Source organism: Equus quagga, chromosome 6, assembly GCF_021613505.1.
Source record: "Equus quagga isolate Etosha38 chromosome 6, UCLA_HA_Equagga_1.0, whole genome shotgun sequence".
NCBI classification, from domain to species: Eukaryota; Metazoa; Chordata; class Mammalia; order Perissodactyla; family Equidae; genus Equus; species Equus quagga.
Window position 1 is genome coordinate 81,607,528 of NC_060272.1, and position 144,179 is coordinate 81,751,706.

The window sequence follows — 144,179 nt, forward strand, 5'->3', positions numbered from 1 at the left end:
GGGTAAGATAATGAATTTAGTTTAGGACTTCCTGAGTTTGACATTCATGGTAGTGTTCCTCCGTAGTTAGAAATCTATATCTGCCATTCCAGAGAGGTGGAGCTGGAGATTCATTGAGTACAGGGTAAAGTAATGGGAAAGAATAAAATTCCGCAGATACTGAAGCAAATGAGAATAGAAAAGATGTAGAAACGGTATGGATTTGAAACCTGATTCTACTCTTTGTTACCCAGGGGATTGTAGACAAGGTACTTTACTGGGGCCCCCATTTCATCATTACTGCCTACCTTACAGGGTTTTATAAGAATCAACTTAAGTGTTAGCTTACATCAGCAAAAATGATGCAGTACGGAGCTCCAGGATCCATCCTTCTTCCAAGATCATTTTTAAAGGTTAACAGCAATCAAGTAAGTGTGTACCCAGGAGAAAGGCCACTGAAACAAGGTGGGAGACCTTTACCTGTTTGAACTGACTCCAGCTGCACTTCCCTTGGCCACCCTCTGACGAGTGTGGGTAACCTGGTTCTGGAGGGAGCACAGTTCTTTGTCCTAAAGAGTTGCGTTTCTCTGTCTCGACCTGGCTGGGGGCTCCCTGAAGGCAAGGGGCTTGACTTTCTTTTCCCCAACTCAGACTCTCTCAGGGCGGAAAAACAGCTACTTGGAGGGTGTACCTCAAAAACATTGAAAAGCAAATGAACAACCGCTGCTGCCTGAGGCAAACAACAGACAGGCTGAAGATGTAGGAGAAACAGCATGAGAGGAAAGGTCAGGAGTTAAGATTTTATTTCTGGAGATTAAGGGCTTTGAAAGGCTCCTATGTATACTAGAGCATCTAGGAAGCTGCACATATGCCCACGGCAGGACCCACGCTCAGAAAAGACTTGAGAATGCCATAAGATTTCACCTCTGGCTGGTTTTTAGGCTCAGCACAGTGGGAAGTGGAGATTAAGGCCAAGTTATAAATGGCCTGCTTAAACGTAGGAGGAATGCCCCTATACAGAGCCAATCTGCAAAGACCTGGAGAGTATTTTTTTCTTTTCTTCCTTCTCTCTCTCTTTTTTTTTCCTTTTTTATTTTTACCACCCGGCATTTAAGAAAAGCTCCGTCAAACCACTAGAAGCACTAAACTAAAGGAACACAGACTTGAGAGAGCACAGATGACAAAGAATACAGCTTTACAAAAATAGTTTCTAAAAGTCACTAAACAAACTACAACCCACAGCAAGCAACAACAGGAAATCCTGGGGAGGAGAAAGAATCTGATTTCTAGAGTGGCCACATTACAATACTCAAAATGTCCAGTTTACAACAGAAAGTTAGGAAGCACATAAAGGAACTTGAAAATATGGCCCATTCAAAGGAAAAAAGAAATGAACAGAAACCGTCCCTGAGGAAGCACAAACATAGGACTTATTCAACAAATGCATTAAATAAACTATCTTCAATATGCTGAAAGAACTAAAGGAAAATATGGACAAACAACTAAAGGAAACCAGGGAAACAATGTCTCAACAAGTAGAGAATACTAATAAAGAGACAGGAATTATAAAAAAGAACCAAATAGAAATTTTGGAGAGCAAAAGTATAATAACTGAAATTAAAAATTCACTAGAGGTGCTCAGTAGCCGATGTGAGGAAGCAGAAGAATGAGCAAACCTGAAGGTACGGCAATTGAAATGATCAAGTCTGAGGAACAGAAGGAAAAAAGAATGAAGGAAAAGTGTACAGAGCCTAAGGAACCTGTGAGTAATCGTCAGTGGTACTAACGTATGCACAGTGGGAGTCCCAGAAAGAAATGAAAGAGAGAAAGAATATTTGAAGAAATAATGGTCAGAACTCCACAAATTTGATAAAAGATAGGGAGGAACACATCTAAAATTCTCTATGAACTCCAGGTAGGGAAGCTCAAAGAGATCCACGCCAAGACCCATTATAATCAAATTGCTGAAAGACAAAGAGAGAATCTTGAAAGCACCAAGAGAGGAGCAAATTGTCCCATATGTGGGATTATCAAAAAAGATCAACAGGCAGTTTCTCAGCAGAACTGTGGAGGCCAGAAGGCCGTGGAATATATTTAAAGAACTGAAGGGAAAAAAAACCTAGAAACCAGGAATTCTATACCCAGCAAAACTGTCACCCAGAAAACCTGAAAGAGAAATTAAGATGGTTCCAGATAGATAAAAGCTGTAGGTGTTCACTGCTAGTAGGTCTGCTTTCCTGGAAATGCTAAAAGGAGTCCTTTAAGCTGAAATGAAGAACACCAGACAGTAAATTGAAGTCAAATGAAGAAATAAAGAAACTGATAAAGGTAACTATATAGGTAAATATAAAAACCTATAGTATGGTATTTTTGGTTTGTAAGTACTCTTTTTTCCTATATGATTTAATAGACAAACACATAAAACAATAATTATAAGGCTATGTTAATGGGCACAGGATGTATAATGATGTAATTTGTGACAATAATAGATAAAGGGGAAGGGATGGAGACGTACAGGAGCATAGTTTTTGTATACTATTTAATCTAAGTTACTATTAATTCAAATCAGGTGGTCATAAGTTTAAGAAGCTAATTGTAACCCCTAAGGTAACCACAAAGAAAATTTTAAAAATATATGGAAAAGTTAATAGGAAGGGAATCACAATGGCATATACCAAAAAAATCAATTAAACACAAAAGAAGACAGTTATGGAGAAACTGGAGAACAAAAAAGATATAAGCCACTTAGGGAAAAAACCCAAAATGGCAGAAGTCTGTCGTTAGCAGTAATTACTTAAACTCTCCAAATAAAAAGTAGACATTGGCGGAAAGGATTAAAAAAAAAAATGACTCAACTATATGTTTCCACAAGAAATTCACTTTACATCCAAAAACACAAGAGGTTGAAAGTGAAAGGATGGAAAAAAAGACATTCCATGCAAACAGTAACCAAAAGACAGCAGAAAAGCCTATACCAGACAAAATAGATTTTAACTCAAATGATTACAAGAGACAAAGAAGGACATTATATATTAGGAAATGAGTCGATATATCAAGAAGATAGAACAATTATAACTATGTACTCATCTAACAACAGAGCCCCAAAACATGAAGCAAAACTTGACATGACTGAAGGGAGAAATAGTTCTACAATAATACTTGGAGACTTCAATACCCAACTTTCAATACGTGATAGAACAACTGGAGAGAAGATTAATAAGGAAATAGAAGCGATAGACCAATGAGACCTAGAAGACATATACAGAACACTTCACACAACAACAGCAGAATACATACTTTTTTTGTTGGCATTTTTTTAAAAACTTGAGTCCATAATAGTTTACATCGTTGTGAAATTTCAGTTGTACATTATTTCTTGTCTTTCACCACATAGGTGCTCCCCTTCACCCCCTGTAACCACCCCCTACCTCCCTTTCCCAGGTAACCACTGAACTGTTTTCTTTGTCCATGTGCTTGTTTATATTCCACATGTGAGTGAAATCCCCTGGTGGTTGTCTTTCTCAGTCTGGCTTATTTCACTAAGCATAATTCCCTCCAGGTCCTTCCATGTCATTACAAGTGGGATGAATTTGTCTTTTTTCTGCCTGAGTAGTATTCCATTGTATATATATATACCACATCTTCTTTATCCAGTCGTCAGTTGATGGGCACTTGGATTGTTTCCATGTCTTGGCTATTGTGAATAGTGCTGTGTTGAACATAGAGGTGCATATGTTACTTTGGATTGTTGATTTCAAGTTGTTTGGGTAGATACCCAGTAGTGGGATAGCTGGGTCATAAGGTAGTTCTAGTTTTAGTTTTTTGAGGAATCTCCACACTGTTTTCCATAGTGGCTGCACCAGTTTGCATTCACCACCAGTGTATGAGTGTTCCCTTTTCTCCACACCCTCTCCAACATTTGTTATTTTTAGTCTTAGTGATTATAGCCATTTTAACAAGTGTAAGGTGGTATCTTAGTGTAGTTTTGATTTGCATTTCCCTGATGATTAGTGATGTTGAACATCTTTTCATGTGCCTGTTGGCCATCTCTATATCTTCTTTGGAAAAATGTCTGTTCATATCCTCTGCCCATTTTTTGATCGTGATGTTTGTGTTTTTGTTGTTCAGTTGTGTGAGTTCCTTATATATTATCGGGATTAACCCCTTATTGGATATATGATTTTCCAAAATTTTCTCCCAATTGGTGGGTTGTCTCTTTGTTTTGATCCTAGTTTCTTTTGCCTTGCAGCAGCTCTTTAGTCTGATGAACTCCCACTTATTTATTTTTTCTTTTGTTTCCCTTGTCTGAGAAGACATGGTATTCGAAAAGATCCTTTTAAGTTCCATGTCAAAGAGTGTATAACCTATATTATCTTCCAGGAGTTTTATGGTTTCAGGACTTATCTTCAAGTCTTTGATCCATGTTGAGTTAATTTTTGTGTATGGCATGAGATAATGGTCTACCTTCATTCATTGGCATGTGGCTGTCCAGTTTTCCCAGCACCATTTATTGAAGAGACTGTCTTCTCTCCATTGTATGTTCTTGGCACCTTTGTCGAAGATTAGCTGTCTGTATATGTGTGGTTTTATTTCTGGGCTTTCAGTTCTGTTCCTTTGATCTTTGTGCCTGTTTTGTACCAGTACCATGCTGTTTGGGTCACTATGGCTTTGTACTACATTTTGAAGTCAGGGATTGTGATGCCTCCTTCTTTGTTCTTTTTTGCTCAGGATTGCTTTAGCAATTTGGGGTCTTTTGTTGTTCCATATGAATTTTAGGATTCTTTGCTCTATTTCCATGAAGAATGTCATTGGGATTCTGATTGGGATTGCATTGAATCTGTAGATTGCTTTGGGTAGTATGGACATTTTAGCTATGGTTATTCTTCCAATCCATGTGCATGGAATTGCTTTCCATCTCTTTATGTCATTATCTATTTTTTTCAATAATGTCTTATAGTTTTCATTGTATAAGTCCCTTGCCTCCTTAAATTTATTCCTAGGTACTTTATTCTCTCTCTCTTTTTTTTTTTTGCAATTGTACGTGGAATTGTATTCTTGAGTTCTCTTTCTGTAAGTTCATTATTAGAGTATAGAAATGCAGCTGAATTTTGCAAGCTGATTTTGTACCCTGCAAATTTACTCTAGTTGTTAATTATTCCTAATAGTTTTCCAATGGATTATTCAGGGTTTTCTATATATAAGGTCATGTCATCTGCAAGCAGTGAGAGTTTCACTTCTTCACTCCCTATTTGGATTCCTTTTATCCCTTTCTATTACCTAATTGCTCTGGCCAAAATCTCCAGTACTGTGTTGAATAAGAGTGGTCATAGTGGGCATCCTTATCTTGTTCTTGTTCTCAGATGGATGGCATTCAGTTTTTCTCCATTGAGTATGATGTTGGCTGTGGGTTTGTCATATATGGCCTTTACTATGTTGAGGTAATTTCCTTCTATCCCCATTTTGTTAAGAGTTTTGTCATAAATGGCTGTTGGAGCTTGTCAGGTGCTTTCTCTGCCTTTATTGAGATGACCATGTGGTTTTTATTCCTCATTTTGTTAATGTGGTGTATCACATTGATTGATTAGCAGATGTTGAACCATCCCTGTGTCCCTGGAATAAATCCACTTGATCATGATGTATGATCTTTTTGATGTATTGCTGTATTCAGGCTGCCAATATTTTGTTGAGAATTTTTGCATCTCTATTCATCAGCAATATTGGCCTGTAGTTTTCCTTTTTTGTGTTGTCTCTGTCAGGCTTTGGCATCAGAGTGATGTTGGCCTCGTAGAATGTGTCAGGAACTTTTCCATCTTCCCTAATTTTTTGGAATAGCTTGAGAAGGATAGGTATTAAGTCCTCTCTGAAACTTTGGTAGAATTCTCTAGGGAAGCCATCTGGTTCTGGGCTTTTATTCTTTGGGATGCTTTTGATTACGTTTCAATCTCTTTACTTGTGATCGGTCTATTCAGATCCTCTATTTCTTCTTGATTCAGCTTTGGGAGGTTGTATGAGTCTAAGAATTTATCCATTTCCTCTAGATTGTCCTTTTTGTTGGCATATAGTTTTTTGTAGTATTCTCTTATAATCTGTTGTATTTCTGTGGTATCTGTTGTTATTTCTGCTCTTTCGTTTCTAGTTTTACTTATCTGAGCTTTCTCTCTTTTTTTCTTTGTAAGTCTGGCTAGCGATTTTTCAATTTTATTTATCTTCTCAAAGAAGCAGCTCTTTGTTTCATTGATCCTTTCTATTGCCTTTTTTGTTTCAATACCATTAATTTCTGCTCTGATTTTTATTATTTCTCTCCTTTCTGCTGACTTCCATCTTTGTTCTTCTTTTTCTAATTCAATTAGGTATAGTTTGAGCTTGCTTATTTGGGTTTTTTCTTGTTTGTTAAGGTGAGCCTGTATTGTGATAAATTTCCATCTTAATACAGCTTTTGCTGCATCCCATATGAGTTGTAATGGGATGTTTTCATTTCGTCTCCAGATATTTTTTGATTTGTCTTTTAATTTCTTCAACGAGCCATTGCTCATTCAATAGCATGTTGTTTAGTTTCCACATCTTTGTCCTTTTCTCAGCCTTTTTCTTGTATTTAATTTCTAGCTTTTTAGCATTGTGATTGGAAAAAACACTTGTTATTATTTCAATCTTCTTAGATTTATTGAGCCTTGCCTTGTTTCCCAATATACGGTCTATCCTTGAGAATGTTCCATGCACACTTGAGAAGAATGAGAATTCTGCTGTTTTGGGAGGAGTGTTCTATATGTCTATTAAGTCCATCTGGTCTAGCTTTTCATATAATTCCACTGTTTCCTTGTTGATTTTCTGTCTGGATGATCTATCCATTGATGTGAGTGTAGTGTTGAGGTCCCCTACTCTTATTGTGTTATTATTACTGTCTCCTTTTAGGTTTGTTAATAGTTGCTTCATGTACTTTGGTGCTCCTGTGATGGGTGCATAGATATTTATAAGTGTTATTTCTTCTTGATGGACTGTCCCTTTGATCATTTATATACTGTCCCTATTTGTCTCTCTTTACGTGTCTCCTCTTGAAGTCTACTTTGTCTGATATAAGTATGGCAACACCTGCTTTCTTTTGTTTGCCATTAGCTTGGAGTATCATCTTCCATCCCTTCACTCTGAGCCTGTTTGTCATTGGAGGTGAGATGTGTTTCCTAGAGGCAGCATATTGTTGGGTCTTCTTCTTTAATCCATCTCACCACTCTGTGTCTTTTTATTGAAGAATTCAGTCCATTTATGTTTAGGATGATTATTGATTTACTGCTGCCATTTTATCACTCTTTTTCTGCATTTCCTTTGTTTCTCATCCTGTGTATTTTGGTCTACCGGTCGAGTTATGTAGTTTTTTATGTTGTGTTTCTTTGTTGTCTGCTTATTTATTATTTGTATCTCTGTTCTGCCTTTTTGTTTAGTGGTTACCCTGAGGTTTGTATTCAAAAATCTTGTCGATAAGATAGTCCCTTTTCTAATTACCTCTAATTTCTTTAAACTAAACCACTTCAGTTCCTTTCCTCTTCCCCTCCTAATTTGTTTTTCTCACATCTTATTCCATTTTTTGTTATGTTTGTGGTTAAAATGACAAAATTATCTTTGTTTTTGGTGTTTTCTTTACCCCTGTCTTTAATACTATACTTGGGTATTTTTCTATCTGCTTTGACTCTATCTATTTAACTCCTTATTCTGTGCTTTGTAACACCTTTCTCTCTTTTTTTCCCAGGTATGAGGGCCTTCTTGAGGATTTCTTGTAGGTGGGGTCTCGTGGCTACGAACTCCCTTAGCTTATGTTTGTCTAGGAAAGTTTTTTATTTCTCCATCATATCTGAAGGATATTTTCACTGGATAGAGTATTCTTGCCTGAAAGTGTTGGTCCTTTAGTGATTTCAATATGTCATTCCAGTTTCTCTTAGCCTGTAAGGTTTCTGCAGAGAAACCTGCTGAAAGCCTGATGGGGGTTCTTTTGTAGGTTATTTTCTTCTGCCTTGCTGCCTTTAGTATTCTTTCATTGTCATTCAGTTTTGCCAGTTTCACCACTATATGCCTTGCAGTAGGTCTTTTTACATGGACATATTTAGGAGATCTGGCAGCCTCTTCCACATGGATTTCCTTCCCTAGGTTTAGGAAGTTCTCTGCTATTATTTCTCTGGGCAAACTTTCTACTCCATTCTCCTTCTCTTCTCCTTCTTGAATACCTATAATTTTTATGTTGCATTTCCTAATTGAGTCTGATATTTCTCGGAGACTTCCCTCATTTCTTTTTAGTCTTAGTTCTCTCTCCTCCTCTATCTGGAGCATTTCAACATGTCTATCTTAGATTATGCTGATATGTTCCCCTATGGCGTCTGCTCAAGCATTCAGGGAATCCATATTTTATTTCTTCTATTGTGTCTTTCATCTCCAATATTTCTGATTGATTTTTCTTTACAGTTTCAATCTCTTTTGTGAAGTAGTTCTAGAACTCATTGAATTGTTTTTCTACATTCTCTTTTATCTCATTGAGTTTTTTCATTGTAGCTGTTTTGAATTCATTGTTGTTTAGATTACATATTTCTGCGTCCTAAGCACTGATTTCTGGGTACTCATTTTCTTGCTAATCTGGAGATTTAATATAGTGTTTGATACTGCTAGAGTTCTGTGTTTTTGTATCCTGGCGTCATTAGGTTGCAGGTACCACATATTGCCAATGGGTGGGGGTCAAGAGCCCCATATTCTGAGCCCTCTGCCTTCAGCTGAAATCCTAGGGACTAGAGACATGCTGCACGGGAGGGAGGAGGGGTGCTTTCTCCTGCATGCTCTCGGGGTTTTCCCCCCCGTTCTCCTGGTGTTTTGGCTTGATAGCATCACCCCCTGTGAAAGCTTTTGCCCCGTTAGAGGGCTTCCTTCTAGGCTGCAAGGGTCCTTGATGTTCCTGTGAATGAATGTTCCCTCCCCCGTCCCTCCCCTCTAGAAGGCCTCCTGCAGTCCTGACGGCAGTCTATGGGTAAGGGAGTGAAGATTTCTCTTACCCCAATACACCTCTGAGGGGAGTTCCAGCCTCTCTGCCTTTGGTCGTATGCCTGCGTGGATCTCTCTGACACTTTTTCTGTTGACTTTGGATGTCCTGTGTTGGAGTCTGGATTTCTTTTTGTTGTATTTTGGAGGGAGAAGATTTCTGACAGACCTCACTCCACCGTGATGCTGATGTCACTCCAGAATACATATTCTTTTCAATGTACATGGAACGTACTCCAGGATAGACCATATGTTAGGTCACCAAGCAACTTTCAGTAAATTTAAAATAACTGAAATCATACCAAGTACCTTCTCTGATTTATACAGAATGAAGCTAGAAATCAGTAACAGGAGAAAACCCAGAAAAATAGCAAAGATGTGGAAATTAAACAAAATACATTTAACCTATGTTAAAAAGAAGAAATCACAAGAGTAATTAGAAAGTTCTTTGAGATGAAAACAAAAACATAACATACAAAACTTATGGGATGCAGTGAATGTATTCAGAGGGAAATTTATAGCCTATATTTAAAAAGAAGGAAGATCTGAAATCAACAGCTTAACTTTACACCAGAAGGGCAAATTAAACCAAAAGCCAGCAGAAGGAAATAATGATTAGAGCATTTTGAAATAGAGAATAGAAAAAGAGAATCAATGAAATAAAAAGTTGGTTTTTGAAAAGATCAACAAAATTGACAAAATTTTAGCTAGATTCACAAAGAAAAAAGAGGGAATACTCAAATTAAGAAAAAAAATGAAAGTGGGAACATTATTACTGACTTTACAGAAACGAGGACTATAAGAGAACCTATGAACAATTGTACGTCAACAAATTAGATAACCTAGATGAAATAGAGAAATTCCTAGAAATAGGCAAACTACCACCACTTACTCAGGAAGAAATAGAAAATCTGAATAGATATATAACAAGATATTGATTGATTTAGTAATCCAAAACCACCCAGAAAGAAAAGCCCAGGATCAGATGGCTTCATTGGTGAATTCTACCAAACATTGAAGAAGAATGTGTTCCACACATAGGAACAATGTTTTAAAGAACGGGCAGTGGAACACATGTGAAAATGTTTTGGACAGCTCTGGCCCTTGTAGTTAATATATTATTTTTAGGATAGACAAATCACTGGTAATTTTGATATTTGTGGAAAGTAAATGTGCTGCTTTAAAAATGTGTAATAAAAACCTATAGAGGGGCCAGCGCCATGGCTGAGTGGTTAAGTTTCCGTGCTCTGCTTTGGCGGCTCAGGGTTTCCCAGTTCAGACCCTTTGTGTGGACCTAGCACTGCATCAGGCCATGCTGAGGTGGTGTCGCACATAGCACAAGCCAGAAGGACCTACAACTAGAATATACAACCATGTACTGGGGGGCGTTTGGGAGAAGAAAAAAAATGATTGGCAACAGATGTTAGCTCAAGGGCCAATCTTTAAAAAAAAAAAAAAAGATACAAGCAGGAATAAATTTCAAAAGAAAAAAACCCTATAGAATTCTTCAAAAACCACCAGACAATTACATCAAATTCTCAACTACTACTATTTTCAAAAAGAAAGTAAAAATATAAGTGTGACAAGTACCATGGTGTTGTTCTGCTGTGATAACAGCAAAGATTCAGGCTAGAGTTCTCCTTTCTTATTCTATTCAACATTATTGCTCGGGCATTCTAGAATGTAGTGGATGTGATAATTCCTCCACTGTGTGAGTCTAAACACTTGATCTTTTGCTGCAAGTCCAATGCACCAGCAATTGTTCTATATTAAAATGACAGGATTTTAAAAAAGATGTCTTCCAGCATCCAACACTGTTGTTAGAAGCTTCTTTATTGAGGTAAAATTCTAAAAATCTGAGGTTTGGGGCCTTGGTGAGGAACTCCCTTTCTTCCCCACAGATGAAGCAGGCAGTGGGTTTTGCCTTTGCCTCCAGGCCAGGTACTTGCATCTTTCAATGTATCTTCCTGACCTGCTAGTCACCTTTTCTAGCCTGGATGACATGGCATGTGCATCGTCCCTCAGCTAGGCCTGCAATTCTGTCCTCTCTTGACAGAGCAGTCACTGCTACTACTCGTCCAGCAATGGAAAGTTCTCCGAATGTCTTTCATACCCAGATCAACTATGGTAAAATGATAATCTTGCAAAACCATTTGACATGACCTGTGGAGCTGGGCTTTGGCAGACAAAGTGAGTTCATCTGTTGATGAACATTTTAAAGCTATTGAAGTCAAATTATAAAGTCATGATAAAGATGAAAGCACTTTGATAGATATGTTTATGGTATAGATTGTGGTGACAGTTTCATAGGTGAATACTTATCTTCAAACTTATCAGGTTATATACATTATATGTATAGCTTTCTGTATGTCAATCATACCTCAATAAAGTGGTTAAAAAAATACTGAAAGCATCTCCTGCTCATTAAATTTTTACTACATGGTAGGTGATTGCTAAGTTTATATACATATTTTTAATTTAACCTTCTTGACAATCCAATGTGGTAGGTATTATTATCATCCCCGTTTTGCAGATGAGAAGACTGAGTTTCTGAGAGGTCAAGTGCCGAAGACTACAAAGCTCTTTGTAAGTTGTCAAGATAGCCTTTGATCTCAGGCCTGCCTGACTCTAAAGCATAGGCTCTTAACTATTACATTACGGTGCCCTCCTGCCTTCTCTGATGGCATAAAGGATTGCATCAGAATGGATAATTTGTGGTTAAAACCCCTGTATGGGAGCTCTTAGTCTAATTTTTCTCTACAGCAATACTTGGAAGATGCAACAAGGATAGGAGCAACTGATGAGGTTGAATCTTTCATTGTCTGGCAGACTAGAAGTCGGAAGTTCCTTCCCTCTACTCCTTCGGCCTTGTAATGGATTTTGAGGACCCTTCAAGCTTAGTGGGCTGTTTTGAGAATTACCTGGGCTAGAGGTGAACATAGAACCTTAATTTAACATCCACTTAAAACTTCAGTGTGGTAAAAGACCCATTTATTCAATCAACCAACATGTGGTACTACATAATACATTAGAATAAAAATATAGCAATAGAACATAGGCACAAAAAGGAGAGGGTATTGTGACTCTTAAAAGATATGCAACATTTTAAGAAAAATTATTAGACTTTTGGGCATGCTTTCAAGCCAAAGGACTATAATAAATGAAGATGAGCATTTGGGTCTTTGCAAAGCATCTGAAATAAGTTGTGTGATCTTTGAAGTCTTGGGCTCTGGTTTCCTCATCCATAACGAAATTTTTAAAAGAAGAGACAAAACGAAACCCTTGATTTAGTAAAGGACAATTTTTGAAGAAAGTAAAACAATTTGGGGGGAGGAGGGACCGGATTTCTCGGAAAGTGTTTTTTAATTATCTTTAACCAGTGGTAGTTTGCTTCAGCTATTATATTGGTTGTTATAAATGGCACTTCATTTGATTTCTTTAAAAATTTTACGTGGCTTTCCGTTACTTGTATAGAAACTAAGCCCGGGTATGTACACTACGGTAACTCGCAGCGCCATGTCTGCAATTAAGAAAACATTTTTTGAATTTTGCACTTCCTGTGTTCAAAGTAAACAATTTTAATATCCAATGGACACAGATTGCCCAACCACGCATTAACTTACGAGAAAAGGTGAGCGATGACTATTTTTGGACCGAGTTCTCGCATGGTTACCTTTGCCTTAGGATAGAGTGTGGCAGACTGCCGTTTTTTTCCCTTTACTAAGTCACACCCAGCCAAGGCAGAAAACAAAGACAAAAAACAAATAACACCCAGACAGACAGCGTCAGCAAAATGCCCCTGCCCCCATGCCCTCTAAAAGCGTCGGTCTCCGGGCTGTTAGCTGACGCTGTCGCCTCCCGTCCGGGGAACTCGGAGGTTCGCTTCTCGCGCAGGCGCCACCCTTAGGTGTCCAGGTGGGAGGGGGACGACGCGGTCTACCCCGGAAGCGCACCCTCGGCGCGGTTTTTCCCTCCCGTCCCGCCGCCCAGGCAGAAGGCGCCTTGCGGCGAAGCCTCGGGTAACGTCGGCTCTGGGTCGTCGCTGGGAGCGGTAGTTTGCACGCGCCCGGCGGCACCGCGCGCAAGCGCAGAGGGGGGCCGGTGGGAACTACACTTCCCAGGGGCCCTCGGCCGGGGGCGGGGCCGGGGCGGGGCTCCAGGCGGAGGCGACGATTGTGGCGGCTCGTTCGTAATTGTAGCCGCGCCTCCGGTCCGGGTCAGAGTGGCTTGAGAGGCTGGGGGACAGCCGAGCGGTGATTCGTGGGCGAAAGGAGCGGAGGAGCTGGTGTGTTGCCTGCCCGGCACCCAGGAGGGCGGGCGGTGCGCGGACAGACCCTCGCGCGGTGGCGGACTCCAGCTGGCGTCCGCCCGGGTCGGCGCGGCCCGCGGGCGGCAGGCGGTTTGGGCCGTGGGCGGCTGCTGCGGAGGAGCGCGCAGCGCGGGTGCCTCGGTCCGCGGGGGCCCGCCTCCGCGCGTGCCGTCCTGTAACCCTCGCCGCGGGGCGTCCGTGGATTTGAAGAAGGCGCGTTGGGCGGGCTGGTAAGTCGCCTCCCAGACTAGCGGGCCGCTCTCCGCGGTCCGACGGTGGTCTGCGTTCACTGTCGCGTCCACGTTTCCGCTCGGGACGCGGAGAGTTTATCGTTTCCCGGCAAGGTGCTTCAGAGAGCGTTTCGGCGGCGCTCCTGGCGGGCTGCCGGCCTCGGTGTGCGGGCCGGGCTCCGGCGCGTAGGCCTTGTGCCGTGCGGCCGCGCTTACCGAGGCCTTAGCGGCGATCGGAAGGAGCGGATGGGAGTGGAACTGTTCTTGTACTTCACGCCGCCGGTGAACGTGGTTTCAGGATCCTAGGAAACGGGGGAATAGAGGTGTGTTCTCAGTGGGGAGGGTGCAGATGTCTGGGGGCCGCGTCACGGCGGCTGCTTGCGCTTGAAGATCTAGGAGGGAGCTCTTCTAGTTTGTGATGTTACAAAGTGACCTTGTAGCTTGTCTCTGCTTTCTGAATTTGAATTTCAAGATTCCTGCTAAGGTCATTTAAATTTAACCAAGGTTACTTGGTTGATTTTGATGAAAAGTTGTTACCTTTATAGATAGACCTCCGACTCAAAAATAGAGTTGATTTGCTTAGAACAGATATTTTTTCTTTTTGTTGCTGGGCAAGATGGTCAGTGAGCTAACATCTATGCCGTCTTCCTCTGTTTCGAGTGTGGAACGCCGCCTCAGCACGACGACGGACGAGTGGTGTAGGTCGGCGCCTGGGGGCCAAACTGGGAATCCCGGCGGCTGAAGCAGAGCGCGGAACTTAACCTCCCCAGAACGGATGGTTAAAAACTATTCAGGGGCCGGCTGGTGGCCCGGCGGTTAAGTGTGCACGTTCCGCTATGGCGGCCCGGGGTTCGCTGGTTCGGATCCCAGGCGCGGACATGGCATCGCTTGGCCCGCCATGCTGTGGTAGGTGTCCCACATATAAAGTAGAGGAACATGGGCACGGATGTTAGCTCAGGGCCAGGCTTCCTCAAAAAAAAACTATTCAGTAATTTCCAGTAAAGTGCCCTAACCTTAAACGTACAGTGCAAATGTACACAGCAGTGTCATCGCCACCCAGACGAGGAACAGCTCGCGTCACCCTGAAGGCAGCCGCTTCGCCTTCCGTGGTACCACCCCAGCTTCCCAGATGACCGCGATCCTGGCCTCTGCTCCTACTGTTGGCTTTGCCTATTCTTGAATTTCGTGTTAAATGGAAATGGTGCAGGGCGTGTTGGCGTGGACTTCGGCCCAGCGTCGCTCGTGCGTGAGGGTGCCTCGGCAGCGGGTTTTAAATGCCTGGGTAGCTGTGGGCCTCCACGTGTGACCTCACTGAGAGGACGGGACGCTGCGTTTGGGTCTGGTTATTGAAGCGTTTGCAGGTGTTCCTTCTGTTCCAGGAAGCCTCGGGTTGCAGTGCCCAGGGTTACAGTGCCCAGTACAGTAGGCGCTTCCTAAGCCTTTGGAGAAGTCTTTGGCAGCTCACCCCGGGCACGGCGGCAAAAACGACGTTATTGTTACTGCCATCTGTTTCTTTGAGCACTTCTATAAACTGGTGCCTCATAGTGTTGCACGTACACACTGAGTGATGTTAACAGCTGTTCACAACGCTATTCCAGAGTTCTGCTTCAGAAAACGGAGCACAACTATGTTCAGTGTATGTCATACGGTGGAATGAAGCAACAAGGGAAACAGCAGTCTTTTGTTTTAAAATTTGATTAAATCCAGATTTTTGACATAATAAAATGACACCATCTGTCTTTCGGTTCTTCAGTCACATTGGCCACGTTTCAAGTACTCGATAGCCGTATGTGACTAGTAGCTACCATGTCGGACAGCACAAGTCTAAGTAATTCTGTTTTTTGTCTTTCTCATCTGTTGTACACTGCTCTGCACTTCCCCTTTGTCGGTGAACAGTGTATCTTGAATATATTCACTACTTCCATATCAGCACCTAACCAGCTTACTTGCTCTCTTTAACAGTTGCATGAATACCATAATTACCTGGTCCCCTGTTACCAGACATTTAAGTTAATTTCAGTTTATTGCAAATGTAAATGTGTGCCAATAAAGCACAAAATGCCTAGATGGGGAATTGCTGAGTCAAAATTTTTGTGTATTTACAGTTTGGATAGTTGTCAAATTGCCTCCCAAAAGGTTGTACCAGTTTACATTTCCAAGTAACACTTTATGAAAGAGTTCTTCTTCCACATTGGGTGTTATCAAGTTTAGTCTTTGCCAACCCAATGTGTGAAAAATGGTACGTCATTACTGTTTTAATTTCTGTTCAGTTGGATGAGGATGAGCATATTTTAATGTTTGAGCATCTGTATTTCTTTTTTGTTTATATCTTTTGTGTGTTTGTTTTTTGGATACTAGGTATGCAGCTAAATACATGTTTGTTGGCTTCCAAATTGCCATTTTTCATTTCACTTTGCTTATATATATTTTGCTGTATTACGTTGATAAAGTTAGAATTTTGTCTGAAAAATGATGTGAACTGTCATTCCACTTAGGTACTAGATCTCTTGTCTCTCCTCTCAAAGATGTGGCTATAACAGTTCTCTCCTCTCTCCACGACCTCATCGGCCTGGAAACCTGCTTTTATTTTTCCTGTCTTTTTTTTTTTTTGCTGAGGAAGATTCACCCTGAGCTAAGTCCTCTTCTGGTACTGCCACAGCATGGCTAATGAATGGTGTAGGTCCACACCCAGGATCCAAACCCATGAACTAGGGCAACTGAAGTGGAATGTGCCAAACTCAACCACTAGGCCATGGGGCTGGCCGCCATTTTTCCTGAGTTAAAAAAACAACCCCTCTTCACCCTGCTTCCCTGTGCAGCTATTGTTCTATTTATTTCCTTCCCTTTATAACAGCACTCCTGGAAAGAGTTAGCTGTACTCACTGTCTCCAATTTCTTATTCTTTCATGTGTCCCCTTCATTCAAGCTTTTGCAACCCCACCCCCCTGCCCCCAGCTGCTCTCATTGAAATTATGACGTTTGCTTTGCTGAATTCCAAGGTCAGTCCTCAGTCCTCCTCACCCTTTGTCTATTAACAGCATTTAACACAACCCTTTCTTCCTTAAAACACTTTCTTCATTTGGCTTCAAGGGCACTACACTTTTTACATCTTCTCTTTTTTGGTCTACCCTCCGTCCTTTAGTGATCTCATCCAGTTTCAAGGCTTTAAATACCATCTATATGCTAAGGATACCCACATTTATTCTTCACAGCCTAGGCCTCATCCACGAATTACATTCTTGTATGTACAGCTGCCTACGTGATGTCTCTACTGGGATGTCTGACAGACATCTTAAAATGTCCTACATTCAGCTTTTGATCTCTCACTCCCCCAAACCTGTTTCAGCCCCCGTTTTCCCCATTTCACTTAATGGCAACTGTGTTCTTCTAGTTGCTCAGCCAGCAAATTTTAAGGAATGAGAGGAAGATCCTAGTGACCTTTGGAGGTTTGGTAGACAGTAAAGGAGGAGGAGTAGGTTATATAGTCTGATCATATGAATTTCAAAATTGTGTGCTTTTTATGGTGGAGGAAGGGAGAATAGTCTGGAAGCAAAAAAGAACAATAAGGAAAATACTTATTCTGCTTTCAGGCCCAGTGGTTCAGGGGCATGAGCTCCATGGGAAGAAGTGTTCTCAGGAAGATGAGAGAAGAGGTTAAGGATAATAGGAGATTTTACTGGTGATGGACAGTGTTTTGACATTGGGGATGCTTGGGAGATGGAGACAGAATAAGGCCTGTGCATGGAGATTCGAGTATAAGAGATGAAGGATGGCTTGGGAGCCAGAGCCTTCTTATGGTGACCGATGTAAATAGATTTAATCACATGAAGAGATTAATCCTGAGAATTCAAAGTAGATAGTGGTGATGGGACCATGAGAACTGGTGGGTTTCTGGAGGAATGGGGCATTGGTGGGGGGCATCCTGCAGATGAAGGTAGTGAGGTCTGGTCGGCTGGGTCTTGCTTTGCCCCTTGTAGCTGCACCACTTGCTCCTTCTCCTCCACCAGGTCCTTAGTTTTATCCTTTAAATGAAGCCACTCTGTCCACCCTGTCTAAACTGGCAATCTCTATCCCCGACGTGGCTTTTTTCTCCTTAGCACTTATTGCTATTTAACGTATTGTATAATTTACTTGTGTGTGTGAATTTTCCCCACTACACTCTGACTTATTAACTGCTGTATACCCAGTGCCTAAAATAGTATTTGGCACAAGTAAGAACGCAATAAATGTTAGTTGAGTAAAATCAGACATACAAAGGAGAAAGAGCTTATCTTTGTGATGTCCCATTTATCGATTGCACCTTGACAGAGTTATACTAGGAGTTTGGTTATTTTAGAGTATGATTCATACAGAGTAGCTGTCATATGTAATGAACCAATGTAATGTTTATTGTTGAAGATTGAATGGACACAAATAATACTTTATAATACTGAATTTATTTTTAGTAATATAAACTTAGCTCTGATTTAATTTTAACTTAATTTTTTTTTAAAGATTTTATTTTTCCTTTTTCTCCCCAAAGCCCCCCCTGTATATAGTTGTATATTTTTAGTTGTGGGTCCTTCTAGTTGTGGCATGTAGGATGTTGCTCCAGCATGGCCTGATGAGCAGTGCCATGTCTGTGCCCAGGATCTGAACCGGTGAGACCCTGGGCCGCCGAAGTGGAGCGTGAGAACCCAACCACTTGGCCACGGGGCCAGTCCCTAATTTTAACTTAATTTTAGAAAATATTTATCAAGTTTTTCGTATCTGCCAGGAATTAATGGTCTTAGGCAATGGTGAATATACAGGTATCTTCAAAGAACTCACAACTTGGTAGATTATGAACACAAGAGCAAAATACCACTAGTAGTGAGATGAATGCCAAAATAGTGATGTCAGAGACTTCTAGTAGTGCAGATGAGAGACTGCCTGATGTGCAGGGAGTTAGAAGGAAGATGAGGGAGGAAGGGTCAGCAGGAAACTGCCAGTTAAAGCCGTGGGGTGGTGGTGTCTTTTGTTCTGGAACTAGGGAGAACACAGGCTCCCCAGTTGGGCCAAGAAGCAGTGTTGGACTAGGGCCAGAAGCATGAGAGCGATTAATATGGGGAATATTTGCTATTGATGGTGGCTTGTTTTTCATTTGATAATCAAATAGTTCAGAAGGTGATTTTGCTCCCATCATTTTAGGTCAGCTGATCTAGCACTTATATAAAGTCATCAGCAATTGACTGATGAGATCAGAAAGGAATTTAGGGTTTTGATCCACTCGATTTGGATATTTTTAAGACTGTAAAAAAGACATTTAGCTTAATACCCAATTGCTTTGCTAGTTAAAGTCTTTTGTATGTAAAATATTCAGTAGATGTTTGTGCTGGGTCGAGGTTTGGGTGGAACAGCTTTAACTAACACTTTTTGTTGGCTGTCTTCTTCTACAGGTGTTGGAAATTATTAGCTCTTCTAGCTTTTACGTTATTTAAATACAGTAGTATCATTGGACTAAAATGTTCCTGATGCCAACCTCTTCAGAGTTAAATAGTGGGCAGAACTTCTTGACTCAGTGGATGACCAATCCTTCTCGGGCTGGGGTCATATTAAATCGTGGATTTTCTATTTTGGAAGCAGACGAAGAGAATCGAGCAAATGTGAACATTTCTACCAGCTTTCCGGTTAAAGCCACGCGTTTTTCAAATAGTTTCAGTTTTATAAGTGAAGAAGATTCACTTCGTGAAGAACAGAGATTGGAGTGTAACAGCCCTTACAAACTACAACCTGATAAATCTGAAGCACTTACAGTCTTTCCTTTAACTAAAGAGGAACTTCCAATAGCGGCATGTCAGGATGCTCCTGGACACTGGGGAGATCACAAAAATGACGCTATGTCAGATCTTGCGAGTGAATTCAAAGAAGTGGCTTACAAAGACCCGCTTTTCAAAAAGCTTGAGCAGGTATAACAGGATTTGGCCTAAATATGTCTTTGTGTTATTGCAGGTTTCTGTTTATGATGAAAAGTAATCTGTTTCAGGTTCTCTTTTTCTTCCCCTTTACTGTGAAATCCTCAGAATACCAGATTTTGCCTTTTGACTAATATGAAATGTGTAATATGTAAGTCATAAATATAAAACTTAAAATAACGATATCTTTAAATTTCTACCTCATTTGGTAAGAACTAAATTAGAAATGGTTGATCAAATATTAGGGGGGACAAGTTGATCATAAATGTACTGATACTTATTTTAAGTACTGATACTTATTACTATTTTAAGAATCACAGACGTCATATGACTTTTTCTGTTTCTTAGTTGAGATTGTCAATATGGTCTCCTTCATAAAAAATTGGATTTTAGAGTTTTGGTGGCAGATTTAGTTACTTAGGGATCCCTCTTTGAAACTCTTTATTAGGGAAGATATGAGAAGGGAGATCAGAGGCATTCAGATAAATGTAAGGAGGAAAGCTCCATAAAGAAGTGTAAAGTTGGTTTAATAAAGTTATTTTATGTTTGAAAAGCTGAAAGAAGTACAACAGAAGAAGCAGGAACAACTGAAGAGGCAACAGTTAGAGCAGCTACAAAGACTCATGGAAGAACAAGAGAGGCTGCTTACCGCGGTGTCTGGGCAGCATACACTCCCAGGTATTTTTTTGCTTACATAGGGTCTTCAGTTAGCACAGTGATAGACGGTCACTTACATTTCTTACCTTTAGTTGTTTGACAGGTTATTTCTACCATTTCTTTATCATAGGGTGCAAACTCCAATTTGTTTAAGGGCTAGGCACATAACTGAAATAGTGGTGTTGTAGTATATTTGGGACAAGTGGGAGCTGTGCCATTCTGGAGCATTTGTGCCCTGCTGAAAGACATTTACATTTATTTATAAAATACGATTTTAAAAAGACCTAGCAGGGGGCCGGCCCCATGGCCGAGTGGTTAAGTTCACGCACTCCGCTTCGGTGGCCCAGGGTTTTGCCGGTTCGGATCCTGGGTGCGGACATGGCACCCCTCATCAGGCCATACTGGGGTGGCGTCCCACATGCCACAACCAGAAGGAGCCACAACTAAAAAAAAGGAAAAAAGAAAATATATGACTATGTACTGGAAAAATAAACTCTTTAAAAAAAAAAAAGACCATACTGCATAGTAACAGAAACATTTTAAATCATGACTCTTAATTTCAAAGTTTCGTAAATCAGCCCTTATTGGTATGCCTGGCATGTAGTAAGGATATTTTCTATTTTGTTTATTCTGTTCTATGTCGTTAAAAAAAAAATGCCAGTCATAACCTGTGTGTTGCATCTCATGATAAAATTACTAACGGGTTGTGTCCCACAGTTTGAAAAACAGTGATCTGGACCAGTATGTTTGCTTTTTGGTGCTACATTTTAGGAGATACACTTTATTGATTCAGGAAAGTGCCTGTTGTTCACAGGTTGCTCTGGGCATTGAGAGTACAAAGAAGAAAAGACGTTGGCAAATGAGCGTGCAGAATGTGGCTGGGTGGGACTGGGGAGTGGTGGTGGTGGTGGTGATGAGAAATGTAGCAAATGAAGAATGGTGTAGAGAATTTGGATGTTCATCTTAGGGAATGTAGACAATGTGGTGTGCATCTTGAAATAGTTGAATGGTTCAGGGTTCCTTTATGGAATACATAAAAAGAATAATCAAGATTACTTAAATAACAGCCTGTGATACTTTTTAGGGTAGAAATAGCACTATGATAGAGCAATAGGGAAGCATATTTCAAAGTTATTAATATAAGAACTAGCCCCATTCAGTTATGTCTCTTGAGGGCAGTGGTTTCACACTGTTTGGTCTCAGGACCCCTTAACACTCTTAAATTATTGAGGACTTCAAAGAGCTTTTGTCATATGGGGGGCTATAGATTTCAATATTTACTTATATTAGCAATTAAAACTGAGAAGTTGAAAAACTAATTCATTTAAAATAATCAATTACGTGTCATCACAAATAACATTTTTTAATGAAAAACTTTTCTAAACAATTAGAAGAATAGGATTGTTTTATATTTTTAAAAATCTGTTTTTGTTTTTGTTTTTATTTTTCCTTTTTCTCCCCAAAGCCCCCCGGTACATAGTTGTGTATTTTTAGTTGTGAGTCCTTCTAGTTGTGTATGTGGGATGCCACCTCAGCATGGCTTGATGAGCGGTGCCATGTCCATGCCCAGGATCCGAACCGGCGAAACCCTGGGCTGCCGAAGCGGGGTGCAAGAACCTAACCACTTGGCCAGGGGGCTGGCCCCTAAAAATCTGTTTAACTTCTGGCTTAAATTAACTCAGCTGATTCTCATATCTACTTCTGCATTCAATCTCTTGAGTTGTTTTGGTTGAAGTATGTGAAAAAAATCCAGCCTCACATGGATATGTAATTGGAAAAAGGAGAGAGGAGTATTTTAATAGCCTTTTCAAATAATTGTGGTTATTTCTTTGATGTTGCACCCAAACTCAACAAGTCGTCATTTCTTAGCTACTGTTCTCAGTGTGGAATATGAAATCATGTCAATGAACTATTTGTACTCTGTTAAATTAAAATGTATTGGAATATCTTGGCTTTTTTTTTTTTAAAGATTGGCACCTGTGCTAATATCTGTTGCCAATCTTCTTTCTTTCTTTTTCCTTCTCCCCAAAACCCCTTTGTACGTAGTTGTATATTCTAGTTGTGAGTGCCTCTGGTTGTGCTATATGGGATACTGCCTCAGCATGGCCTGACGAGTGGTGCCATGTCCATGCCCAGGATCCAAACTGGTGAAACCCTGGGCCGCTGAAGCGGAGTGAACTTCATCACTCCGCCATGGGGCCAGCCCCTATCTTGACATTTTGAATGGATCTTTCATTGCGCATGATTTGGTAAAATCGTGCATTGGTTATTTGGAAAATAGTGGTTTACTGAGTTACATAGGTCTGTAAAATATTGACATATTTCATTATATAATATCAAAAAATTATATCTATTAGTATCGCTATAACTCTCATCATAAAAGTCTTATTATAAAGCTGTCAAGCTCGTGGTGGTGTACTTGTTTTCTAAAATTCAAATTTTTACTTGAAAGTTCAAATTTTGTCATTGGCAAGAAATACCATCAGTTGTTTTCCTTGAAGTGACTAGCTTACTTGTTTCATTTTTGAGAAAATGTCTGTCAAGTACCAAGGTTTAAATCATCATAATTTGTCGTTTATTCTTTCAGATAAAAATGATTTTCCTTGGAAGAAGTAGCTACTCAAGCTTACAATTCAAAAAATTACACAGCTGGGGGTGGCCCGGTGACGTGGTGGTTAAGTTTATCTGCTCTGCTTTGGTGGCCCGGGGTTCACAGGTTTGGATCCTGGGTGTGGAACTAGCACCACTTGTCAAGCCACACTGTGGTGGTGTCCCACATAAAATAAAGGAAGATTGGCACAGATGTTACTTCAGTGACAGTCTTCCTCAAGCAAAAAGAGGAAGATTGGCAACAGATGTTAGCTCAGGGCCAAATCTTCCTCAGCAAAAAAAACCACAAAAACCCCACAGCCATGTCTTGGTTTACAGCAGAAATGATTTATGCATACTCCTTATTTTGTCCTATAGAATGTTCAAAAGACATGTACTCTAGGGTTGAGATTTAATTAAAAAAATTAATACTTTCTGTTACTTTATCTAGGACATTCTTAAGTAAAAGTTAAAAAAAAATTTTTTTTTTTGAGGAAGATTAGTCTTGAGCTAACATCCTTGCCCATCTTCCCTCTACTTTATATGTGTGACACCTGCCACAGCATGGCTTGCCAAGCGGTGCGTAGCTCCACACCCGGGATCTGAACTAGCAAACCCTGGGCCACCAAAGCAGAACGTTTGAACTTAATGGCTATGCCACCAGGCAGGCCCAAAACTTTTTTAAACTGCAAGTGCATGATGATGGTAAATACTGTAACTGCTAGCACAGTTGGGTGCTGCTGTCCTGCTGTCTTGCTTTTGAGAAAGGACACCAGGAGTTTCCATTTTGCTTTTGCACCATCAGTGTATATTCAGTACAGTGAAAAAGGCAAATACTACCTAAATATTTTATGAAAATAGTTTTGACCTGGTGGATGCCCTGAAAGAGTCTTGGAGACCTCCAGGGGTTTACAAACGACGCTGAGAACTACTACTTTGGGATATTGCTCTTTTATCAAAGACGTCTTTAGGCTGAAGTAGGATGACTGTTAGTCAAAAATATTTAGATGAGAGTATTGTTATAAAAAAGGAAGCAAGGTCAAACCTACTATTCAATTAGGCCCTACTTGATCTCAGTTTTATTCATGGGCTGGGGGTGAGGTAGATAGGTATTAGAGATATGTGGCCCAGCTCTTTTATGAAACACTTCTCATTGTGTCTTCTCTTTTAAATTTAGTTGAGACAATCTCGGAGAACAGAGGTATAGTAGCAGGATTTCGAGGAGCTGGTGCAGCAGGCAAGATGGCTAATATTGCCATCTACCCTCCAAGAATTATATCTGAGAGAGATATAGAAGGGGAATCTTCTCTCTGTTTATTTATTTTAAAAGCAGAGACTTGAGAAACAAAACAGACAAAATAATACAGGAAATTTAGAAACTATACGGAAAAGTACGAAACAGAAAGGTCACCCATAATTCCACTACCTGAGGATACCAAGATGTTAATCTAAAGGGAAGACTTTTCTATGTTGTGACACAGAGCAGTTATTGATCATTAGGGAACAATTCGGATCATTTGTTAACTATTTGCATTGGTGCTCTATCTAACTGTGTTTGTCATAGGTCTGCAGAGTTGACAACTCCAGCAGTGCTTTTGATAGATGTAGCATGAATGGTGCCTTCCAGAATTAGGCAGTGCTGCAGCTCTGCTATGTACACACTGTCTGCACATGAATCGTAGTATAAATAAACTTTTAATTAAAATTCTGCAAGGGTCACTTTGGAATTTTAAAATTTCATGATTTTGTTAAACAGTTTCTTAATAAGGAAGAAAAAATATTGCTATCACGTTGGAGAAAACTTTGTGGTAGGGGTCACTAACAGGCAGGAGAGAAAATGTTAAAGAAAGTCATCAAGTTTGTTGATTTTCTTAATTGCAAGGTCTAACTCTACTTCCTGATGATAAGAGCCAGAAGTACAGATCTCCAGGAAATGCAACCACTGTGGAGAAAACCGCACCCTTCTTATCCTCATGTATCTACCAGAATCAAACCCAAGAAAAAATGCACACTTCCAACGTTTTAGCCAATGAACAAAACTTCTGTAGGACTACTCATCAAGATTTTATCTTAACTTCAAAAAGTGGTGCTTCTCCCAATTTGTTTTATGAGGCACAGTATCAAGAAGCGCTTGTGAAAAAAAATGATTTGAAGGAAGAAAACCAAAACCATCCTATAGGTGAGTTCCTTATACATATTTCTCTCTTCTGTACTTAACTGACAGTGTTACCAAGTTGTCCTAAGACAAGAAAAGTTTTTTCTGCATTGTTTTCCTGTCCTCTTCTGCTTTGTGAGGTCCTACGTGCTGCATAGCTACTGAGCCTGGTTTGGATGTAGAACTGGACATAGAATTTGTGACTTTCTGAGAACAGTTGCAGTATTCATGCTGACTTTAAACCTTGCATGGTAGTATGGGGTCTTCAAAAAGGGAGGCAACAAAAGTTCTGCCTGTACATTTTTCTTTGAAAGCTTAGAAATAGTTTGAGGTTGAGTGAATATGTGTGCTGTGGTGGTTGGGCACTTGATAGAAGATGCGAAATATGAGAAACAGGTTGCTGATGGGAGTTATTACTTATAAAAGAAATACCTCCAACCCCGAGACTTGGTTTGTTTTCACTATACCTCTGTATTCCCAGCACCCTGTGTGTTCCTGCCAGAAAACTGACCCTCAGTGTCTGATGTCTGAATTCATGGAGCTCTTATGGCGTTTCTGGTATATTTTCTTCTGGTCTTTTTTTTTTTTTTTAAGTTCTATTTCTGTGTCGCTCCCGCCCCCCCTGCCTTTTTTCACATTTTGTGATCATAGAATATTGCTTAATAAATTGTATTCTTTTCCCACTCACGCTGGAAAATGCTTATGGTATGTTCTGTAGTCTTCATAACCATAATTTTAATGGTTGTCATTATGTTAGTCATCAATAATATATCAATATTTAATGTTCTTTGTGGTAAGACAGTTGTTGCTAGTATTTTAAATTTAAATTTAATTTTCAATTTTAATGTTGTTTTTATGAATATATTCTTTTGAGTCAGTTATAAAAAAATGTAAATAATATGACCAAAGGTGTCTGTACTTATTACTACTTAGAATGGGGCACCTCTGTGCGTAATATCTTATTCCTATTTTACGGCAATTCCTTGGTATGGAAAGGTCAAATGTCTTTTTCTTATTTTTTAAACAATACGCTCCCCTAATCTTTTACTTTGGAAAATTTCAAACATCCAGAAGAGTTGAAAGACCACTGCAATGATTACCAGTATACCCATTACCTAAATTCAACAGTTAATATTTTGCCATTTTACTTTGTCTATATACATTTGTATGTGTGTACATATATCTGTATCTATACCTATATCTATTTCTCTATCTACATGTATCTATAATTTGCTAAGTTATTTCCTTGCAGGTAATATGCAGACATTATGTTAACATCATTTAAGTATTTTAGCATGCATCAAGTAAAAATTAGGACATTCTTATATATAACTACAATACTATTATTATACCTAGGGAGATTAACAATAATTCCTTAATATTCAAATCCATTTTTGAGTTCCCCCTATTATCTCAAAAATGACTTTTAAAGGTGTTTTTTTAAAAAACTGGGATCCAGTCAAGTTCATGTATTACATTCAATTGTTAACTCTCTAATCTTTTTTAATTTAGAAAAGCCTACACCTTTTTTTCATAGCATTAACCTTTTGAAGAATGTCATGTTTCAATTAGGGTTTTGTAGTTTTTTATCATATTAAAGAAATCCTTGTGAGTTCTAAAATCATTGGCACACATTACTTTTAACTAAAGATTTTTTTAGCGTAGTAACTTGTGAAATTTTCAAGTTTAAGACTTTAATCTGCTTTTTTTGAACTAAATTGTTCCTAATTTTTATTCTAGGAGAAGGTATTTTACCATGTTGGGAGAAAATGACGGAACAGATTCAGGAAGGGAATGATACAAATGTAAAAAACATTGGTGACTCCTCAGAAGTGGTGAATATTGAAGAAAGGTATCCTCCATGTTGACAGGAATAAGAATGTGACAGTTTACTATAATAGCCAGCCGTTATTACTGAGCACTTTCTTTATTTGAAAGCTCCCTAGTTTTCTTGTTTTTGCTTGAATATGCTTTTAAGTATGAGGTTGAAGATTGAACTCATCACATACTATCAGGAACAGAAAGAGGTTGGGAGATACATCAGGTAAAGTAGCTTTGACATTGTATTGGAAGAATTGAGCAAGATTTTTTCACCTACAAGAAATACCTGGATAAAATTAATCTTCTCTCAAATAGTTAGGTAAATTCTATTTTGGAAAAGAGAAAAACAAATTAAATATTGGAGTCTCACATTTGGTATTATTTACAAATTATAATGGCAGAAGTCTGGTTACAGAATTAAAAAATTTTTGTGACATAAAATATCAGTATTGAGATTATGATTTTCTTAAATATTTGAAGTATTTTAATATACATTATGGATGGACAAATGACTTTTTTGATTGTTGCTCTATTTACGTTGTTAAGGATCTTTCTTAATTAAAAAATGTGTATTCAATGAACTATTTCTGAAATATATTTTAAAGTTAAGTAATGAATATGTTTCTACGAAAGCTAATCTAAGGTCAGTAGATGGATTTCAAAAGGGTTTTTTCCAAATCCTGTGTAGAGTGTTGTATGTATCTGTATTTTGGGAGATGCAGCGGGGTTGTTGCTTTCACTGGATTCTCTATGGAGGTCAGTGACTTTCAAAAGTTTAGTTCTCAGTGTAGTCAGGGGTGTCTGTATCAGGCACGCTAAATGTAAAATGTTCAGCACATCATGATTTGCATACTAAACAACTTTATTTTTATGATTAGGCCTATTAAAGCTGCTATTGGAGAAAAGAAACAGACATTTGAAGACTACTTAGAAGAACAAATTCGGTTGGAAGAACAAGCACTAAAACAAAAACAGCTAAGGGTTGGCATTTCCACTGTTTTGATTAAATTGTCTGAGGCTTTAGACATTTATTTCTAATTGCTTTAATAATAACTTTGAAGGGGCTGACCCCGTGGCTGAGTGATTAAGTTTGTGCACTCCACTTCGGTGGCCCAGGGTTTTGCCAGTTGAGATCCTGGGCGCGGACATGGCACCACTCATCAAGCCATGCTGAGGCGGCGTCCCACATGCCACAACTGGAAGGACCCACAGCTAAAAATACACAACTATGCACTGGGGGGCTTTGGGGAGCAAAAGGAAAAGTAAAATCTTTAAAAAAAACAACTTTGAGATTACTTGGATATACTAGAAATAATTCAAATATTGTTTTTTTATTTTAGGAAACAGAAGGATCATTGTTAATCAAAGCAAAACCAAAACAACCGTTCTTAAAACGAGGAGAAGGTTTAGCTAGATTTACTAAAGCTAAATCTAAGTTGCAGAAAGGGAGAGAAGGTGAACTAGTGACTAATCAGAGCATTTCAGAGGACCAAGCTGTGTTTAAAGTAGACAGACAGCAATTCCAGCGGAAAACTGCTTTTATAAGTAAAGAACCGTGTACAGAGAACCTTCCTGCTAGAAAAAACAGTAAAGCTGGAACGAAAAGTGGTTCTGTCACACTCAGTCAAAAGCCGAAAGTGCTTAAGAGTAATAATAGGAAAAGTCTGTCTCCGTCAGGATGGAAAATACCAGCAGGGAAGAAAGGTGATGGGCAATTTAGAGACCAGATCAAATTGAGAAGAAAAGTGGAATCTAATAATAAAGAAAATGTACCTGAGTCTACAAAACCTTTTGATAGTGGTTGCAAAGTCTGGAATAGCACACAAGGTAAAGACAAACTCCCCCTTTCGACTGGGCTGGCCAGCTGCATGGCTTTTAAGAGCCTGAAAGGTGAGACCTTGAAAGAGTCAGAATCTTCTCTTGACGTTTCTCTTCAGAAAAAGTTAGAGAACTGGGAACGAGAAAAGGAAAAGGAAAACTTGGAATTAGATGAATTTTTGTTTTTGGAACAAGCTGCTGATGAAATATCATTTTCCAGTAATTCCTCTTTTGTGCTGAAGATCTTAGAGAGGGACCAACAGATCTGTAAAGGTCACCGGCTGTCTTCTACCCCTGTCAAAGCTGCACAGCAGGAGAAGACGACAGCATCGGATCGCAGTAGTCTCCATAACCAAAATGAGGATCCAGACCTTCCTGAACATGAATGTAAGGGTGACTGTGAAGTCGCAACCAAGCAGCTTGATTCAGTGGCCTCACCCGATGGATTGAAGGAACAGTCATGTAAAGTCACTAGGAAAGCATTCCAAATGAGCACTTCTGAAAGGCAAACTAGGTGGAAGGCAAGTGATGATGAAGGTGTTATGAGCAGTGACAGTAGCACTAACTCTGAGGAACAACTTGATGTTACCGTAAAACTATCAATGGAGGATAAAGAAAGGTGCTTCCGCAGCAGAGAGGATAGTCCACAAGTCTGTGATGGTAAGGGACCTTTTAGGGACACTGGGACTCAAGAAGAAGATAAAAGGAGAGATGTTGATTTAGATTTGTCTGATAAAGATTATAGTAGTGATGAGTCTGTCATAATAGAAAGCTTGAAAAATAAAGTTTCCGAGTCCTCAAGAAGACCCTCATCAATAAATATGAGTAAAATTGACTTTGATGATGAAAGAACATGGACCGACCTCGAAGAGAATTCATTTAAACATGATGGTATTCTTGGGAATGAAGCCGTTTATGGGACTCCCCAGATAACCTACCCTAAAAAGAGTGAAATAGGTGTATTGGACAAAACAATAAAAAGGAAAGTTGCCCCCGTCAAGAATGGAGAAGACTTGAGCAGTTCCAGCAGGGGCACAAGTCCTCCTCTTGCATCGGATCTGATGATGAAATTCTTCCCTTCTTTGAAACCTAAACCAAAATCTGGTTCACTCTTGGGAAATGAACCGAAGTTATACGTAAGTCAAGACCAGCCACCTGGTAAGTCAGAGCATTATAAAATATTTATCAGAATGTTAGAAATTTAACATTTATTTTATCAGTATGTTGTCAGAATGCTTAAAATCCTTATCTTTCTAGTTGCTCAGGAGAAGTCTAATTAGTAGGTGACTTGTTAAAATTTGATTTGTTTGTGGGTCTAAATAATGTAATAGTCACTAGTATAAGAGATTAGGATGAATTGTGATCTCAGATTTTTCAAATTTAAGCTTGTGTGTCTTATTTCCAAGGCTTTAAAGTTAATTACTTTATTATAAAGTGAGATAACATTTAATTTTCTTTTACAACTGAGGAGTACCCAATTTATGGTTTGTGTTACTGTGGGGTGAAATTTTGTGTGTGGATAGTTTTTTTAATGACAGTGTTTTTACTTAATTCTTTTAGTGCCTCATGCATCAACTTGCTAACTATGACCAAGAAGAAATACAGTATAATTGAAGTTTCCTTTCTTCCCCAGACCTGGGCTCTTAGTCCCCTTCCCTAGGGGCATTAGCATTCCCATTTCATCTTTGTATTCAAAAAAGGTTCCATGCAGGGGGCTGGCCTGTGGCGTAGTGGTTAAGTTTGCGCCCTCTGCTTTGGTGGCCCCAGGTTCGCAAGTTCAGATCCCGGGCTTAGACCTAGCACCGCTCATCAAGCCATGCTGTGGCAGCATCCCACATAAAGTGGAGGAGGATTGGCACAGAGGTTTGCTCAGTGACAGTCTTCCTCAAGCAAAAAGAGGAAGATTGGCAACAGATGTTAGCTCAGGGCCAATTTCCTCACACAAAAAAGGAAAGAAAAGATTCCATGTGTATGAAAGCATGTGTATGTCTATATAATCTCCTCCCTTCTAGACAAATGAAAAGACGCTTTGTTTTTTAATTGTGCTTTGTTTTAAAGATTGGCACCTGAGCTAACATCTGTTGCCAGTCTTCTTTTTTCTTCTCCCAAAGCCCCCAGTACCTAGTTGTATATTCTAGTTGTGCGTGCCTCTGGTTGTGCTCTGTGGGACGTCACCTCAGCATGGCCTGATGAGCAGTGCCATGTCCACGCCCAGGATCCGAACCAGCAAAATCTTGGGCCACTGAAGCAGAGCGTGCAAACTTAACCACTCAACCACATGGCTGGCCCCCTACACGCTTTTCATAAACCATTCTGCAGCTTGCTTATAATAAATTTTGAAGATTGTTCTAACACACATACACAACTACCTCATTCCATTTAATGACTATATAGTATTCAGTTGATGTGATGGACTTTTTAAACTTAGACTGAAAAGCTCTTCCATTATATCATGTTATATTATAAACTGTGAATGCCTAGCAAAGCATAGATGCTTTAAAATATAAATCATAACTTAAGCTATTTAAAAAAACCCTCTAATTTTAAAAGTAGTACTTTTTTGCAGAAAGTTTTGAAGCCTAAAAAGTACAGAAGCAAAAATATTTATAACTAAGCTACCCAAAGGTAACTGTGATATAATTTTGGGGTATTTCCTTCCAGTCATTTTTCCTGTGTGTTTTTTTTTTTTTTAAAGATTTCATTTTTTTCCTTTTTGTCCCCAAAGCCCCCCGGTACATAGTTGTATATTCTTCGTTGTGGGTCCTTCTAGTTGTGGCATGTGGGACGCTGCCTCAGCGTGGTCTGATGAGCAGTGCCATGTCCGTGACCAGGATTTGAACCAACAAAACACTGGGCTGCCTGCAGCGGGGCACGCGAACTTAACCACTCGGCCACGGGGCCAGCCCCTCCTGCATATTTTTAATATGGTAGAGACATATATTATAACTTGACTCATCCTTTTCGACCAGGTGTATAATATGCATTGGCCATATCATTAAACTCTTTGTGTACTTTATAAATGGTTGCAGAGCATTATATGAATGTAGCATAATTTTATTCAGTAATTTCCTTAGACACTTAAATTATTTTTCACTATTAGAAATAACACTGTAATGCATATTTTTGTGCAAAACTATTTGTATGATTTTACAGGTTTGTTAAACTAGATTTTTAGAAGTAGGATAATTGGGTCAAAGGATAGATATGGGTATTTTAATCTTGTGATGTAAATCAGATTTCTTTTCTAACAGGGTTGTTGCAGGACAGAAGTATTTTACTCTTTCAAATAGCAAATTTGATATGGAAAAAAATCTTAATTTGTATTTCTTTAATTAGTTGGGGGTAAACTTTGATTTTGGTATTGATTAGTGCCTTAGATCTTTTGTGAATTACGTATTCATGTTCTTAAACTTTTTTGTTTTTTGTTTTTGGGGGTTTTTTTAACTGAGGAAGATTCACCCTGAGCTAGCATCTGTTGCCAATCTTCCTTTTTTTGCTGAGGAAGATTCACTCTGAGCTAACATCTGTGCCAGTTTTCTTCTATTTTATTGCCACCACAGCATGGCTGCCAACGACTTGTATAGTAGGTCAGAGTCCAGGAGCTGAGCCCAGGCTGCCGAACTTAACCATGGGGCTGGCCCCCTTAAGCTATTTTTATATATCAGTTTTAAAAAATATTTATCTAAATGATTTCTTTTTATATGTAATGTTAATTCATTATCAAATTGGATACTCTTTTGAGGTAGAATAATTTGATTCTTTCTTAAATTTAGACTGATTTCTTGTGGAAAGTTAGGCAATATAATTTTGTTAGTAGAAGCATAGAATTTTTTTTTTTTAAGATTTTATTTTTTTCCTTTTTCTCCCCAAAGCCCCCCGGTACGTAGTTGTATATTCTTCGTTGTGGGTCCTTCTAGTTGTGGCATGTGGGACGCTGCCTCAGCATGGCTTGATGAGCAGTGCTATGTCCGTGCCCAGGATTCGAACCAAATGAAACACTGGGCCGCCTGCAGCGGAGTGTGCGAACTTAACCACTTGGCCACGGGGCCAGCCCCGAAGCATAGCATTTTAATTGTACAGTTGTTTACCATATTTTTGGCTCTTAGAGTTAATAGAGCTAGCTAGTGGTTTTGCTGCTGAAGGCCCTTTGTGAAGTTCAATATTTATGGCCTATTTTGTAGTTGACAGTGCTCGATCTCAAGTTTTGAGAGAGAAAGTTATTGAATTGGAAATGGAAATAGAAAAATTTAAAGCTGAGAACACATCTTTAGCTAAACTTCGCATTGAACGAGAAAGAGCCTTGGAAAAACTCAGGTAAGTTTGCAGTGATTGTTTTATCTTTAAGATTATATCTAAAATATTTGAAACAATTTTTATCAGTCCAGTAGTATAAATGAAAAGGAATTGAAATCTATACCACATAGGAATTTTTTAATTAAATAACCCATTGTGGTCAGAGATGTGTTAAAAGAATTTTCTTAGTTGACGAGATCATGAATTGAAATTTGGAAAGCAGTTTGGAGCCATGAATTCAAGTGCTGCCGTGGCCAGTGTAGTAATTTCCTGGAGGTGCTCTAAGTGTAACAAAGTACACACAAACTGAGTGGCTTAAAACAACAGAAATTTATTTCTTCAGGGTTCTGGAGGCTAGAAATTTGAAGTCAAGGTGTCAGCAGAGCCATACTTCTCTCCTGTCTTCTAGTGGTTGCTGACGATCCTTGGTATTCCCTGACTTGCAGCTGGACATTTGGGTTGTTCCTACTTTTGGTTATTGTGAATAATGCTGCCATTAACATTGGTGTACAAATCTCTGTTCAAATGTCTGCTTTTAATTCTTCTGGATATATACCTAGGGGTAGAATTGCCCGATCATATGGTAACTCTATACTTGAGTTTTTGAGGAACTGCCATAATTTTCCACAGTGGCTACACCAGGTTATATTGCATTAATTGATTTGCATATGTTGAACTAAGCTTGCATCCCAGGGATAAATCCAGCTTGGTCATGGTGTATAATCCTTTTACTGTGCTGTTGAATTTGGTTTGGTAGTATTTTACTGAGGGTTTTTACATCTATGTTTGTCAGAGATATTGGCCTGTAGTTTTCTTTTCTCGTGGTATCTTTGTCTGGCTTTGATATCAGAGTGATACTAGCCTCATAAAATGAGTTTGGAAGTATTCCTTCTTCCTTGTTTGGAAGAGTTTAAGAATGATCAGTATTAATTCTTCTTTGAATGTTTGATAGAATTTACCTATGAAGCCGTCTGGTCCTGGACTTTTCTTTGTTAGGAGGTTCTTGATTACTGATTCAGTCTCCTTATGTTATTGGTCTGTCAGGCTTTCTGTTTCTTCTAGATTCAGTTTTGGTAGGTTGTATGTTTCTAGGAATTTATCCATTTCTGCTAGGTTATTCCAATTTTTTGGAATATGATTGTTCATAATATGATCTTTTTTCTTTCTGATACATCTATTGTAATGTCTCCTCTTTCATTTATGATTTTGAGTCTTTTCTCTTTTTTTCTTAGTCTATTTGAGGGTTTGTCAATTTTGTGTGGATTTTTCTTCCTGAGACTCTCATAATACATATATTGGTTCATTTTACAGTCTCCCATAAATCCCATAGGCTTTCTTTGTTCTTTTTTATTCTTTTTTCTCCTCTGACTGGATAACTTCAAATTACCTGTCTTTGAGTTCAGAGAGTCTTTCTTCTGCTTGATTGAATCTGCTGTTGAAGTTTTCTGTTGCATTTTTTCACTTTATTTATTGTATTCTTCAGTTCCAGAATTTCTATTTGGTTCTTTTTTTATGATTTCTTTCTTTTTGTTGAGCTTCTCATTTTGTTTCATGTATTGTTTTCCTGATTTTGTTGAGTTATCTGTTTTCTCTTGTAGCTTGCTGAGCTTCCTTAAAAAAATTATTTTGAATTCTTCATCAGGCAATTTGTATATCTCCCTTTCTTTGGGATTGGTTACTGGAGCTTTATTAGTTTCCTTTGGTGGTGTTGTGTTGGCCTGATTCTTCATGATCCCTGTAGCCTGTGGTGACGTCTTTGCATTTGAAAGAGCAAACACCTCTTCCTGTCTTTACAGATTGGTTTTGGCAAGTAAAGACCTTCTCCTGCTGGATCCCTGGACTGATGAGTCTGTTTCCAGCATCACAGATCGAGTGGGGTTTTAGCCAAATCTCATGGCTGCTTCTGGGTCCAAAATAGGGTCTACAGTTGGCAGGCGTGGTACCAGGGGCACTGGGGGGCATGGTTGCTGCTGGAGCCCCAGTTGGACAGGACTGCTTCTGGGACCACAGTCAAGCAAGGCTGGAGCTAAGTCATGGGGCTGCTTTTGGGTCCACTGTTAAATCTGCAGGCAATGGGTCTATTACCAAGAGTGATTGTGGGTGTGATTCCTGTCTGATTTCTGAGCATCATCCTGCTGGGCCCCTGGGTATCCTCCTGCTGGTTCCCTGGGTGGGCAGGACTACCTCCAGTACCATGGTAGAGCAGGGCTGGAGCTGAGTCACGGGTCTGTTTCAGGATCTGTAGTTGGAACCGAGGTCCGTGGGCCTGTTACCAAGGGCACAGGTGGGCATGGCTTCTGCCAGGTCGTTTGGCAGATGGCGCTGGAGCTGAGTCCACAGGGAGACCAGGGTGGTTTTGGTCTACAGCCTGGACAACGTTTGGTGCTGCTACTGGGGTACAGGCCTGCCTTTTCAGAGTGGCTGTCCTTGATCTTAGGCTTCACTGGGTTTCTCTACCTCCTACCTGGATCCTAGAGCTCCCACAAAAGCACTTTTGTCCATGAATGGCTGTCAGATTGTTGTTTGTGGGGGAGTATGTGAGCCACAGACAACCTATTCCACCATCTTGCTGATGCCACTCTCCCTGTGCTCTTAACTCAGCATCTAGAATGAACCTGCCTTATGACAGTTCTTCTGCTTGACATTCTCCTAAGCTAAATACCAAAGTCCTCACAGTGGTGTGTGTAAGACTCTAATCCATCTGGCCCTCTGGGGTTTTTTTGTTTTTTTGTTTTGACGTTTTCTGCTATTGTTCTTTCTCTTGCTCACTCTTTTTTTAGCCACACTGGCCTCCTGGCTGTTCTTTGAACACATCAAGCTTATTTCTACCTCTGGAGTTTTGCATGTGGTGTTCCCTTTGCCTGAACTGTTTTGTTCGGATATCTTCATGACTGTTGTCTCACTTCCTTCAGGTTTTACTTCAAACATTATCTCAGAAAGATGACCCTATCCTTAATTTCAGTCTTCTACCCTGATATTTCCTAACTCATTCCTTGGTTTATTTTTCTCTTTAACACCACTAATGTTCCATATATTTCACTTATTTATCTTGTTTATCATCATTTCTCTCTCCCATTAGAAGGTAAGAAGCTTCACAGGAATATGGATGCTTATTATTTTCACTGTGGTTTCTCCAGTACCTGGTGTGGTGCTTGATTCATAGTAGGTGCTCGATGAATGCTTGTGGGAGCGATGCCTTATTGAGTTTCAGAACTGTGGATTGAAGATGGATTCACCCACACTCGCAGCTCTGCAATGACAGGCCGTCACCAGTGTTCCATTTTGGCACCACATATGGATTACTATGTCGAAATAGTCTCCTTAGATGTTAACATGGTTTGGTCATTTTAGGAAAGAAATTGCAGACTTTGAACAACAGAAAGCAAAAGAATTAGCTCGAATAGAAGAGTTTAAAAAAGAGGAAATGAGGAAGCTACAAAAAGAACGCAAAGTTTTTGAAAAGTATGCTACAGTTGCAAGAACTTTTCCAGATAAAAAGGAACGTGAAGAAATACAGGTATGCCAGTTTTTTACCTTATACTCATATAAGTTAGTAAAGATGACAGTTTTGTAAGAATCTCAGAGTTATTTGATGTGTCAAAGAGAAATTGGGTATCAACTTATTAATCATCCGTTAACTCAACAAGTAATCTTTCTGAGATACTGCATCAGGAACATCTTTTGTAGTTTGACTTTTAAGGAGTGAAACATATCACTTCTTTTCTTACTAAAGGCTTCCCAAAAAAAGACTACGATAGTGACGTGAATGAATTAACAAGCCAGGAGTTGGAAATTCACCAGTGTAGTGTTGTGTTAATCTCTTTGACCCACTGCACACCAAATACTGTTAGTTCTGTTCATTTGTAATACTTTAAGGCCTATATACTAACTAGCTGTTTAATTCTAAGACTTAGAAACTGATAGGCCAAATTATCAGTCCTATTTATTTCAAAGTTAGAAATAGACATGACTAGAGGAATGTAGTATTTAAAAAGAACTAATGCATTTCTAGCTAAAACTATAAACCTAGAAAAAACTTAGGTGAATATATTCATGACGTTGGCATATGCAAAGATTTGCAAGAGAAGACACGAAGAACAAAATAGAAAAGATAGATATATTGGACTTCATCAAAAGTAAGACTTTCAGTTTATGAAAAGAAAAATTTTAAATGACTGTCCATTGCTTATAACATAAAATGCAAGCTCACCTTCCACTTCTGTATTTAGTTTTTTTTCCATATATCATGTTTTAAATACTAGTATTTTTGAGTTCCGTCCTTTGCTTTCTTCCTTTCCCATGTAGTACACTATCCTTGAACAATCTCATCTGCACTCCTCTAGCTTAAGTTATCACACGTCATGTTGGTTAGGGTCTTTAATTCCATTTATTTGTTTTTGTCGGCGAAATGTGCCACTAGGTTTTGGTTAATGCTTAGTTTATTAAATCTAATATGTTAGACTTTAGCAATCTGTTAAAATGTTTATTTCAAAAGGTAATATATTCCCATTCAGAAAGTAGAAAAGGATATGCAGTGAAACCTCTCTCTCTCACCCTCGCTCTGGCCCTTAATTCACCTCTCTTTTGAAGCAGCCAATGTTACCAATCTCTTGTATTTCTCCAGAGAAATTCTAAGCAAATACGTATATATATTCCTAATTAAAAAAAAATTAACAATAGTGTACTGAAATCATTCTGTATCTTAACATAAGGAGCATCTTCATTCTTTATTTCACCATTGAATAGAATTGTGTTATAGAGATGTGCCATAATTTCCTTAACTAAGCATTTATGTTATTTCTGTTCTTTTTCTGTGTATAACAAGTGCCGTCCTGAATAACTTTGTATGTACATTGCCTCTCACAGTCGTTCTTCTGTTTGGTCATTCAGCACCTGGTTATTGGATACCTGCTACTTAGCAGGCGTGTCCTGGGAATACAGTAGTGAGCAAAACAAATTCATCCTTGCCCCCATGTAGCTTACGTATTCAAGTATATCTGTAGGAAAAACTCCTGGAAGTGAAATTTCTAGGTTAAAGGGTATGAATGTTGGTAGACATTGTAAGATTATCCCTCCATAAATGTCACGCCAATTTTCTTTTCTTTTTGAGGCATATTAGCCCTGAGCTAACGTCTGCTACCAATCCTCCTCTTTTTGCTGAGGAAGATTGGCCCTGAGCTAACATCCGTGCCCATCTTCCTCTATTTTATATGTGGGACGCCTGCCACAGCATGGCTTGATGAGCGGTGCTAGGTCTGCACCTGGCATCCGAATCATTGAACCCCGGGCTGCCAAAGTGGAGCACACAAACGTAACTGCTACACCGCCAGGCCAGCCCCAATGCCATGCCAGTTTTTAATTCTACTATCAATTATTAGTGTTTTTTTTGCTCTTTACCTGAAAGGTAAAAGATTAAAAATTGATACTAAACTTACTTGAATTTCTTTTAAATAGTCTATAATACAGATTAAGATTATAGATTAAGTGACCTATAATACAGTAGTAAAAATCAAATTCAGCTATCAGAAAACCTTTCACTATATTAAAACCATGGCCTGTTCTAACATATCTGTACAGTGGGTTTGTCATTTCATTTTTCTTGTTTCTGAATCTCCCAGGAGTAAAGCAATGCTTATTTTGATACCTTGCTATGTTATGAAAATTTTCTGAGACCCGAAAGGCAAGAAAAAACCTTCTCAGACTACCTGAGATTATAAGATTGATTCCCCTGCCTTCCCCTCTTTCTCATGGCTCAGGGCCTGATTCCAACTTCCAGTGTGATTCAAACCAGAGTGGACAAGCTTTCTTGATATGGTTTTACTTTACTTTATGTGAATAACACTTAGATTTTACTTTCTTGCAACCTGATGCTTTTCCCTCAGGTATTGTATCCTCTTATTCTCTAAGCCTGTTCCGTCCAGTCTGCTAGCCATTAGCCGCCTGTGGCTATTTAAATTGAGGGTAATTGAAATTAAATAAAACTAAAAATTCAGTTTCTCAGTCACATTAACCACATTTCAGGTTACTCAATAGCCATGTGTGGCTGGTAGCTATCACACTGGACACTACAGGTCTAGGACATATCCATCCTTGCAGAAAGTTCTGGACAGTGTTCATCTAGAGGCCTTATCTCCTGGATTCTGGCCAGTGTTGATCTACAGGCCTCATCTCTGGGAGGTGAGGAGTTGGATTGGTGAGTTAGCTCTTCTCTTTAGGATGTTAGACTATTTCATAATTCATTCTTAAACCTTCCTTCTACTCTATTAGTGTTGATTTAAGTATTGGACTCTTTTCATACTTCGTTATCATGGGTAACGAGGGGTAGTCATTATTTCTTTCTGTTTTGGGTACAGTTCCTTCTTTTTTTACACTCTTTGGCTTATTCATAGTTTCCTATATTTACCCTTCTTTGTGCTTCTACTGTGGAAACACATACTTTACTTATTTATTTTTTGCTGAGGAAGATTCGCCCTGAGCTGACGTCTGGCCAGTCTTCTCTATTTTGTATGTGGGTCACTGCCACAACATGGCTGATGAGTGGTGTAGGTCCACACCCAGGAACCAGACCTGGGCCACTGAAGCAGAGTATGCAGAAGTTCACCACTAAGCCACCAGGCTGGCCCCTGGAAACACATACTTTAAAAACAGATAAATACTTAATAGAAAACAAACCTGTATTACTGATACTCTTCTACTTATTAAATCATTCAAAGATTAAAGAGATGGTATAGTTAACCTTCCTTTATATTATAGCTGTTTTTAAAAATATTAACTCTTGAGAATTCATTCAGCAAATTTATTGAGAATTCTTTATGACTGGATACTGTTCTTAGCACTGGGGAATTGCTGATGAGTAAGACATTTCTGTCTTCCTGGAATTAACATTCATCGTTATTGACTTACAGCCTTTCACAAACTGAAGTTAGTCTAATTAATTACAAAATTTCCTTTTTGATAATCAAGTGGTCCCAACTTGACCAGTGGGAGCTCCTTTAAGTACATCAGCTTCTTGTTCTGTAGCATTGTCATTGCTCTTGAATTTTTGAAAGTATCCCTGCTTTCTGTGACAATTTGGTTATATCAGACTGCCTGGTGTTTTTTGTTTTGTTTTTATTTTTGTTTTTTTGGTGAGGAAGATTGGCTCTGAGCTAACATCTGTGCCAATTTTCCTCTATTTTGTATATGGGATGCTGCCACAGCATGGCTTGATGAGCAGTGTGTAGGTCTGCACCTGGGATCCAAACCCGTGAACCCCAGGCTCCTGAAGCGGAGCGTGCAAACTTCACCACTATGCCACTGGGCCAGCCCTGAGACCACCTGGTTTTTGCTTTTTTTCCCCGCTTAAACCTACCCCAGATCTGAATTAGCTGTCCTCCAAGGAGCCCTGTTTCTTTTATTCTACCATTAGGAGTTCACTGAGGATTGGCAGTAGGCCTCCATGCTCTCCTTGCTATTGGTTCCTGTCCTAATGGCAGAACTGGGGAAGGGCAGTGTCTCTCTGAAGTCATGAGTTCACATTGATTTTTCTGTCTTAATCATGTAACTTTATTCTGATTCTCATGCAGTGAGGTTTCATTGATAACTTACACATTGATTTTCAGGCAGATCTTTACTGAACTACAGACCTGTGTATGTGTTTCTTCTTTCAGCTGATATTTGAGTGCCCAGGATTGTGAGGCGCTGTCTAGTGAGGTGGCTGGCTCTATCTGAGAGTTTCAAACGTGACTTATCCTATACCTACTAACTCTGCCTTTCCTTCTGACTTTTTCCCCATTCACTTGGGATAGAAATCTGGACCTCTTCCACTTTCCAATCCCATCAGACAGTAAGTTCTTTTGACTTTATCTCCTGTGTATCTTTTCAATCCTGGCCCTTTCTCTTCCTCCCACCTCCTTGCATGTCTGACCTGTCTCTCTGTTCTTCATTCATCTCTTAGCTTGATTTCTGTCTCTCCCTCTTTCCTCTCTACTTCTGTCCTCCCCTTGCTGTCAGAGTGATCTTTTGACACGAAACCTGACGTTCTTCTCCTGTTCAGAATCCTTCAGTTGGCTTCCTCTTGGGATAAAAATACGAACTCCTTCACGTGCCATACAAGACCCTTCATAGTGGCGTTCCTTCCTCCCTTGCAAGTCTTGCGCTGTTCCCCTGGACAGACCCTTTCCCCAGCCTTTCTTTCCCATCTCTACATTTGTATGTTGTATTTTCTCTGCCTCACAGTAACCTTTCTCTTTCTGCTTATTTGTCTGACGTATTGTTCTTTTAGTGCAAACCTGCTTTTGGTAAGCCTATCTTTGATTATGTTTCCCACAGCTGTAAGACTGGACAGCCTCTATTCCCCCAGTTATTAATACTCGCAAACTCTGGCTTTTATTTTAAACTCTACTTCCTAGCCTTTTGTGAGCAAGCACAAGAATATTTGTCACTCCCTCTATTACTCCACCCCAGTAATCCTTCCTTCCATTAGGGCTTTCAAACCATTGATCCGACTCACCTGCCCCTTATGTTCTTACACCCCAGAGTCAGTCACTATAATCATTACTTTATATTCTTTACTCTCATTTCTCAAGTCATCAGATTTTGTTTGGCAAAACTACAACCCTATGTTTCCTGCCTACTCCATCCCTGTGCCCATAACACTTAATTTAGCTGGAAGAAAAATTTCACAGGGAACAGGCTTACCCTAAAATTGTGAGCAGGAACCACAAGTGGGCCTGTAATATTTCCATCCTGCCTCCTTTCCCACTCTCCTAGAGGACCATTTCGTACTCTCCCCCTTCTTAAGCCTCCCACTTTGTGGTGGCCTCACTCTTTCCTAAAGACCCTGCTTTCTACTTGGCTGAGAACTTCCCCCTGACCCTACCCTTGGTGCCGCCTGTGGCATCTGAACCCATGTACTCTGCCTCCCTCTGTGCTTAGATGTATTGTCCATGCTTGTAGGTAAAGCCCTGCTTACACACCAGGTCTCACCTTTTCACACCTACACCCCTGCTCCAGCATTTCTTCCCTGTCTCTCCCACAACATCCATCTTCCACTCTCTACTGAATCTTTCCATCAATGTACACACTTGCTGTTACTTCTTAAAATCTCTCCATGCCCCGTGTCAGCCACAACCTTCTTTCTTTGTTCCTGTGCAGCAAAACTCCTTGAAAGCGTTGTCTATATCACTGTCTCGAGGTCTCGCCTCCTCTTCTCTCTATACACGCTACAGTTAGGCTTCCATCCATACCACGGCTCTGGAACTGCCCCTGTCGATCACCAGCCCCTCAGATGGTAGACTGGTGGCCAGTTCTCGGTCCTCGTGTGACTTGTTCATAAGCAGCACATGACTCCTTATCACAGGCTTCACTCTTCTGACTCTCAGGATGCCTGATGCTTGAGCTTTTCCCTTCCCTGGGCTGCTTGACTCATCTTATTCTCCTTTGCTTCTTTGTCCTCTTTAACTTACTGGTGGAGTTCATCCATCAGGGAGGAGAGTGTGTCCTCCCTTGATGACCTCATTGAGTTTCATGGCGTAAATTATGATTTATATTCTAAATTCCCCAACTTAAATCCTGGCCTAGACTGTTCTCTGTATTGGTCTGGTATCTGACTAGCTACTGACGTTTCACCTTGTTATGTCTGAAAGTACACTCCTGGTCTTCCCTCCCTCAGCCGTCTCCCATCTCAGGTGACGGCCACCCTGACCTTCCATGTGCTCGGGCCAGAAACCTAGAATCATTCTCTTCTCTCTTTCTTATACTCCATGCTATTCTGTCAGAGAACTTACCCAGATTTGAATTGCCATCTCGGAGTTAGTGGACTAGCTGGCCGTGTGGTCTCTGCTGTCACGCTTGTCCCTGCGGTTTCTTTGCCATGCAGTGGCTGGGGATTCTGCCATTAGGAAACCAGGTCATGTCCCCTCTCTGCTCATGGCCCTTCCATGGCTCCCCTTTTGTCTTGTAATAGCCCCAGTCCTCATAGCGGCCTCAAGTTCCTATATGATCTGGTGTTCTTTTACCTTTTTCACGTCATCTGCTGCTCTCCCTTGTGCATTCTGCCCCAGCTCGCTGGCCTCCTTTCTGTTCTGCAGCTGTGCCAGGCACCCTTCTTCCTGGTGTGTTTGCTGGTGCTTCTGGGGATGCTCTTCCCCTGGACAGCCATGTGGCTCGTTCTCCACCTCCTTCAGGTCCTTGTTCAATGAGACCTGCCATGTTTATATTTAGTACTGCAGCTCACCTTCCCTGCACATGCCTCCCTCCCCAGCCACACTAATTCCTCCTACCTACCTGGCTTTTTCTTCCATAGCCCTGTGTCACTTTCCAAAATAACTCTCCCTGCAATCTTTGTTTTGTTCTTTGTATTCCAGGGACCTATAATAGTACCTGATAGTTGATAGATATTTTATAAATATTAATTGCTAATGAATTATTATTTTTTTTAAAGATTTTATTTTTCTTTTTTCTCCCCCAAACCCGCTAGTACATAGTTGTGTGTTTTTAGTTGTGGGTCCTTCTAGCTGTGGCATGTGGGACGCTGCCTCAGCATGGCCTGATGAGTGGTGCCATGTCGGCGCCCAGGATTCGAACTAGCGAAACCCTGGGCCGCCACAGCAGAGTGCACCATCTTAACCACTCGGCCACAGGGCCAGCCCCTAATGAATTATTTTTTTAATGTTATTGAAGAATAATTGAAAAGTTTAATTGTATATATATTTAAAATTTATTTTTTATTATTTTTTTAATTGTGATAACATTGGTTTATAACATATAAATTTTAGGTGTACATCATTATATTTCAATTTCTGTGTAGATTACATCATGTTCCCCACCCAAAGACTAATTACAATCCATCACCATATACATGTGCCTAATCACCCCTTTTGCTCTCCCTTCTCCCCACGTCCCCTCTCGTAACCACCAGTTCAATCTCTATTTCTCTATGTGATTGTCTGTTGTTTTTATCTTCAACTTATGAGTGAGATCATGTGGTATTTGACTTTCTCCCTCTGACTTATTTCGCTTAGCACAATACCCTCAGGGTCAATCCATGTTGTCACAATGGCTGGATTTCATCATTTCTTACTGCTGAGTAGCATTCCGTTGTGTATATATATACCACCTCTTCTTTATCCGTTCTTTGCTTGATGGGCACCTACATTGCTTCCAAGTCTTGGCTATTGTGAATACTGCTCTGGTGGACATAGAGGTGCATGTATATTTTTGCATTCGTGTTTTCATGTTCTTTGGATAAATATCCAGCAGTGGAATAGCTGGGTCATATGGTAGTTCTATTCTTAATTTTTTGAGGAATCTCCATACTGTTTTCCATCCTGGCTGCACCAGCTTGCACTCCCATCAGCAGTGTATGAGTTCCCTTTTCTCCACATCCTCTCCAACACTTGTTGTTTCCTGTCTTGTTAGTTATAACCATTCTGAAGGGAGGGACGTGATATCTCATTGTAGTTTTGATTTGCATTTCCCTGATAGTTAATGACGTTGAACATCCTTTCATGTACCTGTTGGCCGTCGTGTGTCTTCTTTGGAGAAATATCTGTTCAAATTAATTGTATGTATTTATTTATATTTATTTTTATCAAAAAACAAAATAAAAATTAAAACATTTTAATAATGCATTTTATTTAACTCAGTCTATCCAAAATATTATCATTTCTGCATGCAATCAACATAAAAATTATTTCTTATTCTTTTACATTCTTAACACGTTTTTTTTTTGTGGCAGTAGCATTGGTATAATTGTATACATTTAAAGTGTACAGTGTGATGATTTGGTATACACATATGTTGTGGTGTGATTATCAAAATTTAGATAATTAACCATCACCTTACATAGCTAACTCTGTGTATGTGTGGTGAGAATGCTTAAGATCTACTCTTAGCAACTTGGAAGTATCAAGTACTGTATTATCAACTATAGTCACCCTACTGTGCATTAGCTTCTCAGAATTTATTCTTATAACTGAAAGTTTGTATCCTTTGACTACGTCACTCCATTTCCCTCTCCCGCCAGCCCCTGGGAACCACCCTTCTATTTTGCTTTTATGAAATCAGCTTTTTTCCCCCTAGGATTCCACATATAAGTGATACCATACAGTATTTGTCTTTCTCTGTCTCGCTTATTTGCCTTTGAATTCCTAACCTATTTAGAATTATTTGTTACCATGTTAGTGTTAATAAGTCTATTTTCCCACATGGTAAAAATGCTCACCAGTTAGAAATTGCTCATTTATTGGTTATACTCCACGATTTTATAGGTAGGGGGGCTGATGTTTAGGGAGGTTAATGACCTTGTTTCAAGAGCTTTTATGGCCCATAATGAGAATTCCAGCCTTGATCTCACCCAGATGCAGAGTCTCTGCTCTGTGTGATATAACCCCCCAAGCAGGAGTCTTCTGAGCCCTAGTTACTTCTTCTGCCATGTGGTCTACTTTGTTGGCTGTTGTGAGGCTTACATGGGAAAGGACGGATGTCAGATTTTACGTGTGTATTCATGAGGTGGTTAGGGTTCTTCGCAGCCTTCAGTCTCCTATCTGAGTGGGTTCTCAGGTGGTAAATGCTGTCTTGCTTCTGTCTGTACTCCTTTCCTCAACTCTCAGCCAGTCCTCATAACTTGCCCTACATAATCCATGTAGATGACTAATCTCTCCTTAGTTCTCTTGTCCGTCTTGATTTCTATTTGTACAGTTGGAAGTTGCTTCTAGACATTTCCAGGAGTGTCTTCACTTAATGTCATTTACTCCATCTAGAACAACTTACTTTCTTAAAACCTGTTTCTTCTTATGAATTCCAAAAAGAATCAGTTTTCAGGGCTGGTAGTTTTGACTTTGCATCTTTTATTCTTCCCTTTACCTTAGGTCTTCTTTCAATTAGTCATAAATTGCTATTAATTTTTTTCTTCACCAGGTGTCCCCCGTTTATCTGTTTCTTTTTCATTTCCTATCTGAGTTGAGACCTCCGTTACCTCCTGGCAGTATTACTGCAGTGAACTCTCTCTCCTGACTTCTGGAATGAATTTCGTTAGTGGTATGAGGTAGCCTGAACCCTCTTCCCTTCCTGGAGAACCCAGTGTTATTGAAATGTGATTGACTAAGTCTTCCCTTTTCTACTGTCTGTGCTCGTTCTAGCTGTTCTTTTTCGTTACTGTGCCTCTTGTCTTCTGTTGCATTGTTGTAATTCTGGTAATGCTTTTTTTTTGAGAGGCTTTGAAACAGCAGATAGCAGATTTACAGGAAGATTTGAAAAGAAAGGAAGCAAAATGGTCAAGCACACATGGTCGTCTTAGAAGCCAGATAGAAGTTTTGGTCAAAGAGAACACAGACCTCCGGGAAGAAATAAAAGTGATGGAAAGATTCCGACTAGATGCCTGGAAGAAAGCAGAAGCTACCGAGAGCAGCACCAAGACGGGGCAGTGTGTGACTGCTGCGAAAAAAGATGGGTCCATGGTAGGTTTGGAGCCCAGCTGGTTGTGTCAAGTCAGGGGAAGATGTTAAATATTTGAGCAGTCAAATTCATAGAGGCAGAAAGTAGACAGGTGGTTGCCAGGGCTGGGGAGGGGAAAATGAGGAGTTGTTGTTTCCTGAGTCTAGAGTTTCAGTTTTGCAAGATGAAAAGAGTTTTGGAAATGGACGGTGGTGATGGTAGCACGACAATGTGAATGTATTTAACACCATTACCTGTACACTTCAAAATGGTTAAGATGGTAAATTTTATTATATATAGTTTACCACAATAAAAAATGTTTTGAGCATTGCTATACAGATAGTTTTCAAGTTCACTTTTATAATTCTTATGAAGGAATTATGCCACAATAGGCAGATACTCTCAGTTAAAACAGCGAAGTGAAGTTTTTGCAGAAAGTCACATGCATATGATCCTTTTGAATCAAGTAATTGGTCTTTCATTCATCTGTATTCACAGCTGTGGTGTGCCCGACACTGCCTTTAGGCACTGGGTATAAAGCAGTGAGAACAACAGACCGACTTCCGTACCCTCTTGGAACTTATATTCTTGTGACAGGAGAAAGACTGTAAATAAGATAGATAAATAAAATATATGGTGTGTGCCATAATGACAAGAAGTAAGGAGAAAAGGCAAGGAAGTGGAGATAACTGTTGGGGTTAGGGGTGTTGAGTTTTAGATAGGATGGCCCAGGAAGGCCTTACTGAGAAAGTGCCGTTTGAATCATGGCCTAAGGAGAGGCGTGCGTAAACCAGGCTGAGCCCAGGTGAGGAGCAGAGCAAGAGAGGAGCCCCGAGGCCTGGAGGCCATCTGCCTGACAGTGAGCAAGGCCTGAGGCTGGTGTGGTTGGAGTAGAGTAAGTGAGGAGAATAGTAGGGGATCTGAGACGTGACGGAGGGTGGTGGGTACAGATTTCATTAGGCCTTAATAGATTCCCGCAAGCACTTGGGCCTTTTCCTCTGAGTGACATGGGGAGGGCTAATTTCCCCTGAGGGCTTTGACTGAGGGGTGGGCTAATGCTTTATTTTAGTAAGCTCACTCTCTGTGCTGTAGACTAAAGAATAGACTGAGGGGGGAGTGTGGCGATTGTTGGCAGTAATTCAGACCAGATATGATGGTGGCTTAGACTGGGCCAGTGGCCGTGGACAGTTGAGGAGTGGCTGGGATTTATTGATGAACTGGATATGGGGTGTGACAGCAAGAAAGGAATCAAGAGTGGCTCCCAAGTTCAGTGTAGCTTTTTGGCCTAATAGAATTTCCATTTATAATGAGGGACCACAAGAAGAGAACACATATTTCTCAGGGGCGTAGCTATTAGGAGCTCAGGTTTAGAGAAGATAAGTTTGAAGTGCCTATTAGACATGAGGTGGAGATGTTAACTGGGCAGTTACACATATAGCAGGAGACGGTCAGGGTGGAGCTAGAAGTTTGGAGTTATCGGAATGTGTGGTAAAGCTTTGGGCTGGGAGAAATCACCAAGGCTGAAAGTGGATAGTGAAGAGATCTAAGTACTGATCCAGGTTGTGAAAAGCAGGAGGATGAGGCAGGTGAACAACCAGTGAGTATGAGGTAAAGGAGGCCGGTGTGGTGCCCTGAGAGCCGAGTACAGAAGTACCTCAGAAAGGAGAGTGGCCAGCAGTGTCAGTGATGCTCCTCAGTAAGATGAGAACTGGATATTGGTCACTGGATTTGCAAAGTAGAGATGTGTTGAAGATAAAAGCCTGTCTGAATAAGAGAATGGGAGGTTTCAGACAGAGTGTAAGAGCTTTGTGGAGAAGTTCTGTGGTAAATGTAAGGAGATGGGGTAGTGGCTGTAGGGGAAGATTTTTCTTTAAGATGGGAAAATTAACAAGTGTTTGTGTATTTGGTAGAATTGCTTCAGTAGAGAGGCAAATATTGATGCAGGAGAAAGTGAGAGAGTTGTTAAAGCAATGTTCCTGCATGAGAGAAGATGGGATGTAGGGAACGAAGTAGGGGCCTGGCCTTGGCCAGGAGCACGAATAGTTCATTCCTAGTAACAGAAAGTCTAAGCTATGGACTGCAGGCTAGAGGTGTGGTGCCCGTTGGTAGGAAGTTCCCTCCTAAGGCTTTAACTTTCTCAGCGAAGTGGGAGCACAGTCGTCAGCTGAGAGTGAGGATGGAGGAGTTGTAGGAGGCTTGAGGAGATGGGAGGAAGTGTGAAATAGTTGTCTAAGAGAGTGGAAAGCAACGGGGCTGGGGAAGTGTAGGTTGATTCCTGGGGTGCATTGGGGGCCCGTGTAGGTTAGAGACCATATATTTCAAGAGAGTTGTTGACATTATTTTTTTCTTTTTCAGCTTTTTGGGTGTAGGGGGTGAAGAGTTATATTTTAGAAGAGGTGTGGTCATCCAGGCGCCCACAGAGTGAGAGAGGGGCATGGAAATAGTATGTGCGACAAGAGTGACTGCAGTGAACCATGGCTTGAAGCTGCATAAGAAGGGCATGGGCTGCAAGGTTTGGAGGGACATACAAAACTCATGGATCAATGAATTGTAGGACCCTGTAGGCTGTAAGCATTGTTGGTGTCAGGGTATTAGAGGAATGAGCTGGAGGGATGGGATATGGTAGTTAGAAAGTGGAATTCTCCCCTCTTCCCCAAACATTTTATTGTGAAGCTTCCCCAAATAGAGAACTTTGACAGAATAGTACGATGAACACCTGACTGCTCACCTAGATGCAAGCACTGTTAACATTTTGCCGTATGCAAATATATGTATATGTATTTTGCTGAACCATTTGAAGGTAATTGCAGAAATCATGGCATCTCACCCCTAAATACTTTAGCATTTTATTAAATTGTATTGGCTTTTTGAATAGACCAGGCTAGTAATTTTGTAGAATGCCCCACATTCTGGATTTGAATGCTTTGAAGTCGAGATTTGTGCAGTTATTGATAATTGTAGGTACTGATAATGACTAGTTCCAGATTGTGCCCTTTGGAGTGCATGGTTGAGGTAGGATAGAGTACAGATCGGAGGGAGAGTAGGTCAAGAAACGGAAGTGAAGGCATTGCTCTGTCATTTCCTCGCAAGGAGGGTGCATGGTGGCAAGTACATGGATGTGAGACACACAGCTGTGGCAGGGTGGTTGGGGGGAGAGAGAGAAGTTTTGTTGGAAGCGGTGATGGGTAGCAAGGTGGACATCTACCCTACCTCTAAACCTAGGGGTGTGAGCTCTGAATGCGAGAAACTTCCATCCCTGGCAGTGGACAGTGATGAGCAATCTTCTCAGCGGCAGCTAGGGCTCAGTTTGAGTGTTAGAGCAAGATGGTGAGGGACGCGTTCACAGGTTGAGATTGGAGGGTTTGTGGATGTTGACCATGAGTTCCTGCCTTGTCCTCTGGCTAATCTGGTCACAGTCACAGAAAACTGTTTTGTTTTACATTGTCTGTTATGCTGTCACTTGAAGAATGAATGTATTTCCAAAGGTGGTGTGTGTTGGTGTGTAGTTCATTCATAGATAACAGCTTGTTCACTCTGGCTGATAGTGATAGATGAGAACAACATGAATGGACAAACTTAGAATGTTCTCACTGCAAACTGAGTTCTGTTAGTTTCATTCATTGTGCTAATATGTAGACTAACACTAATTTTATATTCAAAATTGTCTCATACTATAGAATTCATCAGTCCAATTTCAAAAGAGTCAGATTTCTTCAGGAACCCAGGTAGAAAAATATAAGAAAAGCTATTTATCAACACAAGGTAAGAAGTTGTGTGATCTTTTTATAAAATATTTCAGTTTAAAGAATAGAGAATTTACACCCAATTTAAGAAATGAAACATTGTAAATATAATTGAAGCCCCTCTGTATCTTACTCCCCAAGTTAATTTTCCCCCGACAGTATTCTCATTCTTGTTTTTCATTCTTTTACTACATTGTGTCCATAAATCAGTATATATTATTTCATACTCTATGTATCCCTCTACAATTTGCTTTTTTCTCTCAATATTTTGACTTATCTACATTAATAAATATAAACTGTTTATTGATTTTATTATCTATACAGATTCCACATATACCTGCCACAGTTAAGTTTTCCTGTTGATGGGTATTCAGGTTTTCTCCCGGTTTGTCATGAGAATGAACAAGGCTGCAGAGCACGTCTTGATCTTATGAGTTTCCCTGGGATATATATCAAGAGTAGGATGTTGGGTCATATTAGGTTTGTGCAACTTCAGGAGGTTTTCCCTTTGCTCTGCAAAGTGGTTTTATCATGTTTTTACCATCAGCAGAATATGCTCTTTGTGCTTGCTAACGCTTGAGCTGGTCAGACTGTAAACGTTTGGCCAGTCAGTTGGGTGTGAAATAGTGGGTTAGTATAATTTTAAAATGCATTTCCCTGACTACTCGTAAGGTCATCTGAACATCTTTTTGTATAGTTAGTGGGCGTTTGGGATTCCTCTTTTGTGAATTGCCTGTTCTTTTCTTTTCACCAGTTAAAACTTTGGGGGTGTGTGGGTGTTTCTCCTTATTGAAGTTGGTTCTTCTGCATACTAATCCTTTGTAAGTTAAGCACTGCCAGTATTTTCTCCCAATCTGTGTTTAACTTTTTGGTTTGTGTTCTATATACATGTTTTTTAAAACCTTTTAATATTGAATTTATCAATCTTTATGTTTTTTGTTTGTCATGACTTTTAGAAATCCTCAATCCTGAGGTCACAAATATACTATTTTCTCCTATGAACTTTTGTTTTTACAACTGGGTCTTTAATGTTCCTGGAAGTTTTAGAAATTATTTTTGTGAATTAAATTTAGGAAAGTTGATATAACATATGCAATTTGATAATTATAAAGGAAATACTTGGTTAACTGCCACCTAGATGAACAAATAGATGAGCAGCCCCTAGAACCGCCCCCTCCATGCTCGTCTTACCTTGCTTTTCCTTGTGGCTTCTACTCTCATAGGTACAGCCCTGAAAACTGTTTTACTTGTTTTTGAGCTTTCTGAATAGAGTCATACTGTATGTATTCTGTTGTCTTCTTTCATTGTACATGATCTTTGAGATTTAATCATGTTGACCTGTACTTGCTTTGCTCCACACCTTGTTAATACTTGATCTTGTCAGACTTAAATTTTTGCCGGTCTGGTAGGAGTGTGACAGCATCTCATTATAGTTTTAATTTGCATCACCCTGATTATTAACTATGTTGAACACCTTTGCCTATGTTTATTAGCTATTAAGATTCCCTCTTTTGAGAAGTTGTTCAGGTCGTTTATTCATCATTCTTTGGAGTTGTCTTTTTCTTTATTGATTTATGGGAGGGTCCCCCCAATCATAATCCTTTAACAGTTACATGTATTGCAAATATCTTCTCCCAGTCTGTGGCTTGTTCTTTTACCCTTTATATTACCTTTTGTTGAGCCAAAATTCTTTATCTTTTTTTAACTGAAATATATTTGACATATAACATTGTGTAAATTTAAGGCGTACAGCATGTTGATTTGATACATTTATATATTATTATATGATTGCCAGTGTAGCGATAATTAGCACCTCTATCTCATCGCAGAATTGTCATTTCTTTTTAGTGGTTGGAGTAATTGAGATTAGTCTCTTAGTAAGTTTGATGGTTATAATACAATATTGTTGTCTGTATTCACTATGCTGTGCATTAGATCTCTAGGAGCTTATTTACTACTTGTTGCAAGTTTGTACTTTAAACAGCATCTCTCCTATCTCCCAACCCCCAGCCCTTGATAACCAGTTTTACTGTCTGTTTTTATGAGTTTGGCTTTTTTAGATTCCATATATAAGTTTTATACAGTATTTGTCTTTCTCTGACTTAGCGCACTTAGCATAATATCCTCAAGGTCCATCCATTTTGTCACAAATGGCAGGATGTCCTTTTGTCTCATGGCTGAATAATATTCCATTGTATGTATATATACCATATTTTCTTTATCTATTCATTCATTGATGGGCACTTAGATTGTTTCCATATCTTGGCTATTGTGAATAATGCTGCAGTAAGCATGGGAGTACATATATCTCTTCAGTATCCTATTTTCATTTCCTTTGCTTATATACCCAGAAGTGGAATTGCTGGATCATATGGTAGATCTATTTTTAATTTTTTCTGGAACTTCCATATTGTTTTCCATAGTGGTTGAACCAGTTTACATTCCCATCAACAGTGTAGTGTAGTAGTGTACAAGGGTTCCTTTTCCTTAGTATCACTTGTCTCCCCCCTGCCCCCGCCCTTTTTTTTTTGGTGAGGAAGATTGGCTATGAGCTAACAACCATTGCCAAACCACCTCGGTGTTTTTTTGGTGTTTTATTTTTTGGGGAAGATTAGCTCTCAGCTAATATCTGCCACTAATCCTCCTCTTTTTGTTGAGGAAGACTGGCCCTCAGCTAACATTCGTGTCCATCTTCCTCTACTTTTTGTATGTGGGATGCCTGCACAGCATGGCTTGACAAGTGGTGCGTAGGTCCGCACCCAGGATCCAAACCAGCAAACCCCAGGCCTCCAAAGTAGAGCATGTGAACTTAACTCCTGCACCACTGGGCTGGCCCCGCCAAGCCTCCTCTTTTTGCTTGAGGAAGGTTGGCCCTGAGCTAACATCTGTGCCAGTCTTCCCCCATTTTGTATGTGGGTCGCTGCCACAGCATGGCTTGATGAATGGTGTAGTTCTGCACCTGGGATCTGAACCCGCAAACCTGGGCTCCCAAAGTGGAGCACGGAAACTTAACCTCTACACCACTGGGCCAGCCCTCTCTTGTCTTCTTGATGATGGCCATTTTAACAGGTGTGAGGTGATGTCCCATTATGGTTTTGATGTTCATTTCCCTGATGGTTAGTGACATTAAGCATCTTTTCATGTACCTGTTGGCCATTTGGATGTCTTCTTTGGGAAATGTCTATTTGGTTCCTCTGCCCATTTTTTAATTGGAGTTTTGTTGTCATTACTGAGTTGTATGAGTTCATTGTATAATTTGGATATTAACTCATCTGATAATATGGTTTGCAAAAATTTTCTCCAGTTCTTAGGTTGCCTTTTCATTTGTTTGATAGTTTTTTTTGCTATGCAGAAGCTTTTAAGTTTGATGCTGTTTGACTTGTTGATTTTTGCTTTTGTTTCTTGTGCTTTTGGTGTCATATTCAAGAAGTTGTTGCCAAGACCAGTGTTGAGTAGGTTCTCCCTTATGTTTTTTACTAGAAGTTTTATGGTGTCAGGTCTATGTTTAAGCCTTTGATCCTTGTCGAGTTAATTTTTGTGAGTTGTATAAGATAGGGGTCCAATTTCATTTTTCTGTGTGTGTTTATCCAGTTTTTGCAACTTCGTTTGTTGAAGACACTATCCTTTCCTTATTGGGCATTCTTGGCTCCCTTGCTATATATCAGTTGACCATATATATGGAGGGTTAATTCTTGGCTATTCTGTTCCATGGGTCTGAATGTCTGTTTTTATGCCAGTACCATACTGTTTTTTTGTGTTTTTTTAAAGATTTGCACCTGAGCCATCATCTATTGCCAATCTTTTTTTCTTCTTCTTCTTCTTCTCCCCAAAGCCCCCCAGTTATGTATATTCTAGTTGTAGGTCCCTCCGGTTGTGCTGTGTGGGATGCCACCTCAGCATGGCTTGATGAGTGCTGCCATGTCCGTACCCAGGATCCGAACCAGCAAAACCCTGGGCCACTGAAGCAGAACACGTGAACTTAACCACTCGGCCACAGGGCCAGCCCCATATACTGTTTTAATTACTGTAGCTTTGTAGTATAGTTGTAAGTCAGGAATTGTGACGTCTCAGGCTTTGTTCTTTCTTCTTGGGATTGCTTTGGCTCTTTGGGGGTCTATTGTGGTTGCATACAAATTTTAGGAATTTTTTCTATTTCTGTTTCCATTGGATTTGGGTAGGGATTGGGTTCAATCTGTAGATGGCTTTGGGCAGTGTGAACATTTTAACAATGTTAATTTTTCCCATCCATGAACCTGAGATGTCTTTCCGTTTGTTTGTATCTTTGATTTCTTTCAACACAGTTTTGTAGTTTTCATTGTACAGATCTTTCACTTCCTTGTTTAAATTTATTTTTAAATATTTTATTGTTTTCCATGCTATTGTGAATGGTATAATTTTCTTTGTTTCTTTTTCAGATGTTCCATTATTAGAATATAGAAGTGCAACTGATTTTTGTTGTTGATTTTATATCCTGCAACTTTACTGAATTCATTGATTAGTTTTAACAATTTTTTTAGTTAGTCATTGGGATTTTCTATGTATAAAATTGTATCATTGGCAGAAACGACAGTTTTACTTCCTTTCCAATTTGGGTGCCTTTTATCTTTGTCTTGCCTAATTGCTCCAGGTAGGATTTCCAGTACTATATTGAATAAAAGTGGTGAGATTGGCATCCTTTTCTTGTTGCTGATCTTAGAGGAAAAGCTCGCAATTTTTCACTGTTGAGTATAATGATAGATGTGTGTTTCTCATCTATGGCCTTTGTTATGTTGAGCTATGTCCTTCTATATCCAGTCTGTTGAGGGTTTTTATCATGAAAGGGTGTTGGATTTTGTCAAATGCTTTTTCTGAATCTATTGAGATGATCATGTGATTTTTATTTTTCATTCTATTGATGTGAATTATTACATTTATTGATTGGTGTATGTTGAACCATCCTTGCATCCCAGGGATAAATCTGAATTGGTCATGGTGTATAACCCTTTTAATGTGTTCTTGAATTTGGTATGCTAATATTTTGGTGGGAAGTTTTACGTCTATATTCATCAGGGACATTGGTCTATAGTTTTCTTTTCTTGTAGTGTCCTTATTTGGCTTTGGTATGAGGGTAATGCTGGTTTCATAGCTTGACTTTGGAAATGTTGCCTCCTCTTCATTCTTTAGAAAAGTTTGAGAAGGATTGGCATTAATTCTTCTTTAAATATTTGGTATAGTTCACCAGTAAAGCTGGTCTTTGGGTGTTCTGTATCGGGAAGTTTTTGATTACTGGTTCAATCTCTTTACTTGTTATTAGTCTGTTCAGGTTTTCCGTTTCTTCCTGATTCAGTCTTGGCAGGTTGTCTATTTCTAGGAATTTATCCATTTCTTATAGGTTATCAAATTTGTTGGCATATAATTGTTTATTAGAGTCATTTATGATCCCGTGTCTTTCTGTAGCATCATCTGTAATGTTTCCTCTTTTGATTCTAATACTCTACGTTTGAGTCTTCTCTCTTCTTTTATTAGTTAGTCTAGCTATAGGGGTTTGTTAATTTTGTTTATATTTTTGAAAAATCAGCTCTTAGTTTCATTGATCCTTTCTGTTGTTTTTCTAGTCTCTATTTCATTTATTTCCACTCTGATCTTTATTATTTCCTTACTTATACTAACCCTGGGTTTAATTTGTTCTTTTTTTTTAAAGATTTTATTTTTCCTTTTTTCTCCTCAAAGCCCCCTGGTACACAGTTGTGTATTTTTAGTTGTGGGTCCTTCTAGTTGTGGCATGTGGGACGCTGCCTCAGCATGGCCTGATGAGCAGTGCCATGTCCACGCCCAGGATCTGAATCGGTGAGAACCCAGGCCGCCAAAGCAGAGTGCACGAACCCAACCACTCAGCCATGGGGCCAGTCCCTAATTTGTTCTTCTATTTGTAGTTCCTTGAGGAGTAAATTTGGGTTATTTGAGATCTTTTTAATTTCTTAGTATATGCATTTATCATTATAAACTTTCCTCTCACAACTGCTTTTGCAGCATCCCATAGGTTTTGGTATATTGTGTTTTCATTTTCATTTGTTTCAAGATTTCTTTTTGTTTGTTTTTGGTGAGGAAGATTCACCCTGAGATAACATCTGTTGCCAGTCTTCTTTTTGCTTGAGGAAGATTGGCCCTGAGCTAATGTCTATGCCAGTCTTCTATTTTGTATGTGGGATGCCACCACAGCATGGCTTGATGAGCGGTGTGTAGGTCTGGGATCCAAACCTGCAAACCCTGGGCCGCCACAGTGGAGCGTGCCAGACTTAACCACTACAGCACCAGGACAACCTCTGTTTCAAGATATTTTTTATTCCCCTTTTGATTTCTTCCTTGACCCATTGGTTTTCAGAACAGTATTGTTTACTTTCCACATATTTGTAGGTTTTCCAGCTTTTCTCTTGTTGTTAATTATTAATTTCATACCATTGTGATCAGAAAAGATAGTTGTATGATTTCAGCCTTCTTAAATTTCCTAAGACTTGTTTTGTGTCCTATCATATGATCCACCCTGGAGAATGTTCCATGTGCACTTGAGAAGAATGTGTATTCTGCTGCTGTTGGATAGAATGTCTCCTAATTCCGTTTGATCTAAAGCGTGGTTCAGTTCCAGTGTTTCCTTGTTGATTTTCTGTCTGGATGATTTATCCATTGCTGACAGTAGGGTATTGATGTGCCCTACTATTACTGTATTGTGGTCTGTTTCTCTCTCTAGATCTGTTACTATTTGCTTAATATATTTAGGTGCTCTGATTTGGGTTCATATATATTTATGATTATTGTATCTTAATATATTGATCCCTTTTATCATTATATAGTGACGTCTTGATGTATTGATCCCTTTTATCATTATATAGTGACCTTCTTCATCCCTTGTTACTGTTTTTGGCTTAACGTCTATTTTATCTGATGTAAGTGTGACTACCCCTGCTTTCTTTTGGCTTCTACTTACGTGGAATATCTTCTTCCATCCCTTCACTTTGAGCCTATGTGTGTCTTTAGGGCTGAAATGAGTCTCTAAGGCAGCATGTAGTTGGATCTTGTTTTTTTATCCATCCAGCCACTCTGTGATTTTTGAATGGTGAATTCAATCCATTTACATTAGTTGATAATCGATATATGAGGGCTTACTACTGCCATCTTATTGATTGCTTTCTGGTTGTTTGGTATTTTCCTTGTTTCTTTTTCCCTCTGTTTCTGCCTATTTTTGTAAGTTGGTGGTTTTCCATGGTGATATGCTCTGCTTCCCCATTTGTTATGTTTTGTGGGTCTACTCTAGATTTTTGCTTATGGTTACCATGATGTTTAAATAATACATCTCATAGATAAAATAGTCTGTTTTATGCTGATAACAACTTATCTTCATTCCCCTATAAAGGCTCCCCCCTTTTACTCCTCTCCTTTTATGTTTTTTTTTTTTTTGAGCAAGATTGGCCCTGAGCTAACATCCACTGCCAATCCTCCTCATTTTGCTGAGGAAGAGTGGCCCTGAGCTAACATCCGTGCCTATCTTCCTCGACTTTATATGTGGGATCCTGCCACAGCAGGGCTTGATAAGCAGCAGTGCCTAGGTCCGTGCCTGGCATCCGAACTGGTGAATTCTGGGCTGCTGAAGCAGAACCTGCGAACTTAACCACTATACCAGCAGGCTGGCCCCGCCTTTATGTTTTTGATATCACAATTTACCTCTTTTATGCTGTGTATTTGTTAACAAATTATAGTAGCCTTAGTTATTTTTCATCCTCTTTTCCTTTAACTTTTTAAATTGGTTTTTTTTTTTTAAAGATTTTATTTTTTTCCTTTTTCTCCCCAAAGCCTCCCGGTACATAGTTGTATATTCTTTGTTGTGGGTCCTTCTACTTGTGGCATGTGGGACGCTGCCTCAGCGTGGTTTGATGAGCAGTGCCATGTCCACGCCCAGGATTCAAACCAATGAAACACTGGGCCACCTGCAGTGGAGCGCATGAACTTAACCACTCGGCCACGGGGCCAGCCCCCCTTTAACTTTTATACTGTAATTAAGTTGTTAATATACCAGCCTGGAGTTTTCTATTTCTCATTATAAATTTCCACTTTTACCAGTGTGTTGTACACTTCTGTATGTTGTCATGTTGCTAATTAGTGTCTTTTTGTTTCAGCTTGAAGAACTCATTTCAGCATTTTTTGCAAGGGAAGTCTAGTGGTAATGAAATCCCTCAGCTTTTGTTTGTCTGGGAAAGCCTTTATTTCTCTCTCCTTCACATCTGAAGGATAACTTTGCCAGATAAAGTATTCTTGGTTGGCAATTTTTATCTTTCAGCATTTTGAATATATCATTCCACTCTCTCTTGGCCTAGAGGGTTTCTGCTGAGATATCCGATGATAGCCTAAAGGGGTTCCTTTGTTGATTACTTCATTTTTTCCCTGGTGCCTTTAAGATTTTTTCTATATCATTGATTTTTGACAGTTTCATTACAGTGTATCTTGGAGAAGGTCTTTTTGCATTGAGGTAATAGGGTATTCTATTAGCTTTGTAGACTTGGATGGCCAGGTCCTACCCCAGCTTTGTGAAGTTCTTAACTATTATTTCTTTAAATAAACTCTCTGCCCCCTTTTCTCTCTTTTCTTCTTCTGGGACACTAATAATTCGAATATTTGCCTTTCCAGCGGAATCCAGTAGCTCTTATGGCTTTTAAATCTTAGAACTCTTCTAACTGTAGTGTATTTCTATATTCCTATCCTCTAAGTCACTTATTCTTTCTTCTATCTGGTCTGCCCTGCTGTAGATGCTTTCTATTGCAATCTTCATCTCATTCATTGAATTCTTCTGCTCCAGAATTTCTGTTTGGTTCTTTTTTTATAATTTCAGTCTCTTCAGTAAAGAACTCTGTTCATTAATTTTATTCCTGATTTCATGGAATTGTCTTGAGTTCTCTTATAGCTTGTTGAATTTCTTCCTAATGGCAATTTTGAATTCTTTATTCAATAGATCACATATTTCATGCCTTTGAGTTCAGTTGTTTGGAAAATCAGCATTTTCTTTTCATGATATTGTATTTCTTTGATGTTTTTCATACTGTTTGTTGCAAAGTGCTTCTGTTTTCACATTTGAAGTAGCAGATACCCCCTTAACTAAGCTTTTATGACTTCTTTGGTTCGTACAATTCACCAGGATGGCGTTTAGAAACCTTTCTTTTGTATTCCAGAAGGTCGTGCTAAAGCTCAAGTTTGTGGTTTCTCCCTTGCCCACCAAATGTGGCCTATTTTCTGAACACTCTCCCTGTGTCTTGGAGCTTGTTCTTGTGGGTGCACTCCTGAGTGTGCACAAGGAGCCAGCAGCAGAGTTGGGGTGCTGTGGGGCAAAGCACTTGGGGCTTTGCAGGTCCCTGTGGGCCTGGTGGGGAGATCCTCAAGTCAGGGACTCCAGATGGCTTTTGGGTGGACTTCCTGCTGCTGTCCTGAAGCAGACAGCAGGAACCACATTCCTTCAAGACCCTGTGATATTATCTGTTCCTTCCCTTTCTCCTCCCTCCTCCTAGTCATGGAGGTCCCTCCTCACAGATCTGGGTGCTCTTGGAGGGAAAGAGGTTTCTCCAGCCACAACTGCTTTTGCTTTCCACCTCTTCCTTGGGAGAGGTCATCGCTGCCACTGCCAAACAGCTTAATGTGCAGCGTTGCCTTAGGTTGGAGGCAGTGCTGGCATCTCCCTGAGGCAGGATGGGCTTCTACAAATGCTCTCCTGCCTGTGGGTGTCTGCGCAGCTTTGCTCTTCGGGTTTTTCTCCAGTCGCAGTGAGTGGGGGTAGGGTGGGTTCAGCAACTCCCTTGGATCCACAGCCCTTACTGAGGCCTTGTTTGTTTTTAGATGGACGGGTGGGCAAGAATCCTCCCAGATCCCTTGGTTAAGGTGCTGAGGCACTTTTGTTTGGTTATGGACGTCTAATTAGTTGTTAAAAAAGATGAGAGAAAAGAGAAATGACTTACACCACCGTGATGCCGACGTCACCTTAAAAATTCCCCAAATTCCTATTTTAAAGTGGTTGAATTTCAGGTTTTTTCCTTTATGGGTAGTGCCTCTTAAGTCTTTCCCTATCTTGAGTTCATAAACATGTCCTCCTATATTATCGATACCTAACCATTCCAGCTCTGTTGATGAAATAGTTTGCTCTTTCCCAACTTTCATGTTATATGTAATTTTATAAGGTATGTATTTCCAGTGCTCACAATGATGCACACACCCTAGGAGTCCGAGCCCTCTGCTCCTGCTCACCTCTCCTTGCTCCTCCCAGTGAGAATATGCTCAGGGGCTTCAGGGTAATGTTTGTGAACACCTTGAGAGAGTTAAGCTTGGAATCCTGGCTCTGCCTTTTATTAGTTGACAGCCATGGCAAGTTATTTAACCTCCCAGCCCTGATTTCCTGACCTATAAAATGGAGTGTTGGTCTTCTGTGGGGATGGTGGTTATGAGAGTTAGAAATGATGTAACACAGAGCTCAAAGGGTAGTGCATGGGTTGCTTTGCACTTGTGAGGTGGAGGAAGGTGTTGTGCATTTGCCATGTCCAAAACTCAGTGCTCCTTTTATTGCCGGAACCCAGTCCACCACCGCCTGTTTGCTCAGGCCAAAACTTCTGTCTCTGTGGATGCCACACAAGCCTTCCCATGTGCTGCGGCCTCGTGACTGCAGTCCACCTTGCTTTGTCTCTAGTCTGTTCTCCCTGTGGTGTCCAGCATCCATTCTAGTTTTTAATATGAGGCAGATCCTGGCACTTGCTTGAAACCTTTCAGATTTGAGAGTGTTTATAATATGAGCCACTGGCATATAGGAAGAAAATATTAGAACTTCAATATACTTTTAAAAATTCACCTCCGTTTGTTGTTGGTGGTGGTGCTGGTAGTAGGGGGTGTATGCTTATTTATAATGTATGTGTTACTAATGCAGCATAGCATTGGGGTGTTGGTCATGATCTGTAAAGTTTAGACCTAGCCATTAGGTCTAGATTGTCATTAAATCCTGTTATTTTTCAAGCCAAATTCTCTGTGTATTCTTGGATGCTTCTGTCATCTCTACCCCACATGTAGCCTCTAAACTTCTTGTGATTGTCTCCCAGATGCCTTTGGGCCCATCTGTTAGGTTAGTGGAGCACCTGTCTTGTACTCCAGATTGTAAACTATCAGAGAACAGGTGTTGTCTTTGCCTTTCTTGGTCACCCAGGACTTAAGTAACCTGAATAAATATTGGAACTTATATAATGAAGAACTACAAATTAACAAAGGAAAATATTACGACTTCCTTAATTTAATGGGTAAAGGACAGCAATTCACAAAAGGTCATAAAATAAGAAAATGTTTGACCATAATATTAAGTAAATTTAAAACTTGGAATTAAATATTAAAACTAACTGACAATTATATTCTAACAGGCAATCCATCTCGAAGATCCAAGTCCGTGCCTCCTTGTGATTTAGGCAGTTCGGATAAGGGACAGGTAAATCTCTTTATATTTTTATATATTCAAACATAGATTACTCAGGATTGAAATTGATTAGTTAACTGACTTAAGTTTCTAAGCCATTTACAAAGGAGGCTTTTACTTAACATTGTGAATGTTTTCTGTAGAAAACTAGTCATAGAATCCTCTAATTAGTAGAATCTGGCTTTTGGAAGTAAGTGTAAGTTTTAGCTGCTTGAACTGTCATCACATGTCCTTTGGGACAGATGAGTGCCTCTTGTCCTTACAGACTGCCTCACCCAGGGAGCTCCCTGAACCAGCGGACTTCCCAGATCCCGACTATAAAGAGGAGGATGAAAAAGAGGAGAAAGAGGAAATTCAGGGAGAAATCAGTCATCCTGATGGAAAGGTTAGAAATTTTTTTAAAAATAGTAAATACTATAAAAAATAAACAGGGTTAAAATAGAGTTGAAACACTTAGATTCTAAAATAATTGATCTTTCAGACTGTTGATGGGGCTTGAAGACCTGCGGTACTTTGGGCGTGACCTCGGCTTAAACCTTCGGATTCCTCTGAAAAGACAGTGTGCATTTAGTTGCCATTTCTACTTCAGAGATGCAGCTGGAGAAGGGATACAGTCCCTTTGTTTAAACTCTTTGTTCTTCCAGACAAAGCTAAAAAGCCTTTGTAATCCTTTACTTTTAAAAATACTTTCAAAATACTTTTTAAAAGCCTCAGTTCTAGGCCTGCTGTTTCCTGCGGCCTTTCTTAAATAGAGCCTGGGTCACGTGTCTCTCTCTCCATCTCTAGCCTGCACAAGTTTATTCTTGGGCATCAGCAAGGTTTGGAGTGGGAAGACTGCCTGGCTGGGTATTCCAGCTCCGAGGAGGAATGAAAAAGGAAGGGACATAAACAGGGTTTGTTACTGGGGAGGTGATGAGGGAATGTTTTCTCAGGTTTATAAAACATTTACTTTTCCAAATACCCTCATCGAATCCATTTTAATTGAAATTTTAAGGCCAGAGTTTACTGCTAGTCTTGAGGAATGAGGGAAGGACAAAGAACAAGTGAGAGGAAGTAGTTCGACTTCCTGTACGAACTCTACTCTAGGGTAACAAATTGTCGATGTGGCAGGGTTTCCTGTGATAGGAGAATTCCAGCTAATAAATGGAAAAGGAATGAGAAGGAGACCCATCAGTTTGCAACCTCTAATGAGGTAAAGGATCTAGGCAGCAGTCACCACTGACTCCTGACACCGCAGATGAAAGGTGGACGGGGTCTCAAGGCAGGTCTGTGACCCATCAGGCCTGGGGTCGGGGAGACAACTGCATACCGTGCTTCTGAACCTGTTGCCACAGCAGCTCACAGCAGCACCTAGAAAGTATTCTTATCAGAATAATTCCACTGGAGGTTAATCAAGCCTCTAGGTCTAACTACTAGCTTTTTCAAGGAGGTACAGGGGATGTAAGAACATGTTAAATGACATGATAATGGGAAAGCAGTCAAATCCAGAATGTGAGCAATGTTCAGGGACCCAGTTCCTTCAACAAGTAATTGGCATTGAAGAGGAGGAAAGGACGAGACTGTTAAAATTGAGATTTAAGAAACACATCAACCCAGTGTTGTGAGGATCTTGTTTTGATCCTGATTGAAATAAACTGTAAAAAGCCTTTTTTGTGAATTTAGGGAAAACAATACGGATGGTTATGATATGATGAAGGAATTATAGTTTGTTAGGGCTGATCTTGATTTGGTTACATTAAAAATCCTTCCATTAGAGATATCTACTGCAGTGTTTACAGATGTCTGCCGTTTGTTTTAAAAAAACCTCCACCAAAGAAGGAGTTTAGGGGTAATAGGTGACATAAGAATGGTGATGTGGTGATACTTAAAATTGATTGTTGTGAGTTTATTAACTTGCTCTCCTTTTGGGAGAATTTTTTTTTTTTTTGAGGAAGATTAGCCCTGAGCTAACATCTGCCAATCCTCCTCTTTTTTTTGCTGAGGAAGACTGGCCCTGATGTAACATCCCTGCCCATCTTCCTCTACTTCATATGTGAGACGCCTACCACAGCATGGCTTGCCAAGCAGTGCCATGTCTGCACCCGGGATCCGAACTGGTGAACCCCAGGCTGCCAAAGTGGAACATGTGAACTTAACTGCTGCGCCACCAGGCTGGCCCAATTTTTTACGGTTTATTATGAAAAATTTCAAAGTAGGCAATTAGGAAGAGAATTAGGGATATTTTTGTCACATGGTCTCAGGAGGAAATCTTACATATATTGATAATCTTGTTTGTTTTGTAGATAGAAAAGGTTTATAAGAATGGGTGCCATGTTCTCTTGTTTCCAAATGGAACTCAAAAAGAAGTGAGTGCAGATGGGAAGACTGTCACCGTCACTTTCTTTAATGGCGATGTGAAGAAGGTCATGCCAGACGAGAGAGTGGTAGGTCTCCATGGGGGTGTTTTTCTTCACAGCTTGAACTTCTCTAAGAAAAGGCCTACTGACTTCGTGTCTTTACAGATCTACTACTATGCGGCTGCCCAGACCACGCACACTACTTATCCTGAAGGACTGGAAGTCTTACATTTCTCAAGTGGACAGATAGGTAAAAACTTGCTCTGCCTTCTCCTTATTAAATTCTTCCTTTCCTTTAAAAATGAAATACTTATAGTAACCTTTTTTAAACAGAAAAACATTTTCCAGATGGAAGAAAAGAAATCACATTTCCCGACCAGACTGTCAAAAACTTATTTGCTGATGGACAAGAAGAAAGTGTTTTCCCAGATGGCACAATTGTCAGAGTCCAACGGTATGATCCCTGTCAAATTTGTTTCTAGAGTCTCCATTTTCGTAGTTCAACTTTTATTACCAATTGAATTTTTATAATCATAATCAAATTTCAGTGAGTTCAGAAGTGGGCAAAGATAGACGCTAAGAGCAGGTGAGTTCACAATTAGTTTGGGACACACAGATCTCAAGACTTAAAGGGAGTGTGCACAGCACCTCAGGAAAGGAGGAGGGCAGGTACTTATTTAGAAATAATTTGTTGAAGTCTGAAAACAGTGAATGAGACACAAGGAAGGAGAGCTTCCCTGTCAGTTTTTAAAATAACCCAGCACAGGCAGCTGCGTTTAAGTTAGACCTTCTCTTCTCTTGCCTGTAGTTGATGTTCTGGGTCTCCCTGTCCCAGCCTGATCAGCACTTTATTGTCCGGCCTCCTGGACCCAATTCTTTAAAGTCAGCAACCTCTTTGTTTATCCTTGTAAGTGTTAGATTTCTTGAAGTTAGAGACTTCTTCTTGAAGTGACTTCTTCAGTCCACAATACAGAGAGCATCTTATCATCACCGTTTTAATTAAAAGCATGGTGAAGGTTTGTCAAATCCAGTGTCCCGTTTTTAGTTTCCACCCTCCTCTCCTGGAGAATGACAGTTGAGTGCCCATTAACTTCTATACAACTAATACATCATAGGTGCATTTAACTAACTTGAATTCTATGATATAAACTTGGCCAAAAAAAAAGGTAAGAACATGAATTCAAATAATGTAGGAACTTCTTATGGTCCTCAGTGTTTTTCCCTTAACCTAGCCTTGAAAGTATCTGGTGCTCAACTAAATAAATAACAATTCGTTCTAAAATTTGAGGAAAATCTTGTGTACACTATACTTTGATTTCAGAAACTTTTCAATGTCTTTTAACTGTTTGAAATTTTCTATAATAAAAAGTAGAGAAAATAATATGAAAACCTCCATGTACCCATCTATCCATTTTCAAGTATTAACTCATAGCCAATCTTTTTTCATCCACACTCAAGCAAATCCCAGATAATATATTAGTTCATTCACGATTATCTTTTTGACATATAATTGACATTACTTTCAGGTGTACAACATAATGATTTGATATTTGTATATACTGCGAAATGATCACTACAATAAGTCTAGTTAACATCCATCACCACAGTTAAAAAATTTTTTTTGTGATGAGGACTTTTAAGATTTACTCTCTTAGTAACTTTTAAATCTGCAATTCATTCAGGATTATTTTGGCTTTTTTCACTAACAGCCATGGTTCTTAGACTTTAGTTTACATTAAAATCACCTGGAAGGATTGTTCACATGCAGATTGCTGGGCCCCACCCCAATGATTTGCATTTGTAATGCGTTCTCAGGTGATGCTGACCCCTCGGCCAGGGGCTGCACTTTGATGATGGCTTTTAGTCCAACATTTGTATGTGGTACAAAGCCATTACCTTCATAAAAAATGTGAGAAATAACCAAAATAGAAAAAACCACTCTCCTGAGAAATGGTGATTCCCAATCTTTAGCCCTAGCTTTGTGTTTCTAATGGTACATTATACCTGTGTTTAGGGGTTTCGTTTGACTGTCCCACAGGCAATTGACTTGGTATTAACTATTTCCCATATTCTGCTTCTGTGTTCCATTGCTTCAAAACAAGACTGAAATCTGATCATGGCTCTTCCCAGGGACATAGCTCTCTAGGCACTCATAGCACTGAGGTGGCTTTTAACTTAGAAGAATAAGGGTCCAAACCGGAAGCCATATTTTAATACAACACCCAATTTTTTAGAGGTAGAAGACACATGAAATTGGAAGAAGCACCCTACGCATTTTGTGGTGAAAACAAATTTATTAAACTTTTCATGGGCACTTATAAGTGCTAAGCTGATAACTGGAACTTTCAGCCTGCAGCAGAAACACTGTGGAAAGAATTTGTAAAGAAGGTCTTGTGCTGGGAAAAACACCAAGGGATGTTCTAGAAGAAATAACTGCCAGAATCAAAAATCTGGCAGTTTTTAAAATCATTTTCCTGTTGTATATTTCATATTTTTAAAGAAATTAAATTCTATTTTAAATTTCCAGAGATGGCAACAAAATCATCGAGTTTAATAATGGCCAAAGAGAACTACATACTGCTCAGTTTAAGAGACGGGAATATCCAGATGGCACCGTTAAAACTGTATATACAAATGGTCATCAAGAAACAAAATATACATCTGGTCGAATTAGAGTTAAAGACAAGGATGGAAATGTTCTAATGGATACAAAATTGTAATGATCCTTGTGTGCGACTAATCATGAAATAACACTAACTTGATTTTCTTGTTAAAAAATGTACATTTCTTGTGGGCTCTGTGTTTAATTTATATAAACTCTCTCTGTATGTATAAATGGAACAGATTATGTTTGGATTATAAAATAAAACTCTATAGCTTCTTTTTATAATCTTTGAAATACACCAGGACAGCTTTCATTTTTAATTCACCTATCCTGTCTTTCTACTATTAAACGCATGACTAAGGAAAGCATTATTTGTCATAAACTGGATAGACTTTAAAAATAAGTGGGTGCTTTTATTGGTTGGAGATGGTTATAAAAACCAAGAAGTACAAGAAATGCTGTATCACATAGATTTTCCATGGGCACATCAGCCGTAGAACAAAGACCTAACAGAAAGTTTACTCAAGGAGTGAGAGAATTTCTCCACTCAAGACATCACTGTGTTCAGTTAGTACTCAAATTAAAGCATTTTAACTACTACAGAGGTGCTTTTAATTGTAATAGACTGGGAAGTTAAAACAACAAATGAATACAAATGGGTCAAACAGTAAAACAGGTAGAAAAGTTCATTCTGTGAGAACAAAACCGGTCAAAATGGGACACGTAAGAATGGAGAGGGTGTGGAAGATGACTAGCCAGTGTTTACTGACTGACCACACGCACCTTGACGCTACAGCCTGTAAGACTACGGGCTGACAGAAGCGAGATGTCCCTGAAGGAAGAGCAGGTCACCTACATGAAAAGACAGTAATTACAGGATGGTCCAGGCACTCAGTGCAGTATGACAAGGGTGTTGCCACTGACTCAGGTTAAAAAAAAAAAGCTAGATGTATTAATTCTTGGTGTTTTAAGAACTGAATGTGAAAAAAGTTTAAAACTTTTCAAAGAAAATGAGTTATACATATTACCTCAGGATAGAGAAAGACTTTTAAATGAGACAAAAGACAGAAACCTTAATTAAAAGGTTAATAAATGAGTGAAGTTTGTTTGCCTCAAGATACCACAAAAATGAGAAAAGCTAAGCCATAGACTAGGAAAAGATACATATACCTCACAAAGGATTAATATCCAGAATATATAAGGACTTCCTACAAATCAATAAGATAATTACAAACAACTCAATAGAAAAATGGACAAAGGATATGAAAAAGCCATAAACAAGTGACTAACCACTAAACCAGTGAATGCATTTTAAGGTATGAGATACCTTTCGATACTAGCATCCTATACCAGCAAATAATGGTCTGGCCACGCCATGTGTTGGCAAGGAACTCAGACTACTGATGGTGAAGTAAATTGATAAAATCACTTTCTGGAAAGCAATTACCCCATGACCTAGTAAATTCCACCACTAAGTATATGTACACCCCTCACATGTACACAAGGGGTCCTCAGAAGAGTATCTGTAATGGAGGAAAAACTGGTAACAATCTACGTATCTAGCAACAGAATAAATTATATGCACAGATGGCTATAACAGTCAAAGTGAATAAAATAGACCTATGTATACCAATATGGATAAACAGTGGAAATAGAAAAAAAGGTAATTGTGTGATACTGCACACCTTTAAAAATATACAGAGCAATATGTTGTTTATGGATGGATTCAAATACAGTAAAATTATAAAGACTTATAGAAGAATGATAAACACCAAATTCACAATAGCGTTCACTTCTAGAGGGAAGAGAATGATTGGGGAAGGGTATTACAAGGGCCTACAAACGTACTGACAATGTCATATTTCTTGGGCTGAATATACATTAGTTATAAAATGAACTAAAATGGTCTTTTTCATCATATGCCTAAAATACTTCTTTTCAAAATTATAATAAATAGAAAATATTTGAAAGCAAATATTTATTAACTGTTATTTCAAGCAATTCCTAACAGTTCAACATGTAACAAAAGTGGGAGGGGGAAAAAAAGGCTAGCACTATTGCAGAACAAGTTGAAAAAACTAAGCCTCAAATGGTCTACATATAACAGAAAGCTTTCTTCTGGGCTGCTGTAGGTGTTCTGCACTGGGTACCTGAAGAACAAAATTAGTGTTATTTTAAACTTTTGCTTAATGCTAACGTTCAAGTCCAGTTACTGAATCACTTGTTACATTTACATGAATGGATAGAGTTAGCTGGTTACCCAAGTACTTTCATAACTTTGTTATTAGGACACTGATTGTTCAATGGTGCTATATGCACACCACATAGTTATGTGTTTAAATGTTTTATAGTGCCCACAACTGTCTGGTACTATGAACTGAATCGTGATAGCCATTCCAAGCATTCTTACAGATATGGAACCTGTTTTGATACTGGTATTCAATAGGTAGGTGAGAAGGACCTATGAAAGACAAATCTAGAAGAGAGATTCTTGCTGAGCTTTGTTGTCATCCCTTTGAGAAATCAAGGAAAGTCCAAAGGTGCTTTTATGGGCAATTTATCGTTAATCTCTGCTGTGTTAGTCACATGCTTCTGCTGATTACAAGGGTAAACAAGTCATGATACTTACTTACATCATTCATCTTGGTCTGCGAGCCCCATTTCTACTAATGACATATGAACTGGATACTGTTCATCTTCATATAATGTCACTATTTGTTCTGGCACCTGAGCCTAAAATTAAAAGACATACAGGTTTCCCCTGCTATCTGAAAGGTCGCTTTACACCACTTCACTTTTATGAAAGACCTACATTAGTACCTGTTTTCGCTAACCAAAGGAAATCCAAGGAGGACTTTTGCTTTTATGAAAAAAGGCAAAAGTGAAAACAGCGTTCAGCGTGTGTTCCGCAGCGAGCCGTCACTGGGGCAGCGCACCCCAGCAGCGAGCGCGGCCCCGCCAGGCGCCTTCCCTGGAGCCACACTCGGCATCGCAGCCTCGAGCTGCCAGTGTCTGTGAGCATCTGGGCTTTGTCTCCAATTATTCTGGTAGGTTATTTGTTGGTTTTGGGAACGCTCAAAAAATTTTCCCGTATAAATGAGTGGTAATAGCTTCTTCACTTTAACCATTTCAGCTTACGAAAGGTTTCATGGGAACGCTCTACTTTCAGATCACGGGGAATGCCAGTAGTTGTCAAGAAAACACAATAATGTCTTTGCTGCATTTAACCTCCGACATCTGGCAGGAGGGAAAAGCCATTCTCTAAGTTTATTATAATTTATACTGTCTCCTTTCAAAAGGTGTTTGTGATGCTTTCTGCTAAATCCCAGTCTTTCCATTCTACTTCATTTAAAATGTAACTCCTCCCCAAAGTTTTCCTAGATTGAGCCAATGGGCTTTAACACTACGATCCCTATTAAAATTCATTTACATTCTGCACACAAAGCTTATACCTTTATGCATAAACTGACCAAAGTTTGAATGTTGCTCAGAGAGGTGAATAAATACATATCTATAAGAATACTTACTGGCCCTGTCTGTGTTTCAGTGGTTTTTGAGAGAGACCCTGCATAAGCTGTTTTCACCACTCTGCACACACAGAAGCATGATATGTACAGAGGTTTCCAAAAAGCACTTTCTAGTAACAGCATTGTAACATTAGGAGTTCATTCTTGTCACAACCACTACATTAGGAATCCCCAAATCCTGGTTCGCCCAGTCAGGGCATGTGAAGCAGAAATAACAGTGGTGAGGACTGAGTTGAGGTGAATTAAAGAGTAAGTCACCGCCACACCACTCCAGCTGACTGTCACTTCACAAGGGAGCTCTAGGATTCCTCGATTTTATAACCCTTCATTAGAAGTCAGAAATACAGATTTTTTTTTTGGTAAAAATTTTCCAATTTTAAAACAATGTGCACTAAAAAAACATGGGTGCAGGCCAGATTCTGTCTGTGGGCTACCCCTTTGTGACAAGCTAAGCCTCTGAAGAAAGCATATTTATACGAAACACGATCTGGAATTTCTTATTTGAAACCTTTGATACAGGTTCTACTGTATTAATTCAAAATTAGTACATTATGATATTAGTACAATTCAAGCCTTTCTATGACTTTCACCAGAAATCCCATTCTGGGCTTTCCTACTCATCTTTTAGGATACAATTCAAATGTCACTTCCTTGTCCTGTTTATTCACTTATTCAGTAAGTGCTTGAGTGCCTGTTAAAGTGCTCCAACACCATATCCTGATCTCTCTGGATGGAAATAGCTATTCCTGCTTCTTGCATGCCCCCCAAAGTTACCCAGTATAGTACTTATGCTACCTCCTATTACTGGTTTACATATGTTTCCCTCATTGACTTACAAGTGCTTTGATTACAGGATACTCAGCTTGATTATTTTTATCTTAGTCATTACATCAACGCTGTTTTATGTCATTGTATGGCTAATAAAGTTTGTTAAATGTAAACTAAGACATCACTTTAACAAATCTTAAAATTAATCCTATAGTATTTACAGCTTTGTATGCTTTAGTTAAAGCATTTTTGCATTTAGAGTTGCATAGATAGAAAACATTTTAGAAAGTTAATAGGGACCCTAGAAATAGCTTTAAAAGGATTTTGGCTAATTAAGATGGATATTTACCATAGAAGAAGCATAAAGTTGTTTTCCTTGAAGACAGTCTATCATAGCCCACAGTGCTTCCATGCTCCATTTGGGACAATATGGTATTCTTGTCTTTCCTGACTCTCTCAAGGGAGGTTTAAACCCTGCCAAGAGAACTTTTATGGCTCGGGCTGGATACTGCATAAGGTGAAGAGGAATTTGACGCAATCTGTCACAAAATCAAAATTAATTTAAACTGTCTAGAATGTCACAAAATTCTCTAATAGCTAAAACTATAAAACATAGAGGAAATGTTTATGACATTGGATTTGGCAGTGATTTCTTGGACATGACACCAAAAGCACAGGCAACAAAAGGAAAATAAACTGGACTACATCGAAATTAAAAGTTGTGCAAAGGACACCACAGAGCGAAAAGGCAACCTACATTAAAAAATAGACATTTCTCCAAAGAAGATACATAAATGGATAATAAGCACATGAAAAGATGCTCAACATCACTAATCATTAGGGAAATGCAAATCAAAGCCACAGTGAGATACACCACACACCTATTAGGATGGCTACTATCAAAAAGACTCCAGAAAGTAACAAGCGTTAGAGAAGATATAGAGAAAAACTAGAACCCTTGGACACTTGGTGGGTAAAATGGGAAATGTAAAACGGTACAGCTGCCATGGAAAACAATCTAGTAGAATGAGCATATGATCCAGCAATTTGACTTCTGAGTATATATATATATACCCAAAATAACTGAAAGCAGGGTCTTGAAATACTTGTACACCCATGTTCATAGCAGCATTATTCACATTAGCCAAAAGGTGGAATCAACCCAAGTATCCGTCAATGGATGAATGGTTAAATAAAATGTATATAAATACAATGGAATATTATTTAGCCTTAAAAAAGGAAGAAATTCTGACATCTGCTATAACTTGGATGAACCTTGAGGACATTATGCTAAGTGAAATAAGCCAGTTACAAAAAGACAAATACTTGTATGAGATACCTACAATAGTCAAATTCATAGAGACAAAGTAGAACGGGGAGGGGGAATGGGGAATTGTTTTATGGGTACAGAGTTTCAGTTTTGTAAAATGAAAAAAGTTCTGGAGACTGGTTGCACAGCAATGTGAGTACAGTTAATACTACTTAACTGTACATTTAAAAATGGTTAAGATGGTAAATTTTATGATACAAGTATTTTACCATAATTAAAAAATATATCACAAACAAAAAATGGAAAATAACAGTGTTGGCAAGGACGTGGAGAAATTGGCATCCTTGTTATTGCTGGTGGGAATGTAAAATGGTACAGCTGCTGTGGAAAAGTTTGGCGGTTCCTCAAAAAGTTAAACAGAGAATGACCATTTGATCCAGCAATTCCACTTCCAGGAATATACCCAAAACACCTGTGAAAGCAGGGACTCAGACAGACATCAGTTCTCAGCAGCAGCACTCACAGCAGCCAAAAGATTGGCGACAACTCAAGTGTCCATCAACAGATGAGAAGACAAACAAAATGTGGTATATAAATACAATGGAATATTCTTTACTGATAAAAATGAAATTCTGATACGTGCTACAATTGATGAACCCTGACACAAGCATAAACCCTGTTTAATGGGTATAGAGTTTGTTTGGGATTATGAAAATGTCCTGAAAATGGATAGTGGTGATGGTTGCACAACACTGTAAATGTATGTAATGCCAGTTAATTGTATACTTAAAGATGGCTAAAATAGTAAATTTTATGTATATTTTACCACAGTAAAATAACTTTTAGATTAAAAAACATTTTCTCTATATAAACAACTTTAAAATAGCTTTTTTCTTTTAAAAGAAGAGACAAAAATCTAACCAGTAAGTGTTAAAAAAAAAAAAAAAAAACAACTAAGAATCCTAATTCAACTAAGTTGATTTTTTTTTACCTGTTTATTGTCAGCTTTTCAGTTGATCCATAATCAACAAATTGTACCAGGACAGCTAGAGGATTAAATTCTTTAATGGAAACAATTTTTGCTCTATACCATAAGCCATCATCATATTCTGCAAGGCAGGGCATTTCTGTAAAGACAGAATAAGGAAAAAAATCACATGGCCTTTTATTTTCTTAGAAAAAACATTTTTAGAAATACAGTAAAGTACAAAGAAAATGTAATCACTACATACCCATTATTCAGAATTAAACACTCAACAGTTAGCCACATGCTGGCTTGTGCTTTTTTTTCCTGTTTATACTTTATAAACCTTGTTTTTCCAATTCCTAAGAGTTAAGCTTTTAAGGAAGACACTTCTCTCATTCTTAAGAGTTTCTAGTTCTTCTACAGCCCATGGCTTACATCATCCTTCCAACACCTCCACCTCTTATACTCCCTAAATGTCTTTCCATTTGGGCCATCATCTTCTGCAAAGGATAAATGGTTTCTGCTATTCCTGCTTTCAATTTTGTCCTCCTCCAATCCATTCTCTATAAAACCACCAGAATTAAATTGAAAAAAACTTCAATGACATTGCTCCCTTCTTTAAAATTCTTCAATGGCATCTTAACCATCTGCAACATCAAGTCCTTATTAGCACTGCAATTTACAGAGTTCTTCACAATCTACTCCCAACCAACCCCTACCACATATCCTCAGGGTGTTACCTAAATAGAATTATTTTAGCTCACAGCTATTCCCCCTATCTAGAATGTTCCCATATGCCCTTCTTTTATGATAAACATCAACTCTTCTTTCAAAGATCAGCTCCAACATGACCTTTATAGAGCCCTGCCTACTCCTAGCCACTGTTTTCTCTGTGGTCCTTGTGGTACTATGCATGCACCTTTAACATAAGCTCTCATTTTCATACAGTACTGGGCTTACATGTTCCTTCTGGGCTAGCCCACTAGTTCTTATATGCACAACTGTAGTGTGTATTCCAACATGGTACCTGGTACAAGCAATCGCTCAGTAAAAAGTCTTCTAATGAATGCTAGACTTGAGTAAAATTGTGGAAAAATTAGTATAGTATGTACTCCATTCTCTTCATACACTTTCAGGGTTCAGCATAGATGGACTATACTTCAGGTCCCCATCTTGCTCTCCTTCCACCAGCCCTCCCTTGTTTACGTTATCATATTCTCTTACACAATTTCCACAAAGAAAAGTGTTGTGGGAAAGTGGCATTTAAATACTACATGACTCTAATGTACAAAGATATTTTATTTCAAATGATTTTTGTTGAAGAGTTGTAAACAATTTCTTGAGTATACAGAGAGGTTATCAACAGAAGAGTAAAGAGTCTCATCTAATGGAGCTGTCTGCACAGTGAACAACTGACTGAATCACTGTTAACAGTTCCTTCCAACTTTTACCATTTCCAGCCTTAAAACAGCTGAGGGGGGCTGGCCCACGGCCGAGTGGTTAAAGTTCTGTGTGCTCTGCTTTGGCAGCCCAGGTTCTCAGGTCTGGTTCCTGGGTGTGGACCTACACCACTCATCAGCCAGGCTGCAGCGGTGTCTCACATACAAAACAGAGGAAGACTGGCACAGACGTTAGCTCAGAGTGAGTCTTCCTCAAGTGAAAAAAAACAAAAAACATGGCTGAAGTTTCATCTGAAAACAGAACTTAAAAAAACCCCACATAGGTGTCATGATATTTTAACCCACAAAACAGCTCCTTCAATATAAATTTCTTATCAAATGTACATATTTAATAGGCACTTGCTTACGAATCAACTTGTACATATGCATACTTATAAAAACTTTTGTTGAATAAAATACTACAGCAAAATGCACAAAGTATAGCTCCATGAATTATCATGGAGTATCGTATCATGCCTAGATTTTTTATGTGACTTCTCTTGAAGCAAGGACATAATAAGGAAGGAATTGTTTCCTTCAGACTATAAATGTGAGTTTACAGAAAGAAAAAATGAGTTTATTCTTTCACTCATTCAACAAATATTTATGAGCACCTACTTGTGCCCTCTAACTGCTGGTGACATGGCCGTGCAGAGCCCCGTCAGTGCTCTTTACACAGGAGATGGGGAGGGACGAGGAACGGGGCAGAGCCAGGACTGCTGCTGAGTTCAGGGCAGCATGCAGACCTGCGACACGGGGAGAGGCGAGCAGAAGCCAACCCTCTCTGCCGCCTGGGGAAGAACCTCCCCAGCAGAGGGGGTGCAGAGTGCAGTTCTCCTCCTCTGATATGGACAAGATACCAAGAGCAAGGACAGCTCTGCCTAGCACACGCGGACCAGATACACAGACACTACTCTTGGTGTTCGCCTGTTGACAACACCAGTAACTGGATGCATTTTGCTCATAGGACAATCACACATATTTAGTAAAGATGGCTAAGAATAGATTAGAAAGAAAAAAAGACAGCAGGATGTGACCTATCCTGACAGGCTGGACACAATCTGACCTCCCCTGCACCTCCAGAATTATCGGCTCAGAAGGCTTTTAATTAAAATTACTGCCTTTGAGGGCTGAATGACAACTGACAATCTGAACTACTGGCAAAACCTCAGGCTTAGACAAATCATTTTTATGCAGTCAGTTTTCCAATGCAGCCTGAGTTTTGGAAAATAAAAGTGTCCCCAGGCGGTTACTTTCCTTCTCTTAGTTCACTTAAAGAAAACGGGGGAGATCCTCTCCAGAGTGCAGCGAGGACTCAGAGATCACGCACAGAAGGTGAGCGCAATAAAAACATCAGCGAACGTCAGACACAACCCGAGCTCATCAGCTCATTAAAATAAAACATCTGTTTTCTTCAGAATCCCATTTTACTCAGAAAATCTAGTATACCTGTTCTGAAGTCCGTCAGAGGAGGAAATGTCTCCACATTCTTATTAAACCTCCGCAGTGCTTCATCAAGGCTCTGAGACTCAGATTCCCAGCTGACTCCACTGTCATCTGTGTCACTATGCTGGTTACACAGATTACAATTTTCTACAGAATCAAGGCAAATATACACCTAAGTAGGGGGAAGGGAAGGAAAAAACTTTCAAATTGTGTAATTGTTAGTATTCATTTATATAGACAAAAACATCACAGGAGACACCCTCCAACGATGGTCCCAATGACCCCTTGTGGAGCTCCCCTCCCACATCATACTGTTACCAGGGGAACTCTGACCCGAGCAACCGGCTCTTGCCCTTCCTCGGGTTTCTTCCTCTATTCGGTGTCACAACTTTGAAAGGGAAGCCAAAGCTGAGCATTCAATAGGCCAAGTTTTATTCAATGGCCAAATAATGGAGAAGTCAGTGGGCTAGGTAACAATACTAGAGTTGATCTTTGTGACCAAAAGGACACCACCAAAGTGACAGAATGTGACTGCTGTCTTGGTGGTGCTCTATGATGGCTGTCTCAGGGCAGCACGCAGGCTGTGAGATGCCCACAGGGCGAGGAGCTGAGCCCTCAGCCGAAGCCATGTGAGCCTTTTGGAAGTGGGTCCTGCGGCGCCCTCCTCCACCCAAACATCTCGATCGTAAACTTACGAGAGATCTTGAGCCAGTACTTAATTAAGCAGCTCCTGGATTCCTGACTCTCATGTGTGTTGTTTTAAGCTGCTAAATTTGGAGTAATTTGTTAAGCAGCAATAACTAACTAATACAAAAAAAATGACTATAAAAACCAACAACAGTCTGCTCGCTGATGAAATTAGAGAGCAGACTCTTGCCTTGCCTGGCAGAGAATGGCTTACTATGTAAAATGGCTGAAGGAACTGCTGGTGCTACTCGTCATTTCTTTCTTGTTAGCCAAGGACATTTAATTGAATTTCCTTTGGTGTACTTATTTATTCAATATTTATTGAGTACCTACTAGATATCAGGCAGTATTCTAGGTTATGGGGACACATCAGTGACCAAAACTGACAAAAATCCCAGTCTTCAGGGCGTTACATTCTAGTGGGGAAAAGTAGACAAATAGTGTAAGAACGTGGCCTAGCATATTCGAAGGTGATAAATGGTGTGGAAAAAACAGAGCAGGGTGAAGAGAATCTAGAACTCAGCATAGGAAGAGGATGGGCAATGAGATGTTTAAGACTCCATAGGTAGAAAAGAGTTTCAGCTTAAAAACCTAAATATATAAAAATAAAGCAACACAAGACTGGGAAAACCAGCAAGTGCTGAAGAAACACTCGTCTTATTAAGTATCAACAGATGTCTGAAGAGGAAATTATAGGGTGGGCAAACTACAGGTGATCAATTTTCAATTATTTAAAATCAGGAAGATGGACATGTGAAGAGTCATACCTAGAGTTTAAGACCAAGATTGTTACGTTTTTAACCAACAACTAATCACTTAAATTACATACTTCATCAGGGGAGACAATGTGCTTGACCTGAACTGCATAGAGCTCTTCTGTGGGAGGCAGAGATGAAGACAAATATGGCGGTAATATAGGCGTCTCTGTTTCAGACAAAAGCAATTCCTAAAACACCACAAATAAATTCAAACTTCAGGATGACTATTACAGAAATCCACTACATTGTCAAAATTCATAACAGTGCCAGTTTACTTTCCATTAGCAGAAAGCAAGCTCTCTCAGACACCCAATACCACAAAATGATTTTACTGTAGTAGGACCAAAATGTGACGAGTACACAAAAGATCTTCAGAGTTCTTTCGTCCCCCCAATTAACAAAAAAAGATTTTGTGTAAAAAAACGCCACATGAATGTTTGTTTATGTGCACATATTTACATATACACATGCAATTCTGGTAGAAGGGCTAACAGTCAACAATAGTCGCTGCTGCTTAGTGCGACTGGGGCATGTGAGGGGTAGAAGGGGGCACTTTTTTCCTTTTCACATTTCTGTAGTATTTCATTTATTTTGAGAATAAAAGTTACTTATTTTATAATAAAATCTAAAATAATATATGAAATGTCAAAAGAAGACAAGTTAAAATCATCAAAAAACTGTGCTCTCTCTTAAGATCTATAAAAGCATAAGGAATGAAAAGTTACGCGATTCCCAAGAGGATCATGATAGTCAGCAAAGCAAATATATATAAAAACGCGAGTGGTTCTTCTTTCAGAAACTTTTAAAATATTTGAAAGTTAAAAAACTCTTGAATATGGTAATTATCATAAGAAGTAAAATCATCACATTCAAATATGTAGATTAATTTATTACCATTTAACATTTTCAAACTGGTGGTAAAACAAAAAATATATGTGAACCACTCAGTAGAGGTCAGCAAAAAGTAACACCCACTGTTGAATTCTATTGATTTGTTGCAAAGCATTTTACAACAAGCATGTTATTTTTATAAGCACAGAATGAAATTCTACTTATAAATGCTAAAACTTTTACATATTAAAACTCTTCCTCCCTGTACCAAAAAGCATAAGTGACAAAAGAAAAAAACAAATAAATTGGACTTCATCAAAATTAAAAGCTTTGGTGCTTCAAAGGGTACTGTCAAGGAAGTGAAAATCAGACAACCCACAGAATGGGAGGAAATTCTGCAAATCAGATATCTGAAAAAGGACTTGTATACAGAATATATAAAGAACTCTTACAACTCAACAACAAGAACACAACCCAACTGAGAATGGGCAGAGAACTTTCTCTAGTCTTTTTTACTGTATTTTCTATTTTTCTCCAGTTTTATTGAGATATAATACTAGTCCAAGGGGTACAACATGATTTGATACATGCATACACTGTGAAATGATTACCACAGTAAGTTTAGTTAACGTCAATCACCTCACAGTGCAAATTTTTTTCTTTTTCTGATGAGAACATTTAAGATTTACTCTCTTAGCAACTTTTAACTATAGTCACCATATTGTATACTACATCCCTAGGATTTATCTTATAACTGGAAGTTTGTGCCTTTTCATTTCACTCATTTCCCCCACCCTCACCTCTGGGAAACACCAATCTATTCTCTGTTTCCATGAGTTCAGTTTTTTTAGATTCCACATATAAGTGAGATCACACAGTAATTGTCTTTCTAAGACTTATTTCACCTAGCATAATGCCTTCAAAGTCCATCTATGTTGTCACAAATGGCAGGATTTCCTTTATTATAGCTGAGAAAGATTTCACTGTCGCTACATACCACACCTTCTTTTCCATTCATCCATCAACGAGCATGTATTTTGTTTCTGTGTCTTGGCTGTGTGAATAGTGCTGCACAGGACATGGGGTGTGGGTATCTTTTTGAGATAAGGATTTTGTTTTTCTCAAATGAATACCCAGAAGTGAAATCACTGGATCCTACGGTATTTCTATTTTCATTTTTTGAGGAACCTCCATACTGTTTTCCATTGTGGCTACACGAATTTACATTCCCACCAACAGTGCAGAAGGGTTTCCTTTTCTCCACATCCTCGCAAATATTTTCTTCCATTCAGTAGGCTGCCTTTTTATTTTGTTGATGGTTTCCCTTGCTATAGAAAAGATTTTTAGTTTGATTAGTTTACTTGTTTAATTTTGTTTTTTGTTGCTTTTGCTTTGGTGCCAAATCCCGGGTAAAGGATTTGAACAGAGATTTCTCCAAAGAAAATATACAAATGGGCAAAGAGCACATGAGAAGATGCTCACCATCATCAGTCATCACAGAAATGCAAATAAAAACCACAATGAAGGCTGGCCCGGTGGCACAGCGGTTAAGTGCGTATGTTCCACTTTGGCGGCCCGGGATTTGCCAGTTCGGATCCCAGGTGCGGACACGGCACCGCTTGGCAAGCCATGCTGTGGTAGGCGTCCCACATATAAAGTAGAAGAAGATGGGCACGGATGTTTGCTCAGGGCCAGTCTTCCTCAGCAAAAAGAGGAAGATTGGCAGCAGATGTTAGCTCAAGGCTAATCTTCCTCAAAAAAACCCAAATAACCCACAAAGAGATATCACCTCATACCTGTCCTAGGATGGTGAGGAAAAAAGTCAGATAACACATGTTGGTGAGGATATGGAAAAAATGGAAGCCCTGTACATTCCTAGTGAGGAAGTAAAATGGTGCAGCCCCTTTGGAAAACAGTCTTGTAATTCCTAAGAATGGTAAAGAGAGTCACCATATGACTTTATTCCACTCCTAGGTCCATACCCAAGAGAAGTGAAAATGGACATCCACACAGAAACTTGTTCACAAATGTTCCTAGCAGCTTTACTCACAATTGGAAAAAGCTAGAAACAACCCAAGTGTCCATCAATAGACGAATGGATAAACAAAATGTGGTCTATCTATACAACAGAATATTATTCAGCAATAAAAAGAACACATGAATGAACCTTGAAAACATTACGCTGAGTGAAAGAAACCAGTCACAAAGGGCCATGTACAATATTGCATGATTCTATTTACATGAAATGCCCAGAATAGGCAAATCCATAGAGACAGAAAGTCAGTGGTTTCCAGGAAACTGGGGAAGAAGAAAATGGGAAGTGACTGCTGTCGGCACGGGGTTTCTTTTTGGGGTGATGAAATGTTGTGGAATTAGATAGCTGTGATGATTGCACAACTCTGTGAATATACTAAAACCCCTGAATTGTACACTTCAAAAACTTGAATTTTATGGTATGTAAATTATATCTCAAAAAAGCTGTTATAAAAGACAACGCTTACTTTCTGACCTCGTATCAGATCATTTGTATTGAGGGAGTGGCCAAAGTTTCCAAAATATTTGGATTGAAACTTACCTCAAACCTTATTTCCCATCTTTCCTCCTCATACTTTTTATTGTAATCTGTTGGTTTCTGAAATAATATAGTATTAATAAAACCATCTTTAACTATATAATATTGTTTTAAGGCACTTTCATATTTCATCCCCACAAAAACTGGGTGCATGTCCTTGTTGACATTCATTTAGTTATTTCAGGTTAACTACGGGAAAACCTAATGTTCTAAGTAATCTTAATATTGCAACAATAAGAATGCTAAACATATGTCAATTGTAATTAGTTTATTATGAGACAGTGGGAGCTCTTACCTTTCCTTTTAAATGTTCACACCGAAGAAAACAACTTGAAGAGAAAGACTAATAAATCCTTACAAACCCTGTTTAATAGATGGGACATCTTTTACACAAACACGGGGCAAACATGCACGTGTGCACACACGCACACATACCCTACACCTGTCTGCTCAAAAGAAAAAGGTGGCAGTAAGTAACACCACAGTTTCTATCCGAGAGAACAGAGCAGCTTTCTATACTGAACTGAACACTAGATGTTTGGTTGTGTACTATCACTAAAAGGAATATTCAAAAACCTAACAAGTGAATTGTAAGCCTAGAAAAAAAAATATCTTGCTATATAAAATGTTAATGTTATTATTTAGGATGAATACCCTAATTCTATAAAGTATTTATGGCAGCTTGCAATGTGAAAACATATCTATAACAGGCTAATTATGTTTTTTAAAATATTAAAAACAGAAGCACCAGTAAATTAGAATGGACTATTTATTGAAACTAAGCTTAAAATCTGGCTCTGAGTTTCTTGTAAGAAGGCAAAATGGGGAAAATGTTATAATATCAAATAAAAGGAAAAAACATCTCATCTGGGAAGAGAGTCCTTCTCTGTGGTGAATTCTATTAAGATTTCTCCTTTACATCTCTAATTGGAACAACGCTGGCTAACACATGGGCTTATTACCAGGTCTAAGGTACAGAAACACTGCTCAAACAATTAAATGCAATTAATTAAATTAATGCATTTAATGCAAATAAAGTCTTTTTTAGGACATTTAGAAAGCATGATATAGTGTATTGCTTTTTCAATAATGAATTTAAAAATTCTTTATAGACTCTCTTAGCATATTGGACATGCAGATCATATTAAAGACTGAGGTGTAAAACAAAATATGACATTTTAACCAGAGTTTGCTTTTCTATAGTTTAAATTTTTATAGAAAAATACTTCACTTACTTCTTTCAGTATCTCCTCATAATGTTCAAAAGTACAATATTTATGGTGTGCCATAAAATAAGAAAGTGACATTCCATCAAAATAGAGATGAATAGATAATTTCCCCCATGGATTTTCAGGTAATTCCTATTTAAGTTCAATAAACAAGATTATTACTATAGAAATAAAATCTGTTTGAAGATTAAAATTTCATAGCTAACAAATATGAAATCAGATTTCTGACAATCATGGTATTAGCAGTTTGACTAGTAACTCATTTTATAAAATCTTCTTTGATTTTGGCAGGGTATGAAGTAATAATTCTACTACTTGGGTTTACGTAAAATATATTTACATGTCCATAAGGAAGGGAGTTTCTTATTTACTAGAAAATAATTCATTGCATATAATTTACTATATACATCATCTTTAGATGACACTAATAATTTATACTACACAGAAGGAGAAAGAAAAGCTATGTTCAGGTGTAGAGAAATGAAGTTTAGTTAAAAACCCAAAAATGGCAAGAATCAGAAGAAACTAACAATGTCTAGAAGGAGTCATGATAATGGCTTTAAAACTCAAGTCCACTTACAATTATTAGGTACTGAACATGTACATAACTGATAAGCTGATCATTTCTCATCACTTCCACTTGGTACCACCTTAGTCCAAACTCATGTCTCTACTGAGTTATTGTGATTGCCTTCAGGAGATCTCCCTGCTTCCATCTTTTTCTGCTATCCAGTTTTTTTCAGAGCAGAGTGAAAATACTAGACTGTAAGGTCAGATCATGCCAGTTCTTTGCTCAAACCCTCGAATGGCCACCTATGTCAGCACGACAGCGAGGCTCTCAGAAGCCACCTCCCCATCTCCAACTCTTCTGCCTAGCTCCTTTGGCTCCAGCCACAGCGGCTTCTTGGCCATGCCAAACACTCCAGGCATGCTCTTGGCTTGGAGCTCTTGCACTGTTCTCCTACTATCTGCATGGCTTGTCCTCTCACCATTTTAAAGTCTTTACTCAAATCCTATCTTTGTAGTGATGTCTTCCCCGACTGCTATATTTAAAATGACACTCCTCTCCTGCTCTACCCCCTCCCGATCAGCCTTTCCTGCTTTATTTTTCTTCCTAGCCCTCATCACTATCTAATATACCTTACATTTTGTGTTTTTTATTTTGCTTCTCACCACTAAAATGGAAGCTCCATGGAGGCAGGAATTTCTGACTCGTCAGTTCACTGCTGCACCTCCAGGCCTAGCACAGAGGCCAGCGTATTCAAGGCGCCGAGTCAGGATTTGCTATTAGTGGTAAAGGTCAGAGGAGCAAGGCTGGGGACACTGCTGTGGCAGTTAGGGCTGCAGGGCACACACGGTCATGGTTTCTGGGAAACTGAGCAGCCTTAGGTACTGAAAATTCATCTCTGTTAAGCTAAGCAGCAAAGAAAGATACCTTGATAAAGAATTTCCATCTCTACCTTACCTCCATGACCTTCCATAGAGGACAGGAGTCACCAGAGAGGGGCTCTTGGCACTGATAAAAGCAACATTAAAGTATCTCTACTTTCTTAGGTGGGTCTGTGGCTCTTTTTAGGTCTTTATCATTCTATTATCACACCTTTCATACAGAAATACTTTCCTTACAGTTTTTATGTCTTTCTACTCGAATCTTCAACCATAGCTGGATTCTTTTTTTTTTTTTAAAGATTAGCACCTGAGCTAACATCTGTTACCAATCTTCTTTTTTTTTCCCTTCTTCTTCTCCCCAAAGCCCCCCAGCACATAGTTGTATATTCTAGCTGTAGGTGCCTCTGGTTGTGCTATGTGGGACGCCACCTCAGCATGGTCTGACGAGTGTTGCCATGTCTGCACCCAGGATCTGAACCCCTGAAACCCTGGGCCACCGAAGTGGAGTACGCGAACTTAACCACTTGGCCACGGGGCGGCCCCTTTACCGCACTGCTCAGAAACCTCCAATGCGGCCCCACTGACTGACCTCTACCTCTCTTAAATCCTGTTCACCACCATGCTCCTCACAAAACCTCTGCTATTCTAGCCAAACAGTTATACCATTTCCTGAAAATGTGCCATGCTCATTTCTGTCCCTCCATGCCTACTTGTGCACTCCATTTCCCTGGTCAGGAGAACTTTACCATCTTTCTTTAAGGGCTACCTCAATTCTCACCGTCTCTCAATTCCTGTTACACTCACTCGGCTCTCAGCCTGTGACTGCGGTGCAGCCTTGGGCTTACGTCTTGGTTGGGCTGTTTCACGTGGGGAGGTCTGTGAGGACAGGGCTACCTGCATCTAACAGAGCTACATACACTGTACCATCCTGAAAATCACCACAGGGATTTAGAAATCTCTCTAGTTCTTTGATACTGCTCCCTGTATCGAGTAAGTTGTTAATAAAGATCTTCCAGATTACTGACTTTAATGTTTATGAAAGTTCTCAAGAACTTGCTCAAAATTAGGTTTAGTTAAAATAAGCCTAGGAACAAACCAAAGTGGTACCTTGTTAATGAGTAATTTACATTCACATAAGAACATTGCTCATCATAAACAATATCCCTCAAATTGTGTTACCTATAACATTTTATAGCAAATAATTTAAATCGATGATAAATGCTTTAAGCTCAACTTACCATAACGTGCACTTGCACCTCTCTCTTTGAAAGCAGCTCCTGAAGGAGTTCTATTGCATCTGGCTGCCAGACATTCCCAACCTATTTGGGATTAAGAAACTCAGATTCTTTCACATTTTTACAAAATAAGACACAGCAGGAAGAAAATGAAGATGCACAAAAGTAGCCATAAACATAACACCAGAGAGCAGTACAAAATATACAAGCAGTTTTCAGAGAATATCATAGGTATATGATCAAAATGATCTTAAGAAACTAACCATTTGTCTGAGCTTCTTTCATAGTGCTTTCTTAAAGCATTCTACACTTTAAAAATATAAACCTACATTAAAAACAAAGCATCATAAAACTTAAAACAAAAAAAGACCAATATGCCAATGCGATGCTTGTATAATGCCGGAAATATATATTTATTGAGGAGAGATTGTTATATTTTACATGTTAAAAGGTTCACGTGGCAAAGAATGGGGGTCCTCCTGCCAAAAGCTACAGGAGCCTCAGCTTCCTGCCGACGCCAGGTGCGTGAGCCGTTCCCAGGGGCGCCCTTTACCCCATCAATCCTTCGACAACAGCACTTCTGGTGGACATCTTCACTGCTGTAGCACGAGGAGCCCTGAGCCCAAACCACCCAGCTAAGCTGCTCCCAACTCCTGAGCCACAGAGACCATATGAAATTTTTAAAAGTTCATTGTTGATTTAGACCACTAAGTTTTAGCTTAACTTGTTCTGCAGCAAGAGATAACTTACACACCACTCCTTCGTGTGGTTTCCACCTTCAAATTTGCTGAAATTTTATTTGATGAAGGAATAATTAAATTTTTACAATTTTACACTTTCCCGTCTATGACGATATCATGTCTCTTCATTTATTTAGATGTTTTTATATCCTTCAGTATAATTTTGTAGTTTTCTTCATAAAGGCCCTTTAAGCTGTCTTATTAAATGTTGTTGTAACTGACAGGGATTTCATTTTACATCCTAATTTCTAAAAAATTATTAATATAAAAACAATATTTAAAATTAATCATCCTACAAATTACTGATTACTCACTGGTATGGTATTATAGAGCTGACAAGGAATACAAAACTGGGGTGTATCAGGATACAGCAAAATAGGGTAAAGATGGCACTGTGGAATCTTCTCAGTGAATCCGTGATCTAAATACTGTACCTGAAACAGGACAAATAAATTAATAATTAAAACTTACTACTAAAAACTAGAGGACAGACCGGCCCGGTGGTGCAGTGGTTAAGTGCACACGTTCTGCTTCTCGGCAGCCCAGGGTTCACCAGGTCGGATCCTGGGTGCAGAGATGGCACCACTTGGCAAAAGCCATGCTGTGGCAGGCGTCCCACATATAAAGTAGAGGAAGATGGGCACGGATGTTAGCTCAGGGCCAGTCTTCCCCAGCAAAAAGAGGACGATTGACAGTAGTTAGCTCAGGGCCGATCTTCCAAAAAAAAAAAAAAAAAACACTAGAGGACAGAGGGATTCCCTGATATTAAAAAAAAAAAAAAAAGAAGATATCCTAGAAAGATATCTAAATCTGGATTTGAAAAATCTCAAGAAAAAAGCAACATTGTATTCCCTCATCCTATAGTGTATCGAATCTCACTGTCAAAAGGTTTTCTTACACATAAACCAAACGCATTTTTCTTTTAGATTGGCACCTGAACTAACATCTGTTGCCAATCTTTTTTTTTTTTTCCTTCTTCTTCTTCTTCTCCCCAAAGTCCCCCAGTACATGGTTGTATATTCTAGCTGTAGGTCCTTCTAGTTGTGGTATGTGGGACACTCCCTCAGCATGGCCTGATGAGTGGTGCCATGTTCGGGCCCTGGATCCGAACCAGTGAAACCCCGGGCTTCCAAAGTGGAGCATGTGAACTTAAGCACTCTGCCACGGGGCCAGCCCCTAAAGCCCTTTTGTTTTTTTTTTAAACTAGGTCTTATTAGGTTTACAAATTCTTTGAGAATAATGCAGTTTTTTGAGAATGACTTTTTAATCTTGTTTTGTTTCTCTAAGTATTTGAGAAGCACTGATTTATATTTAAGAAAGGAGCAGTTCTCAAATTCTCAGTACTCCTCAGATAGTTTCAGTTTGGGAAACTGCATGCAATGTTTCCTTCTTGGAGAATCACACTGCATAATAAAGGCTCTGAGAAGTCCTTAAGAAAGAGACTTGTTTTTATATCATCCAGTATTCCTAAAACTTATTTGTAAAATAACTTTTTTTAAAAAAGACTATTTTTTTAGAGCAGTTTTAGGTTCACAGCAAAACTGAGGAAGGTAGAGAGATCTCCCTCATACCTCCTACCTCCCCCCACTCCCCTCCCCCACAACCAACATCCTGCACCAGAGTGGTAATTTATCATCATCAATGAAATTACATGGATATATCATAATCATCCAAAGTCCATAATTTACGTTAGGGTTCGCTCTTGGTGGTGTACATCCTAAGGTGTGACAAATGTATAAAGACATGTATCCATCATTCAGGTATCACACAGAATGTTTTCAACTGCCCTAAAAATCCTCTGCTCTGCTTATTCATCTCTCGCTCCCCCCAGTTCCTGGAAACCACTGATCTTTTTACTGTCTCCACAGTTTCGGCTTTTCCACAATGTCATATAGCTGGAGCCATGAGTACGTAGCGTTTTTAGATTGGCTTCTTTCACTTAGTAATATGCATTTAAGGTTCTTCCATGTCTTTTCATGGCTTGAAAGCTCATTTCTATTTAGCACTGAATAATATTTAATTGTCTGGATGCACCACAGTTTATCTGTTCACCTATCAAAGGACATCCTGGTTGCTAACAAGTTTGGCAATTATCAATAAGGTTGCTTATACATCTGTGTGCAGGTTTTTGTGTGGACATAAGTTTTCAACTCCTCTGAGTAAATACCAAGGAGTGCAACTGCTGGATCATATGGTGGGAGTATGTTTAGTTTTGTTAAGAAACTGCCAAACTGTCTTCCAAAGTTGGCTGTAGCATTTTGCATTCCCAACAGCAAGGAATGAACGTTCCTGTTGCTCCACATCCTCACCAGCATTTGGTGTTGTCAGTGTTCTAGATTTTGGCCATTCAAATAGGTGTGTAGTGGTATCTCATAGTTGTTTTAATTTGAACTTCCCTGATGACATATGATGTGGAGCATCTTTGCACATGCTTATTTGCCATCTGTGTCTCTTCCGAGGTGTCAGTTAAGGTTTTTGGCCCATTTTTTAATTGGGTTCTTTTCTTATTGTTGAGCTTTAAGAGTTCTATGTATATTTTGGATAACAGTCCTTTATCAGATGTGTCCCTTGCAAATATTTCCTCCCATTGTGTGGCTTGTCATTCTTTTGACACTGTCTGTTGCAGAGGAGAAGTTTTTAATTTTAATGAAGTCCAGCTTATCCCTTATTATTTTCATGGGTCATGTCTTTGGTGCTGTATCTAAAAAGTCATTGCCATACCCAAGGTCACCTAGGTTTTCTGTGCTATCTTATAGGAGTTTTATAGTGTGTGCTTTTCATTTAGGTCTGTGATCCATTTTGAGTTACTTTTTGTGAAGGGTGTAAAGTCTGCCTACATTCATTTTTTTTCCTGTGGATGTCCACTTGTTCCAGTACCACTTGTTGAGAGACTATCTTGGCTCAGCTGTATTGCCTTTGCGCCTTTGTCAAAGATCAGTTGACCATATTTATGTGGGTCTATTTCTGGGCTCTCTGTTCTGTTCCATTGGTCTATTTGTCTTTTGTTTTGCACTACTACACTCTCTTGATCTCTACACTTAGAGTAAGTCTTGAAGTCACATAGCATCAGTCCCTCTGACTTTGTTCTTCCCATTCAATATTAGTTGGCTATTCTGAGTATTTTGCCTTTCTGTATAAACTTTAGAATCAGTTTGTTGATATCCACAAAATAACTTGCTTGGATTTTTATTGGTACTGCACTGGCTCTATAGGTCACGTCAGGAAGAACTGAGATCTTGACAATATTGAGTCTTCCTATCCATGAACAGGGAATATCTCTCCACTTATTTTGTTCTTTGATTTCATTCATCAGAGTTTTGTGGTTTTCCTCATATAGACCTTGTACATATTTTGTTATATTTATACCTAAGTATTTCATTTTGGGGGGTGCTAATGTAAACGGTATTGTGTTTAATTTAAAATTCCATTGAGTGGCTGGCCCAGTGGTGCAGTGGTTAAGTGCACACATTCCGCTTTGGCGGCCCGGGGTTTGCCGGTTTGGATCCTGGGTGCGGACATGGCACTGTTTGGCATGCCATGCTGTGGTAGGCATCCCACATATAAAGTGGAGGAGGATGGGCACAGATGTTAGCTTAGGGCCATTATTCCTCAGCAAAAAGAGGTGGATTGGAAGCAGTTAGCTCAGGGCTAATATTCCTCAAAAAAAAAAAAAAAGAAAGTAAAAAATAAATAAATAAATAAATAAAATTCCATTGATTCATTGCTGGTATACGGGGAAGGGATCGACTTTTGTATATTAACCTTGTATCCTGCAATCTTGCTATAACTGCTTATTAGTTCCAGAAGTTTTCTATTTTTTACATAGATGAATGCGCCATCTGTAAACAAAGATAATTTTATTTCTTCCTTCCCAATCCGTATACCTTTTATTTCCTTTTCTTGTCTTATTGAATCAGCTAATACTTCCACTATGCCTGAAAAGGAGTGCTGAGAAGGGACATCCTTGCCTTGCTCTTAGATCTTAGTTGGAAAGTTTTGAATTTCTCACCTTTAAGTATGATGTTAGCTGTAGGTTTGGTTTTTTTATAGATAATCTTTATCAAGTTGAGGAAGTTCCCCTTTTTACTGAGAGCTTTTAATCACAAATGGGTGTTGGATCTTCTCAAATGCTTTTTCTGCATCTATTGATATCATCACATCATTTTCCTCTTTTAATTCTGTTGATGTGATGTATTACACTAACTGATTTTCAAATGTTAAATCAGCCTTGTATACCTAGTATCCCATTTGGTCATGGTGTATAATTCTTTTTATACATGGTTGCATTTGATTTGCTAATATTTTGTTGAGGATTTTTGCATCTGTTCCTGAGAGATATTGGTCTGCGTTTTTTTTCTTGTAATGTCTTTGTTTTTGGTATTAGGGTAATGCTGGCCTCACAGATTCAGGAAGTACTCCCCCTGCTTCTATCTTCTGAAAGAGACTGTAGAGAACTGGTAAACTATCTTCCTTAAATATTTGGTAGAATTCACCAGTGAACCCATCTCATCCTCATGGTTTTTGTTTTGGAAGTTTATCAATTATTATTTTTATTACTATTATTATTTCTTTTTTTAGAGATTGGCCCTGAGCCAAGATCTGTTGCCGATCTTTTCTTCTTCTTCTTCTTCTTCTCCCCAAGGCTCCCCAGTACATGGTTGCATATTCTAGTTGTAGGTCCTACTAGTTCTGTTATGTGGGACACTGTCTGAGCATGGCCTGATGAGCAGTGCTACGTCTGCCCGCAGGATCCAAACCAGTGAAACCCTGGGCCACCAAAGTGGAGCATACAAACTTAACCACTCGGCCATGGGGCCAGTCCCTGGAAGGTTATCAATTATTGGTTCAATTTCTTTAATAGATATAGACTTCCTCAGATTGTCTATTTCTTCTTGTGTGAGTTTTGGCAGACTGTGACCTTTAAGGAATTTGTCCATTTCATCGAGGTTATCAAATTTGTGGGCAGAAAGTTGATCACAGTATTCCTTTATTACCTTTTAATATACATCTATACTGATATGCCTTCTTTCATTTCTGATATTAGTAATTTGTGTCCTCTTTATTCTTAGTTAGCCAGGCTAGAGGCTTATCAATTTTTATCTTTTATATGAATCAGCTTTTAATCTCATTGATTTTTGTTCTTGATTCCCTGTTTTCAATTTCATTGAATTCTGCTCTCTTAATTTTTCTTCCGCTTATTTTGGATTTAATTTTTTCTTTTTCTAGTTATCTAGATAATTGATTTTAAATCTTTCTTCTTTTCTAACATATGCATTCCATGCTATAAATTTCCCTCTAAGCACTGCTTCAGCTACACCTCATAAATTTTGATAAGTTGTGTTTACATTTTCATTTAATTCAAAACATTTGCAAGTTCCTCTTGAGATTTCTTCCTTGACATATGTGTTATTCAGAAGTCTGTTGCTAAACCTCCATGTATTTTGGGATTTTCTAGTTATCTTTCTGTTACTGACTTCTAGTTTAATTCCATTGTGGTCTGAAAGCAGCACTGTTTGATTGCTATTCTTTTAAATTTAAGGTGTGTTTTGAGGGTCAAAATGTAGTTTATATTGGTGAGTGTTCAATGTGTACCTGAGAAAAATGTGTACTCTGCTCTTCTTGGATAAAGTAGTCCATAGATACCAATTAAATCTAGTTGACCGATTGTGTTGAGTTCAGCTATGTCCTTACTGATTTTCTGCCGCTGGATCTGTTCATTTCTGACAGGGTTGTTGAAGTCCTCAACTATGATAGTGGATGCATCTACTTCTTGCAATTCTATTAGTTTGTGTCTCATGTAGTTTGATGCTCTATTTTTAAGTGCATACATGTTAAGAACTGTTATGTCTTCTTGGAAAACTGACCTCTTTATGATTATGTAATGCCCTTCTTTTTCCTTGATAACTTTCTTTGCTTTGAGGTCGGCTCTGTCTAAAATTATTATAGCTACTCCTGCTTTCTTTTGATGAGTGTTGGCGTGGAATATTTTACTCTTTTTTCCAATTATTTTATTGAAATTATCATAAAGGTTTATAACATTGTGTAATTTCGGGTGTACATTATTAATCAATTTCTGTATAGACTGTATCATCCTCATCACCAGTAGTCTAATTTTTATCTGTCACCATACATATGTGCCCCTTTACCCCTTGTGTCCAACCCCTAACCCCTTTCCCCTCTGGTAACTACTAATTTGTTCTCTTTATCCATGTGTTTATCTTCCACATATGAGTGAAGTCATGCAGTATTTGTCTTTGCCTGTCTGGCTTATTTCACTTAATATCATGCCCTCAGGGTGTACCCACATTGGTGCAAATGGGAAATTTTGTCTTTTTTATGGCTGAGCAGTATTCCATTGTATATATATACCTCATCTTCTCCAGCTAATCATCAGTTGATGAGCACGTGGGTTGCTTCCACCTTGTGGCTATTGTGAATGATGCTGCAATGGATTTGGGGGGCATAAATCTCTTTGGATTGTTGATTTCAACTTCTTTGGCTAAATACCGAGTAGTGGGATATCTGGATCGTATGGTATTTCTATTTTTAGTTTTTGAGAAATCTCCATACTGTTTTCCATAGTGGCTGTACCAGTTTGCATTCCCACCAGTAGTGTATGAGGGTTCCCTTTCCTCCACATCCTATCCAGCATGTTATTTTTTGTCTTAGTAATTATAGACATTCTGACAGGCATAAGGTAATATCTCGTTGTAGTTTTGATTTGCAGTTCCCTAATAATTAGTGATGTTGAACATCTTTTCATATGTCTGCTGGCTATCTGTATACCTTCTTTGGAGAAATGCCTGTTCATAGCCTCTGCCTATTTTTTGATCAGGTTTTTTGTTGTTGTTGAGTTGTATGAGTTCTTTATATGTTTTGGAAATTAACCCCTTGTCGCATATATGACTTGCAAATATTTTCTCCCAGCTGGTAGGTTGTTTTTCCGTTCTGCCCATGGTTTCCTTTGCATTGCAGAAGTATTTTAGTTTAATGTAGTCCCATTTATTAATTTTTTCTTTTGTTTCACTTGCCTGAGTAAACATGGTATTTGAAAAGATGCAGCTAAGACCAATTTCAAAGGGTGTACTGCCTATATTTTCTTCTAGTTTTATGGTTTCAGGTTTTACATTCAAGACTTTAATCCATTTTGAGTTAATTTTTGCGTGTGGTGCAAGATAATGACCTACTTTCATTCTTTTGCATGTGGCTGTCCAGTTTTCCCAACACCATTTACTGAAGAGACTTTCCTTTCTCCATTGTATGTTCTTGGCTCTTCTGTTGAAGATTAGCCTTCCGTAGATGTAAGGTTTCATTTCTGGGCTCTCAATTCTGTTCCATTGATCTGTCTTTCTGCTTTTGTGCCACTATCATGCTGTTTTGATTACCGTAGCTTTGCAGTATACTTTGAAATCAAGGATTGTGATACCTCCAACTTAGTTCTTTTTTCTCAGGATTGCTTTGGCTAGTTGGGGTCTTCCGTTGTTCCATATAAATTTTAGGACTCTTTGTTCTATTTCCACAAAGAATGTCCTTGCGATTCTGCTTGGGATTGCATTGAATCTGTAGATTGCTTTAGATAATATGGATATTTTAACTATGTTTATTCTTCCAATCAATGAACATGGAATATCTTTCCATTTCTTTATGTCTCCTTTGATTTCTTTCAATAACGTCTTATAGTTTTCATTGTATAGGTCTTTCACCACCTCAGCTAAATTTATTCCTAGATATTTTATTCTTTTTGTTGCAACTGTAAATAGGACTGTATTCTTGACTTCTCTGCTAGTTTGTTGTTAGTATATAGAAATGTAACCGATTTTTCTACGTTCATTTTGTACCCTGCAACTTTGCTGTAGTTGTTGATTATTTCTAATAGATTTCTGATGGATTCTTTAGGGTTTTCTATACATAGAATCATGTCATCTGTAAACAGTGAGAGCTTCCTTTCCATTTGGATTCCTTTTATTTCTTTTGCTTTGGCCTACTTCTCTGGCCAAAACCTCCAGTACAACGTTGAATGAGAGAGGTGAGAGTGGGCATCCTTGTCTTGTTCTTGTTCTCAGAGAGACGGATTTCAGCTTTTCACCATTAAGTATGGTGTTGGCTGTGGGTTTGTTGTATATGGCCTTTATTATGTTGAGGTACTTTCCTTCTATACCCATTTTATTGAGAGTTTTTATCATAAATGGATGTTGGATCTTGTCAAATGTTTTCTCTGCATCTATTGAGGTGATCATGTGCTTTTTATTCCTCATTTTGTTAACATGGTGTATCATACTGAGTGATTTGTGGATGCTGAACCATCCCTGTGTCTCTGGTATAAATCCCACTTGATCACAGTGTATAATCCTTTTAAGGTATTGCAGTATTCAATTTGCTAATATTTTGTTCAGGATTTTTGCATCTATGATCATCAGTGATACTGGCCTGTAATTTTCATCTTATGCTGTCCTTGTCTGGTTTTGGTATCAGAGTAATGTTGGCCTTGTAGAATGAATTAGGAAGCATTCCATCATCTTCAATTTTTTGGAATAGTTTGAGAAGGATAGGTATTAAATCTTCTTTGGATGTTTCGTGTAATTCTCCAGAGAAGCCATCTGGTCCTGGGCTTTTGTTTTTTGGGATGTTTTTGATTACTGTTTCAATTTCTTTACTTGTGATTGGTCTATTCAGATTCTCTATTTCTTCTGGATTCAGTTTTGGGAGGTTGTATCAGTCTAAGAAGTTATCCATTTCTTCTAGGTTATCCAATTTGTGGGCATATAGTTTTTCTAGTATTCTCTTATAATTCTTTGTATTTCTGTGGTGTCCATTGTAATTTCTCCTCTTACATTTATTTATTTGAGCCTTCTTTTTTTCTTAGTGAGTCTGAATAAGGGCTTGTCAATTTTGTTATCTTCTCAAAGAACCAGTTCTCAGTTTCACTGATCCTTTGTTTTTTTTTTTTAGTCTCTGTTTCATTTATTTAGGTTCTGCTGACTTTGGGCTTTGTTCTTCTTTTTCCAGTTCTGTTAGGTGTAGTTTAAGATTACTTGTTTGTTGAGGTTGGTCTGTATTGCTATGAATTTCTCTAACTGCTTTTGCTGCATCCCACAAGAGTTGGTATGTTTTATTTTCATTTTCATTTGTCTCCAGGTATTTTTTAATTTCTCCTTTGATTTCTTCATTGATCCAACTGTTCTTCAGTCTCCACATATTTGTGACTTTCCCAGCTTTTTGCTTGTAGCTGATTTCTAGTTTCACAGCATTGTGATCGGAAAAGATGCTTGATATGATTTCAATTTTTCTTAAGTTTATTGAGGCTTGCTTTGTTTCCCAAAATGTGATCTATCTTTGAGAATGTTCCATGTGCATTTGAGAAGAATGTGTATTCTGTCGTTTTGGATGGAATGCTCTATACATATCTATTAAGTCTATCTGATTGAGTTTTTCATTTAAATCCACTATTTCCTTGTTGACTTTTTGTCTGGATGATCTATCCATTGATGCAAGTGGGGTGTTGAGATCCCCTACTATTATTGTGTTGCTGCTAATTTTTTGCTTTAGGTCTGTTAATAGTTGCTTTATATACTTCTGGTGCTCCGCAAGTGTTATGTCCTCTTGGTAGAAAGTCTCTGTTGTCGTTATATACTGCTCCTCTTTGTCTCTCATTGTCTTTTTTATCTTCAAGTCTGCCATGTCTGATATAAGTATTGTGACACTTGCTTTCTTTTCCTTGTTATTTGCTTGGAGTATCATCTTCCATCCCTTCACTCTGAACCTGTGTTTGTCTCTAGAGCTTAGATATGTTTTCTGGAGGTAGCATGTTGTTGGGTCTTGTTTTCTAATCGATCCAGCTAGTCTGTGTCTTTTGATTAGAGAATTCAATCCACTTACATTTAGAGTGATTATTGATATATGAGGGTTTAATACTGCCATTTTATCTCTTGTTTTCTGGTTGCTCTATATTTCCATTGTTTCTCTTCCTTTGTATTCTTGACTGCCATTGCAGTTTGGTAGTTTTCTGTATAGGTTTTCTCAGTTTTCTCTGTTTTTATAAATTGTGGCTCTGCTCTGATCTTGTGTTTAGTGGTTACCATGAGGTTTGTATAAAAGATCTCATAGATGAGATAGTCAATTTTCTGATAACCTCTTATCTTCATCAGCCTAAGCAGGTTCCATCCCTTTTCGCTTCCTCTTCTGAGTTTATTGTTTTCACACATTATTCTGTTTTGTGTTGTAAGTTTATGACTAAGTTTTGATGCTTTCCTTTCCTTTATTTTTTAAGTTGTAATTAAGTATTTGCTGCCCTATTCTGAAAGAGAGCTAAAGTTTTCTGATTTTGTCTATTTATCTCCTTGCTCAAAGCTTTGTAAATCTTTGCCTTTTTGTTTCAGGTATGAGAGCATCCTTTATCACTTCTTGTATGGGGGTGTCTAGTGGTGATGAACTCTCTCAGCTTTGTTTATCTGAGCAAACTTTTATTTCACCATCATATCTGAAGCATAGTTTCGCTGGATAGAGTACTCTTAGCTGATAGTTTCTGTCTTTCAGTATTTTGACTATATCATTCTATTCTCTCTTAGCCTGTAAAGTTTCTGCCAAGAAATCTGCTGAAAGCCTGATGGGGGTTTCTTTGTAGGTTATTTTCTTAAGCCCTGCTGCCCTAAGTATTTTTTCTTTGTGGTTGACTTTTGACAGTTTTACTATTATATGCCTTGGAGAAGGTCTTTTAGCATTGATGTAATTAGGAGTTCTATTGACTTCATGTATTGTAAGTCCAGTCTCTTTCCAAGGTTTGGGAAGTTCTCAGCTATTATTTCTTTGAATAAGCTCTCTGCTCCCTTCTCTCTCTGGAATACCTAGAATCACCATGTAGCTTTTCCTAATTGAGTTGAATATTTCTCAAAGAACTCTTTCATTTTTAAAAATCTTAGTTCCCTCTCCTCTTTCACCTGATGCATTCCTATCCTCTAAATCATTCAATCTTTCCTCCATAATGTCAGCTCTATTTTTTAAGGATTCTAGATTATTTTTTATCTCATTAACTATGTTCTTCATATCTAGAATGTCTGCTTGGCTTTTTAAATAGTTTCAATCTCTTTGGTGAAGTATTTCTTCTTCTCATTAATTTTATTCCTGAGCTCACTGAACTGTCTTTCTGAGTTTTCTGGTAACTCACTGAGTTTATGACAGCTATTTTGAATTCTCTGTCATCTAGACTGTAAATTTCTGTGACTTCAGGGTTTGTTTCTGGAGATCTGTCATGTTCCTTCTGCTCTGTATTTTTACTGGAGTTCTCATGGTGTTTGATGAACTAATCTTTTCCTGGCACATTTGTGGTAATATCAGGTCACAGATTCCACCTGCCACTGCTGGGGGGAAACAGGAGCTGTGTTTCTGATCCCATCTCATCTGCTGGAAGTAGTGCAGGTATGGTGGGTGCTCCCACTGGCTTGGAAAGTGCACGCAGGCTCAAGGCTCACATTCCCACTTGTGGGGCCACAGCAGGACTATGGGCCCTGGCGTCGGCCAGGGAAGCATTCATGGGTACACGTATATCTGCCACTGCCTCTTCTTATGGTCATGCTGCCTGCTGTGCTTTGTGGATGGGGCTTCTTCACGGGGCCCAAGCCTGGGCCACTTGTTGGGACTGCAGCAGCAGGGTGAGCTCTCCCATTGGCTGGGAAACCATTCGCGCACAGGCCCAGGGCTGCAGTTGCCTCTTCTCAAAGCCATGCCGAGGTGTGTTCTCACTTTTGGGGCTGTGGTGGTACTATGGGTACTTGTGCGGACTGGGAAAGCATTCAGGTGTGTGTACAGGGCTGCCAGTAAAGGGTAGGGGACTGCTCATCTACCTGCAGCACTTCCTGGGGAGCCAGTCCATCCACCTTCAGTTGTATAGCTGCGTGGGTCTCTCTGGCATCCTCTTGTGCTGTGTGGGTATCCTCTGTTGGTCAATGAATGTCCATTTAGTTGTAGTTCAAAAGCGGAGAGATAAAGGGACCAGCCCACCACCATGTTGCTGACGGCACTCTGTGTCTATTTACTTTTAACCTATAGGTGTCTTGTATTTAAAATGGGTTTCTTGTAGACAACATATAGTTGGTTGTTGTTTTTTGATCCACTCTGACAATATTTGTCTTTTCATTGGTACATTTATACCATTGACCTTCAAAGTGATTACTGATACAGCTGGATTAATATCTAACATATTTGTTTGTCTTCCATCCATTGCTCTTGTTCTTTGTCTTATTTCTGCTTTCCACTGTTTTTCTGCCTCTTATGTTTTAAATTAAACATTTTATATTATTTTCCCTTTTTAGCATATCAGTTATAGTTTAAAACTTTTTTTAGTGGTTGCTGTACAGTTTGCAATATACATTTACAACTAATCTAAGTCCATTTTCAAATAACATTACATGACTCTACAGGTAGTGTGAGTACCCACAATAACAAAATAATCCTAATTCCTCCTTTGCATCCCTTGTATTATTGTCATTCATTTCATTTATACATAAGCATACATATGATACATACATAAGCATATGTAATTGAACACATTATTACTCTGAATAAACTATGTTAGGTTAATAAGAAAAATAAACGTTTTATTTTTATCTTTACTTATTACTTCTTCAATTCTCTTCTTTAAATAGATCTGAGTTTCTGACCTGTATTATTTTCCTTCCTAAAGAATTTCTTTTAATGCAGGTCTACTGGTAACAAATTCTCTAGTTTTGTTTCTCTGAGAAAGTCTTTATTTCTCCTTCAGTTTTGAGGGATAATTTCATGGGGTACAGATTTCTACGCTGGTGGGTTTTTTCCCCTCAAGACTTTAAATATTTCCATCCACTCTCTTCTTGCTTTCATGGTTTCTGAGGAGAAGCTGGATATAATTATCATCTTTGTTCCTCTACAAGTGAGGGTTTTTTCCCCTCTGGCTTCTTTCAGGATTTTTTCTTTGATTTTTTTGTCATTTGAAATGATATGCCTAGACGTAGGTTTTTTTTTCCTTTTTGCATTTATCCTACTTAGTGTTCCTGGAGCTCCTGGATCTGTGGTTTGGTGTCTGACATTAATTTGGGGAAATTCATGTCATAACTGTTCTCTCTTTCTCCTCCTCTGGTTTTCCCATTATCCATATGTTACACCTTCTGTAGTTGTCCCAGAGAGCTTGGGTATTTGGTTCTGTGTTATTCAGCTTTTGTTCTCTTTACATTTTAGAAGTTTATATTGATATATCCTCTAGCTCAGAGATTCTTTCCTCAGCTGTGTGCAGTCTACTAATAAGCCTCTTAAAGGCACTCTTCATTTCTGTTCGTGTTTTTGATCCCTATATTTCATTTCAGTTCTTTCTTAGTATTTCTCTCTCTCTGCTTATGTTGCTCATCTGTTCTTGCATGCTATCTACTTTATCCATTAGAGACCTTAGCATATTAATCATAGTTGTTTTAAATTCCTGTTCTGATAATTCCAACATTCCTGCCATGTCTGGTTCTGATGCTTGCTTTGTCTCTTCAAATTGTGTTTTTTTGCCTTTTAGTACAGCTTGTAATTTTTTTAAATTTAATTTTGAAATTTAGACACCACTGAAATAAAACACCATATTAGTTTCAGGTGTACAACATAATAATTTGATTTTTGTGTATATTGAAAAATGATCATAACAAGTCTAGTTAACATCTATCACCTTACATAGCTACAAAATTTTTTTCTTGTGATAAAAACTTACTGCTCTCTTAGCAACTTTCAAATATACAATACAGTATTAATTATAGTCACTATGCTGTATGTTACAACCCCAGGACTTATTTATTTTATATCTGCAAGTTTATACTTTTTAACCCCTTCACTCATTTCACCCACCCCCTACCCCCTGCTCTGGCAACAACCAACCTGTTCTCTGTATCCATGAGGCTCAATTTTTGTTGCTGTTATTGTGTTTTAGATTCCACATATAAGTAAGATCATATGGTATTTGTCTTTCCTGTCTAACTTATTTCACTTAGCATAATGCCTCAAGGTCTATCCATGTTGTCACAAATGGCAAGATTTCATTCATTTTTATGTATGAATAATATTCCATTACACACACACACTTTCTTTATCCATTCATCAATTTATGGACACTTAAAGTTGCTTCTATATCTCAGCTACTGAAAATAATGCTGTAATGAACATGGAGGTGCATATAACTTTTCAACTTAGTGTTTTTGTTTTCTTTAGCTAAATACCCAGGAAGTGTAAGTTCTGGATCATATGGTAGTTATATTCTTAATTTTCTGAAGAACCACCACATTGTTTTCCATAGTGGCTGCACCAATTTACATGCCCATCAACAGTGCATATGGGTTCCCTATTCTCCACATCCTTGTTAACATTTATTTCTTGTCTTTTTGATAATAGCCATTCTAACAGTTGTGAGCTGATATCTCATTGTGGTTTTGATTTGCACGTCCCTAAAGATTAGTGATGTTGAGCACCTTTTCATGTACCTGTTGGCTATACGTATGTCTTCTTTGGAAAAATGTCTATTCAGTTCCTCCATGCATATTTTAATTGGATTTTTATTTTTTTTGGCTATTGAGTTGTATGAATTCTTCACATATTTTGGATATTAATTCCTTATCAGATATATGATTTCCAAATAACTTCTCAAATTCAGTAGGCTGCCTTTTCATTTTGTTGGTGGTTTCCTCTGCTGTGTAGAAGCTTTTTAGTTTAATGTAGCTCTACTTGTTTATTTTTGCTTTTGTTGCCTCTGCTTATTGCCAAGACCTGTGTCAAGGAGCTTACTGCCTAAGTTTTCTTCTAGGAGTTTATGGTTTCAGGTCTTATGTTCAAGTCTTTAATCGAGTTTGAGTTAATTTTTGTGTATGGTATAAGATAGTGGTCCAGTTTCATTCTTTTGCATGTGGCTGTCCAGTTTTCCCAACACCATTTATTGAAGACTGTCCTATCCAGATGTGTCTATTCATTCTTGGTTCCTTTCTCCTAAATTAATTGACCACATAGGTGTAGGTTTATTTCTGGGCTCTCTATTCTATTTCATTGATCTATGTGTTTCTTTTTATACCAATACAATACTGTTTTGATTGTAATTTTTTCTTGATAGCCAGATGATGTACTGTGTAAAAGCAACTGGAATACATAGGCCTTTAGTAATGTGGTAGTGAGGTGTGGGGAGAGGGCAAGTGTTCTACACTCCTATGATTAGGTCTCAGTCTTTTTTTTTTTTATTGAGTTAATGATAGGTTACAATCTTGTGACATTTCAGTTGTACATTAACGTTTGTCAGTCATGTTGTAGGTGCACCACTTTACTCTTTGTGCTCACCCTCCACCCCACCTTTCCCCTGGTATCCACTAAACTGTTCTTAGTCCATAATTTTAAATTCCTCATATGAGTGGAGTCACACACAGATTATCCTTCTCTCACTGGCTTATTTCACTTAACATAATTCCCTCAAGGTCCATCCATGTTATTGCAAATGGAATGATTTTGTTCTGTTTTGCAGCTGAGTAGTATTCCATTGTATATATGTACCACATCTTCTTTATCCATTCATCTGTTGCTGGACACGTAGGTTGCTTCCATGTCTTGGCTATTGTAAACAGTGCTGCAATAAACATTGGGGTGCATAGGGCTTTTGGGATTGCTGACTTCAAGCTCTTTGGATAAATACCCAGTAGTGGGATGGCTGGATCGTATGGTAGTTCTATTTTTAATTTTTTGAGGAATCTCCATACTGTTTTCCATAGTGGCTGCACCAGTCTGCATTCCCACCAGCAGTGCATGAGGGTTCCTTTTTCTCTGCAACCTCTCCAACATTTGTTGCTATTAGTTTTAGATATTTTTGTCATTCTAACGGGTGTAAGGGGATATCTTAGTGTAGTTTTGATTTGCATTTCCCTGATGATCAGCGATGATGAGAATCTTTTCATGTGCCTATTGGCCATCAGTATATCGTCTTTGGAGAAATGTCTGTTCATGTCTCCTGCCCATTTTTTGATTGGGTTGTTTGATGTTTTGTTGTTGAGTTGCGAGAGTTCTTTATATATTATGGATATTAAGCCTTTGTCAGATATATGACTCGCAAATATTTTTTCCCAGTTAGTGGGTTGTTTTTTTGTTTGAATCCTGTTTTCATTTGCCTTGAAGAAGCTCTTTAATCTGATCAAGTCCCATTTGTTTATTCTTTCTATTGTTTTCCTTCTCTGAGAAGGCATGGTGTCCGAAAAGATCCTTTTAATACTGATGTCAAAGAGTGTACTGCCTACGTTTTCTTCCAGAAGCCTTATGGTTTCAGGTCTCACCTTTGGGTCTTTGATCCATTTTGAGTTTATTTTGGTGAATGGTGAAAAAGAATGGTCAATTTTCATTCTTTTACATGTGGCTTTCCAGTTTTCCCAGCACCATTTGTTGAAAAGACTTTCTTTTCTCCATTGTATGCCCTCAGCTCCTTTGTCAAAGATAAGCTGTCCATAGATGTGTGGTTTTATTTCTGGGCTTTCAATTCTGTTCCATTGATCTGTGCACCTGTTTTTGTACCAGTACCATGCTGTTTTGATTACTGTAGCTTTGTAGTATGTTTTGAAGTCAGGGATTGTGATGCCTCCCGTTTTGTTCTTTTTTCTCAGGATTGCTTTAGAAATTCAGGGTCTTTTGTTGCCCCATATGAATTTTAGGATTCTTTGTTCTAATTCTGTAAAGAATGTCATTGGGATTCTGATTGGGATGGCATTGAATCTGTAGATTGCTTTAGGTAGAACGGACATTTTAACTATGTTTATTCTTCCAACCCATGTACGTAGAATGTCTTTCCATCTCCTTATGTCATCATCCACTTCTCTCAGAAAGGCCTTGTAATTTTCATTATATAGGTCCTTCACTTCCTTAGTTAAATTTACCCCAAGGTATTTTATTCTTTTTGTTGCGATTGTGAATGGTATTGTATTCTTGATTTCTTTTTCTGTTGGTTCATTACTGGAGTATAGAAATGCTACTGATTTATGCAAATTGATTTTATACCCTGCAACTTTGCTGTAGTTGTTGATTACTTCTAACAGTTTTCCAATGGATTCTTTGGGGTTTTCTATATATAAGATCATGTTGTCTGCAAACAGTGAGAGTTTCACTTCTTCCCTCCCTACTTGGATTCCTTTTATTCCTTTTGCTTGCCTCATTGCTCTGGCCAGGACCTCCAGTACTATGCTAAATAAGAGTGGTGATAGAGGGCATCCTTGTCTTGTTCCTGTTTTCAGGGGGATGGCGTTCAGTTTTTGCCCATTGAGTATGATGTTGGCTATGGGTTTGTCGTATATGGCCTTTATTATGTTGAGGTAGTTTCCTTCTATGCCCATTTTGTTCAGAGTTTTTATCATAAATGGCTGTTGGATCTTGTCAAATGCCTTCTCTGCATCTATTGAGATGATCATATTTTTATTCCTCAGTTTGTTGATGTGGTGTATCACGTTGATTGATTTGCGGATGATGAACCATCCCTGTGTCCCTGGTATGAATCCCACCTGATCATGATGTATGATTCTTTTGAATGAATTGCTGAATTCTGATTGCCAAAATTTTGTTTAGAATTTTTGCATCTATGTTCATCAGTGATATTGACCTGTAGTTCTCTTTTTTCGTGGTGTCCCTGTCAGGTTTTGGTATCGGCATGATGTCGGCCTCATAGAATGTGTTAGGAAGTGTTCCATCTTCCCTAATTTTTTGGAATAGCTTGAAAAGGATAGGTATTAAATCCTCTCTGAAAGTTTGGTAGAATTCCCCAGGAAAGCCATCTGGTCCTGGGGTTTTATTCTTTGGGATGTTTTTGATTGCTGTTTCAATCTCTTTCCTTGTGATTGGTCTGTTCAAATTGTCTGCCTCTTCTTGAGTGAGCTTTGGGAGATTGTAGGAATCCAAGAATTTATCCATTTCCTCTAGGTTATACATTCTGTTGGCATATAGTTTTTTGTAGTATTCTCTTATAATCTGTTGTATTTCTGCAGAGTCTGTTGTTATTTCTCCTCTTTCATTTCTGATTTTGTTTATTTGAGCTTTCTCCCTTTTTTTCTTTGTAAGTATGGCTAGGGGTTTGTCAATTCTATTTTTCTTCTCAAAAAACCAGCTCTTTGTCTCTTTGATCCTTTCTACTGCCTTTTTCGTTTCAATAGTATTTATTTCTGCTCTGATTTTTATTATTTCTCTCCTTCTGCTGACTTTGGGCTTCATTTGTTCTTTTCCCTCTAGTTCAGTTAGGTGTGCTTTAAGGTTGCTTATTTGGGATTTTTCTTGTTTGTTAAGATGTGCCTGTATTGCGATGAATTTTCCTCTTAATACAGCTTTTGCTGTATCCCATATAAGTCGGCATGGCATGCTATCATTTTCATTTGTTCCAGGTATTTTTTTATTTCTTCTTTAATTTCTTCAATGATCCATTGCTTGTTCAGTAGTGTGTTGTTCAGTCTCCACATATTTGTGCCTTTCTCACCTTTTTTCTTGTAATTAATTTCTAGCCTTATAGCACTACGATCTGAGAAGATGCTTGTTATTATTTCAAATTTTTTAAATTTGTAGAGGCTTGCCTTGTTTCCCAACATATGGTCTATCCTAGAGAATGTTCCATGTGCACTTGAGAACAATGTGTATTCAGCTCTTTCAGGGTGAAGTGATCTATATATGTCTATTAAGTCCAATTGTTTTAGTTTTTCATTTAGCTCCACTGTTTCCTTGTTGATTTTCTGTCTGGATGATCTGTCCATTGATGTGAGTGGGGTGTTGAGGTCCCCTACTATTATTGTGTTGTTTTTAACATCTTCCTTTAGGTCTGTTAATAGTTGCTTTATGAATCTTGGTGCTCCTGTGTTGGGTGCATAGATATTTATAAGCGTTATTTCTTCTGGATGAAGTGTCCCTTTGATCATTATATATTGTCCCTCTGTGTCTCTCTTTACCTGTCTTATTTTGAAATCCACTTGGTCTGATATGAGAATTGCAACACCTGCCTTTTTTTCCTTGCTATTTGCTTGAAGTATTGTCCTCCACCCCTTCACCCTGAGTCTGTGTTTGTCCTTGGGGCTGAGGTGTGTTTCCTGGAGGCAACAAATTGTTGGATCATGTTCTTTAATCCATTTTGCCACTCTGCGTCTTTTTATTGGAGAGTTCAATCCGTTCACATTGAGAGTGATTATTGATGCATGTGGACTTAATGCTGTTAATCTGTCGCTCATTATCTTGTTTTCTTTCATTTATTTTCCTGTTCGCTTTGGAGTACCCATTTAATACTGCAATTTCTTATGCTGGGTTTCTTAGATTTTTCCTTATTTATGATTTGTGATTTTGTTCTGTACTTTATTTTAGTGTCTACCTTGAAGTTTGTATTTAGAATCTTGTGTATAATATAGTCTATTCTCTGGTGGTCTCTTACTTACTTGACCAATACTGATTTAGACCCTTTGCTCTTCCCCTCCTAAATAATTATTTTCATTTTTTATTCCAACTCGTCTTATTAATTGATAGTTAGAGTGCTAAGATCGTCCTTGTTTTGGTAGTTTCCTTACCTTTACCCTAATGCTATAGTTGAGTATTTGCTATCCTGTTCTGGTTCTACCCATCGGTCTCCCTAGTCTGTGGATTGTGTCCCCTTTCTCCATTTTTTCTTTTTTCAGGTATGAGAGCCTTCTTGAGAATTTCTTGTAATGGAGGGCTTTTAGTTACAAATTTCCTTAACTTTTGTTTGTCTGGAAAAGATTTAATTTCTCCCTCATATCTGAAGGAAATTCTTGCTGGATAGAGTATTCTTGGCTGAAGATTTTTATCCTTTAAAGCTTTGAATATGTTATTCCATTCTCTCCTAGCTTGTAGGGTTTCTGTAGAGAAATCCGCTGACAGTCTGATAGGGGCTCCTTTATAGGTTATTCTTTTTTTTCTTACTTCCCCGAGTATTCTTTCCTTAGCTTTCCTTTTTGCCAACTTTACTACTATGTGCCGTGGTGTAGCTCTTTTTACATCGACAAATCTAGGAGATCTAAAACCCTCCCCTACACACATTTCTCTGTCAATCCCTAGATTTGGGAAGTTCTCTTCAATAATTTCGTTAAGCACACTTTCTGCTCCATTTTCCTTTTCCATATTCTCGGGAATTCCTATGATCCTTATGTTCTTACTCCTCATTGAATTCATTATCTCTCGGAGATTTTCCTCATTTTTTTAATTCTTAGTTCTCTTTCTTCCTCTGTCTGGTGCCATTCAGCCTGTCTATCTTTGATTATGCTAATTTTCTCCTCTATCTTGTCTACACCTGCATTCAGGGAATCCGTATTCTGTTTTATCTGGTCCATTGTGTTTTTCATCTCAAGTAATTCTGTTTGATTCTTTATGATTTCAATCTCTTTTGTGAAGTAACTCCAGAACTCGGCTTGTTTCTCTATCTTTCTCTCTACCTCATTGAGTTTTTTTATTATAGCTGCTCTGAACTCATTATCACTTAGTTTACCTAATTCCAAGTCCTCAGGACTTAATTCTGTGTTTTTATTGTTTTCCTTCTGGTCTGGGGCTTTTATAAATTGCTGGATGGTAGAGGAGCGGTTTTTTCACATGGTGGTAGAATTCAGTTGCAGTTACAGCCTGTCGCCACTAGATGGGGGTCAACAGCGGCGTGTTATGAGCTCTCCGCCTTGGGGCAAGATGGCCGTGCCCACTGGCTTTGCTGGGGGGGAGGGGCTGTTACTCACACACCCGGTCTGGGTTCAGATCAGTTCTGTTCTCTGGTCTCCCAAGGCCCTTGATTTATAGGGTCCCTGCGGACGGAAGCTTTCCCCCCGTTAGCGGGTCTCCACTGAATCAGCGGCAGGAGTCCTGGATGATCCCCCGGTCGTGCGGCCCCTCCCCCACTCCTTCCCGACGCGCGCCGCAGCGATCGCAGACTCTAGGGGAGGGAGCGATGTTCTCTCCTACCGTTCCAGTGCCTCCAAGGCTGTCAGTAGGATTTATGATCTCCGCCTTCTTGGTATTGTAGGTCTCTAACGAGCTGGCATTATGTTTATTCTCTGAAGTTCAGTTCTTCCAAACTTTTGTTGTATTTTGGAGGGGAGAGAATCCCGGGTCAGCTCACCCCCCATTTTGCTCCGCCCCCTCTCAGGTCTCAGTCTTTTAGTGAGCCTATGCCTCTGGACTGTGAACTTCACAAGTGTTTCTCAGTTTTTTATTCTCCTCCGTTAGGTGGGAGAGGATGAACAGAATGGGCTAGAGTTGGGTATTTCCTTTTTCCCATGTGAAAGGCTAGAGTTAACTAGAACTGGGTAATTTCCTCTCACCCAGGTCAGTCAGGCTCTGATAATATCCTGACTGCTTAGGCTGTGGTGAACGAGTTGTTACGAAACACAGAATGCTCTGGCATATTTCAAAATAGTTCCTTTACCCCTTCCCCTGCCAGAAGCATCTCTGATATTTACTGTGAGAACCAGGTAGAACTCCTGGAGGTAAATCTCACAGAAATGTGAAGGGCCTTCCTATGATCAGGTCCCCCTGGAGTTTTTAACTCTCAGAGTTGTCCACACTGAGCCTCCAGCAATTCCACAACTGTAGTTCTGGTCATGAGTCTCTGCTCCCATAAGCTATGACTCCCTATATTCACCTGACTCTTTAATCTTTGGGGCAGTGTCTTGTCTTGGTGTACTCTGTCTCTTATGAATCCAAGAAGAGTTGCTGACTTTTTCAGTCTGTTCAGTTTTTTACTTATTGTTAGGATGGTGTGGTGATTTCTAAGCTCCTTACATGTGGAACCAGAAACAAGAAGTCCTCAACAACCCATTTTTGAAATGTTTTATTTAATTTTGATAATTCAACTTTTAAGTTGTAGCAAGAATAAGAAATGTCAGTACGTGTGTTTTTTTGTCCCCAACTTATGAAATTAACATATCACTGTTTAATTGAGTTGACTTGGCAATCAGCATTTTAAAAAATAAAATAGAATTGAATAAAGAATATGAGTACACTAAAGACAGCTGGGGTGAGTATGGTATCATGTAATGTTTATTTCTTAATGTAGATCAGTAGATAAACTTGGAAAGATATTAGGTGAAGGAATTAAAAACGTGTAAATTACATTTAAATGTAAAATGACTACTGGAAAAAATAAAAAATGAATAATAAATATCAAAGTAATAAAATATCAAAATACTTTTAAATAAATTTAAAAAACAGAGATAGTAGCATGAAAAAAATGAAGTTCACTACCATGAACTCCATATATGTAAAGTTCATGAATTACGACAACTTAATGAAAATTGAATTTCAGTTTACTTTTGTATTAAGAAAGAAAAACAGTTATCTGAACAATTCAAATGTATGTGAAAATGGACTCATTTGCAAATAAACACATGAATCTATAAGTATCCATATGCGTAAATATTCACTCAAAATTTGAAAACCTTTTAGTTCTATTAAAACCATTTAAAGCTTGTAGTCCAGCAGAAAAAGCACAAGAGATCAGAAATTTAGGAATAAAATGCTTGGATATAAATTCCAGCATCACCACCCACTGACAGGGTGACCTTGGGCACATCACTGAACCTAAATCTCAATTTTCTTATAAGTAAAATGGGAATAACTGGAAACAAATTACAAAGTATGAATGTACATAATGTGAAAAAACCTTAAAAACCTGAAGTGCTATGTAATTGTTAGGTATCGTCATCAAATAGATAATAAACCCCTGTGCAAGCAGAAACGAAAAAGACTTTCTCCTTCATTTTTCCTCCTGTCCTAACACTAAAATTTTCAAGTGCTGAATGTCTCATGATTTCATTGCCTTACTTAGTAAATACACTGTAAATGGAAGTATCTATAGTATTTTTATATACACAATTTTTTCAAAGTATGCAGCTCTTTCTGAAGATTTTGCATGAAACACAATTACTGAGATAGTATTCTGGAAAGGTAAATTAGCCGGGCCATAAACAAATTTGCTAATTTGTAAACAAATTTCCAGTATGTAGTATACTGGAAAACAAGTTGTTATACTTAACACTATGTATATAAACAGGGCTGCCAATCACAAATAAGTGGTGCCATTAAAGTACCAGTGGCCAAATCCCTACCTGGAAACATTTTTTGGTTATTCAGGTTAATAAATACATTTGAAAATAAAAAGAAAAATTCTTATTTCAAACAAACATGTAACGCATCTGACTGGTCTTTCTACAGGACTGAACTCCTTAAAAGATGTTATAATCATATTTTCATGTATTTAGATTCAAAAGGCCAATTCGACGTTATAGCATTTGGTCTTAGAATTGTCTGACTCACCCTGATGATGCCACCGACGACTTCCATCACTTTGCCTCGATACCACAGAGTATCTGATCCTCTCACCGCACAGGCTTCTCCTTTTTTCCAGAAATAAGGCTCCAAAAGACCAAGGCATTTTAAATTACTCTGAATTTCATTCATCATTTTTATTAGTTCAAATTCTGAAGAAGTTATTAAAAATAGAAAACATTTAGGAAAAATTCCCTACCATTTTCAAATGAAGTCATCACCAACCTTTAATAATCTCATCAGCTAGATATCACAGGGAATTAAAAATCAGTCCCCACATAAAGAGCTTTAACAAAAATTTAATTCAGGTGCCAGCCTGGTGGTGTGGTGGTGAAGTTTGACACAGTCCACTTTGGCAGCCTGGGTTTGCAGGTTCAGATCCTGGGCATGGACCTACACCACTCATCAAGGCATGCTGTGGTGGCGACCCACATACAAAATAGAGGAAGATGGGCACAGATGTTCGTTCAGGGCTAATCTTCCTCAAGCAAAAAGAGGAAGATCGGCAACAGGTGTTAGCTCAGGGCCAATCTTCCGGGGGGTGAGGGGCAATCTAATTCCATCAGCAGCTTCTATATGTTTCAATAGTTACTACTGATCATATGTAAATAATTATTCTGATCTCAGGTTATAAACGCAAGCATTATTTTGGGAGTGCAAGAATTATTAAAAGCTCTAAACACATACCAGGTAGCCTAATATAAAAGAACTATCACTTTAAGATAATGTCACTTTGAGAGCACACTAAGTAAAACAGAATACAAATTATGTTACTTGATGCTTAGATACAGCATAATTCCAGGGACATAAAATTAAAATTCTACTGTTGCTACCTACTGCTAATTGGCTCATTATTTCCACAGTAAATATACATCCCCATAACTGATACCGCAGAAGGCAAGGTCTCGAGTCAGTCCCTAGACAAGTTCTACCACTTTAGTTGTGCGTTCTTGGGTAGCTCCTTTACCTCTGTAAGTTTCCATTTCTTCTTCCGTAAACTGGGTATAATAGCACCCGCGTGCACTACCAGCATTGTGGGGATTAGATGCAGAGCGTCTAGCACATCGCCTGGCGTGTCACAGTCCACTGGTTTTAGCTATCACTACTTATATACGCCAAGGAAAGCTTCTGGATCAAGTACATTGCTAAAGGTCTCAAATACTGTTCACTTCTTCTAGAATCGCCAACTACACAGATTTATTCTGTTTTCCAAATTAAAAAATAGTATTCAGGAGATGAACAAATGAGACAAAAATTTCAACAAATTCACAGCCACGATATCCTTATCCGTAGGCGGACTCACTATGAAGCTGATGGAGCTTAAGTCCTGTGAGTGCGAGAGTTGCCATGAGTTACAGAGTATTCTGGACTACACTCAGGGTGCAGAAAGGAAGCATTGGTACACAAGCCTGAAGAGATCTCAAGAAGGACCTAAATATTCTCAAAGAGCCCTGAGTCTCCAGCTGCTTCTTGTGATTTCTTTTCTCATTCTAAGAGGATATAAACTGTTGTAATCTTTTTTCTTAGAGAGCCTCCAAACTTGTATACGTGCCTGGTCTTACATACCTGGAACCATGCCCATGCTTATCTTAGGTCCAATGTCTATCTCTTCCCAATGCCTCCATAAGTGTTTTTTATGTGCTAGGGATTGTGAAAAGCACTGTGTGTATTTCATTTAACCTTCACAACAACCCAGTGAAAGTGAGTTCAAAGAAGTTCACCACTTGCCCAGGGTATCTCAGTCCATGTCTATCTTGCTTGAGAACTTGAGCTGCTGGCCACTACTTTTCCTGACTAATCCTACAGAACGTAAAAGATCTTACCTGACAATTTAGGTATTACGAATATAGTTCCATCATCACCAACGCAGCTGACTACTGCCTCCAATACTTTCATGTTAGGAATAGCTGGTGGCTTATAGCATCCAGTAGTTCTTGGTTCTAGAATTTTCTCCTTAAATTTAGACACCTTGTGTTCACTGATAATGTCAGCAGCTTTTTTGTCAGGGTCAAAGTTAATTTTAATACACTTAGTATCCATTGAATCTTCTTGTTCTAGGGGGGTTTCCAGAGACTTCTCAAATAATGAATGGCTGTTATCTAACGTATTAATTCTGTAACATTCAACAAAGAATTTATATATACACATGAGCAAATAAAAAAGTTCTGGGGAAAACAATATAAAAAGAACGCTTCAAATACACTTGAAATTTAACTATTTGCTCTAGTCTAGGATATACTAGTCTAATTTGTTAAATGAGGATAATTTAAATTAAAATTATTTTAAATTATGAATGAGCTTGATGAGAAAAAGCAATATAATTTTACTTAAATGCTTTAAAATTACTATCTCATATTTACAAACTACTCTCTTAAAATCTTATAAGTATATTCCAAGTATTATACAATTAACTAGATGTCACTGGGAAATATGACACCTTCAAGCTAATTCTAACTTAGTCCACAGATAGAACATATACATGTGGCAAGTTATCAACATTCATAAATATAAAGGTAATATTAATCTCTTAAAAAACAATACAGTACTATCAGATATTAAGTGTTAGTGGTTATACTGTATTCACTCAATTTTTTTTACTTTATTTCCTTCTAGTTAAAAAAAAGTATGCCTCCCTCCCAATTTTTTTTTTCTTATTTTAGCAGAATTATAGCAGATTTTTGTTCCTTCTCCTTCCCTGTATTTTCTCTTGAAAGGAATTTTATGTTTTATCAATATAAAATAGCTACATAATTCCTCAACTAATACCACTCTCTCATCATCCCTAGCCTTGCGATAGCTAGTAGTTTCAGTGCTGTAAAAGCAGTAAAGACGATCACAATTAGTGGCAGATGTTGTCAGCAATGTTAACTTGCCTAGAATTTTTCACTTTCACATTTATCAAGGAACTGCTTTAGCCTAAAGCCAGTGAACCCTAAAGAGACACACGCAGGACTAAAGATGCAGAGCCTACGTGTGTGCCAACGCCCAGGCAATTAAGTCAGCATCCACCACACCCGGCTAACCACCTCATGTCCCATTTTATTTTTGATTTCTCATTCTCCCTCCATTTCATCAGGACTGGGGTCTTGGTGAAAATAAGGTAAGATATTACAATGTAAGATAAAAAAAAAAAAGATCTGGCCATCTGTGTTACAAAACGCCTACTTGGAACATGTGTTTGCAATTCCAATATACCTCTAACTCTAGAAAAAAAGAGATAAAAAGAGAAAGCTACAGCTATAGAAATATGCTGATCTTTATCCCCTTGGATCAAAAGAACTTAAACCCCAAACTTACTATCTAAAATGATCTTTAAGTGTAAATATTGTTCAATTAGGTTTTTTTGCTACCTATTTCTGTTTTACATAAACACATTTTGGTAAATACCTACCAGAATTCCCAAGATAAAGCTTAAACATCTCTGTCTAAGCAAATGAGGCCAAAGGGCTCAGATCTGGTACCCACTTAAATAATTCTCTTTTCCTTTGGTTTACAGTGCAAATGCCACACCACAGGGCAAAGAACAAAAGGAAAAATGTCAGTAGGCATTGAAATATATAAGAGCTGATGTGCCTGAACAAGGAAGTTAGTAATCTTGACTGAATTTATTTCTGAGCTGGCTCTCAGGGTTGGTTTATAAATCATTTTTAATAGTAAACAAGATGCAATTCAGGTTTGAAAGCACATAGATATGAAGATTTACACAGGCAAATAAGAAGCCTCCATCACAAAGTGATGTTAAAAAAAAAGTCTATACCTCCTTTCTCTCAAAGCCAACCCTTTTTTAATCAAATATTTAGAAACATCAACTCGCTCTCCTTTTTCATCTCTGCAGAAAATTTTCACAGGTAATGGCCATGTTGTATTGTTTTCCTGCAATGATTTAAGAGCAGAGTAAATATTAGACACAAAAATAAAATCTTCTTACAAACAACATACTTTTCACAGCATTTCCTCCACATTTCTCCAAGCCAGAAAAACATATTTCCCAACCAAGTAAAGTTATTTTGATATCTGAACATATCAGAGAGAAAACAGCACGGCACAGAGTCACTGGGGACAGTTGGCTGTTTGGGCAATGTTTCAGGAAGGCCTCGCTGTGAAGGTTAAGCTACCTGAAGGTGGGGAGCAGACTGAAAATGGGGGAGGGAGGGAACACATCACCAGTTACAACAGTTCTCTATTATCCTAAACTCTTTGCAAATTATAAAATCAAAGTATATTTTTCCAGCTGTACCGTTTATTTTGCAAAAAGCAAAAGAAAGAATTACAAAACATATATTCTGTTTCACATGGAAGCATAAAAATGAAGAAAGTACACATAGAAAGAAGAAAGTAACGTGAAAAATTACTTATGTATCAAATTAGAAAAAAAGGAAGCAAAGAATACTTTAAGTGTTCTGAAAAGATATATCCTACATATATCCTCTTCTCAATTCCATATTCATAAATAATACACCTTTGATGACATACAGCTAATATGATTTCCAGTGTGTAAAGAACATCAAAAGGCTTCAGAAATCTACTCTAGCATACATACATTCTGTTTGTTTGCTTGTTTCGGTGAGGAAGATTCACCCTGAGCTTGGGTTGCCACCTCAGCATGGCTGAGTGTTGTAGGTCCACACCAATGACGTGAACCTGCAAACCCGAGCCACTGAAGTGGAGAGCAGCAAACTTAACCACTATGCCATGGGGCCAGCCCCATACATTGTTTTTTAACACGCAAATTATCAACTCAAGAATATTACGTTAGAAATGTTTTGGTTTATTTATACAATCGTTTATGGTACATCTACTATCAAGCGGGCTTTGTGACTTGACTTACAAGCTGGCCCGGTGGTTTAGTAGTTAAGCTCACACACTCTGCTTTGGCGGCCCAGGGTTTGCAGGTTTGGATCCCAGGCATGGACCTAGCAGCACTTGTCAAGTGACGCTGTGGCGGCATCCCACATAAAATAGAGGAAGATCAGCACAGATGTTAGCTCAGCAACAATCTTCCTCAAGCAAAAAGAGGAGCACTGCAACAGACGTTAGCTCACAGTTAATCTTCCTCACAAAACAAACAAAAAAAGACCATAAAAGGTTGCAAGAAAAAAAAATCCAAATAGTTTGCTGTTACTTTGTCAACAAGAAAATAAATGGAGCTGTAGAAAACATCAGTGAAATAATCAGTACATATCTATTGTAACTGTTTACCCCATTACACACCTGTAAGATTATAGTCGCTACAGCTCCAGTTAGGTACAATGAAAGACAGTCACAAGCTGTCGCTGTCCACTTGTCACTCCCACCAGTTGGTCTGAAACAAAAAATAATGACAACTTGTTTTATAACAAGTAGTATAGGATATAGAAATATAAAAGAACCACCATATACATATATACTTAAATTAACTTCATATGTAGTGAGAAATCAATTTAAACATGGCTTTGTGTTATTTTCACAATTTTCTTCCCTGTTTTCATAGTCTTCTGTTCATCCCTCTATTCTACCTATGGCCCATGTTACATGCTAACTTATTTATGTATTTCTGTTCTGCAGCTACACTGAGAACCCTCAGAAAGTATACATGTTTTAAGAATTTTTTTTACCTATTGTATACATTTCATATATGCTAACTAGACTATAAAGTGAGAGGGTAGGGATAATGTATTGTAAGTATTATGTGTACGTGTGTGTGTATGTGTTGTATTATGTGTAATGTCCATCATCATACCCCTAATGCCTAGGATAGTGCCTGGCACACAGAAGGCACTCCAAAAACATTTAATGGAAATAAAAAAGAACAGTCCCTTTACAATGATGATTCCATTGCTCAAACACTTTTGGAAGTTTGTTTCTGGAATTTAAATCCAAGATGAATTGCTACTTATGAATATCAGCCTCAATAATTTACAGAAGATTTACTTTTTAATATTCATGGTTAAAAACATTCAATAAATATTTACTGACAAACCAATGAAAAGGCAAGTATCCAACTTCATCAACTATTTTAGTTTGCAGAGTTGAAACTGGGTGACTCTAGATTCACCCCAAAGAATAAAGCAGCAGTGCCACTAAAGAGATTACAGGTAGCAAAGCACAGGTTCGGAGGGCTCTCTAGATTGGACTTTCACTGGCGCTGACCCATCAATACAGTAAATAACGGATCTAGCCAATCCTTTCACGTTAAATGGTTCACATGAGTGAACTAATGAAATCAACTGTGCATGCAGTTTGACCAAACAGGATTTAGTAAATATGCCATAGTATTTACACTAAGCCCAGTGTCCTTATAAGCTAAGAAGCTTAAATTACCAGTGACTCCTAGAATTAGGCATGGTTTTTTATTTATTATGATGGTGTAAACTTCTGAACATCTGAAAGTACTTACAACATTTAAAAAAAAATCTGGGGCTGGGCTGGTGGCGCAGCAGTTAAGTGTGCACGTTCTGCTTCTGCGGCCCAGGGTGAGCCAGTTTGGATGCCAGGTGTGGACATGGCACCACTTGGCAAGCCATGCTGTGGTAGGTCCCACATATAAAGTAGAGGAAGATGGGCACGGATGTTAGCTCAGGGCCAGTCTTCCTCAGCAAAAAGAGGAGGACTGGCAGCAGATGTTAGCTCGGGGCTAATCTTCCTCAAAAAAAAAAAAATCTATGGTCTATATCCACAAAACTGTATCTTTCAGCCGGGAGAGATGAAAAAGTTCTGGAGATGGATAGTGGTGAAAGTTGTACAACAATATGAACTGCTTAATGCCACTGAAATTTACACTTAAATATGATAAATTTATGTTACGTATATTTCGCCACAATGAAAAAGAAATCTATGGAAAAAGATTTCTCAGAAGGGTAGTAGAGCACAGTGGTTAGGATTCCAGTTCTGGATTCAGAATTTGTTCATAATCCTAGCTCAACACAGTTAGTAGATGTATTACTCTGGATAATAAAATACTTAACCTCTTGAAGACTCAATTTCTCTATCTGTAAATACCTTATCTATAGCTTAAAGGTTTGCTGTGAGGATTAATAATGCCTATAAGGCAATTAACACAGGGTCCAGACGTGCTTAAGGTTAGCTATTGCTATTAGACTCTTGAAGTGATGGCATTCTACCACAGTCCATAAGATATAATTCAAGGTACAACTAAGGGATTTACAGAATTCTGTTCAATTGTTCTGACTGAATCGTTTAACGTGGAAGTGAAAACTAGGATAGAAGATTTATACAGAATGTGGGCCTGAGATTTCCACTCCAGGGCACTGCAAGAATGTATCGATATGGTCCCATAGTCACTGTTAGCGATCACAGACAATGTCAGAGGCGCCTGTGAGATTGCAGAAATGTTCTGCGCAAACAGGCGGATTACGGAAACTACCATTGATGAGCTTTTCAAGAGCATTGAACAGATGGTCTACCAGCAATTAGAACAAAAAGGGGTCACCAAGAACAAGACATCCTATTCTAATCTCAATTTTTAAAAAATCAGGTTTCAAAAGTGATAAACCAATATCATATTTTTAGATAACTTTGGGTAAGGTACTTAATTTCTGTGTCATTTTCTTTAATTGTAAAACAGGGATAATAACAGTTCCTATGTTAGTGTTGTGAGGATTAAATGAACTGATACAAGTAAAGCATTTTGTACAGTCTGCCCTGGTAGACAGTAAATGTTGGGTGTCACTGTGTAGTGCATCTGGAGTTCTTTCATGAGATCCCTGGGGGTAAGACAAAAATAGGTAGGATAAACCTGTAACTTTAAACAGTTCATTAAAGCTTTTATAATAATGTGGAAAGGGTCCTCAGGACCTTTTAGCTCTATTTGCGAACAGATTTTTAATATTCCTATTTGTGCTCATGTCTGAAAAAGCACACACAAACATGTATATGTGTGTGTGTGTGTTATGTCTGTCTTTTAGCCAAATAACAGCAATTGGCTAGATAGGTTTGCTTCAAATTAGGAAGCAAATCTGAGACAATCCCAAACTACAGGCATCCCTGTAAGATTTGGGTAATAGTGGGCAGCACATCAAAGCAACAGGAAGTGATCCTCCCATAGGCTTTAATGAATGATAAAGCTGCTTCCCATAGGTAGGATTATATTCAGTACACCCTGGTGAACAGTAGCTAGGATTTATTTAGCAATAGTTAATGATTCTTTTGAACCTCTGGAGGGAAAGTCAATTAATTTTTGGCAACACTGTTACTTCAGTGACTAGATACTCTGATTTTTGTCAATAGAAGCCATAAATTTAAACATTTATGTGGCACCTACTAGTTTTTAAGAAAATGTTGACAAATAGTTAAAAATTATAAAAACATTCTGTAGGTCAAATACATGGTACATGTTAGTTAAATTTGGCCACAAACTGTTAACTCAATGAGATATGCCTTCAAATTTATAGATAATACACTAGAAAGAACAGCCTAGACGCTGAACAATATTTGAATTTCAAAACGAATTAGATGAAATTTGACAAGAATAAACGGAAAACCTATATTTTGGTGAAAAAATCAATTATATAAGTGTAGAAACAAATATAGCTTCATAATAGGCTTGAGCAGAGAAGAGCAAGTGCCAGTTCTATGAAGCCCGGAAGTGCAAAGCCCTTTTAAAGATGTCAAGGCCTGTCCTGCTCCTCTAGGGCAGTACTGCGTCTTTGCCTGTAAACTCTGACCTGTTTCAGCTGGTATTACCTTCTTCCTCAGGGTACATGGGGCATGATAATCCTGGGACAGTCAACAAAAAGAGATTGACATGCTTGGGATCTTTTAAACTCGAATGGAGTTACAGCTCAGACCACTAGGCTTCTGATTAGTATTCACAAGCTCAATGTGAGTTCAATGAAAACTGCTTAGGAAATTCAACCCAACTCATCCCTCAAATACAAATTATTATTATTATTTTTTTTTTGAGGAAGACTGTTCTGAGCTAACATCTGTGCCACTCTTCCTCTATTTTATATGGGACACTGCCACAGCATGGCTTGACGAGAGGCGCTAGGTCTGCACCCAGGATATGATCCTCCAAACCCTGCGCCACTGAAGCAGAGTATACAAACTTAACCATGATGCCAGTAGGATGGGCCCCCAAAATACCAATTTAAACGTGCTGCATTAAGCAAAACATAGCGACTAGTTTTAAACATTTATAGTTTTAGTGACAACTGCTAATACACGTTTATAGTTTTAGTAAGAGCTGCTCAGAATATACCAGAAATAATTCTTCCAACTTAAACCAGAAAACATTTAGAGAAGGCAAGCAAGAAGTTTAGAAATCATGTTATTTTAGGATTATCTGAGAAAACTGTAGATAGCCTGGAAGAAAACAAAAGTCTTAGTGGAAAAATTAGGATGTTGAGAAGATATGGGGAGCCCAATTTTAACGCAATGTAAGAAAACACCAGCAACTGAAGCTGCCTGGTAAAGAAACAAGCTCTCTTGAGAAGTCCGCTCCACAGCACTGGAAGTCTTCAAGCAGGTCTAAAATGTCCACTTATTAGGGCTGGTATAAAAGAAATTACTGTCATGACGCCTCTAAGCTCTTTGGATTTCAAGGTTAAGATTCTATAATTCTTGTTACAAAGACACTATGGCTTTACTGCCACAGATTTATCAATGAAGAAAGGTCCGCTAGAAGGAGGAATTGGCAATTTCTGTATTTTTCAAACAGAAATCTCAGTATAATACATACTCACAGTAAGTGCTCCTAGTACTCCCTTCCAGCCTGGGAAAACTGTAAGCTAATAGTCAACACTGCAATCTAGGAAGAGCCATATTGGGTTTTACCAAACATTTTCCTCCTAAATAATGTATTTAGAACAGGCTGTATTTTCCTATATTCCTTTAAGTTACATCTTATTTACAGATTTTTCTTACTAGCTGAAGATTATCTGAATATTTTCTTAATACCTTAAAAAGTTATTATGGTAATCTTCAAACATATTAAAAAGTGGAGAGAATATAATAAATCTGATGTTTCTATCACTCAGCTTCAAAAATTATCAATACATGACCAATTTTATTTCATCTATACTCTCACGTACTCATGCCCATCCCTGATTAATTTTAAGTTCCATTATTTTAAGTTCCACATTATCTCATTTGAAGATTTTATATTTCCAAAAGATAAGTCTTTTTCAACAAACATAGCCACAGCACCTTTATCACATCTAAAAATCTTATGATTCCTTAATATCAACCATTCAGATAGTGTTCATTTTCTCCTGATGTTTCAAGAGAGTTTGAATTGGTAAACAAAGTCCACACATCGTGAATGGTTCATACATACCGAGTGCCCCCTCCCTCACTTTCCCTTGCAATTTTCTGTTGAAGAAACTGAGTCATTTGTTCGGCAGTTTCCGTGGTTTGGATTTAGCTGGTTACATTCCCATGGCATGTAACATGTTCCTCTGTTCCTTGTATTTCCTTTTAAATTCAGTTAGTTCTAGAGTCTTGATCAGATGCAAGTTTGCACTTTTCTTTTTTCAGAAGAGCTGTGTACTTCCATCAGGAGGTACACAATATCTGATTCTTTTTTCATGATTTTAGCAGCCACTGATATTCATTTTCTAGATCCCTTAGTTTATTGAGGTTGTAAAGTGGTGTTATTCGAATGATATTCTTCCTTTGTTACCTGGAATACTTATAAAGAACAAGTTTCCCTTATCAACTACTTGATTATCCTGAAATAGAGACTGTACAGGAAAAGGGAGACAAATGCTCATTTTCCTTATTCACTAGTTTTCAGAATAATGAGGCAGTTCCCTAGAATCCTCTAAAAGTGACCAACGAGTTTTTTTTTAAATCACTTTATGAACTTTGGGATTTAAACATATCAATGCTTTACTACATTACAATTATCATCCTACTGATGCTTAAGATATCCCATCTTTGGTCAGTGCAAGTTTATTGAAGTTGGGCACTGAGTCCTTTCATCATAATCCCAATAATTTTTTTATAGCTCTCTTGCTTTTTTGTTATGATGAGATATTCTAGGCTCATGTTGTACATTTCCTGTCCAAGATGTGGAATCAGACATTTTCCCAAAGAGCACTAGTTTCTTTTCATGAGAAATAGTATTTGGAGAACACAATTTGTACACCAGCATAGCTCATTGATATTGGGTCCTTCATGGTACAAAGCTAAAAACTATGCAATTTTACAATTAAAATACATCATGAGTGATGTCAGCATCACGGCGGAGTGAGGTCTTCCCTTGGATTCCCCTCTAAGATACAACCAAATGGACATTCATACACCAACAGAGGACATACACACATCACAAAAGATATCTGAGAGACCCACGCAGCCATATGCCAGAAGGTGCTGGTGGGGCTGGATCCTCTGGAGGAAGTGGAAGCTGATCTGCAGGAGCTCCATGGAGACAGATGGCTATGGCAGTGGGAAGGGCACAGGTGAGAAGAGCACCCGTCCTCACCCAGTACTCCAGCCCCAGAATCATCTGGAGCATGGTGCAGAGAGCATGGCAGTGGGGGTGTGAAAAGTGCACAGGAGATGGAGGTGTCCCGGCCCTGCCCAGCAGTCCAGCCCCAGGATCGCCCAGAGCACGGCCCAGAGAGCATGGCAGCATTGGCAGGGAAAGTGTACAGGTGAGGGAGGGGCTGCATCCCTGCCCCGTACTCCAGCCCCAGAACTGCCCAGAGCACGGAGCAGAGAGCGTGGTAGTGGCAGTGGGGAAAGGCAAAGTGCAGAGTCCTGCAATAGCCCAGAGCTCCGAACAGAGAGACAAGCAGGGGCTGGGGGAAGTGCTCGGGAAGCAGAGCAACCCTCCCCCTGTCCGGAGCTCCACATCTGCCACTGATAAGTTGCTCAGAGAGAAAAGCAGTCAGTGGCTGGAGCTGGGGAGCCCCTGCTCATGCCGGTCCCAGAATACACAGCGCCTGATCCCCACCGAGCGGCAGTACGTGGCAGCTGCATCCAGGTAAGAGCACCACAGGGAAACAAAAATCCACACTATTAAGCAGTATAACTAGGTACATTAAAGCTCCAGATGAGAAGGAAACTGACAAGTACGCAGAAACCAACCCTGAAGACACAGAAATCCACAAACTAAACTAAAAACAATTCAAAACAGCTATCAGAAAAAAACTCAATGAGTTACAAGAAAACACAGAAAGACAAACTAATGAACTCAGGTGCTTCTTCACAGAGGAGACTGAAACCATAAAGAAGAACCAGTCAGAATTGTTGGAGATGAAAACCACAGTGGATTAAATAAAGACACACCTGGATTCCCTAAACAACAGAGCTGTCAATATGAGGAGAGAATCAGCCAGTTAGAGGATAGTACTGTAGAAATGCTTCAGAGGGAGGAGAAGAGAGAACTAAGACTAAAAAGAAATGAAGAAGCTCTCAGAGAAATATCTGACTCAATCAGGAAATGCAACATAAGGACTATAGGTATTCAAGAGGGAGAAGAAGAGGAGAATGGAGCAGAAAGCTTGTTCAAAGAAATAATAGCTGAAAACGTCCCAAACCTGCGGAGGGAGCTGGAAATCCATGTGAAAGAGGCCTCCAGATCTCCTAACTTTGTCAGTGTAAAAAGACCCACCCAAGGCATTTGGTAGTGAAGCTGGCAAAAGTCAGGGACAAAGAAAATATACTAAGGGCAGCTAGGCAGAGGAAAATAACTTACAAAGGAACCCCTATCAAGCTTTCAGTGGATTTTTCAGCAGAAACCTCACAGGCTAAGAGAGAGGGGAATGACATTCAAAATCCTCAAAGACAAAAACTTTCAGCCAAGAATACTCTATCCAGGGAAAATGTCCTTCAGATATGAGGGAGAAATAAAAACTTTCCCAGATAAAGGAAAGCTAAGGGAGTTCACTGCCACAAGATACCCCCTATGAGAAATCCTCAAGAAGGCCCTCATAACTGAAAAAAAAAAAAGAGGAAAGGGCTACAAAGCCCTGAGCAAGGAGATTAATAGGTAGGCAGTAATCAGAAAATGGTAGCTCTCTATCAGATCAGGTTAGTAAACACTTAAATTTTTTTTTTTTTTTTAAAGATTTTTTTTTATTTTTTCCTTTTTCTCCCCAAAGCCCCCTGGTACATAGTTGTATATTCTTTGTTGTGGGTCCTTCTAGTTGTGGCATGTGGGACGCTGCCTTAGCGTGGTTTGATGAGCAGTGCCATGTCCGCGCCCAGGATTCGAACCAACGAAACACTGGGCCGCCTGCAGCGGAGCGCGCGAACCTAACCACTTGGCCACGGGGCCAGCCCCGTAAACACTTAAATTTAACATCAAGGATAAAGAGAAGGAAAACACCAAACAAAAATGATCTCATCATTTTAAACACAAACTCACAACACAAGATGGAAAAAGACACGACAAAAACAACTCAGAAGGGAAAGAGGAAAGGGATGGAATCAGTATAGTCTAAGGCAATAAGAGGCTATCAGAAAACTGTGACTATCTCAACTGTGAGATTTTTTTATATGAACCTAAGAGTAACCATTAAACAAATAATTAGAACAGAGACATTTACAATAAACAGGCAGAAAATGAAGAAAATCAACAGAGAAAATTACCTAATCAAATCGGTAGTCCAAAATACACAGGATGAGAAACAAAGGAAATGCAGAAGAACCGGGAAATGTGCGATAAGATGGCAATATTAAGCCCTCATATATCAACAATCACTCTAAATGTAAAGGGACTGAATTCTCTAATCAAAAGACAGAGTGGCAGGATGGATTAAAGAACAAGACCCAACAATATGCTGCCTCCAGGAAACACATCTCAGTTCTAGAGACAAACATAGGCTCAGAGCAAAGGGATGGAAGACAATACTCCAAGCTCATAGCAAACAAAAATATCAGGTGTCGCCATACTTACATCAGATAAAGTAGACTTAAAGACAAAACAGGTAAAGAGAGACAAAGAGGGGCAATATATAATGACAAAAGGAACTCACCAAGACAACATAACACTTACAAACATGTTGCACCCAACACAGGAGCACCAAAGTACATAAGGCAACTATTAACAAGCCCAAAAGGAGATATCAATGACAACACAGTAATAGTAGGGGACCTCAACACCTCACTTACATCAAAGGATAGATCATCCAGACGAAAATTCAACAAGGAGATAGTGGACTTAAACGAAAAACTAGGCCAGATGAACTTAATAGACATAGAGAGAGAGCACTCCACTCAAAAACAACAGAATATACATTCTTCTCAAGCACACATGGAACATTCTCAAGGATATAGCACATATTGGGAAACAAGGCAAACCTCAATAAATTTAGGAAGATTGAAATCATATCTACTATCTTTTCTGCCCAAAATGCCATAAAACTGGAAATCAACTAGAAGAAAAAAGCTGGAAAAGGAACAATAATGTGGAAACTACACAACATGGTACTAAACAACCAATGGGTTGCCAAAGAAATAAAGGGAGAAATCAAAAAACATCTGGAGACAAATGAGAATGAAAACACACCATACTAACTCTTATGGGACGCAGCAAAAGTGGTCCTAAGAGGGAAATTTATAGCAATACAGGCCCACGTTAACAAACAAGAGAGAGCTCAATAAGAAATCTTAAACTACGCATAACAGAACTAGAAAAACAAGAAGAAAGCAAGCCCAAACTCAGCAGAAGGAGGGAAATAACAAAAATTAGAACAGAAATACATGAAATGGAAACAAAAAAAGACGGTAAAGGATGAAAGAAACAAGAAGCTGGTTCTTTGAGGATAAACAACACTGACAAACCCTTAGCCAGTCTCAGTAAGAAAAAAAGAGAGAGGGTTCAAATAAACAAAATTAGAAATAAAAGAGGAGAAATTACAACAGATACCACAGAAATACAAAATATTATAAGAGAATATTATGAAAAACTATATGCCAACAAACTGGACTATCTAGAAGAAATGGATAAATTCTTAGACTCTTACAACCTCCAAAAACTGAATCAAGAAGAAACAGAGAATCTGAATAGACCAATCACTAGTAAAGAGATTGAAATAGTAATCAAAAAGCTCCCCCAAAATAAAAGTCCAGGACCAGATGGCCTCTTGGGAGAATTCTACCAAACATTCAAAGACAATTTATTACCTATTCTTCTCAAACTATTTCAAAAAATTGAGGAAGACGGAAACATTCCTAACACATCCTACAAGGCCAAAATCACCCTGACACCAAAAAGCCAGACAAGGACAACAGAAAGAAGGAAAATTACAGGCCCATATTGCTGATGAACATAAATGCAAAAATCCTCAACAAATATTGGCAAACCAAATACAGCAATACACTAAAGAGATCATACATCATGATCAAGTGGGATTCATACAACAGGCACAGGCATGGTTCAACATCTGCAAATAAGTCAATGTGATACACCATATTAACAAAACGAGGAATAAAAATCACATGATCATCCCCATAGATGCAAACAAAGCATTTGACAAGATCCAACATCGGTTCATGATAAAAACTCTCAATAAAATGTGTAAAGAAGGAAAATGCCTCAACATAATAAAGGCCATATATGAGAAAACCACAGCCAACATCATAGTCAGCAGGTGAAACTGAAAGCCATCCCTCTGAGAACAGGAACAAGACAAGGGTGCCCACTCTCACTGCTCTTATTCAACATAGTACTAAAGGTGTGGGCCAGAGAAATTAGGCAGGAAAAAGAAATAAAAGGAATCCAAACTCTCACTGTCTTTTCAGACAACTTGATTTTATATATAGAAAACCCTAAAGAATCCATTGGAAAACTGTTAGAAATAATCAACAACTACAGTAAAGTTGCAGGATACAAAGTCAACAAGGAAAATCAGTGACATTTCTATACTCTTAATAACGAACCAAGGAAACAAGAACTCAAGAATACAACCCCATTTACAATTGCAACAAAAAGAATAAAATATCTAGGAATAAGTTTAACCAAGGAAGGGAAAGACCTATACAAGATAAACTATAAAAGATTACTGAAAGAAATCAATAATGACATAAACAAATGGAAAGACATTCCATGTACATGGATTGGAAGAATAAACAGTTCAAATGTCCATACTACCTAAAGCAACCTACAGATTTAATGTAATCCCAATCAGAATCCCAATGACAGTCTTCACAAAAATAGAAGAAAAAAATCTTAAAATTCATATGCAGCAACAAAAGACCCTGAATAGCCAAATCAATCCTGAGAAACAAGAACAAAGCTGGTGGCATTGCAATCCCTGACTTCAAAACATATTACAAAGCTATAGTAATGGTACAGCACAGTACTGGTACAAAAACAGGCACACAGATCAATGGAACATAACGGAAAGCCCAGAAATAACCACACTTCTACGGACAGCTAATCTTTGACAAAGGAGCCAAGAACATTGTGGAGAAAAGAAAGCCTCTTCAATAAATGGTACTGGGAAAACTGGACGGCCACATGAAAAAGAATGAAAGCAGACCATTATCTTTCTCCATAGACAAAAATAGACTCAAAATGGATCAAAGAGTTGAAGGCAAGACCTGAAACCATAAAACTTATGGAAGAAAATATAGGCAGTATACTCTTACTCATCAGCCTTAAAAGGATCTTTACAAATACCATGTCCACTCAGACAAGGGAAACAAAAGAAAAAAAAACAAGTGGGACTTCATCAGACTAAAGAGCTTCCAGAAGGCAAAAGAAACCAAGATCAAAATGAAAAAACAACCCATCAACTGGGAGAAAATATTTGCAAATCATACATCCGATAAGGGGTTTATCTCCATAATATATAAAGAACTCACACAATTGAACTACAGAAAAATAAACAACTCAATTAAAAAGTGGGAAGAGGATATGAACATTTTTCCAAAGAAGATATACAGATGGCCAATAGGTACAAGAAAAGATGCTCAACATCACTAATCATCAGGGAGATGCAAATCAAAACTACAGTTAGATATCATCTTACGCCCATTAGAACGGCTACAGTCACCAAGACAAAAAATAATAAATGTTGGAAATGTTGGAGAGGTTGTGGAGAAAAGGGAACACTCATACATTGCTGGTAGGAATGTAAACTAGTGCAGCTACTTTTAAAAACAGTATGGAGATTTCTCAAAAAATTAAAAATAGAATTACTATATGACCCAGCTATCCCACTACTGGGTATTTATCCAAACAACTTGAAATCAACAATTCAAAGAGACTCATGCACCCCTATGTTCATTGCAGCATTATTCACAATAGCCAAGATGTGGAAGCAACCCAAATGCCCACTGACTGATGATTGGATAAAGAAGATGTGGTATATATACATAATGGAATACTACTCAGCCATAAAAAAAGACAAAATCATCCTATTTGCAGCCACATGGATGGACCTTGAGGGCATCATGTTAAGCGAAATAAGCCAGACAGAGAAAGACAAATATCATATTATTTCACTCATATGTGGAATATAAACAAACTTACAGACAAAGAAAACAATTTAGTGGTTACCGGGGTAGGGAGTGGGCACAAGGAGGGCAGAGGCACACTCATATGGTGTTTGGAAAATATTAACGTACAACTGAAATTTCACAATGCTATAAATTATTTAGACCACAATAAAAAAATTTTAAAAAATACATCATGAGTTTCTACTGATACTTCTGATTCAAAATCAGGAATACAAGGTAAATTAACCTTAATCTCACATCTTTATCATCTATCAACCACACCAGTTTTTAATATGTCCATAATTACTATTTCTACTTATCTCACAATACACACACAGTAGTTACAGTAACACTACAACCAACTTTGAGATTAATGAAAACAGCTGATGATTTGGTGGTGGAGGGGGGGTTATGTGTTAGTCCTCAGGATATATTCTGGTAAGGATACACAGTCAACTTATTGCGTTTTAAAGTCATTTGAAGAAGTTCCTCTCTGACAGGTTATGCCACCACTATAAATAAATTTCCTTTCCCTTATGTTTTTACTGATTTGTTTATATAAAATATTAACATAGTTGCAATGTTAAATCAATATTGTTAGCAACCTCTTCTACCCAACATCTTATCTGAAGTATTTACTCCTAGTTAATACTAATAAGACAAACAGTAAGCTTATTCAACTTTTTATATGTACTTTCTCCCCTCGTTTTGCAAAATTGTGCTGTATCTTTGCATACTATACTGTTTCCCTAATCACCATTGTTTAATCTTAGTTCTTTAGGTAAAATAAATTTAATGCTTGCCTTCAGGCCTTATATTAAATCTTTCATGCCTTGTTGGTTAATCTAAAGCTTGTTCTCTTACAGATTCCTCAGGAATGGTTCCGAGAAACAACATTCCCTGAGTGGTCATGTCAATTTGTCTGTGGTCTTTATATCTGAAGGTCAGTTTGGCTGGATATGAAACCCATACCTTGCCATTTTGAGTATGTTTAAAATGCCACTCCATTACCTTCTGGCATAAAGCATTAGTGAAGACTGTGATTTTAAGTCAATAATTTTACTAGATAATTGCTCAGTGTTGGCATTCTTGAATTGATTTTCCAAAATATGCAGTGTACCCTCCCAATATACAGTTTTAAATAGTCTTCTAGTTTAGGAACACTTTCCCATACTGGGTTTTTAGTATTTGTTTTGTTCTATTTCTTTTAGTTTTCTTCTTTGAGATTCCTATTACATGTACGCTTGTTTTATTTTTTTAATCTATTTGTGTATCTTTTATTTTCTTTTGAATCCTTTGGATTTTAATTTTTTTTCAATTTTAAAAATTTGTCCTCCTATCTTGTATTTCTCATGGCATTATCTATTATGTACTTGTGTTTTTTCTAGTTTAATCTACAATTCTGATATGATTTTCTTTTATTTCTAACTCTTTGAGTGTTCTCTTCAAATCTTCCTTTTTCTTTTTTCTGCATGTACATCACATTTCAAATTCTGGATACATTACATCATGTTCACCACTCGAACACTAATTATAGTGCATCCCCTCACATGTGACCCTAATCACCCCGTTTGCCCTCCCCCCCCTTCCCCAGTGGTAACCACCAGTCCAATCTCCAATGCTATGTGGGTTTTTTTTGTCGTTTTTATCTTCTACTTATGAGTGAGATCATATGGTTCTAAATCTTCCTTTTTCTGTAATCAATCTTATTTCTAGTTTTCCTAATTCTGTTTTATGCTGTGCTTCATAGAGTCTGTCATTTTCTAAATTTTTTAGTTCATTTTGAAATAGGAGGTCACAGTTTTCTTGTTTTGTGAGCATGTCTATTTGGTGGATCTCCATTGCCTCTAAGGATGTTATCTCGCGTCTTGTCTTGTACTTTTTTCTTATAATAATCTACATGGAACTCCACTGCAGTCCGTTTTGCTCATGTTTTAAATGAAATAAAATGTCCTGTGCTCTTAGGAGGAAGAGGTGGATTACAATTGCTGCTCTAGATTCATGGGCTCTAGACCTATCTCTTGTGTTGTTTTCCCAAAATGACAGAAAACATGGCCTCATACTTGGACTCCTTGCTCCTCTCCCCTACTTTTACCTGCACCTTTTCTTTCCTTTGCCCCACTGTCTTACTTACATTAGGCTCTATTCCGAGCAGTTTCTCCTCAGTGTGGGGTCATAGAAGAGAGCTTTTTACTTTCAAGAGATTATATGGCTAAGAAGGGTCCAGAACCATGAAACTTGGGCACATTACACATCTCTTGCATTCAACTATGAATAGCATCCTCCATTTCTCCTTTCTCAGTTTTGGTTGCTGTTCTCAAATTGGTCTGCATTCTCCAGTGAAATACTATTGTCAATTCCTATTCTCAGAGCTGTGAGCATCCCAGTCAGCTTTCACTCTGCATCCTCCCAGACAAAAGCTGATACCACAAGGGTCCAGGTTCATGGTGTGCCACACCTGTTTGTACTTGGGGGGCCCACCAGGGGAAATGTTGTTGCCTACTTTTGTTGTAGATAGTGATGGTGAAATCTTCAGTTTTGCCATCCAAGCTGTTGTATTTATGGTAGGATTCCAGTAGATGCAAAAACTATGTCACGCCATTTTCCCAGAATCCTCTCTAAGTCACTCTTTTTTGTTATTTACACATTTTTAGCTTTCCACACAATTCTAAGCTTAAGAAATATATTTTATTTCTATCTTCCTTTGTTCCTCAAGCTTTATATTTAACAGTTTGAATTCTATCTAGATACTTGTCATACTTACCTATCTCTATTTCCTTAATACCACTAAAATTTAAGTGCTCCCAATTTTTCTTTCCCTCTTCTTAAAATCTTAAAATTTACTAGATTTTATGAAAATTTCAGAACGTTAGCAATATTAAAATTAAAACCATACAAAAAGAAAAATACTTAAAATCATATTCAATAATGAGAAAATTTACTCAGCTAAAAACTACCTTATATCAACAAGAGAGCATTCCAAAGATAATCTTCCCATCGTCTTTAGGTTTTCTTGAAGTTCTCTCAAACATTTAATATTCACTACTAGTTCAACACCCACGTCATACAGCAAGACCTATGAAAACAATAACTTTAAGTCTATGGAAAGACAACACTTCAAAACATTTTTTTGCAAACTGAAGAGCACAATAAAAATTGGACTAAATAACTCCAGGATAAAAATACAAAATCATTCACTTTCATCATTATATTTTTCACTGCATTTACCTCTACCAATGTGTCTGTAACCATTCTGATGATCTGGCCTCTTCGCCACTGATTTTTATCTGGGATCTGAACAGCACAGTGCATATCATTTTCCCACTTAATAGGTTCCCATTTTGAGTTTTCATAAGCAGCTACCATCTTTTCTTCTAAACTATGTAAAGAAAAACAATTTTAACTTTCTAAACCTTTTCACATAACATATAATTCTCTGACAACATGTCTCCTACTGTCCTCCCTTACTCAGCTTATTCCAGCCAAACTGGATACCTTGTTCTTTCTTGAATACCCAAGGACATTTCCACTGCAGAGTCTTTGAACCGGCTTTTCCCTCTGCCTGAGATGAACTTCCATCAGATATCCTCATGCCTTACTCCCTTCTCTTCTTCTTCAGGAACCATTTTAAACGTCACTGCCTCTGTGAGTCTTGCTTGATCTTCCTAAAATTGTCTTCCTCCCCGATTGCTTTGTCTCTATTGTCTTTATCACCATCTGCTACACTAAATATTTCATTTGTTGTCTCTCTCTCTCTACTAGAATTTAAGCTCCATCACAGCAAAGACATCCATGTTTTTACCAGTGTATCCCCAAGACTTAGAATACTGGCTGTCAAATAACAGGTGCTCAATAAATATTTGTGGAATGAATAAATTCCAATACAATGAAAGCAACCATTAAAGATACTGTTCGTATAGTTTTAACTAGTTTTTCAGTGACTATTTAGCTGAAATAATTTTTCTACTTTTAAAGTTCTGCAATTATGACATCTGTATCTTTGAAACAAAATATAGAAAAAAAAGAATAAAAACATATGCAATATATGTTATCCTTGTATGTTATACCTATTAAGTAAGTTTTCTGTCAATAACCACTGAACATAAATCTTCTCAGGAGATACTACATTACAGATATGCACAGGCAGTTCCTTATTATAAAGTGATTGGAGATTCTCATTAGGTAGAGATTTTGCAGACACAGGATTTAAACTGTTTACTTCATTTGAAATAATTTCTTCTGGAGAAGGATCCCATACTTCAACATGCTTTTTGGAATTATCTTTGAGGGTATATCTGAAAAATTAAAAAAAAAATTAGCAAAAAGAGTAGTTTGTAAAATATTTTTATTTGCTTAGATCTAGAAATGAACAAGTTTCAGCTATGGTTCACTGCTTCCCAGTTTTGATATTAATAGCAACTTTAGTCTTTTTTTTTTTCAAAAAAAAAGTTCTTAACTACCACCAGCATAAGCACAAAAATCTAAAAGCCAAACTATTTTAAAAACACAGTTGAAAATACCAACTTTGCTCATAATTTCACCATTTCCCATTGATGTCTTGTATTCACAAAGGAAGAGAAGAATTATTCGGACTTTTTTGATAACCTGAATATATCTCTTTGACTAAAAAGTATCAGTTCATGTGCTAATGAGAACACAAGTGGAAAAACAACTGTTATTAAAATGTTAATGAGAAAAATTATTAAATGAAGTGTTTAGAATGTTTAATAAATCAGATTAGTTCAGACTTTAACCACAGATAATTAGATTTCATTTGTTATTTCTATTAGGAAAAACAATTTCTTTCATACTAAGCTTGAGACTTAGGTAAATAACAATTTTTGCAGCTAAATCTAATGGACAGTTTTCAGTTCTTACTTGGCATGAACTCTGAGTACCAGCTACTCTTTCCTTCTTGAAATGTTCTCTTTCTTTGGTTGCTGGTTTTTCTTGAGTCTCACGTTCCTATCTACCATTTTTCTGGACTTCTCTTTTTTTCCCATAAGTGATAATCCTCAGAGTTGCATCTTCATCAAGGGAGATTGAGATGAATGATGAAAGTAATAACTTCATTCATTCTTACCAACTCATTTATCATTTATATGCTGCTACCTCCCATCTGAATTACCTAACTAGGTCTCTCTGCTGAGCTTTAGCTGCGTATAGCTCCATTCAACTAATATTTACTGGGTACATACTGTGAGCCAAGAATAATGCTAGATAACAGAAACATGGCAGTGGACAAAATAGGCAGAGTTCCGGTCCTCATGGAGCTTACAGTGTAGTGATTTTGAGAGACTTACATAATTACACAAAAAATAAATTATAATATGAACAAGAGTTACTAAGAAAAGAACAAGGGCATAGGCCAACGAAATATAATCTTGTCTGGGAGTTGGGGTTTCTCTAAGCGACATTTCAACTGAGATTTAAAAACGCTAAGTAGGAGTTAGCTCAGCATTCCAGGATCTGAAAGAAAACATGTAGCTGTGACATAGTAAGAGGACAGAAGACAACATTAAGTTTGAAGTAGGCAGGGGCCAGATTATTTGGGCAACACTATTTTTTATTTTATAAAGGATGGGGGGCACTGTGTATGACATAGTTGAGTCCAATAGAGAGACTAGAATGTGGGACTTCACATTTCTTGTCATTCCTCAGGTGATCAGGGCAGGCAATGATCAAGGGAAGCTCATGTTCTAATTTGAGGCTAGGCAACAGATACAATGAAAACAGTGGGTCTAGTTGCAGTAGTCAGAAAACAGGAATCTGGGTTTTGGAGGGCAAGGAGATTGACTGGGGCTGCCAGAGGATGAGGAATAGATTTACTAAAACTGAGTTTAAGCTTCAGGACCCCTCATTTGCATGGGTACCCTGGCAAGGGGCAAAGCAATGTGCTTCTGTAAAGTTTTCAAAAGTAAATATTTTAACTGAAATTAGTTAAGATCATTGATTCTTTCTATTCCCACTTTTCCTCTGTCACATTTCTTCCCATCTCGGGTGTCAGGCACAGTATTTTAGGGGGTTGGCTAAAGGGAAGTGGAGTTGGAGATACATTTAGTTTGGAGTTACTGGGATATAGGTTTGTGGCTGATAACCAGTTTCCTGTAAAATTAAGCTACTCTACTGCTAGCCATCTTGGTCTAGGAATGGATTCCAGAAATACTCCCACCACCTTAACGTCACAGCATGAAAATACAGGGCCCAATATAACACTCGTGATATACCACTACAATGAGGATGCTGAAGATAAACTGCTTAATGAGTACTGTGACCGGGCCACCCAATTTACATCTGTTGTTCTGGCATAATAGTGCATCTCTTTTACTCTTAAACATGTCCCAGTTTGGATAAGAAATATGGCCAGCCTACTAATAAATTAATTAATTCAATATATTAATAAATGTTCAAACTGTATTTAAGATTCATCACTGTACAACAAAACTTGAAATGTCTTGAAATATTATTTATATATGTAATGGATATATACATGAAAGAAACATGATAGATTTTCCTAAAATTTTTAGAAATTTACATGATATTACCAATAATTAAGCTATAGATCCAAAAAAAACTTTTAAAATTTACCAATAAACAAATTTCAATCAACCATACTAGAGGAAAGACTGAACTACTTTTTTACTCTCTCTATAGGGAGTATCACAAAATCTGACTTTTCATGTGGTGATCAGTATATGGCTAAACAAGGTAATAAGAAAGTATTTTACAGATGAGTCTGAATTTCGTAATGTTTGTGGCATTCATAAACTTTTGAAAATTTGTAATTTCTTGTGATTTATCAGTCTACATAAATATTTTTGCTTATTTCACTCAATAGCTCTAAGTGTGCATTCTTTTTCTTAAAGAGAGCCCCCCAAATGGTACAAATTTCAGGCTCACTCATGAAGTCTGGATTTGCCCTTGCTGAGCACAAAGTGTGAGCATTTAGAAATGAGTAAATAGGCCCGGTCTCTTCTCATCACTGTGCTGCCTCATCTGTTTTCCTTAGTCATTGCAATACCTGCTCCTCACTCTTTATCACGTGTTCCTGTTACTATGCAACTAAACAGACTACCACAGTCTAGTCCTGTGAACCCAAAAGCTTAGTGCACACCTCACAGCTCCCTGACCACTGCACAATGGTCTGCCATTTGAAGATGTCTCCCTCTGCTTTTAATATGTCCAAAGCTGATATCACTTTTACTTTCCCCAAACCTGGTCCCCACTCCTCTGTTTCCTGTTCTCAGGGAACAGGATCACCAGTCACTTGGTGGTCCAGGTTAGTGATTGTGAAAGTCAATCTCGACTCTCTCCTCTTCCTCACCTACAAAGAGTAGCAAGGTCTTGTGATGCTCACCTCCTTTATGTGTGATTATCTACCCATTTTTCTATCCCCAAGTAACTGTCACTTCAATAGCCTCTAGTACCCACTTTTAGCCTAACTCTTTATTTTTAACCCTTGCAGCCAGAGAGCTTTCTAAAATGGAAAGCTACTCAGTCCTCTGCTTGAAATCCTTCAATAGTGTCCCTTTCCTCAAGAGAGAAAGTTCAAACACGCTTAACTGTTTGAAAAGTATTTTAATTGACTCCTCAGTGACCAATGTTCTTTAATTATCTGGTCTCTGCATTTCTCTCTAGCTTTGTCTCTTGCCATACCAACCACTACTACCTTTTCTTCCATCAGCTGTGTGAATGTGCTAACAATACCTAAACACACCATGTTTTTCCTGTATATAGGCCTTTACTCCTGGTATATCAGGAAATCCAGCTTAGGTGACATCTCCAGCGGTAAGCCCTCCAAGATTCCCTAGTACCGTCACTACCCTTAGCACAGTCCCTAACACACTGAAAGGTAAGACTGACCATCTCTCCTTCCTACCACATCTGCTCTAAGCTTCTTGAAGGCACAAACCATCCTTATTCACCACTGAGTACAGCATTTGTTACAGCATAACAAGTAGGCATATAACTGAATAGAGAAAACTAGCTAATGAACTTTTTGTTTTTTTAAAGAAATAACTTTATTGAGGTATATTTTACATATCACAAAGTTCACCCAGGGGCCAGCCCAGTGGAGCAGTGGTTAAGTTTGCGTGCTATGCTTTGGTGGCCCAGGGTTCACAGGTTCAGATGCCGGGTGTGGATCTACACACTGCTCATGCTGTGATGGGGTTCCATATACAAAGTAGAGGAAGATTGGCAGGGATGTTGGCTCAGGGCCAATCTTCCTCACCCCAAAAAAAGTTCACCCAGGGGGCCAGCCCAGTGGCATAGTGGTTAAGCTTGTGCACTCTGCTTTGGCAGGCCAGGGTTCACCGGTTGGGCTCCCAGGCAGGGACCTACACATAAGCCATGCTGTGGCGGCATCCCATAGCTGTGAACACTTGCTTGCAAGCCTGTGTATGGACATATGTTTTCATTTCTCCTGGGTGGACACCTAGGAGGGAAACTGCTGGGGTGCACGGCAGTTTTATGTTTAACTTTTTAAGAAGTTTGCAAACCATTTTCCAAACAGGCTACATCATTTTAAATTCCCGCCAATAATGAGGGTTACTCCACATCCTCACCAACAGCTGTAATTGACTATCTTATATATATAATAGCTATTCGAGTGGATGACAAAAGGTATATTACTGTGATTTTCATTCTCTAATGATTAATGATGTTGAGCATCTTTTCATGTACTTATTAGCCAACCGTATATCCTCTTTGGTAGATGTCCATATCTTTTACCCATTCTTTTGGTTGTATTATTTCTCTTTTTACTGAGTTGTAAGAGTTCTATGAATTCCAGATACAAGTCCTTTATGGAATAAATTTTGCAAATATTTTCCCCCAGTCTGTTGTTTGTCTTTCATTTACCTCGATAGTGTCTTTCGAAGTACACAAGTTCTGCATTTTGATGAGGACCAATTACCAATTTTTAACCAAAAATTTACCAATTTTTTTCTTTTATGAACTGTGCTTTTGGTGTCATATCTAAGAAATCTTTGCCCAACTCACAGTCCTGAAGATTTCCTCCTGTTTTCCTCTAGAAGTTTAGGTCTAGCTCTTAATCTTAAGAGTATAACCCATGCTGAGTTAACTTTTGCGTATGGTGTAAGATAGGTGCTATGTTCATCTTTTGGCCTACAGCTATCCAATTCCCCCAGCATTGTTTGTTAAACAGACCTACCTTTCTCCAGTGAACTGCTTTGGCATCTTTGTTAAAAAAAGTCAATTGATTATAAAGATTTATTTCTCAACCCTCAATTCTATTTTTTGATCTATATGTCTATCTTTATGTTAGTACCACACTGTCTTGGTAACTGCAGCTTTAGTTCTGAAATTGGGAAGTGAAAGTCCTCTTTGTTTGCAAAATTGTTTTGGCTATTGTAGGTGTCTTACATTTCCATACAAATTTAGGATCTTCTAGTCTATTTCTGCAAAAAGCTGTGCCAGAATTTTGACAGGGGTTGAGTTGAATCCATAGCTAATGGACTTAAAATATTTTTTAAAATTATTGAGGTGAAATTCACATAATATAAAACTATTTTAAACTGAACAAAGGAGTGGTATTTAGTATATTCATCATGTAGTACAACCATCACCTCTATCTAGCTTCAAATATTTCTATCACTCCAAAAGAAAACCCCCTTAAGCAGTTTCTCCCCATTATCCCCTCCCCTCAGCCCCTGTTAACCAATAATCTGTGTTCAGTCTCTGTGGATTTACCTATTATTGATATTTCATATAAATGGAATCATGCAATATGTCATCCTCTGCATCTGGCTTATTTTATTTAGCATAAATTTTCAAGGTTCATCAATATTACCGCATATTGCAAAATGTAATTCCTTATTTAAGGCTGAATAATATTCCACTATATGTATATACACCACAACTTATTTATCTATTCAACCATTGATGGACATTCAGGCTGGTTCCATTTTTTGGCTGTTATGAATATACATGTACATGTATCTGTCTGAGTATTTGTTTCAATTCTTTTGGGTATATACCCAGGAAAGGAATTTCTGGGTCATATGGTAATTCCATGTTTAAACTTTTGAGGAATGGCCAAACTGTTTTCCATAATAGCTATACCGTCTGTATTTTCACCAGCAATGTACATGGTCAAATTTCTCCACCTTCTCACCAACATACTATTTTCCACTTTTTTGATTATAGCCATCCTAGTGACATAAAGTGGTACATTAATAGAGTCAAAAAATAAATGTTCTTCATTTTTGAGAAGGTAACATATGCACATGGTCCAAAATTTAAAAATTACAAAAGATACCTAGAGGTAAACACGATTACTGGATTTGATGAATCTTTCTAGAGAAATAGTGCATATACATCTATACAATATTTTTTCATTAAAAAAATTAAACATCCATCATTGGTTCTATGCCCTAATTTGATGCCTTATAAAATTAATGTTAACTGGAATAAAACAAATTTATTTAAAACTATATGATCTTCATTTTTTTTTTTAAAAAAACAACTTTGGTTAAATGAGAGGTAAGAAAATATTTAATGTTTTTAATTCAAACACTTAATTGTAGCAATGGAAGGCTCCTAAAGTCAATCAACATTATCACTCCTATCATCAGTGACCTAAACTGGCTGATGGCACAACTCAAAAAATTACAAGGTTCTATGGTCAAGAACTGTGCCTTTAAATTCTGGCTACAATAGATCTAATTGGATTATATGGGTTATACATCCGTGTAAAGATATTAATATTGATGAAAAACTCAAGGCATGTTCAGAGTTCGACACATAAATGTCATCTTCTATTATGTGTTAACCATATTTTACCACCAGATGGCCAAATTTTTTTTAAAGATTGGCCCTGAGCTAACATCTGTGGCCAATCTTCTTTTTTTTTTTTTCCTTCTTCCTCTTTCTTTTCCCCAAGGCCCCCAAGTACATAGTTGTATATTCTAGTTGTAGGTCCTTCTAGTTGTGCTATGTGGGATGCTGCCTCAACACGGCTTGTTAAGCAGTGCCCTGTCCACACCCAGGATCCTAACTGGGAAAATCCCGGGCTGCCGAAGCAGATCACGCCAACTTAACCACTCGGACACACAGCCAGCCCCTCCAATTTTTTTAAAATTCCAGCTTTACTGAGGTATAACTGACATATAAAAGTGTGAGATATTTAAAGTGTACACTGTGGTGATTTGATATATGTATACATTGTGAAAGGATTCCCCACATGTAGTTATCTAGTGCCTCACCTATTTATCTTTTTTTCTTTTGGTAAGGGCAGAGTTGTGTGTATCTTACATGACTTTCATATTGCCCACTAAATTCATGATTTTCTAACTAGAAAATTCTCATTTAATATTTGAATTTATATGTAAGGATAATATACATAAAGATGGTGCTAAAGGCAGGGAAATTTTATTTTAAAAGTGAGTAACTCCCTGCATACTCTACTGAATGCTACTCTTCCAGAAAGGTGCCCACTATCACAAAGAGCTCTTCTTCCCAGACTCTATTCTGCTTAGTGGCGAAGAGTTTTGTTTTAGCTTTGGCACTCCCCCATAACAGTGACATATCATGGTGAGGTGATAGGGGCTTGCTGTTTTCTTCTGCTGCTCTTGGTATTCTTAATGAGTTTTTGGAACATTCATCTAACAAATACCTTATTCCCTGATGCTGTTTAAAACAAAGAGAAATTTCAAAGTTTAAAATCAGCTTTATTCCATAATCCATGAAAGAAAGAACTGATAAGCTGGATTTCATTGAAATTTAAAACTTCTGCTCTGTGAAATACGCCATCAAGATGATGAGAAGACAAGCCACACACTCGGAGAAAATATTGCAAAATACTGCAAAAGACATACTGTTATCCAAAATACACAAAGAACTCTTAAAATTCAACAATAAGAAAATAACCCAATTTAAAAATGGGCCAAAAACCTTGACACCTTACCAAAGAAGACACACAGTTGCCAAATAGGCATATGAAAAAATGCTCCACATCATTTGTCATCAGGGAAATGCAAATTAAAACAATGAGATACCACTGCACACCTATTTGAATGACCAAAATCTGGAATACTGAGGACACCAAATGCTGGTGAGGATGTGGAGGGACAGAAACGCTCATTCCTTGCTGTTAGAATCCAAAAATTGAATACCCACTTTGGAAGACAGTTTAGCAGTTTCTTACAAAATGAAACATACTCTTATTATATGATCCATTATATGATTCAGCAGTCAAACTCTTTGGTATTTACCAAGAAGTTGAAAACTTATGTCCACACAAAAACCTGCACATGGGGGCCGGCTCCATGGCCGAGTGGTTAAGTTCGCGTGCTCCGCTGTGGCGGCCCAGGGGTCGGATCCTGGGTGCGGACATGGCACCGCTTGTCAGGCCACGTTGAGGCGGCATCCCACATCCCACAAACTAGAAGGACCTGCAACTAAGATATACAACTATGCATGGGGTGGGGGGGGGGGGGTGTTTGGGAAATAAAGCAGGAAAAAAAAAAAGATTGGCAACAGTTGTTAGCCCAGGTGCCAATACTTAAAAAAAAAAGAAGGAAGATTGGCAACAGTTATTAGCCTAGGTGCCAATCTCAAAAACAAAAACAAAAAAAACCAAAAACCTGCACATGGATTGTTTATAGCAGCTTCATTCATAATTGCCAAACTTGTTAGCAACCAAGACATCCTTCAGTAGGCGAAAAGATAAATAGACTGTGGTACATCCAGATGAGGGAATGTTATTCAGTGTGGAAAAAAATGAGCTATCAAGCCATGAAAAGAAGTAAAGGAATCTTAAATCTATATTACTAAGTGAAAGAAGCCAATCTGAGAAGGCTACATACTGTATGATTCCAACTATATGATAACGTGGAAAAGGCAAAACTACAGAGACAGTAAAAAGACCACCAGCTTCTAGAGATGAACAGGGAGGGAGAGATGAACAGGCAGAGCACTGGGAATTTTTAGGGCAGTGAAAATACTCTGTATGATACTATAATGGTAGATTCATGACATTACATATTTGTCAAAGCCCCCAGAACATACACTAATGTAAACTATTGACTTTGGATGACTATGATGTATCAGTGTAGTTTCATTGATATTAACAAATGTGCCACTATGGTGGTTGATAGTGGGGGAGGGTGTGTACCTGTGTAGGGGCAGGGAATACAGAGAAACTCTCTGTGCTTTCTGCTCAATGTCGTGAACCTAAAACTGCTCCAAAAAATAAAGTCTATTTAACAAAATACAAAGGACGATGGACCTAAATATGAAAACTAAAACTATGAAACTTTAGAAGAACACATAGGAGAAAATCTTTATGGCCTGGGGTTAGGCACAGATTTCTTAGTTATGGGACAAAGTGCCTGAATTATAAAAGAAAACTGTCAAATTGGACTTCAAAACCAGAAACTTCTGCTCTTTCAAAGACACTATTAAGAAGCCACAGATTGGAAGAAAATATTTGCAAATATCATACCTAATGAAGGACTTGTGTGTAGAATATATAAAGTACTCTCACATTTCACTAACAATACACAACACAATTTTTAAAAAAGGCAAAACATTTGAAAAGATATTTCATGAAAGAAGAGATACAAATGGCAAATAAACACATTAAAAGATCCTTAATGTCATTAAAGAAATTAAAATTAAAACCACTATGAAAGACCACTATACTCCTATTAGAGGGGCTAATATAAACACAAAATGATAAAATCAAGTGCTGGCAAGGATGCAGAACAAGAGAGCTCTCATACACTGCTGTTGGGAATGCAAAATAGTAGAGCCAATTTGGAAAACATCTGGCAGTTTCTTATAAAGTTAGAAATACACTTCCTTGGAGTGATGTCAGCATCATGGCAGAGTGAGCTCTCTCAGTAAACTGTCACCTCAAAGATACAATGAAAAGGACATTCATACCCCAACACAGGACATTCACATAACACAAAAGACATCTGAGAGACCCATGTAGCCACATGTTGGAAGGTGGAGGAGCTGGAGCCCCACTCCATCCCTGAGGAAGTGGATCAAGACCAGAAGGAAAATGACAAATACTCCTCGAAATCAATCCTGAAGACACAGAAATCTATAACCTAAATGACAAAGAATTCAAAAGAGCTATCATTGAAAAACTCAACAAGTTAAAAAAGAATACAGATAGATAATTCAACGAGTTCAGGAGCTACTTAACAAAAGAGATTGAAACTATAAGGAAGAACCAAGCAGAAATATTGGAGATGAAAAACACAATGGATGAGATAAAGCAGAATATAGATTCCCTGAACAGTAGAGCAGATGTCATTGAGGAACGAATCAGCATGATCGAGGGCAGAAATTCAGAAATGCTTCAGATGGAGGAAGAGAAAGAACTAAGACTGAAAAGAAATGAAGAAAGTCTCTGAGCATTAATCTGACTCAATTAGGAAATGCAACATAAGGATTATAGGTATTACAGAGAGAGAACAAAAGAAGAATGGAGCGGAAAGCTTGTTCAAAGAAATAATAGCTGAGAACTTCCCAAACCTGGAGAAGGAGATGGAAATTCATGTGAAGGAGGCCACCAGATCTCCTAACTTTGTCAATGTAAAAAGATCTACTGCAAGGCATACAGTAGTGAAGCTGGAAAAAGTCAATGACAAAGAAAAAATACTAACGGCAGCAAGGCAGAAGAAAATAACTTACAAAGGAACCTCTATCAGGCTTTCAGTGGATTTCTCAGCAGAAACTTTATGGGCTCGGAGAGAGGGGAATAATATATTCAAATCTCCGAAAGACAAAAACTTTCAGCCAAGAATACTCTACTCAGCAAAAATATCCTTTAGATATGACGAAGAAATAAAAACGTTCCCAGATAAACAAAAGCTAAGGGAGTTCATCGCCACAAGACTCCTCCCTACGAGAAATCCTCAAGAAGACCCTCATACCTGAAAGAAAAAGAAGAAAGGGGTTACAAACCCCTGAATACAGAGATAAATAGGTAGATGAAATCAGAAAATTGGACCTACCCAGCAGAACAGGTTAGCAAATACTCATGGAAAACATTAGAGATAAAGGAAAGGAAAACATCAAAAAAAAGATAATCTTGTCATTTAAACCACAAATTCACCACACAAGATGCAATAAGATGTGAGAAAAAAACCTAGAGGAGGAAAGGAAGAGATTGAAATGGCTTAGTTTAAGGAAATAAGAGGTCATCAAAAAACGGACTCTCTCATCTATAGGATTTTGCATACAAACCTCAGGGTAACCACCAAACAAGAGAGCAGATTAGAGCCACAAATAATAAAGAAAGAGAAAACCAAGAAATCCATCATAAAAAACTACCTAACCAAATTGGTAGCCTGAAATACACAGGACAAGAAACAAAGGAAACGCAGGAGAACCAGAAAACAAATGATAAAATGGCAGCATTAAGCCCTCATATATCAATAATCACTCTAAATGTAAATGGACTGAACTCTCCAAAAAAAAGATACAGAGTGGTGAGATGGATTAAAGAACAAGACCCAACAGTATGCTGCCTCTAGGAAATATATCTCAGTTCCAATGACAAACACAGGCTTAGAGTGAAGGGATGGAAGACGATACTCCAAGCTAACGGCAAACAAAAGAAAGCAGGTGTTGCAATACTTATATCAGACAAAGCAGACTTCAAGGTAAGACAGGTAAAGAGAGACAAAGAGGGGCAGTATATAATGATTGAAGGAACATTCCACCAAGAAGACAACACTATAAATATCTATGCACCCAACACAGGAGCACCAAAGTACATAAGGCAATTATTAATAAACCTAAAAGGAGATATTAACAAAGAAAAAATAATTGTAGGGGACCTCAGCACTCCACTCAGATCAATGGATAGATCATCCAAACAAAGAGTCAAAAAGGAAACAGTGGAACTAAATGAAAAGCTAGACCAGATGGACTTAACAGATCTATGCAGAACACTCCATCCAAAAACAGAATACACATTCTTCTCAGGTGCACACAGAATAGTCTCAAGGATAGACCACATGTTGGGAAACAAGGCAAGCCTCAACAAATTTAAGATTGAAATAAGAACAAACATCTGACCACAGTGCTATGAAACTAGAAATTAACTACAAGAAAAAAGCTGAGAAAGGGACAAAAATGTGGAGACTAAACAATATGCTACCGTACAACCAATGGATTATTGAAGAAATTAAAGGAGCGATCAAAAAATATCTGGAGACAAATAAAAATGAAAACATCCCATACCACTCATATAAAGTGGTCCTAAGAGGGAAATTCATTGCAATAAAGGCCCACATTAACAAACAAGAAAAATCCCAAATAAGTAATCTCAAACTACACCTAATTGAATTAGAAAAAAACAACAAAGTCCAAAGTCAGCAGATGGAGGGAAATAATAAAAATCAGAGCAGAAATAAATGCAATAGAAACAAAAAAGACAGTAGAAAGAATCAATGAAACAAAGAGCTGGTTCTTTGAGAAGATAAACAAAACTGACAAGCCCCTAGCCAGACTTACAAAGAAAAAGGAGAGAAAGCTCAGATAAATAAAATTAGAAATGAAAGAGGAGAAATTACAGCGGACACCACAGAAACACAAATGATTATAAGAGAATACTATGAAAAGCTATATGCCAACAAATTGGACAATCTAGAAGAAATGCATAAATTCTTAGACTCTTACAATCTCCCAAAGCTGAATCAAGAAGAAACAGATAGTCTGAATAGATCAATCACAAGTAAAGACATCAAAACAGTAATCAAAAAGATCCTAAAAAACAAATGCCCAGGACCAGATGGCTTCCCTGGGGAATTCTACCAAACATTCAAAGAGGACTTCATACCTATCCATCTCAAACTATTCCAAAAAATTAGGGAAGATAGAACACTCCCTAACACATTTTACGAGGCCAACATCACCCTGATACCAAAGCCTGACAAGGACAACACAAAAAAGGAAAACTACAGGCCAATATCGCTGATGAACACAGATGCAAAAATTCTCAACAAAATATTGGCAACCCGAATACAGCAGTACATCAAAAGGATCATACACCATGATCAAGTGGGATTTATATCAGGAACACAGGGATGGTTCAAAACTTGCAAATCAATCAAGGTTATACACCATATTAAAATGAGGACTAAAAATCACATGATCGTCTCAGTAGAATACTAGTGAACAGAGCAATAAAAACTACTGATACATGCAACAACATGGATGAATCTCAAAAACATTATGCTAAATGAAAAAGCCAGACACAAAAGACAGTATACTACGATTCCATTTCTATGAAGTCGTAGAAAAGTCAAAATTATAGAGACAGAAATTAGATGAGTGTTGCCCAGGGTTGGGTGTGGACGAAGGGGACTGACTACAAAGGTGCATAAGGGAACCTTTTGGGGTAATGGAAATATTCTCTATCTTGACTATGATGATGGTTGTATATGACCACGTGTTTATCAAAACTCATAACTGTGCACCTAAAAAGGGTGAATTTTTATTGTATATGTTATATCTCAATAACCCTAACTTTCATAAAAAATAAAATTCAGTGTAACATATTTAAGCATTTTTTCTCAATCTCTTCCTCTCCCTCACTTAAGACCTCTAGTGGAAAAAGGACAGGCCCTCTCTCTTCTGCTACTAGCTCCTCCAGTGTGAGGGTGGGAAACAGAAGCAAGATCACAGGTTGACCCTGTGATTGCTGGCCTCTGCTGGGTGTCACTGCTTCTCTGGCTTACCCTGACAGGCATTGCATGTGAGTGTTATCAAATATGGGCTTTCTTGAGGGCTATGTATAAGAGTCCTTCAGAAGACCTCCTAGGGGCCACCCCACTGCACAAGTTCCTATTCTGGAAGAATTGCTTTGTCTTGACTCCAAACCCTCCCAGTCCTTCTCACCACCACTCTGCCCTTCTGTTTCTGGGGTCGCCTCAACCACTGGCCTGTTCTGGGTATTAGCACAATGGTTCAAGCCTGGTTCTCTTTCAAAGTATCCACCTGAACCCAGAAAAACTTCACATTTCTCCAAGTGGGAAAGCAGTCTACTCTATCCTGCCATTTCTCTTCCTAATTCTCTTCTCAAATAGGTACAAGAGGCTGCCCGAGCAGATGTTCCACCTAGAAATAAGATGCCAATCTCCTTTTCTTAGAAGTACCATCAGGGGCCAGCCCAGTGGTGTAGCAGGTAAGTTCGCATGTTCTGCTTTGGCGGCCCAGGATTCACCGGTTCCCAGGTGCAGACCTACACACGGTTTATCAAGCCATGCTGTGGCTGGTGTTTC

At 38.4% G+C, this 144,179-nt stretch overlaps 2 protein-coding genes across 6 annotated transcripts in view; one reads left to right on the plus strand and one right to left on the minus strand.

Moving 5' to 3' along the window:
• Positions 1 to 13,162: 13,162 nt before the first annotated feature.
• Positions 13,163 to 67,370, plus strand: CENPJ (centromere protein J). Of its 5 annotated transcripts, none has more exons than XM_046664935.1 (17): positions 13,163 to 13,527; positions 18,945 to 19,454; positions 20,015 to 20,138; positions 24,589 to 24,885; positions 26,602 to 26,713; positions 27,561 to 27,663; positions 28,023 to 29,658; positions 32,682 to 32,814; positions 36,145 to 36,310; positions 45,990 to 46,232; positions 49,887 to 49,971; positions 61,361 to 61,425; positions 61,679 to 61,798; positions 63,696 to 63,836; positions 63,915 to 63,999; positions 64,083 to 64,203; positions 66,277 to 67,370. In XM_046664935.1, the coding sequence occupies exons 2-17, from the start codon at positions 19,011 to 19,013 to the stop codon at positions 66,467 to 66,469; spliced, it is 4,068 nt and encodes a 1,355-aa protein (XP_046520891.1). In that variant the 5' UTR covers positions 13,163 to 13,527; positions 18,945 to 19,010; the 3' UTR covers positions 66,470 to 67,370. The 5 variants fall into 5 exon arrangements, with proteins under 5 accessions (XP_046520891.1, XP_046520894.1, XP_046520895.1 ...); XM_046664938.1 differs by having other exon boundaries at positions 19,132 to 19,454; positions 66,277 to 67,369; XM_046664936.1 differs by having other exon boundaries at positions 13,224 to 13,273.
• Positions 67,371 to 68,988: 1,618 nt separating this feature from the next.
• The window catches only part of RNF17 (ring finger protein 17), a 155,194-nt gene continuing 80,003 nt past the window's right edge, over positions 68,989 to 144,179 (minus strand). Inside the window, exons 20-35 of the mRNA XM_046665064.1 lie at positions 129,975 to 130,202; positions 129,136 to 129,286; positions 128,865 to 128,983; positions 113,725 to 113,815; positions 112,271 to 112,386; positions 110,337 to 110,626; positions 108,502 to 108,665; positions 85,527 to 85,646; positions 84,476 to 84,556; positions 81,855 to 81,980; positions 80,623 to 80,679; positions 77,288 to 77,404; positions 75,775 to 75,943; positions 72,911 to 73,046; positions 70,999 to 71,188; positions 68,989 to 69,087 (exon numbers count right to left, since the gene is read on the minus strand). Of these exons, the coding sequence (XP_046521020.1) occupies positions 68,989 to 69,087; positions 70,999 to 71,188; positions 72,911 to 73,046; positions 75,775 to 75,943; positions 77,288 to 77,404; positions 80,623 to 80,679; positions 81,855 to 81,980; positions 84,476 to 84,556; positions 85,527 to 85,646; positions 108,502 to 108,665; positions 110,337 to 110,626; positions 112,271 to 112,386; positions 113,725 to 113,815; positions 128,865 to 128,983; positions 129,136 to 129,286; positions 129,975 to 130,202 (2,254 nt within the window). The remainder of the gene's footprint in view (positions 69,088 to 70,998; positions 71,189 to 72,910; positions 73,047 to 75,774; positions 75,944 to 77,287; positions 77,405 to 80,622; positions 80,680 to 81,854; positions 81,981 to 84,475; positions 84,557 to 85,526; positions 85,647 to 108,501; positions 108,666 to 110,336; positions 110,627 to 112,270; positions 112,387 to 113,724; positions 113,816 to 128,864; positions 128,984 to 129,135; positions 129,287 to 129,974; positions 130,203 to 144,179) is intronic.

Excerpts from the sequence above, each read along its gene's own strand:
- CENPJ (XM_046664935.1), top strand. The coding sequence starts at position 19,011 with ATGTTCCTGATGCCAACCTCTTCAGAGTTAAATAGTGGGCAGAACTTC. Across the intron at positions 29,659-32,681 it reads AAGTCAAGACCAGCCACCTG|TTGACAGTGCTCGATCTCAA; the intron begins GTAAGTCAGAGC and ends CCTATTTTGTAG. Across the intron at positions 49,972-61,360 it reads AAGCTATTTATCAACACAAG|GCAATCCATCTCGAAGATCC; the intron begins GTAAGAAGTTGT and ends ATATTCTAACAG.